At 45.9% G+C, this 144,179-nt stretch overlaps 3 protein-coding genes across 7 annotated transcripts; 1 reads left to right on the top strand and 2 right to left on the bottom strand.

Moving 5' to 3' along the window:
• Positions 1-50,109: 50,109 nt before the first annotated feature.
• On the bottom strand, positions 50,110-80,329 carry LOC129830798 (Y+L amino acid transporter 2-like). 2 transcript variants are annotated; one of them, XM_055893532.1, is made up of 11 exons: positions 80,231-80,329; positions 74,539-74,649; positions 63,166-63,619; positions 62,872-63,014; positions 60,700-60,825; positions 57,756-57,900; positions 57,376-57,499; positions 56,621-56,821; positions 56,074-56,223; positions 55,415-55,598; positions 50,110-54,935 (listed from the first exon to the last, which is right to left on the bottom strand). In XM_055893532.1, exons 3-11 carry the CDS (start codon positions 63,471-63,473, stop codon positions 54,841-54,843), a joined length of 1,476 nt encoding a protein of 491 aa, XP_055749507.1. In that variant the 5' UTR covers positions 63,474-63,619; positions 74,539-74,649; positions 80,231-80,329; the 3' UTR covers positions 50,110-54,840. The 2 variants fall into 2 exon arrangements, with proteins under 2 accessions (XP_055749507.1, XP_055749508.1); XM_055893533.1 differs by having other exon boundaries at positions 63,166-63,503.
• Positions 80,330-82,751: 2,422 nt separating this feature from the next.
• Positions 82,752-99,469, top strand: LOC129830796 (stathmin-2-like). 3 transcript variants are annotated; one of them, XR_008755637.1, is made up of 6 exons: positions 82,765-83,161; positions 94,872-94,967; positions 95,142-95,320; positions 95,644-95,835; positions 96,101-98,609; positions 98,650-99,469. XR_008755637.1 is itself a non-coding variant. In XM_055893531.1 (5 exons), exons 1-5 carry the CDS (start codon positions 83,143-83,145, stop codon positions 96,158-96,160), a joined length of 543 nt encoding a protein of 180 aa, XP_055749506.1. In that variant the 5' UTR covers positions 82,752-83,142; the 3' UTR covers positions 96,161-99,469. The 3 variants fall into 3 exon arrangements, 2 of the variants coding, with proteins under 2 accessions (XP_055749506.1, XP_055749505.1); XM_055893531.1 differs by having other exon boundaries at positions 82,752-83,161; positions 95,145-95,320; positions 96,101-99,469; XM_055893530.1 differs by having other exon boundaries at positions 96,101-99,469.
• Positions 99,470-103,284: 3,815 nt separating this feature from the next.
• LOC129830795 (hairy/enhancer-of-split related with YRPW motif protein 1-like) lies at positions 103,285-108,136 on the bottom strand. 2 transcript variants are annotated; one of them, XM_055893529.1, is made up of 5 exons: positions 108,077-108,136; positions 107,186-107,261; positions 106,974-107,057; positions 106,668-106,749; positions 103,285-106,257 (listed from the first exon to the last, which is right to left on the bottom strand). In XM_055893529.1, the coding sequence occupies exons 1-5, from the start codon at positions 108,094-108,096 to the stop codon at positions 105,584-105,586; spliced, it is 936 nt and encodes a 311-aa protein (XP_055749504.1). In that variant the 5' UTR covers positions 108,097-108,136; the 3' UTR covers positions 103,285-105,583. The 2 variants fall into 2 exon arrangements, with proteins under 2 accessions (XP_055749504.1, XP_055749503.1); XM_055893528.1 differs by lacking the exon at positions 108,077-108,136 and adding an exon at positions 107,661-108,049.
• Positions 108,137-144,179: the final 36,043 nt, after the last annotated feature.

Genomic DNA, 144,179 nt, shown 5'->3' with positions numbered 1-144,179 from the left:
TCTGGCCTAATGCTGTAAGTGGATGTTATGTTGCTCCATTACGACATGCTCTGGCCTAATGCTGAAAGTGGATTTTATGTTGCTCCATTACGACATGCTCTGGCCTAATGCTGTAAGTGGATGTTATGTTGCTCCATTACGACATGCTCTGGCCTAATGCTGTAAGTGGATGTTATGTTGCTCCATTACGACATGCTCTGGCCTAATGCTGTAAGTGACACACAATTATACATTCACTCCCGCAATGAATGTCGATTCAAATTTAATTGACTTTAAATAGAATTTCACTTCTATTACCATTCATGTATTACAAACAATGCAAATGTGGTCAAGCTGTTTGACAACTTGTCTGACTAATAGTTTTGCTTGTTTACCTAGACAACAAGACGACAACAAGTCCACGAGGTAAATCTCTGAGGATAGAACTGATCTGAATACACTGTGGGTTGTTTTGATTCATCCAGGAACAGTGGAGGGTTATTTGGAGGTGTTACGGGGCAGCAGGTAGCCTGTTGGTTACGGGTGTTGGGCCACTAACTGAAAGATAGCCGGATTGAATCCCCAAGCTGACAAGGTAAAAAATATGTTGTTCTGCCCTTGAGCAAGTCAGTTAACCCTAATTTCTCCAGTGTCACCGTCAATAATGGCTGGTCCCCTGGCTGTGACCCCACTCTGAGGGTGTCTCAGGGGGAGTGGGATATACAAAAAACACATTTATACTTCACACTATTAAAAGGTTGTACATACATACATACATACATACATACATACATACATACATACATACATACATACATACATACATACTTGTACATACAGTGACACAGGACTATAGAAGCTCCCCCTAATGAGTATTATTATTATTATTACATCCATGAGAAACAACATGTATTCATCATCAGACAGCATTCAGCATCTTAAAATCAACAACAAAACAAAGAGGATTAAAAGATACCAGAACAATATAATGTATTTTATCAGGACGAAGAAGTTACAATGTATCATCTTACTTGGAATATATACACACAATGATATACTGACAAAAATCAGAGATATTATGTGTCTGTGATGTAAGTTAGGCTCTCATACAGTAGCCAGCGTATTCTCCCTTTCATGCTCTGAGTCCAGGTTGGAGTCCGTACCCGGCTGCCGTTTCTTCTGTTATTTCTCAGAATAACGTCACAAGCCAAAGCCATTATGTATGCATGGGCTGCTCATACGCACAGAGAGACACGACGCCTGTACTTCACTGGGAAAAGAACATCATGTATTGTACTCTACTTCACATTCAGTTTTACTGACAGTAACTTTCTCTTTTTTTTTGGTCTTTCAATTGTCACTCTGCCTTTCCCTTGACCCCATAGGCTGTGTCTAATCTATAGGCTGTGTCTAATCTATAGGCTGTGTCTAATCTATAGGCTGTGTCTGTGTCTGTAGGCTGTGTCTAATCTATAGGCTGTGTCTAGTCTATAGGCTGTGTCTAGTCTATAGGCTGTGTCTGTGTCTATAGGCTGTGTCTAATCTATAGGCTGTGTCTAGTCTATTGGCTGTGTCTATAGGCTGTGTCTAGTCTATAGACTGTGTTTAGTCTATAGACTGTGTCTAGTCTATAGGCTGTGTCTAATCTATAGGCTGTGTCTGTGTCTATAGGCTGTGTTTGTGTCTATAGGCTGTGTCTGTGTCTATAGGCTGTGTCTAATCTATAGGCTGTGTCTGTGTCTATAGGCTGTGTCTAATCTATAGGCTGTGTCTAGTCTATAGGCTGTGTCTAGTCTATAGGCTGTGTCTAGTCTATAGGCTGTGTCTATAGGCTGTGTCTAGTCTATAGACTGTGTTTAGTCTATAGACTGTGTCTAGTCTATAGGCTGTGTCTAATCTATAGGCTGTGTCTAATCTATAGGCTGTGTCTGTGTCTATAGGCTGTGTCTAATCTATAGGCTGTGTCTGTGTCTATAGGCTGTGTCTAGTCTATAGGCTGTGTTTAGTCTATAGGCTGTGTCTAGTCTATAGGCTGTGTCTAGTCTATAGCATGTGTCTAGTCTATAGGCTGTGTCTGTGTCTATAGGCTGTGTCTAGTCTATAGGCTGTGTCTGTGTCTATAGGCTGTGTCTAATCTATAGGCTGTGTCTAATCTATAGGCTGTGTCTAGTCTATAGGCTGTGTCTATAGGCTGTGTCTAGTCTATAGACTGTGTTTAGTCTATAGACTGTGTCTGTGTCTATAGGCTGTGTCTAGTCTATAGACTGTGTTTAGTCTATAGGCTGTGTCTAATCTATAGGCTGTGTCTAATCTATAGGCTGTGTCTGTGTCTATAGGCTGTGTCTAATCTATAGGCTGTGTCTGTGCCTATAGGCTGTGTCTGTGTCTATAGGCTGTGTCTAATCTATAGGCTGTGTCTAGTCTATAGGCTGTGTTTAGTCTATAGGCTGTGTCTAATCTATAGGCTGTGTCTAATCTATAGGCTGTGCCTGTTTCTATAGGCTGTATCTAATCTATAGACTGTGTTTAGTCTATAGGCTGTGTCTAATCTATAGGCTGTGTCTGTGTCTGTAGGCTGTGTCTGTGTCTATAGGCTGTATCTGTTTCTATAGGCTGTATCTATAGGCTGTGTCTAATCTATAGGCTGTGTCTAGTCTATAGGCTGTGTCTAGTCTATAGGCTGTGTCTAGTCTATAGGCTGTGTCTAGTCTATAGGCTGTGTCTAATCTATAGGCTGTGTCTATAGGCTGTGTCTAGTCTATAGGCTGTGTCTAGTCTATAGGCTGTGTCTAGTCTATAGGCTGTGTCTAGTCTATAGGCTGTGTCTAGTCAATAGGCTGTGTCTGTGTCTATAGGCTGTGTCTATGGGCTGTGTCTGTGTCGATAGGCTGTGTCTATGGGCTGTGTCTGTGTTGATAGGCTGTGTCTGTAGGCTGTGTCTGTAGGATGTGTCTATAGGCTGTGTCTGTGTCTATAGGCTGTGTCTGTAGGCTGTGTCTGTAGGCTGTGTCTATAGGCTGTGTCTGTGTCTATAGGCTGTGTCTAGTCTATAGGCTGTGTCTAATCTATAGGCTGTGTTTAGTCTATAGGCTGTGTCTGTGTCTATAGGCTGTGTCTGTGTCTATAGGCTGTGTCTAATCTATAGGCTGTGTTTAGTCTATAGGCTGTGTCTGTGTCTATAGGCTGTGTCTAGTCTATAGGCTGTGTCTAGTCTATAGGCTGTGTTTAGTCTATAGGCTGTGTCTATAGGCTGTGTCTAGTCTATAGGCTGTGTCTAGTCTATAGGCTGTGTCTGTGTCTATAGGCTGTGTCTAGTCTATAGGCTGTGTCTGTGTCTATAGGCTGTGTCTGTGTCTATAGGCTGTGTCTAATCTATAGGCTGTGTTTAGTCTATAGGCTGTGTCTGTGTCTATAGGCTGTGTCTAATCTATAGGCTGTGTCTGTGCCTATAGGCTGTGTCTGTGTCTATAGGCTGTGTCTAGTCTATAGGCTGTGTTTAGTCTATAGGCTGTGTCTGTGTCTATAGGCTGTGTCTAGTCTATAGGCTGTGTTTAGTCTATAGGCTGTGTCTATAGACTGTGTCTAGTCTATAGGCTGTGTCTAGTCTATAGGCTGTGTCTAGTCTATAGGCTGTGTCTAGTCTATAGGCTGTGTCTAATCTATAGGCTGTGTTTAGTCTATAGGCTGTGTCTATAGGCTGTGTCTAGTCTATAGGCTGTGTCTAGTCTATAGGCTGTGTCTAGTCTATAGGCTGTGTCTAGTCTATAGGCTGTGTCTAGTCTATAGGCTGTGTCTAATCTATAGGCTGTGTTTAGTCTATAGGCTGTGTCTAGTCTATAGGCTGTGTCTAGTCTATAGACTGTGTCTGTGTCTATAGGCTGTGTCTAATCTATAGGCTGTGTCTAGTCTATAGGCTGTGTCTAATCTATAGGCTGTGTCTAGTCTATAGGCTGTGTCTAGTCTATAGGCTGTGTCTAATCTATAGGCTGTGTTTAGTCTATAGGCTGTGTTTAGTCTATAGGCTGTGTTTAGTCTATAGGCTGTGTTTAGTCTATAGGCTGTGCCTGTGTCTATAGGCTGTGTCTGTGTCTATAGGCTGTGTCTGTGTATATAGGCTGTGTCTAGTCTAGTTTATACTTCTCTCTCTCTCACCATCACTCTGAATCTGACTGTCACTATGATTCTCACTCTCCCTTTCTCTTTCTCTTTCTCTCTCTCTCACTCTCACTCTGACTCTCCTTCTGATTCTCACTCTGACCCTCTCACTCTGACCCTGACTCTCACTGTGACTCTGACCCTCACTCTCACTCTGAACCTGACTCTCACTGTCACTCTGACCCTGACTCTCACTCTGACCCTCTCACTCTGACCCTGACTCTGACTCTCACTCTGACTCTCACTCTGACCTCCCTCTCACTCTGTAGATGACTCTCACTGTCACTCTGACCCTGACTGACTCTCACTCTGAGCCTTGACTCTCACTGTCACTCTGACCCTGACTCATCACACTCACTCTGACTCTCACTCTGACTCTCACTGTAGATGACTCTCACTGTCACTCTGACCTTGACTCTGACTCTCACTGTCACTCTAACCCTGACTCTCACTCTGATCCTGACTCTCACTCTGACCCTGACTCTCACTGTCACTCTGACCCCGACTCTCACTGTCACTCTAACCCTGACTCTCACTCTGACCCTGACCTTGACTCTCACTCTGACCCTCACTCTGACTCTCACTCTGACTCTAACTCTCACTCTGACCCTCACTGTCACTCTGACCCTGACTCTGACCCTCACTCTGATCCTGACTCTCACTGTCACTCTGACCCTGACTCTCACTCAGTCTGACCCTGACTCTCTCTCTCACTCTGACCCTGACTTTGACTCTCACTCTGACCCTCACTGTCACTCTGACCCTCACTCTGACCCTGACTCTCACTCTCACCCTAACTCTCACTGTCACTCTGACCCTGACTCTCACTGTCACTCTGACCCTGACTCTCACTGTCACTCTGACCCTGACTCTCACTGTCCCTCTGGCCCTGACTCACCCTCTCACTCTGACTCTCACTTTGACTCTGACTCTCACTTCTGCTGTAACACATGGGAGGCATGTTGCTATGGTGGGGGAAGATGTTCTGCCTCTAAAAGCCATTACACATCAGGTTAAGGCACCCAGATATAAACTTCGCCCCACCCAGATATCACCTTTCCCTACCCAGATATCGCTTTTCTCCCACCCAGATATCACCTTCCCTACCAAGATATTACCTTTCCCCAACCCAGATATCACCTTTCCTACCCAGATATCACCTTCCCTACCCAGATATCACCTTCCCCACCCAGATATCACCTTCCCTACCAGATATCACCTTTCCCCGCCCAGATATCACCTTCCCTACCAAGATATCACCTTCCCCACCCAGATATCACCTCCCCCTACCCAGACTACCCCTTCCCCTACCCAGATATCACCTCCCCCTACCCAGACTACCCCTTCCCCTACCCAGATATCACCTCCCCCTACCCAGACTTCCCCTTCCCCTACCCAGATATCACCTCCCCCTACCCAGACTTCCCCTTCCCCTACCCAGATATCACCTCCCCCTACCCAGACTACCCCTTCCCCTACCCAGATATCACCTCCCCTACCCAGACTTCCCCTTCCCCTACCCAGATATCACCTGCCCCCACCCAGATATCACCTCCCCCTACCCAGACTTCCCCTTCCCCTACCCAGATATCATGTAAAACTTTTTGGGGGTTCCAAAGGTTTTGAAGTGTCTGTCCTATATCTAGGGGATATAAGAAAGCTTTACATATTCAAACCCTTATTGTTGTTGGCATACTTCCATTCATTTGTATGGGTCACCTTTAGACGAGTCCCGTGACACTTGTGGGGATCGTAGGGCAAAACAGAGGACACCATCGTGACTGTTTTATCTTTCCATAGACTGGACTGTACATCCGTTTTGTGAGAAGACCGGGACGTCTCCTGGTCTGACAAACAACGCTGTAGCTCTGCCACTTTCCACCTCAGATGCGGAAGAGCGACTTAGACGGATGTGGTGGACTGAGACGCACACATGCAGAAAACGGATATCTCTAGTTTAAACTGACATGTTTTGATGGGGATTTTTTTTAAATTATGTTCATTAGATTGAATGATGGATGCGTCAATCAACTCTTATTAAGGATTGCAACCTCGGGCGGGACTAACTGGGTTAGGAAGGACAGGAGAGTTTACTGATCATAACAGAAGACATGTCTCTCTCTCCAGTCTCTCAATGGGACTAAGAATAGCATAGAGCCACTCACTCGCCTGGGAGACAGGGCTGTCTCCTCCCCTGGGAGACAGGGATGTCTCCTCTTCTGGGAGACAGGGATGTCTCCCAGAAGACATCCCACACACATATATCACCTTCCCCACCCAGATATCACCTTCCCCACCCAGATATTACCTTCCCCACCCAGATATCACCTTCCCTACCCAGATATCACTTTCCCTACTCAGATATCACCTTCCCTACCCAGATATCGCCTTCCCCACACATATATCACTTTCCCCACACAGATATTACCTTCCCTACCCAGATATCACTTTCCCTACCCAGATATCACTTTCCCTACCCAGATATCACCTTCCCCACCCAGATATAACCTTCCCCACCCAGATATCACCTTCCCCACCCAGATATCACTTTCCCCACCCAGATATTACCTTCCCCACCCAGATATCACTTTCCCTACCCAGATATCACCTTCCCTACTCAGATATCACCTTCCCCACACATATATCACCTTCCCTACCCAGATATCACTTTCCCCACACAGATATTACCTTCCCCACCCAGATATCACTTTCCCCACCCAGATATCACCTTCCCCACCCAGATATCACCTTCCCCACACATATATAACCTTCCCCACCCAGATATTACCTTCCCCACCCAGATATCACCTTTCCTACCCAGATATCACCTTCCCTACCCAGATATCACCTTCCCCACCCAGATATCACCTTTCCTACCCAGATATCACCTTCCCCACCCAGATATCACCTTTTCTACCCAGATATCACCTTCCCTACCCAGATATCACCTTCCCCACCCAGATATCACCTTCCCCACCCAGATATCACCTTCCCTACCCAGATATCACCTTCAATACCCAGATATCACCTTTCCCCACCCAGATATCACTTTCCCCACCCAGATATCACCTTCCCCTACCCAGATATCACCTTTCCTACCCAGATACCACATTCCCTACTCAGATACACCTTCCCCTACCCAGATATCACCTTCCCTACCCAGATATCACCTTCCCTACCCAGATATCACCTTCCCCACACATATTTCACCTTCCCCACCCAGATATCACCTTCCCCACCCAGATATAACCTTCCCCACCCAGATATCACCTTCCCCACACATATATCACCTTCCCTACCCATATATCACTTTCCCCACACAGATATTACCTCCCCTACCCAGATATCACTTTCCCTACCCAGATATCACCTTCCCCACCCAGATATCACCTTCCCCACCCAGATATCACCTCCCCTACCCAGATATCACCTTTCCCCACCCAGATATCACCTTTCCCCACCCAGATATCACCTCCCTACCCAGATATCACCTTTCCTACCCAGATATCCCCTTTGAACCCAGATATCCCCTTTCCCCACCCAGATATCACCTTTCTCCACCCAGATATCACCTTCCCTACCCAGATAACACCTTCCCCATCCAGATATCACCTTCCCCACCCAGATATCACTTTCCCCACCCAGATATCACCTTTCCCCACCCAGATATCACCTTCCCCACCCAGATATCACCTTCCCCACCCAGATATCACATTCGCTACCCAGATATCACCTTTCCCCACCTAGATATCACCTTTCCCCACCCAGATATCACCTTCCCCACCCAGATATCACCTTCCCCACCCAGATATCACCTTCCCCACACATATATCACCTTCCCTGCCAAGATATCACTTTCCCCACACAGATATTACCTCCCCTACCCAGATATCACTTTCCCTACCCAGATATCACCTTCCCCACCCAGATATCACCTTCCCCACCCAGATATCACCTCCCCTACCCAGATATCACCTTTCCCCACCCAGATATCACCTTTCCCCACCCAGATATCACCTCCCTACCCAGATATCACCTTTCCTACCCAGATATCCCCTTTGAACCCAGATATCCCCTTTCCCCACCCAGATATCACCTTTCTCCACCCAGATATCACCTTCCCTACCCAGATAACACCTTCCCCATCCAGATATCACCTTCCCCACCCAGATATCACTTTCCCCACCCAGATATCACCTTTCCCCACCCAGATATCACCTTCCCCACCCAGATATCACCTTCCCCACCCAGATATCACCTTCCCCACACATATATCACCTTCCCTGCCAAGATATCACTTTCCCCACACAGATATTACCTTCCCTACCCAGATATCACTTTCCCTACCCAGATATCACCTTCCCTACCCAGATATCATCTTCCCCACCCAGATATCACCTTCCCCACCCAGATATCACCTTCCCCACCCAGATATCACCTCCCCTACCCAGATATCACCTTTCCCCACCCAGATATCACCTTTCCCCACCCAGATATCACCTTTTCCTACCCAGATATCCCATTTGAACCCAGATATCCCCTTTCCCCACCCAGATATCACCTTTCTCCACCCAGATATCCCCTTCCCTACCCAGATAACACCTTCCCCACCCAGATATCACCTTCCCCACCCAGATATCACTTTCCCCACCCAGATATCACCTTTCCTACCCAGATATCACCTTCCCTACCCAGATATCACCTTCCCCACCCAGATATCACCTTTCCTACCCAGATATCACCTTCCCCACCCAGATATCACCTTTTCTACCCAGATATCACCTTCCCTACCCAGATATCACCTTCCCCACCCAGATATCACCTTCCCCACCCAGATATCACCTTCCCCACACATATTTCACCTTCCCCACCCAGATATCACCTTCCCCACCCAGATATAACCTTCCCCACCCAGATATCACCTTCCCCACACATATATCACCTTCCCTACCCATATATCACTTTCCCCACACAGATATTACCTTCCCTACCCAGATATCACTTTCCCTACCCAGATATCACCTTCCCCACCCAGATATCACCTTCCCCACCCAGATATCACCTCCCCTACCCAGATATCACCTTTCCCCACCCAGATATCACCTTTCCCCACCCAGATATCACCTCCCTACCCAGATATCACCTTTCCTACCCAGATATCCCCTTTGAACCCAGATATCCCCTTTCCCCACCCAGATATCACCTTTCTCCACCCAGATATCCCCTTCCCTACCCAGATAACACCTTCCCCATCCAGATATCACCTTCCCCACCCAGATATCACTTTCCCCACCCAGATATCACCTTTCCCCACCCAGATATCACCTTCCCCACCCAGATATCACCTTCCCCACCCAGATATCACATTCGCTACCCAGATATCACCTTTCCCCACCTAGATATCACCTTTCCCCACCCAGATATCACCTTCCCCACCCAGATATCACCTTCCCCACCCAGATATCACCTGCCCCACCCAGATATCACCTTTCCTACCCAGATATCACCTTCCCTACCCAACTATCTCCTTCCCTACACAGATAACACCTTCCCCACCCAGATATCACCTTCCCCATCCATATATCACCTTCTCCACCCAGATATCACCTTCCCCACCCAGATATTACCTTCCCCACCCAGATATCACCTTCCCTACCCAGATACCACATTCCCTACCCAGATATCACCTTCCCCTACCCAGATATCACCTTCCCCACCCAGATATCACCTTCCCTACCCAGATACCACCTCCCCCTACCCAGATATCACCTTTCCCCACCCAGATATCACCTTCCCCACCCAGATATCACCTCCCTTACCCATACTTCCCCCTTTCCCACCCAGATATCACCTTCCCCTACCCAGATATCACCTTTACCTACCCCTACCCTGACTGACTGAAGAAAATCAAGCACACTCCTGTCACCTCCAACTTTCCTGTCCCGTTGCCTTTGTCTTACTGGTAAAGAATTATATTTGCAACAACATTAGACAGCAGCATGAGCAGCTTTTCATTCCACCACCGAGATGAAGGAGAGCTTTGAAATTAAATGTCCTACAGAGCCTGTAGCTTTTAGTGTGTGTTTGTGTCTGTATGAGAGAGTGTGTGTGTGTGTGTGTGTGTGTGTGTGTGTGTGTTTGTGTGTGTGTGTGTGTGTGTGTGTGTGTGTGTGTGTGTGTGTGTGTGTGTGTGTGTGTGTGTGTGTGTGTGTGTGTGTGTGTGTGTGTGTGTGTGTGTGTGTGTGTGTGTGTGTGTGTGTGTGTGTGCGTGCGTGCGCGTGTGCGTGTGTGTGTGTGAGAAATTGAGCCTCACACTCTTCCTCCCTGCGGGATGTCTCTAACAATTGTTTTTTAATATGAGGTGGGGATTCATTTCTTAGAGATGATCCTACGCTACAAAGAGTTCTAACCACAGCCTCAGACACCAATGCTCCCACAGCTTACTGTACACTCTGATACCGTCTGATGTAGCTTATTGTTTTGTTCTCTGAATGTGTGTTTGGCAGGCATGTCTTATTGCCTTGCCACTTACAGTAATGCTGCTGGAGAGAAGGGGCGGTTTGAACTTGAACAACCCGGTGCTGTGTTCACACTCCATGTGCTAATTACGAGTGTTGGAAAACATTACCCTCAAGTCTTATTCTGTTGATTTCAAACAGGCTGCATCATCTTAAAACTCCCTGAATGAATGATCATACAGCAATTGTAATCTGAATAACACGGTTTCTTTTGGTACTTGAAGTAGAGAAATATCTGCATCTTGAATGTACAGTGTTCAGCTGGTATATCCTACAAACATTATGCAGCAAGTGCACGCTGAAAGATAAGATCTGAATGTGAATTTAATACACACTAAATACACCGTTTTAAAGATGAAGGCTTGCAGTAGAAGTCAAGTCTATGGTAGCAGCAGTAGAGACAGCAGTAAAGATAACAATAGAGACAGCAGTATAGACAGTAGTAGAGACAGCAGTCGACTGCAGTAGAGACAACAGTAGAGACAGCGGTAGACTGTAGTAAAGACAGTAGTAGACTGTAGTAGAGACAGCAGTAAAGACAGTAGTAGAGACAGCACTAGACTGTAGTAGAGACAGTAGTAGACTGTAGTAAAGACAGTAGTAGACTGTAGTAGAGACAGCAGTAGAGACAGCAGTAGACTGTAGTAGAGACAGCAGTAGAGACAGCAGTAGACTGTAGTAAAGACAGTAGTAGACTGTAGTAGAGACAGCAGTAGAGACAGCAGTAGACTGTAGTAGAGACAGCATTAGAGACAGCAGTAGACTGTAGTAGAGACAGCAGTAGACTGTAGTAGAGACAGCAGTAGAGACAGCAGTAGACTGTAGTAGAGACAGCAGTAAAGACAGCAGTAGGCTGTAGTAGAGACAGCAGTAGAGACAGCAGTAGACTGCAGTAGAGACAGCAGTAGACTGTAGAGAGACAGCAGTAGAGACAGCAATAGACTGTAGTAGAGACAGCAGTAGACTGTAGTAGAGACAGCAGTAGAGACAGCAGTATACTGTAGTAGAGACAGCAGTAGACTGTAGTAGAGACAGCAGTAAAGACATCAGTAGACTGTAGTAGAGACAGCAGTAGACTGTAGTAGAGACAGCAGTAGAGACAGCAGTAGACTGTAGAGAGACAGCAGTAGACTGTAGTAGAGACAGCAGTAAAGACAGCAGTAGAGACATCAGTAGACTGTAGTAGAGACAGCAGTAGACAGTAGTAGAGACAGCGGTAGTCTGTAGTAGAGACAGCAGTAGACTGTAGTAGAGACAGCAGTAGACAGCAGTAGAGACAGCAGTAGACTGTAGTAGAGACAACAGTAGACTGTAGTAGAGACAGCAGTAGACTGTAGTCGAGACAGTACTAGAGACATCAGTAGACTGTAGTAGAGACAGCAGTAGACTGTAGTAGAGACAGCAGTAGACTGTAGTAGAGACAGCAGTAGACTGTAGTAGAGACAGTAGTAGAGACAGCAGTAGACTGTAGTAGAGACAACAGTAGACTGTAGTAGAGACAACAGTAGACTGTAGTAGAGACAGTAGTAGACTGTAGTAGAGACAGCAGTAGAGAAAGCAGTAGACTGTAATAGAGACAGTAGTAGAGACATCAGTAGACTGTAGTAGAGACAGCAGTAGAGAAATCAGTAGACTGTAGTAGAGACAGCAGTAGAGACAGCACTAGACTGTAGTAGAGACAGCAGTAGAGACAGCAGTAGAGACATCAGTAGACTGTAGTAGAGACAGCAGTAGACTGTTGTAGAGACAGCAGTAGACTGTAGTAGAGACAGCAGTAGAGACAGCAGTAGACTGTAGTAGAGACAGCAGTAGAGACAGCAGTAGACTGTAGTAGAGACAGCAGTAGAGACAGCAGTAGACTGTAGAGAGACAGCAGTAGAGACAGCAGTAGACTGTAGTAGAGACAGCAGTAAAGACAGCAGTAGAGACATCAGTAGACTGTAGTAGAGACAGCAGTAGACTGTAGTAGAGACAGCAGTAGACTGTAGTAGAGACAGCAGTAGACTGTTGTAGAGACAGCAGTAGACTGTAGTAGAGACAGCAGTAGACAGCAGTAGAGACAGCAGTAGACTGTAGTAGAGACAACAGTAGACTGTAGTAGAGACAGCAGTAGACTGTAGTAGAGACAGTAGTAGAGACATCGGTAGACTGTAGTAGAGACAGCAGTAGACTGTAGTAGAGACAGCAGTAGACTGTAGTAGAGACAGCAGTAGACTGTAGTAGAGACAGCAGTAGACTGTAGTAGAGACAACAGTAGACTGTAGTAGAGACAACAGTAGACTGTAGTAGAGACAGCAGTAGACTGTAGTAGAGACAGTAGTAGAGACAGCAGTAGACTGTAGTAGAGACATCAGTAGACTGTAGTAGAGACAGCAGTAGAGACATCAGTAGACTGTTGTAGAGACAGCAGTAGACTGTAGTAGAGACAGCAGTAGAGACAGCACTAGACTGTAGTAGAGACAGCAGTAGAGACAGCAGTAGAGACATCAGTAGACTGTAGTAGAGACAGCAGTAGACTGTTGTAGAGACAGCAGTAGACTGTAGTAGAGACAGCAGTAGACTGTAGTAGAGACAGCAGTAGAGACAGCAGTAGAGACATTAGTAGACTGTAGTAGAGACAGCAGTAGACTGTAGTAGAGACAGCAGTAGACTGTAGTAGAGACAGCAGTAGACAGCAGTAGACTGTAGTAGAGACAGCAGTAGAGACAGCAGTAGACTGTAGTAGAGACAGCAGTAGACTGTTGTAGAGACAGCAGTAGACTGTAGTAGAGACAGCAGTAGACTGTAGTAGAGACAGCAGTAGACTGTTGTAGAGACAGCAGTAGACTGTAGTAGAGACAGCAGTAGACTGTAGTAGAGATAGCAGTAGAGACAGCAGTAGACTGTAGTAGAGACAGTAGTAGAGACAGCAGTAGACTGTAGTAGAGACAGCAGTAGAAACAGCAGTAGACTGTAGTAGAGACAGCAGTAAAGACAGCAGTAGAGACAGCAGTAGACTGTTGTAGAGACAGCAGTAGACTGTTGTAGAGACAGCAGTAGACTGTTGTAGAGACAGCAGTAGACTGTAGTAGAGACAGCAGTAGACTGTAGTAGAGACAGCAGTAGAGACAGCAGTAGACTGTAGTAGAGACAGTAGTAGAGACAGCAGTAGACTGTAGTAGAGACAGCAGTAGAGACATCAGTAGACTGTAGTAGAGACAGCAGTAGACTGTAGTAGAGACAGTAGTAGAGACATCAGTAGACTGTAGTAGAGACAGCAGTAGAGAAATCAGTAGACTGTAGTAGAGACAGCAGTAGAGACAGCACTAGACTGTAGTAGAGACAGCAGTAGAGACAGCAGTAGAGACATCAGTAGACTGTAGTAGAGACAGCAGTAGACTGTTGTAGAGACAGCAGTAGACAGCAGTAGACTGTAGTAGAGACAGCAGTAGAGACAGCAGTAGACAATAGTAGGGACAGCAGTAGACTGTTGTAGAGACAGCAGTAGACTGTAGTAGAGACAGCAGTAGACTGTAGTAGAGACAGCAGTAGACAGCAGTAGACTGTAGTAGAGACAGCAGTAGAGACAGCAGTAGACTGTAGTAGAGACAGCAGTAGACTGTTGTAGAGACAGCAGTAGACTGTAGTAGAGACAGCAGTAGACTGTAGTAGAGACAGCAGTAGACTGTTGTAGAGACAGCAGTAGACTGTAGTAGAGACAGCAGTAGACTGTAGTAGAGATAGCAGTAGAGACAGCAGTAGACTGTAGTAGAGACAGTAGTAGAGACAGCAGTAGACTGTAGTAGAGACAGCAGTAGAAACAGCAGTAGACTGTAGTAGAGACAGCAGTAAAGACAGCAGTAGAGACAGCAGTAGACTGTTGTAGAGACAGCAGTAGACTGTTGTAGAGACAGCAGTAGACTGTAGTAGAGACAGCAGTAGACTGTTGTAGAGACAGCAGTAGACTGTAGTAGAGACAGCAGTAGACTGTAGTAGAGACAGCAGTAGAGACAGCAGTAGACTGTAGTAGAGACAGTAGTAGAGACAGCAGTAGACTGTAGTAGAGACAGCAGTAGAGACATCAGTAGACTGTAGTAGAGACAGCAGTAGACTGTAGTAGAGACAGTAGTAGAGACAGCAGTAGACTGTAGTAGAGACAGCAGTAGAGACAGCAGTAGACTGTAGTAGAGACAGCAGTAGACTGTAGTAGAGACAGCAGTAGAGACAGCATTAGACTGTAGTAGAGACAGCAGTAGACTGTAGAGAGACAGCAGTAGAGACATCAGTAGACTGTAGTAGAGACAGCAGTAGACTGTAGTAGAGACAGCAGTAGACTGTAGTAGAGACAGCAGTAGAGACAGCAGTAGACTGTAATAGAGACAGTAGTAGAGACAGCAGTAGACTGTAGTAGAGACAGCAGTAGAGACAGCAGTAGACTGTAGTAGAGACAGCAGTAGACTGTAGTAGAGACAGCAGTAGACTGTAGTAGAGACAGCAGTAGACTGTAGTAGAGACAGTAGTAGAGACAGCAGTAGACTGTAGTAGAGACAGCAGTAGAGACAGCACTAGACTGTAGTAGAGACAGCAGTAAAGACAGCAGTAGAGACAGCAGTAGAGACAGCAGTAAAGACAGCAGTAGAGACAGCAGTAAAGACAGCAGTAGAGACAGCAGTAAAGACAGCAGTAGACTGTAGTAGAGACAGCAGTAGACTGTAGTAGAGACAGCAGTAGACTGTAGTAGAGACAGCAGTAGAGACTGCAGTAGACTGTAGTAGAGACAGCAGTAGAGACAGCAGTAGACTGTAGTAGAGACATCAGTAGACTGTAGTAGAGACAGCAGTAGAGACAGTAGTAGAGAAAGCAGTAGACTGTAGTAGAGACAGCAGTAGAGACATCAGTAGACTGTAGTAGAGACATCAGTAGACTGTAGTAGAGACAGCAGTAGACTGTAGTAGAGACAGCAGTAGACTGTAGTAGAGACAGCAGTAGACTGTAGTAGAGACAGCAGTAGACTGTAGTAGAGACAGCAGTAGAGACAGCAGTAGAGACATCAGTAGACTGTAGTAGAGACAGCAGTAGACTGTAGTAGAGACAGCAGTAGACTGTAGTAGAGACAGCAGTAGAGACAGCAGTAGACTGTAGTAGAGACAGCAGTAGAGACAGCAGTAGACTGTAGTAGAGACAGCAGTAGACTGTTGTAGAGACAGCAGTAGACTGTAGAGAGACAGCAGTAGACTGTAGTAGAGACAGCAGTAAAGACAGCAGTAGAGACAGCAGTAGACTGTTGTAGAGACAGCAGTAGACTGTAGTAGAGACAGCAGTAGAGACAGCAGTAGACTGTTGTAGAGACAGCAGTAGACTGTAGTAGAGACAGTAGTAGACTGTAGTAGAGACAGCAGTAGAGACAGCAGTAGACTGTAGTAGAGACAGCAGTAGACTGTAGTAGAGACAGCAGTAGAGACATCAGTAGACTGTAGTAGAGACAGCAGTAGAGACAGCAGTAGACTGTAGTAGAGACAGTAGTAGCGACAGCAGTAGACTGTAGTAGAGACAGCAGTAGACTGTAGTAGAGACAGCAGTAGAGACATCAGTAGACTGTAGTAGAGACAGCAGTAGACTGTAGTAGAGACAGCAGTAGACTGTAGTAGAGACAGCAGTAGACTGTAGTAGAGACAGCAGTAGACTGTAGTAGAGACAGCAGTAGAGACAGCAGTAGAGTTTATGGGAGAGGCTCTGTGCTGCTCTACGGACATTAATTAGCGACAGTACGTGAGGGGGCTTTTGGAACACAGCGTTCTCTCTGCTGTCACTGGGCATTCAGCTGATAAGCTTGAACTAAATCCTCTCTGTCACACATACAGTACAACAGGATTGCTCCCCCCCTTCTCTCTCTCCCTCACCCTGTCAAACAACCCTGTGTTTTGTTCACACTTGATGTCCAAATTAAGACTGTTGAAAAACATTACCCTCAAGTCTTACCCTGTTGAGTTCAAACAGGCTGCATCATTTCAACTCACTGAATTAACGACATACAGCAATTGTCATTTGCTTCCCCCCTCCCCCGCCCTCTCTATCCTTCTACCCGCCCTGCCCCCCTCTCAATCTTTGGCATTCAGGTCTCTCCGGCTGAGAGGGCAGAATCATGGTAGATCGTGAGCGCGTTCAGCTCTGTAGTCAAACCCAATTTGGGCTCGCAGGCGTGAGAGGGCAGAATCATGGTAGATGGTGAGCGCGTTCAGCTCTGTAGTCAAAACCAATTTGGGCTCGCAGGCGTGAGAGGGCAGAATCATGGTAGATGGTGAGCGCGTTCAGCTCTGTAGTCAAACCCAATTTGGGCTCGCAGGCGTGAGAGGGCAGAATCATGGTAGATGGTGAGCGCGTTCAGCTCTGTAGTCAAACCCAATTTGGGCTCGCAGGCGTCAGATTGAGACAACATGTTAGTCCCAATCAGTATTCTGTGTCCTACTTCATGCAGTTCTGACTAATTCCACAGGGTTGCGTGTTTCCGGTGCCTGAAGCCTTGGCCTAGTTCAGCTGAACTGCTTCAGCACACACGTCTCTGTTTGTCTGTCCAGTTCTACGGAGAGCCAGACCCCGTAATACCACAGTATTGGTCTACTGTACATGCAATGAGGTGAGGTCACGGAGAGACCGTAGAGAGTCACCTAAAGGTCACAGACCACCACATCTCATAGATCCATACTATAGCCAGGGTCAGAGACAAGCTGTTGACCAGTCAAACCACCACATCGCGTAGCCAGGGTCAGAGACAGGGTCAGAGACAGAGACAGGGTCAGAGACAGGGTCAGAGACAGGGTCAGAGACAAGCTGTTGACCAGTCAAACCACCACATCACGTAGCCAGGGTCAGAGACAGGGTCAGAGACAGGGTCAGAGACAGAGACAGGGTCAGGGTCAGGGTCAGAGACAGAGACAGGGTCAGAGACAGGCTGTTGACCAGTCAAACCACCACATCACGTAGCCAGGGTCAGAGACAGAGACAGAGACAGGGTCAGGGTCAGGGTCAGAGACAGAGACAGGGTCAGAGACAAGCTGTTGACCAGTCAAACCACCACATCACGTAGCCAGGGTCAGAGACAGGGTCAGGGTCAGAGACAGAGACAGGGTCAGAGACAGGCTGTTGACCAGTCAAACCACCACATCACGTAGCCAGGGTCAGAGACAGGGTCAGAGACAGAGACAGAGACAGGGTCAGGGTCAGAGACAGAGACAGGGTCAGAGACAGGCTGTTGACCAGTCAAACCACCACATCACATAGCCAGGGTCAGAGACAGGGTCAGAGACAGAGACAGAGACAGAGACAGAGACAGGGTCAGGGTCAGTGTCAGAGACAGGGTCAGAGACAGAGACAGAGACAGACAGGGTCAGAGACAGATACAGAGACAGGGTCAGAGACAGGGTCAGAGACAGAGACAGGGTCAGGGTCAGAGACAGAGACAGAGACAGGGTCAGAGACAGGCTGTTGACCAGTCAAACCACCACATCACGTAGCCAGGGTCAGAGACAGGGTCAGAGACAGGTTCAGAGACAGAGACAGGGTCAGAGACAGGGTCAGAGACAGAGACAGGGTCAGGGTCAGAGACAGGGTCAGAGACAGAGACAGAGACAGGGTCAGAGACAGGCTGTTGACCTTTCTCTCTCTCTTTTAATAATAGGTCCTTATCAATAAAATGACACAGTAAGGTGCAGAGCGTTGGATTTGAGTGCTGGGGGGCAGGGAGACCAAAACCACTGACAACTACCTGCCGTTTTCAAGGGATTTTGAAATACCTTATGATTATTTGGTTTTAATATCATCACATCTTGAAGAGCAAAGTGAAATTATTTTGATGTGATATGAAAGTAGCAGTGGTGTGTAGCCAGGCTTCCCCAAAAAATGTCCCAAGAAAAAAATAAACAATTAATAAATAATTTATCTTTTGTCTTTGTTTCATAAATTTCCTTAAATTCGCAAGAGACTGAATGTATCTCACCGGAGAAAGCATTCGAGCAAGCAATCTGAGACAGAGAGCAATCCGATGGTGTCTGGTCCAAACGAGTATGACATTGTTGCCGCCCGTAGCATTGAACGCAAGGGAAGCCAGCGAGCATTTGGCCTCCCTTGATTAAAAAAAGTATCAAATTAGCCAATCAGCGTTGCGCTAAACAGAGCGAGCTCAACTGTGAATGGTCCTGGCGCACCAAAAAAAGTGTCATTTTGGCATCACTCCTATCAAATCGCCTTGAGAGCATATGTCATTGACGAAAACAACTTGAATTGTTGCATCTTGTTGTGTTGTTGTCCTCTGGTGGGTAGCTAGCTATCTAGCTAAAATTGGCACTTTCCTAATTTAGCCAAGGATGGAAATAGGGATTTGGACTTGTGGTATTACTTAATTTTTCATACTGCCCAATGATTATAACGACCATTCTGATCCAACTATTAATTCATACATTGTTGTGCCACTGGCCTGAGAGGATGGAAGTTCAATATGTAGCTAGATGTAGAAGGCTAATGTTAACTAGCTAACGTTGCCAATGAAAGGAAGTTAGGCTAGCGAGCAAGCATTTTTTAGTCAGGTAGCCTAGGACAACAACACCAAAAAAGTGTGTACTGTATGACAGAGTGATAGACCGTTTCGTCAACAGGTTTCTCTACAAGTCAGGTGAGTTGACATGTTTTTCAACTTCCACCAACGTGCACAGACACACGCACGCACAGAAAAATTTGCCCTGGCCCAGGCCTTACAAAAATGTACCATGGTACTACTATGGTACTTTCATTCATACCATGGTATAATCTGAATCATGGAAATGTACCATGAGTTTAGCCTTGAAGTATGATGGTACTACCATGGTACTGCCATTGTGCATAAATATGACCATGATATGGCATCATTCATACCATAGTATAGATCTGAAACATGGAAATGTACCATGGTTTTAGGTTTGAAGTATGATGTTGATGAGTGATGGCGCCGGAGGGGTTGGTTGCCGTCTTATAGGTTCTTAACCAACCATCCTATTTTGTTAGTTTTTTCGCATTGTTCGTAACTTGTTTTGTACATAATGTTAACTGTCTCTTATGACCGAAAATAGCTTTGATTACTCAACTCAGATTAGACTAAGAGTTTTTCTTCAATGAGTAGGACGGGAGAGAGATACTACAGACACCCGACCAGGTCCAGATCCCCGGCATTCGCTGGAGAAGGAAACTGAGATTTCGCTGAAAAATATCAGGGTGCCTTGTGAGGATCAGGCGACGAGTGGCTAATCTGCCTTTGCCTTCCGTCCTGCTAGCTAACGTTCAATCGTGGAAAATAAATGGGATGAACTGAAAGCACGTTTATCCTATCAACGGGACATTAAAAACTGTAACATCTTATGTTTCACCGAGTCGTGGTTGAACGATGACATTAAGAACATACAGCTGGCAGGTTATACGCTCTATCGGCAGGACAGAACAGCAGCCTCTGGTAAGACATGGGGCAGGGGCCTATTCATATATATAACAGCTGGTGCACGATATCTAAGGACGTCACAAGGTTTTGCTCGCCTGAGGTAGAGTATCTCAAGATAAGCTGTAGACCACACTATCTACCTAGAGAGTTTTCATCTGTATTTTTCGTAGCTGTCTACATACCACCACAGACCGATGCTGCCACTAAAACGTCACTCAATGAGCTGTATAAAGCCATAAGCAAACAGGAAAACGCTCATCCAGAGGCGGCGCTCCTAGTGGCCGGGACTTTAATGCAGGGAAACTTAAATCAGTTTTACCTAATTTCTATCAGCATGTTAAATGTGCATCCAGAAGGAAAACATTCTAGGCCACCTTTACTCCACACACAGAGATGTGTACAAAGCTCTCCCTCGTCCTCCATTTGGCAAATCTGACCATAATTCTATCTTCCTGATTCTTGCTTACAAGCTAAAATTAAAGCAGAAGGCACCAGTTACTCGATCAATAAGAAAGTGGTCAGATGAAGCCGATGCTAAACTACAGGATTGTTTTGCTTTCACAGACTGGAATATGTTCCCGGATTCTTCCGATGGCATTGAGGAGTACCCCACATCAGTCACTGGCTTTATCAATAAGTGCATCGAGGACGTCGTCCCCACAGTGACTGTACGTACATACCTCAACCAGAAGCCATGGATTACAGGCAACATTCACACTGAGCTAAAGGGTAGAGCTGCCACTTTCAAGGAGCGGGACTCTAACCCGGAAGCTCATAAGAAATCCCGCAATGCCCTCAGACGAACCATCAAACTGGCAAAGCGTCAATACAGGACTAAGATTGAATCATACTACACCGGCTCCGACGCTCGTGGGATGTGGCAGGGCTTGCAAACTATTACAGACTACAAAGGGAAGCACAGCCGAGAGGTGCCCAGTGACACGAGCCTACCAGACGAGATAAATAACTTCTATACTCGCTTCGAGGCAAGTTACACTGAAACATGCATGAGAGCTTCAGCTGTTCCCGACGACTGTGTGATCACGCTCTCCGCAGCCGATGTGAGTAAGACCTTTAAACAGGTCAACATTCACAAGGCCGCAGGGCCAGATGGATTACCAGGACACCTCCCTCTGCAACTGGATCCTGGACTTCTTGACGGGCCGCCCCCAGGTGGTAAGGGTAGGTAACAGCACATCCGCCATGCTGATACTCAACATGGGGGCCCCTCAGGGGTGTGTGCTCAGTCCCCTCCTGTACTCCCTGTTCACTCATCACCGACAGCAATGAGACAGCCTATAGGGAGGAGGTCAGAATCCTGAACATGTGATGCAAGGACAACAACCTCTCCCTCAACGTGATCAAGAGAAAGGAGATGATTGTGGAATATAGGAAAAGGAGGACTGAGCACACCCCCATTCTCATCGACGGGGCTGCGGTGGAGCAGGTTGAGAGCTTCAAGTTCCTTGGCGTCCACATCACATCATCGAGTAAAAAGTACTTTATTTTCTTTAGGAATATAGTGAAGTAAAAGTTGTCAAAAATATAAATAGTATAGTAAAGTACAGATACCCCAAAAAACTACTTAAGTATTACTTTAAAGTATGTTTTATTTAAGTACTTTACACCACTGACAGCAGCCCTACTTTGCAATGCAATATTCAGTAGAGTAGTGTGGTGTAATCTATTCTCTTTACTACATGATCCTCTGCCATTTCAATTAAACCTTCACAGATCTCCCCCACGAGATATAAGTCTGATTAAATAGCACTGCTGGTCAACTGGCTCTGACAGACACTGACATTGAGTGTCATTCCAACTGCCTTTAGTTCTAGATATGACATTGGTTTCACTAACTAACCTGTCAGCTGTATAATGGTTCTCACTAACTAACCTGTCAGCTGTATAATGGTTCTCACTAACTAACCTGTCAGCTGTATAATGGTTCTCACTAACTAACCTGTCAGCTGTATAATGGTTCTCACTAACTAACCTGTCAGCTGTATAATGGTTCTCACTAACTAACCTGTCAGCTGTATAATGGTTCTCACTAACTAACCTGTCAGCTGTATAATGGTTCTCACTAACTAACCTGTCAGCTGTATAATGGTTCTCACTAACTAACCTGTCAGCTGTATAATGGTTCTCACTAACTAACCTGTCAGCTGTATAATGGTTCTCACTAACTAACCTGTCAGCTGTATAATGGTTCTCACTAACTAACCTGGCACTAACCTAGCTGTTTAATGTTTCTGACTAACTAACTTCTAGCTTGAATGTTAGGACATGGGGTGGGTAAACTGATCCTAGACCTGTTTGAGGGTAACTTCTACCCGGAGCAGGGCACGTGCCACAGCGGTGTGCCTCTGAGTGGAGGTCGTTGAAGTGACACTACACTGCTGTTGTTGCCATGGCATCACCCCCCATGGTGGCACCCTGGGTATCAGAGCTCTGTGTGGATCTGTTCCAGGACAACTTCCTTCCTCACAGTCACATCACTGCATACACCAACAAGCAGCCAGCAGTCCTGTGCCTAAGCCAATCAGCTGACCGCGGCCATGGACCTAAGCCAATAAGCTGGCTCCGTGACTTGACCCCAGACTCTCCTTCAGTTCTAGCTCCTCCGTCCAGCAGAGAGGATCAAGTTATTACATTCCACTGCAATCACAGCACTCTACTCTATCAGCATATCAACACACACACACACACACACACACACACACACACACACACACACACACACACACACACACACACACACACACACACACACACACACACACACACACACACGTATGTAAACATAGTCTGAAAGTACATCTCTATATTAATGTGAAGGAGAAAGAGTAACACAAAAACACACTCAACATGGATGGCCATCAGAACATTACATATATCCAACAACAGTCCAGTCTGAGTCACAGTGGGGGTGAGAGGAAGGCAGAACACCAGATATGTATAAAGAGCACCTCTCACTGCGATTTATTAGATAAGACAGCAGACTCCACCACTACATCCCTTTATCTCTAGACTCCACCACTACATGACTTTATCTCCAGACTCCACCACTACATCCCTTTATCTCCAGACTACACCACTACATCCCTTTATACCCAGACTCCACCACTACATCACTTTATACCCAGACTCCACCACTACATCCCTTTATGTCCAGACTCCACCACTACATCCCTTTATCTCTAGACTCCACCACTACATCCCTTTATCTCTAGACTCCACCACTACATGACTTTATATCCAGACTCCACCACTACATCCCTTTATGTCCAGACTCCACCACTACATCCCTTTATCTCCAGACTACACCACTACATCCCTTTATCTCCAGACTCCACCACTACATCCCTTTATCTCCAGACTCCACCACTACATCCCTTTATCTCCAGACTCCACCACTACATCCCTTTATCTTCAGACTCCACCACTACATCCCTTTATCTCTAGACTACACCACTACATCCCTTTATCTCCAGACTCCACCACTACATCCCTTTATGTCCAGACTCCACCACTACATCCCTTTATACCCAGACTCCACCACTACATCCCTTTATCTCCAGACTCCACCACTACATCCCTTTATCTCCAGACTACACAACTACATCCCTTTATCTCCAGACTCCACCACTACATCCCTTTATACCCAGACTCCACCACTGCATCCCTTTATCTCCAGACTACACAACTACATCCCTTTATCTCCAGACTCCACCACTACATCCCTTTATCTCCAGACTCCACCACTACATCCCTTTATCTCCAGACTCCACCACTACATCCCTTTATCTCTAGACTCCACCACTACATCCCTTTATCTCCAGACTCCACCACTACATCCATTTATACCCAGACTCCACCACTACATCCCTTTATACCCAGACTCCACCACTACATCCCTTTATGTCCAGACTCCACCACTACATCCCTTTATCTCTAGACTCCACCACTACATCCCTTTATCCCCAGACTCCACCACTACATCCCTTTATCTCCAGACTCCACCACTGCATCCCTTTATCTTCAGACTCCACCACTACATCCCTTTATCTCCAGACTCCACCACTACATCCCTTTATCTCCAGACTCCACCACTACATCCCTTTATCTCTCGACTACAGCACTACATCCCTTTATCTCCAGAGTACACCACTACATCCCTTTATCTCCAGACTCCACCACTACATCCCTTTATCTTCAGACTCCACCACTACATCCCTTTATCTCCAGACTCCACCACTACATCTCTTTATCTCTAGACTCCACCACTACATCCCTTTATCTCCAGACTCCACCACTACATCCCTTTATCTCCAGACTCCACCACTACATCCCTTTATCTCTCGACTCCACCACTACATCCCTTTATCTCCAGACTCCACCACTGCATCCCTTTATCTTCAGACTCCACCACTACATCCCTTTATCTCCAGACTCCACCACTACATCCCTTTATCTCCAGACTCCACCACTACATCCCTTTATCTCTCGACTACAGCACTACATCCCTTTATCTCCAGAGTACACCACTACATCCCTTTATCTCCAGACTCCACCACTACATCCCTTTATCTTCAGACTCCACCACTACATCCCTTTATCTCCAGACTCCACCACTACATCTCTTTATCTCTAGACTCCACCACTACATCCCTTTATCTCCAGACTCCACCACTACATCCCTTTATCTCCAGACTCCACCACTACATCCCTTTATCTCTCGACTCCACCACTACATCCCTTTATCTCCAGACTCCAACACTACATCCCTTTATCCCCAGACTCCACCACTACATCCCTTTATCTCCAGACTCCACCACTGCATCCCTTTATCGTCAGACTCCACCACTACATCCCTTTATCTCCAGACTCCACCACTACATCCCTTTATCTCTTGACTACACCACTACATCCCTTTATCTCCAGAGTACACCACTACATCCCTTTATCTCCAGACTCCACCACTACATCCCTTTATCTTCAGACTCCACCACTACATCCCTTTATCTCCAGACTCCACCACTACATCCCTTTATCTCCAGACTCCACCACTACATCCCTTTATCTCCAGACTCCACCACTACATCCCTTTATGTCCAGACTCCACCACTACATCCCTTTATCTCTAGACTCCACCACTACATCCCTTTATCCCCAGACTCCACCACTACATCCCTTTATCTCCAGACTCCACCACTGCATCCCTTTATCGTCAGACTCCACCACTACATCCCTTTATCTCCAGACTCCACCACTACATCCCTTTATCTCTTGACTACACCACTACATCCCTTTATCTCCAGAGTACACCACTACATCCCTTTATCTCCAGACTCCACCAATACATCCCTTTATCTCCAGACTCCACCACTACATCCCTTTATCTCCAGACTCCACCACTACATCCCTTTATCTCGACTACACCACTACATCCCTTTATCTTCAGACTCCACCACTACATCCCTTTATCTCCAGACTCCACCACTACATCTCTTTATCTCTAGACTCCACCACTACATCCCTTTATCTCCAGACTCCATCACTACATCCCTTTATCTCTAGACTCCACCACTACATCCCTTTACCTCCAGACTCCACCACTACATCCCTTTATACCCAGACTCAACCACTACATACCTTTATCTCTAGACTCCACCACTACATCCCTTTATCTCCAGACTCCACCACTACATCCCTTTATCTCCAGACTCCACCACTACATCCCTTTATCTCCAGACTCCACCACTACATCCCTTTATCTCTAGACTCCACCACTACATCCCTTTATACCAAGACTCCACCACTACATCCCTTTATCTCCAGACTCCACCACTACATCCCTTTATCTCCAGACTCCACCACTACATACCTTTATCTCGACTCTACCACTACATCCCTTTATCTCCAGACTCCACCACTACATCCCTTTATCTCCAGACTCCACCACTACATCACTTTATCTCGACTCCACCACTACATCCATTTATCTCTAGACTCCACCACTACATCCCTTTATCTTCAGACTCCACCACTACATCCCTTTATCTCTAGACTCCACCACTACACCCCTTTATCTTCAGACTCCACCACTACATCCCTTTATCTCCAGACTCCACCACTAAATCCCTTTATACCCAGACTCCACCACTACATCCCTTTATCTCCAGACTCCACCACTACATCCCTTTATCTCCAGACTCCACCACTACATCCCTTTACCTCCAGACTCCACCACTACATCCCTTTATACCCAGACTCAACCACTACATACCTTTATCTCTAGACTCCACTACTACATCCCTTTATCTCCAGACTCCACCACTACATCCCTTTATCTCCAGACTCCACCACTACATCCCTTTATCTCCAGACTCCACCACTACATCCCTTTATCTCTAGACTCCACCACTACATCCCTTTATACCAAGACTCCACCACTACATCCCTTTATCTCCAGACTCCACCACTACATCCCTTTATCTCCAGACTCCACCACTACATACCTTTATCTCGACTCCACCACTACATCCCTTTATCTCCAGACTCCACCACTACATCCCTTTATCTCCAGACTCCACCACTACATACCTTTATCTCGACTCCACCACTACATCCCTTTATCTCCAGACTCCACCACTACATCCCTTTATCTCCAGACTCCACCACTACATCCCTTTATCTCCAGACTCCACCACTACATCCCTTTATCTCCAGACTCCACCACTACATCCCTTTATCTCCAGACTCCACCACTACATCCCTTTATCTCCAGACTCCACCACTACATCCCTTTATCTCTAGACTCCACCACTACATCCCTTTATACCCAGACTCCACCACTACATCCCTTTATCTCCAGACTCCACCACTACATCCCTTTATCTCCAGACTCCACCACTACATCCCTTTATCTCCAGACTCCACCACTACATCCCTTTATCTCCAGACTCCACCACTACATCCCTTTATGTCCAGACTCCACCACTACATCCCTTTATCTCTAGACTCCACCACTACATCCCTTTATCCCCAGACTCCACCACTACATCCCTTTATCTCCAGACTCCACCACTGCATCCCTTTATCGTCAGACTCCACCACTACATCCCTTTATCTCCAGACTCCACCACTACATCCCTTTATCTCTTGACTACACCACTACATCCCTTTATCTCCAGAGTACACCACTACATCCCTTTATCTCCAGACTCCACCACTACATCCCTTTATCTTCAGACTCCACCACTACATCCCTTTATCTCCAGACTCCACCACTACATCCCTTTATCTCCAGACTCCACCACTACATCCCTTTATCTCCAGACTCCACCACTACATCCCTTTATGTCCAGACTCCACCACTACATCCCTTTATCTCTAGACTCCACCACTACATCCCTTTATCCCCAGACTCCACCACTACATCCCTTTATCTCCAGACTCCACCACTGCATCCCTTTATCGTCAGACTCCACCACTACATCCCTTTATCTCCAGACTCCACCACTACATCCCTTTATCTCTTGACTACACCACTACATCCCTTTATCTCCAGAGTACACCACTACATCCCTTTATCTCCAGACTCCACCACTACATCCCTTTATCTCCAGACTCCACCACTACATCCCTTTATCTCCAGACTCCACCACTACATCCCTTTATCTCGACTACACCACTACATCCCTTTATCTTCAGACTCCACCACTACATCCCTTTATCTCCAGACTCCACCACTACATCTCTTTATCTCTAGACTCCACCACTACATCCCTTTATCTCCAGACTCCATCACTACATCCCTTTATCTCTAGACTCCACCACTACATCCCTTTACCTCCAGACTCCACCACTACATCCCTTTATACCCAGACTCAACCACTACATACCTTTATCTCTAGACTCCACCACTACATCCCTTTATCTCCAGACTCCACCACTACATCCCTTTATCTCCAGACTCCACCACTACATCCCTTTATCTCCAGACTCCACCACTACATCCCTTTATCTCTAGACTCCACCACTACATCCCTTTATACCAAGACTCCACCACTACATCCCTTTATCTCCAGACTCCACCACTACATCCCTTTATCTCCAGACTCCACCACTACATACCTTTATCTCGACTCTACCACTACATCCCTTTATCTCCAGACTCCACCACTACATCCCTTTATCTCCAGACTCCACCACTACATCCCTTTATCTCGACTCCACCACTACATCCATTTATCTCTAGACTCCACCACTACATCCCTTTATCTTCAGACTCCACCACTACATCCCTTTATCTCTAGACTCCACCACTACACCCCTTTATCTTCAGACTCCACCACTACATCCCTTTATCTCCAGACTCCACCACTAAATCCCTTTATACCCAGACTCCACCACTACATCCCTTTATCTCCAGACTCCACCACTACATCCCTTTATCTCCAGACTCCACCACTACATCCCTTTACCTCCAGACTCCACCACTACATCCCTTTATACCCAGACTCAACCACTACATACCTTTATCTCTAGACTCCACTACTACATCCCTTTATCTCCAGACTCCACCACTACATCCCTTTATCTCCAGACTCCACCACTACATCCCTTTATCTCCAGACTCCACCACTACATCCCTTTATCTCTAGACTCCACCACTACATCCCTTTATACCAAGACTCCACCACTACATCCCTTTATCTCCAGACTCCACCACTACATCCCTTTATCTCCAGACTCCACCACTACATACCTTTATCTCGACTCCACCACTACATCCCTTTATCTCCAGACTCCACCACTACATCCCTTTATCTCCAGACTCCACCACTACATACCTTTATCTCGACTCCACCACTACATCCCTTTATCTCCAGACTCCACCACTACATCCCTTTATCTCCAGACTCCACCACTACATCCCTTTATCTCCAGACTCCACCACTACATCCCTTTATCTCCAGAGTACACCACTGCATCCCTTTATCTCCAGAGTACACCACTACATCCCTTTATCTCCAGACTACACCACTACATTCCTTTATCTCTAGCTCTCAGGGGACATCTAATGGCTGGGTATGTCTAACCCAAGGCTCCATGACAGAATATATGAGCTATACCCATTAACATTGACTATAACTCCTGATTGTTAGTGTCTCCAGAACTATTTCACAGCACTGTATCTCCAGCTGCAGCACTCAATCTGCTGACTGACTGGCTAATGACCTCGTCTGTGTGCTCCGTTTCACATGAAGTGCATACACAGTGCATACTAAACGAGCAGCAAGAAGCCTCTCTCGGCTCACTCAGAGACCATAGACACAGTCGCACACACACGCACACACGCACACACACACACACACACACACACACACACACACACACACACACACACACACACACACACACACACACACACACACACACACACACACACACACACACACACACACACACACACACACACACACACACACACAAACACACAAACACGCTACTACTCACTGCTGAACTCCCTGCGGCGGGCCCGGGCCCTCCAGGGCCGGTTGCGGATCCAGTGCAGCCGTCTAGACAGTTCCATGGCCTGGTGCCAGCAGTGTACCGTGGCCCTAGTCATTCACCATCCACCCACACCATCACCTGGTTCTCCACGCTGCCTCATCCCTGAGACAGGAGCTCATCCCTGGGATGTAGTGGACCGGCTCGGAGCCTGTCTCTGGTAGTCTCTGGTGCTGGAAAAGCTACCGGCTAGGATATGAAGCTGATATGGATCTCAGAGTCAGACTGACTGGCTGGTCGGTCTGTTTGTTTACAGACAGTTCTGGCGCTACCAGGGAGTCTAGTGAGAACACTGTGATGGTGTGGATGGTCTCTCAGCTCTGTCTTTAATTCATGAGTCAGTGGAACCCAACTCCCTGGGCTGGGCGGGAGGCTCAGGGACACAGAGAGAAACACGCACACTCCCCAGGCCTCGGCACCTATCGACAGGCTGCATCTGAGACAAGGAGAGGAGTGCACACCCTGCTGAAACGTGATCCGCTACCATCCTGTACAGACCTGAAGGGAGGGGTGAGGACAAGAGACAACAGCAGTCATGCAAACACCCATTCTGACTCACACACACAAACACACCCATACTGACTCATACACACAAACACACTCATACTGACTCACACACACAAACACACTCATACTGACTCATACACACAAACACACTCATACTGACTCACACACACAAACACACTCATACTGACTCACACACAAACACACTCATACTAACTCATACACACAAACACACTCATACTAACTCATACACACAAACACACTCATACTGACTCACACACACAAACACACTCATACTGACTCACACACACAAACACACTCATACTGACTCACACACACAAACACACTCATACTGACTCACACACACAAACACACTCATACTAACTCACACACAACAAACACACTCATACTGACTCACACACACAAACACACTCATACTAACTCATACACACAAACACACTCATACTGACTCATACTGACTCACACACACAAACACACTCATACTGACTCACACACACTCATACTGACTCACACACACTCATACTGACTCATACTGACTCACACACACAAACACACTCATACTGACACAAACACACTCATACTAACTCATACACACAAACACACTCATACTGACTCATACTGACTCATACACACATACACACTATACAGGACCTACTGCACTGTCCTCACAAATAAACACAGAAGATCACCTTCAGGGCTGAATAACAACAGACGAGTTGACATTTACTTTGCCTACAACCCAATGACCATGCAAATACATAATGTGCTTGCTTTGAGATGTATGTTGCACTAGAGGGACCTCTAGTGGATGACCCTGTCATTGCATGTTATGTATCATCACTTCATTTACTTTAACTAAGCCTAGTTTTGCAAGCTATACTCAGAGGCTCCATACGTCTGGCTGGAGAGACTAAAATAGAAATTTGGTATCAATATTAAAAAGCATGACACTTCCAGTGTCTCTGCTCAGCCTCAAGTCATTCAAACATCTCTAAAACACATCTCAGAACTGTCTATTTTCACATCTTTATTTCATTTTAATTCCACGTCACATATCTGAATCATTTAATACCACAAAGTGTATATCTTTTCATTGTAAAGCTTGTTCATTTTCATTTGGTGCACTGTACATTTCTCCATCATAAAATCTAACTAATACAACTGGAACAAAGCAAACTGACAGTAAGACTCAAACTGGAATAATGACTCAACATGTACACATCAACAGGACCTTTATAGAACCTCTGCTAGGAGTGACTAGAACTTGACCATCAATGGACCATATACCGTAGATAGATACAATAAGCCACAACATATTGACCACAACCAGCTGTATAGGATTGAATGGCAAGACCATAACATGACAACATGAGCAAACGGAATTGGAATGCAATGCAATGAGAAGGCATCAGTGAAACCTTCTGAAGGATGAGGTGATGGGTATATAAGGGACTGGGAGGTAGGTTTCCATGTGCACCGTGCAATGCATTTGTTTGACATTAACATTTGGACAATAACATGCTGACTAGACCGGGAGAGGAACAGCTGGAACCAGGTGGAGGATTTTAACTGACCGTTCTGCATCTCCCACGTAATACATCTTGTGCATTACAACTACATAGCAGGCTACACAATAGTATCAAAAATAGCCTCCATTTGGTCTGACAGATCACACATTTACAAAAGGTGAAAACCATTCTCTCTCTATTATATACAGTATAGTACTTAGAAAGATGAACCAGTGACAAGCTGTACACCACTGATTTTGCTGTGTGTCTGTTTTTTTCCCCCATGTGAGAGATTACATTAAAATCTAATTGAAATTCAGAAGCTTTCAAACACCCAAATATAACATTCCTAGTAAAAGATAGCAGTACTAAAGATTGAGGCATAAATGCCTATGTTGTTCTGTAAAGTCATGGTCCTTTTAAAGTGATGAGCGATCATTGTGAAGTTTAACCTTAGACATGCAAAGGAACATGCTCTAGACATACAGTGCATTCGGAAAGTATTCAGACCCCTTGACTTTTTCCACATTTTGTTACGTACCAACCGTATTATAAAATGGATTAAATAATATTTTTTTCCTCATCAATCTACTACACACAATACATTTTTGCAAATGTATAAATGTTTTATTTTATTTAACCTTTATTTAACTAGGCAAGTCAGTCAAGAACAAATTCTTATTTACAATGGCGGCCTACCAAAAGGCAACAGGCCTCCTGAAGGAACGGGGACTGGGTTTAAAAAATATAAGTACAGGACAAAACACACATCATGACAAGAGAGACACCACAACACTACATAAAGAGAAACCTAAGACAACAACATAGCATGGCAGCAACACATGACAACACAGCATGGTAGCAACACCACACAACAACAAAATGATAGCAACACAACATGGCAGCAACACAACATGGTAACAGCACAAAACATGGTACAAACATTATTGGGCACAGACAACAGCACAAAGGCAAGAAGGTAGAGACAACAATACATCACGCGAAGCAGACAACTGTCAGTAAGAGTGTCCATGATTGAGTCTTTGAATGAAGAGATTGAGATAAAACTGTGCAGTTTGAATGTTTGTTGCAGCTCGTTCCAGTCGCTAGCTGCAGCGAACTGAAAAGAAGAGCGACCCAGGGATGTGTGTGCTTTGGGAACCTTTAACAGAATGTGACTAGCAGAACGGGTGATGTGTGTGGAGGATGAGGGCTGCAGTAGATATCTCAGATAGGGGGGAGTGAGGCCTAAGAGGGTTTTATAAATAAGCATCAACCAGTGGGTCTTGCGACAGGTATACAGAGATTACCAGTTTACAGAGGAGTATAGAGTGCAGTGATGTGTCCTATAAAGAGCATTGGTGGAAAATCTGATGGCCGAATGATAAAGAACATCTAGTTGCTTGAGAGCACCCTTACCTGCCGATCTATAAATTATGTCTCCGTAATCTAGCATGGGTAGGATGGTAAGCTGAAACAGCATTAGTTTGGCAGCTGGGGTGAAAGAGGAGCGATTACGATAGAGGAAACCAAGTCTAGGATGAACCTTACCACCTCCACCTGCAGCTTTGATATGTGCTGAGAGAAGGACAGTGCACCGTCTAGCCATACTCCCAAATACTTGTATGAGGTGACTACCTCAAGCTCTAAATCCTCAGAGGTAGTAATTACACTGGTGGGGATAGTGGCATTCTTCTTACCAAACCACATGACCTTCATTTTGGAGGTGTTCAGAACAAGGTAAAGGGCAGTGAAAGCTTCATTGTAGAGCATTTATTAACACAAAATCCAGGGAGGGGCCAGCTGAGTATAAGACTATCATCTGCATATAAATGAATGAGAGATATTCCTACTGCCTAGGCTATGTTGTTGATGTATATTGAGAAGCGCGTGGGGCCTAGGATTGAGCCTTGGGGTACTCCCTTGGTGACAGGCAGTGGCTGAGACAGCAGATGTTCTGACTTTATACACTGCACTCTTTGAGAGAGATAGTTAGCAAACCAGGCCAAAGACCCCTCAGAGACACCAATACTCCTTAGCCGTCCCACAAGAATTGAATGGTTTACCATATCAAAAGCGTTGGCCAAGTCAATAAAAATAGCTGCACGTCATTGTTTAGAATCAAGGGCAATGGTGACATCATTTAGGACCTTTAAGGTTGCAGTGACACATGCATAACCTGAGCGGAAACCAGATTGCATTCCAGAGAGAATACTACAGACATCAAGGAAGTCAGTCAGTTGATTATTGACTAGTTTTCCAACACTTTTGATAAACAGGGCATAATAGACATTGTCCTATAACAGTTAGGAACAGCTTGATCTCCCCCTTTAAATAAAGGACGAACAGTGGCTGCCTTCCAAGCAATGAGAACTTCCCCAGAGAGGAGAGACAGGTTAAAAAGGTCAGAGATAGGCTTGGTGATGATAGGGGTAGCAATCTTATAGAAGAAAGGGTCTAAACCATCTGACCCAGATGTTTTTTGGGGGTCAAGTTTAAGGAGCTCCTTTAGCACCTCAGACTCAGTGACTGGCTGCAGGGAGAAACTTTGTAGCGGGGCAGGGGGAAAAGAGGGAGAAGCATTGGGGATAGTTGCATTAGAAGGGGTGGGAGATGAGGAAATGTTGGACAGGTAAGGAGACATGGCTGAGTCAAATAGGAATCGTGACTTAATGAAGTGGTGATTAAAGAGCTCAGCCATGTGCTTCTTGTCAGTAACAACCACATCAACATTAAGGGAAATGAGCAGCTGTGAGGAGAATAGTTTATTCTCCAGGTCTTTAACCGTTTTCCAGAACTTCTTTGGGTTAGAAAATACAAATAAAAAACAGAAATACCTTATTTGCATAAATATACAGACCCTTTGCTATGAGACTCGAATTTGAGCTCAGGTGCATCCTGTTTCCATGGATCATCTTTGAGATGTTTCTACAACTTGATTGGAGTCCACCTGTGGTAAATTCAATTGATTTGACATGATTTGGAAAGGTACAACCTGTCTATGTAAGGTCCCACAGTTGACAGTGCATGTCAGAGCAAAAACCAAGCCATGAGGTCGATGGAATTGTCCGTAGATCTCCGAGACAGGATTGTGTTGAGGCACAATTCTGGGGAAGGGTACCCACATTTTTTTTGCAGCATTGAAGGTCCACAAGAACACAGTGGCCTCCATCATTCTTAAATGGAAGAGGTTTGGAACCACCAAGTCTCTTCCTATAGCTGGCCACCCGGCCAAACTGAGCAATCGGGGGAGAAGGGCCTTGGTCAGGGAGGTGTGTCTCTGAATGTCCTTGAGTGGCCCAGCCAGAGCTTGGGTGTGAACCCTATCGAACGTCTCTGAAGAGACCTGAAAATAGCTGTTCAGCGATGCTCCCCATCCAACCTGACAGGGCTTGAGAGGATCTTCAGAGGAGAATGGGAGAAACTCCCCAAATACAGGTGTGCCAAGCTTGTAGCATCATGCCCAAGAAGACTCAAGGCTGTAATCGCTGCCAAAGGTGCTTCAACAAAGTACTGAGTAAAGGGTCTGAATACTTATGTAAATGTGATATTTCAGTATTTCTTAAGTATGGTTTTTGCTTTGTCATTATGGGGTATGATGTGTAGATTGATGAGGGGGGAAAAACGATTTAATCCATTTTAGAATCAGGATGTATTGTAACAAAATGTGGAAAAAATCAAGGGGTCTGAATACTTTCCGAATGAACTGTATATGTAAACATCGAGTGAGCTAGGAATGAAAGTAGGAAACACCAACAAGGATTACCTTAAAAACCCTCAACTCAGTCCTGTGGCTGGACTGTATCAAGTTGGTCAGTTCATTTGTCAAAATGTCACTGGATTGGAATCCATAGTCATGCAGCCATCTTGAGTAAAAAGGCAAAAAGTGACAAAAAAAACAAAAGAAGTCGAAGATTAAGTGACTTCACCAAGAGTGACATAAAAAATGCGAGTGAGATGGGTCTAATCTGTCCAGAAGAATTCATAAATGTCAAAGGTATACAGCATATCTGACAACAATCAAAAGTTACATCAAAAGACTCCAAACACATTACAATGGCGGTCATACATTCATGGAATTGTTTACGCTTCACAATCAGTTCATGTAAGACACACACATGAATTTGATTGAAAGGTGAAGGGACTTGGTGAACAGCTCTGGGTGGAATAAGAGGGAGAATTTTACATTAAAGCAAATAGCAAGTTGCCATGACACCAATAAAAGAGAGCGAATACAGAACAACAACTTTTGGATGACATTTAGTGATAGTTTGGGTTTTTCAAATCACCTGAATGCAGACAGTACTCCACAACATTGACTGACTCGCCCCTCAACAAACTGAAATTCTTATAACTACCTCTAGATGGTGCAAAGAAATTAAATATGGCCCAGCCAGTAGTAATATTTGGTCCGTCTTCTCAGGGAATTGCACTGTAAAGAAGATGTTACATTCTTCTAATGGGATGCAGCCGGCAGGATGTTAATCTAAATGGTATTGTATCAAATTCACCTTGTAGGATTTCTAGGTCTAAAACAAGATTATAAACTTAACCAGACTCAAAGCTAGGCACATGTACTCCCTCTCAAGGTAAATCTGACCTGCTTTATTTCCTGTTTTACAGTGTTGAGTCGATTCCGGGCGCATCGGCAACTCCATCTAGAACTAACCCATCACTCAGGTTACCACATCGCTCCAGCCACAGGCCAAACATACTTAACTGAGCCCAACGAAACATCAACCAGGGTGGGGATATCTTATTTAACTAATCAGTGTCAAAAAGGGTCGAAATACACAGTTCGGGTAGGAATGGGGCAGCAGTGTACTGCCCAGTAACTAACTATAAGTCCAATCTTTCTAGGTTTTTGCAGGCTTTGTCTGAGCGCCAGACAAGAGCTGTCTCTGCGTCCCTCACAGCAGGCAATTGAGCTGCCTGTGGGGTGGCAACAGGTATCTGGGGCTGCCCTATGGCGACTCCATCATCGTCCCAGCCCAGATGGGAGGCTGACCTGGGGCTGCCTGGATTACTCCCCCCCCACCAGCAGGTGATCCAGGTGGCGCCTCATCACCTTCCCAGCAACATCCACTCTGTATGAGAGAGGGCCTGTAATGGTGACCACCACTCCTGGTGTCCATTTGTCATTCCCTGAGAAGTTCCTGACCCAGACAGGCGATCCAGCTTCCAGTAGGCTGGCGTGTTCGATGCTTTTCCTGTTGGTGGCCATCCGTTCCAGTAGGTCCCATCTGGTCCGAACAGGGCGGCCAAACATAATCTCAGCTGGAGACATCCCGGTTGATACGGTTGGATTCTCCTGGCTGTGGCTTTCATTCTGATAACTCCTGGCTGTGGCTTTCATTCTGATAACTCCTGGCTGTGGCTTTCATTCTGATAACTCCTGGCTGTAGCTTTCATTCTGATAACTCCTGGCTGTAGCTTTCATTCTGGATACTACTGGCTGTGGCTTTCATTCTGATAACTACTGGCTGTGGCTTTCATTCTGATAACTCCTGGCTGTGGCTTTTATTCTGATAACTCCTGGCTGTAGCTTTCATTCTGATAACTCCTGGCTGTGGCTTTCATTCTGATAACTCCTGGCTGTAGCTTTTATTCTGATAACTCCTGGCTGTAGCTTTTATTCTGATAACTCCTGGCTGTGGCTTTCATTCTGGATACTCCTGGCTGTAGCTTTCATTCTGATAACTCCTGGCTGTAGCTTTCATTCTGATAACTCCTGGCTGTAGCTTTCATTCTGGATACTCCTGGCTGTAGCTTTTATTCTGATAACTCCTGGCTGTGGCTTTCATTCTGGATACTCCTGGCTGTAGCTTTCATTCTGATAACTCCTGGCTGTAGCTTTCATTCTGATAACTCCTGGCTGTAGCTTTCATTCTGATAACTACTGGCTGTGGCTTTCATTCTGGATACTCCTGGCTGTAGCTTTCATTCTGATAACTCCTGGCTGTAGCTTTCATTCTGGATACTCCTGGCTGTAGCTTTCATTCTGATAACTCCTGGCTGTAGCTTTCATTCTGATAACTCCTGGCTGTAGCTTTTATTCTGATAACTCCTGGCTGTGGCTTTCATTCTGATAACTACTGGCTGTGGCTTTCATTCTGGATACTCCTGGCTGTAGCTTTCATTCTGATAACTCCTGGCTGTGGAGTTCCTCCAGTAAAGGTGAAACCACTACTCCAAGGCCCCAAAACAGGATGCCGTCCTCCACTGACAGCTAGTTTCTCCTTTTAAAATATGGCTGCAACTCCTCTGTAGTACAGTGGTCCGGCTATCCCTCCTGGACAAAGTGGCTGACTTTTTTATTTAATAACATTTTTTTTAACCTTTATTTAACCAGGCAAGTCACTTAAGAACGCATTCTTATTTACAATGATGGCCTACCAAAAGGCAAAAGGCCACCTGCGGGGACGGGGGCCTGGGATTCAAATAAATAAATAAATACAATATAAATACAGGTCAAAACACACATCACAACAAGAGAGACACAACACTACATACAGAGAGACCTAAGAAAACAATATAGCAAGGCAGCAACACAACATGACAACAACATGGCAGCAACACAACATGGTAGCAGCACAAAACATGGTACAAACATTATTTGGCATAGTCAACAGCAATCAATCAATCAAATGTATTTATAAAGCCCTTCTTACATCATCTGATGTCACAAAGTGCTGTACAGGAACCCAGCCTAAAACACCAAACAGAAAGCAATGCAGGTGTAGAAGCACGGTGGCTAGGAAAAACTCCCTAGAAAGGCCAGAATCTAGGAAGAAACCTAGAGTGGAACCAGGCTATGAGGGGTGGCCAGTCCTCTTCTGGCTGTGTCGGGTGGAGATTATAACAGAACATGGCCAAGATGTTCAAATGTTCATAGATGACCAGCAGGGTCAAATAATAATAATCACAGTGGTTGTCGAGGGTGCAACAGGTCAGCACCTCAGGAGTTAATGTCAGTTGGCTTTTCATAGCCAATCATTCAGAGTATCTCTACCACTCCTGCTGTCTCTAGAGAGTTGAAAACAGCAGGTCTGGGACAGGTAGCACATCCGGTGAACAGGTCAGGGTTCCATAGCTGCAGGCAGAACAGTTGAAACTGGAGCAGCAGCACGGCCAGGTGTCCTAGGGACAACAAGGTGTCAATCAGGCCAGGTAGTCCTGAGGCATGGTCCTAGGGCCCAGGTCCTCCGAGAGAGAGAAAGAAAGAATGAGAGAAAGAGAATTAGAGAGAGCATACTTACAATTCACACAGGACACCAGATAAGACAAGAGAAATACTACAGATATAACAGTCTGACCCTAGCCCCCCAACACATAAACTACTGCAGCATAAATACTGGAGGCTGAGACAGGAGGGGTCGGGAAACACTGTGAACCCGTCCGACGATACCCCCGGACAGGGCCAAACAGGCAGGATATAACCCCACCCACTTTGCCAAGCACAGCCCCCACACCACTAGATGGATATCTTCAACCACCAACTTACCATCCTGAGACAAGGCCGAGTATAGCCCAGAAAGATCTCCGCCACGGCACAACCCAAGGGGGAGCGCCAACCTGGACAGGAAGATCACGTCAGTGACTCAACCCATTCAAGTGACGCACTCCTCCCAGGGACGGCATGGAAGAGCACCAGTAAGCCAGTGACTCAGCCCCTGTAGTAGGGTTAGAGGCAGAGAATCCCGGTGGAGAGAGGGGAACCGGCCAGGCAGAGACAGCAAGGGCGGTTCGTTGCTCCAGTGCCTTTACGTTCACCTTCACACTCCTGGGCCAGGCTACACTCAATCATATTACCCACTGAAGAGATAAGTCTTCAATAAAGACTTCAAGATTGAGACCGAGTCTGCGTCTCTCACATGGGTAGGCAGACCATTCCATAAAAATGGAGCTCTATAGGAGAAAGCCCTGCCTCCAGCTGTTTGCTTAGAAATTCTAGGGACAATAAGGAGGCCTGCGTCTTGTGACCGTAGCGTACGTGTAGGTATGTACGGCAGGACCAAATCAGAGAGATAGGTAGGAGCAAGCCCATGTAATGTTTTGTAGGTTAGCAGTAAAACCTTGAAATCAGCCCTAGACTTAACAGGAAGCCCTTGCCTTAACAGGAAGCCCTTGACTTAACAGGAAGCCAGTGTAGAGAGGCTAGCACTCGAGTAATATGATCACATTTTGGGGTTCTAGTCAAGACTAACAGCCGTGTTTAGCACTAACTGAAGTTTATTTAGTGCTTTATCCGGGTAGCCGGAAAGTAGAGCATTGCAGTAGTCTAACCTAGAAGTGATAAAAGCATGGATTAATTTTTCTGCATCATTTTTGGACAGAAAGTTTCTGATTTTTGTAATGTTAGGTAGATGGAAAAAAGCTGTCCTTGAAACAGTCTTGATATGTTCATCAAAAGAGAGATCAGGGTCCAGAGTAACGCTAAGGTCCTTAACATTTTTTTTGTGTGAGGGGTGCGTAACTGGTGACAGGGAAGTCAGACGCAGGAGAGCAGAACTAGGTAATAGCCGGAGCAGTTTAATAGCAAAACCAATGCCATACGAATTACAAAATATGGGTACAAAACCTGTCGCCCACCAGTCAAACGTGTGCACAAGCACTTACAACAAACAATTTCACACACAGACATGAGGGGAACAGAGGGTTAAATACACAACATGTAATGAGGGAATGTAAACCAGGTGTGTGGAAAAACAAGACAAAACAAATGGAAAATGAAAAATGGATCGGCGAAGGCTAGAAGACCGGTGACGTCGACCGCCGAACACCGCCCGAACAAGGAGAGGAACCGACTTCAGCGGAAGTCGTGACAATTTGAGATGACTGTACAACCATCAAGATTAATTGTCAGATCCAACAGAAGATCTCTCTGTTTCTTGGGACCTAGAACAAGCATCTCTGTTTTGTCCGAGTTTAAAAGTAGAAAATTTGCCGCCATCCACTTCCTTATGTCTGAAACACAGTCTTCCAGTGAGGGCAATTTTGGGGCTTCCCCATGTTTCATCAAAACTTCTGTGTATCATCCGCATAGCAGTGAAAGTTAACATTATGTTTCCGATTGACATCACCAAGAGGTAAAATATATAGTGAAAACAATAGTGGTCCTGAAACGGAGCCTTGTGGAACACCGAAATTTACAGTTGATTTGTCAGAGGACAAACCATCCACAGAGACAAACTGATATCTTTCCGACAGATAAGGTCTAAACCAGGCCAGAACTTGTCCGTGTAAACCAATTTGTGTTTCCAATCTCTCCAAAAGAATGTGGTGATCGATGGTATCAAAAGCAGCACTAAGGTCTAGGAGCACGAGGACAGATGCAGAGCTTCGGTCTGACGCCATTAAAAGGTAATTTACCACCTTCCCAAGTGCAGTCTCAGTGCTGTGATGGGGTCTAAAACCAGACCGAAGCGTTTTGTATACGTTTTGTTTGTCTTCAGGAAGGCAGTGAGTTGCTGCCAAATTAGCTTTTTTAAAGATTTTTCAGAGGAATGGGAGTTTCGATATAGGCCTATAATTTATTTAATTTTCTGGGTCAAGGTTTGGCTTTTTCAAGAGAGGATTTATTACTGCCACTTTCAGTGAGTTTGGTACACATCCGGTGGATAGAGAGACGTTTATTATGTTCAACATAGGAGGGCCAAGCACAGGAAGCAGCTCTTTCAGTAGTTTAGTTGGAATAGGGTCCAGTACGCAGCTTGAAGGTTTAGAGGCCATGATTATTTTCATCAATGTGTCAAGAGATATAGTACTAAAAAACTTGAGTGTCTCCCTTGATCCTAGGTCCTGGCAGAGATGTGCAGACTCAGGACAACTGAGCTTTGGAGGAATACGCAGATTTAAAGAGGAGTCCGTAATTTGCTTTCTAATGATCATGATCTTTTCCTCATAAGTTCATAAATTTATCACTGCTGAAGGGAAAGCCGTCCTCTCTTGGGTAATGCTTCTTTTTAGTAAGCTTTGCGTCAGTATCAAAAATAAATGTTGTATTGTTCTTATTTTCCTCAATTAAGTTTGAAAAAATAGGATGATCGAGCAGCAGTGAGGGCTCTTCAATACTGCACTGTACTGTCTTTCCAAGCTAGTCGGAAGACTTCCAGTTTAGTGTAGCGCCATTTCCATTCCAATTTTCTGGAAGCTTGCTTCAGAGCTCGGGTATTTTCTGTATACCAGGGAGCTAGTTTCTTATGACAAATGTTTTTTGTTTTTGGGGGTGCGACTGCATCTAGGGTATTGCGTCAGGTTAAATTGAGTTCCTCAGTTAGGTGGTTAACTGATTTTTGTACTCTGACATCCTTGGGTAGGCGGAGGGAGTCTGGAAGGGCATTTAGTTATCTTTGCGTTGTCTGAGAATTTATATCCTGACTTTTGATGATCCTTGGATGGGGTCTGAGCAGATTATTTGTTGCGATTGTAAATGTAATAAAATGGTGGTCCGATAGTCCAGAATTATGAGGAAAAACATTCAGATTCACAACATTTATTCCACGGGACAAAACTAGGTCCAGAGTATGACTGTGGCAGTGAGTAGGTCCAGAGACATGTTGGATAAAACACAGTTGATGATGGCTCTGAAAGCCTTTTGGATTGGGACTGTGGACTTTTCCATGTGAATATTAAAGTCACCAAAATGTTGAATATTATCTGCTATGACTACAAGGCCCGATAGGAATTCAGGGAACTCAGTGAGGAATGATGTATATGGCCCAGGAGGCCTGTAAACAGTAGCTATAAAAAGTGATTGAGTAGGCTGCATAGATTTCATTACTAGAAGCTCAAAAGATGAAAACATAGTTTATTATTATTTTTTTTTAAATGTGCTTTCGTAAATGTTAGCAACACCTCTGCCTTTGCGGGATGCACTGGGAATATGGTCACTTGTATAACCAGGAGGTGAAGCCCCATTTAACACAGTACATTCATCAGGCTGAAGCCATGTTTCAGTCAGGCCAATCACATCAAGATTATGATCAGTGATTCGTTCATCGACTATAACTGCCTTGGAAGTGATTAGTTCATTGGAATGATTAGTTCATTGGAATTGATTAGTTCATTGGAATTGATTAGTTCATTGGAATTGATTAGTTCATTGGAATTGATTAGTTCATTGACTACAACAGCACAAAGGTGAAGAAGGTAGAAACAACAATACATGCAAAGCAGCCACAACTGTCAGTAAGAGAATCCATGATTGAATCTTTGAATGAAGAGATTGAGATAACTGTCCAGTTTGAGTGTTTGTTGCAGCTCGTTCCAGTCGCTAGCTGCAGCGAACTGAAAAGAGGAGCGACCCAGGGATGTGTGTGCTTTGGGGACCTTTTAACAGAATCTGACTGGCAGAACTGGTGTTGTATGTGGAGGATGAGGGCTGCAGTAGATATCTCAGATAGGGGGGAGTGAGGCCTAAGAGGGTTTTATAAATAAGCATCAACCAGGGGGTCTTGTGACGGGTATACAGAGATGACCAGTTTACAGAGGAGTGCAGTGATGTGTCCTATAAGGAGCATTGCTGGCAAATCTGATGGCCGAATGGTAAAGAACATCTAGCTGCTCGAGAGCACCCTTACCTGCCAATCTATAAATTATGTCTCTGTAATCTAGCATGGGTAGGATGGTCATCTGAAACAGGGTTAGTTTGGCAGCTGGGGTGAAAGAGGAGCGATTACGATATAGGAAACCAAGTCTAGATTTAACTTTAGCCTGCAGCTTTGATATGTGCTGAGAGAAGGACAGTGCACCGTCTAGCCATACTCCCAAGTACTTGTATGAGGTGACTACCTCAAACTCTAAACCCTCAGGAGGTAGTAATCACACCTGTGGGAAGAGGGGCATTCTTCTTATCAAACCACATTACCTTTGTTTTGGAGGTGTACAAACAAGGTTAAGGGTAGAGAAAGCTTGTTGGACTTTGGAGAGAAGAGGGTCTCTTACAGTTAATTTCTTCAGTTGCCAATGGTCTATTTGAGCTATATGGATCTGTTTCAGCGAGCACAACAATTCAGGGGGACTTTTGGGATCTTTGGGAATGTCTGGGAGTCGCAGCCTGCTGAGACCATTAGCGTTAGCGATGGAGGGGCCCGGTCTGTACATCAACTCATATTGGTATTGTGCTAACATGAGGGTCAATCTTTGCAGTCACCCAGGAGGGGGGAGGGGTGTATGGTCTTCAGCTCACCCAGGAGGAGGGGGGGTGTATGGTCTTCAGCTCACCCAGGAGGGGGAGTGGTGTATGGTCTTCAGCTCACCCAGGAGGGGGAGGGGTGTATGGTCTTCAGCTCACCCAGGAGGGGGAGGGGTGTATGGTCTTCAGCTCACCCAGGAGGGGGAGGGGTGTATGGTCTTCAGCTCACCCAGGAGGGGGAGGGGTGTATGGTCTTCAGCTCACCCAGGAGTCCTAACAGGGGCTTATGGTCAGTTTGGATGGTGAAGTGGCATCCCTGCGGATACTGGTGAAATACTGGTGAAATGTTGTAATGCACAAGTAGTGCTGAAGAAGACAGCAAGTCCTTGGATTTCTGGGAAGCTGTTTTCTGGGGGTGTGAAAGCAACCTTAGTAGTGTAACACCCCAAGGTAGACTCGTAGCTCACTAACATCCTTGGGTTCTGTGGCCTCTTGATTGCTCTCACTTTCTTGTCTAATGGCTGAAGCTTGTTGGCTGTGCCCCCAAGTACTCCACTTCGGGGGGCCAGGAAAACACACTTGGATTTCTTAAAGCCGAAGCCTTGCGCTCTCCAGTCTTGACAGCAATGTTTCAAGTTTCTTCAGATGGTCTTCCTCAGTGACACCGGTGATAAACATATCATTCATATATACAGTAGGGTGCCCACTAACAGATTCTCCATTGTTCTTTGAAAGATCAGGCAGAGGAAACTCCAAATGGGTGGCGTGTGTACTGACACAGGTCTGTCACGTGTTTATCGTAACCACTTTGCGTGATTCTTCAGCCAGCACAGACTAGTGGTATGCCTTTTCAAATAGCTCCTCTATCCTTTGCAATGGGCACTGATCCAGTCTGTAAGCTACATTGGCAGCAGTGGAGGCTGCTGAGGGGAGGACGGTTCATAATAATGGCTGGAACGGAGCTAATGGAATGGTACCATATTACCATAGTACCACGTGTTTCATGTATTTGATGCCATTCCACTTATTCCACTCCAACCATTACCACAAGCCTGTCCTCCACAATTAAGGTGCCACCACCCTCCTGTAATTGGCAGTTAGCTTGTAATCTCCACAAATCCTGATATTTCCATCAGGCTTCATTACTGGGACATTGGGGGCAGCCCACTCAGAGTAGGTGATTGGTTCCAGTAGTCCAGTGGTCTGGAGCCTGTCTAGCTCTGCCTCGACCTTCTGTTGTAGTGCGAACGGCACTTGGCGGGCTTTGCAGAAGCGTGGCGGGAACGGATGGGTCCACCCGAATTCGCACTTCAGTCTCTTTTAGTTTTCCAAGTTGATCTTGGAAAACATCTGCGTGCCTGTTTAGCGTAGTGGACAACTTGCTGTCTGACACCTTCGGGAACATCCCTCGCCAGTCCAGTTGTAACACTGCCATCCACCTCTTCACAGCAGATTGGGACCCTGACATCAGCCCACTGACATCTTCAGTCGTGTAGTTTGACCTTTGTACTGGACGTTGACGCGCACTGCAGTCTGCTCTCCTGTGTATGACTTCAGCACTATAGCCGAGGGCCCTAGCTTCAACTGAGGTGCTTTGGCTTTTAGGTCATGTTGTGGACATTGTTACACAGGGACACTCAAAGTCAATCTTAAATGAATGATTGTTCATTTCTCAGCTCACTGGAGAGGTGCCAACCAACTCACTGCAGCATAGTACACATGTCTGTCAGAAAACTCTGCCGGGACAGTCCCAACAGTTGTCTTATATACGGCTATACACAGCTATACACCAACCAATACCGTTTCATAACATGTGACAGACCAATACCGTTTCATAACATGTGACAGACCAATACTGTTTCATAACATGTGACAGACCAATACTGTTTCATAACATGTGACAGACCAATACTGTTTCATAACATGTGACAGACCAACACTGGTTCATAACATGTGACAGACCAATACTGTTTCATAACATGTGACAGACCAATACTGTTTCATAACATGTGACAGACCAACACTGGTTCATAACATGTGACAGACCAATACTGTTTCATAACATGTGACAGACCAATACTGGTTCATCACGTGACAGACCAATACTGATTCATAACATGTGACAGACCAATACTGGTTCATCACATGTAACAGACCAATACTGATTCATAACATGTGACAGACCAATACTGGTTCATAACATGTGACAGACCAATACCTCTCGAGGCTTCTCCTCTCTAAGCTGAGACCTTGAAACTGAGATATCTTTTGTTTTCTAAACACAGTCGTCCTTTCTCAAAACAACGTCTGTGTGTCCTGCCAAATTGCAGCTACTGATAGGTGTGATTTGTACAGTCAGTGTAATGGCAGCCTTCCTCCTCTTCGTCTGAAGAGGAGGTGTAGCAGGGATCGGACCAAGACGCAGCGTGGTTAGAATACATTCTTCTATTTATTGAAGATGACAACAAAGAACACTATACAAACTACAAAATAACAAACGTGGCAAAACCGAAACAGTCCTATCTGGTGCAGAGAACACAAAGACAGAAGAGAACCACCCACAAACCCCAACACAAAACAAGCTACCTAAATATGGTTCCCAATCAGAGACAATGACGAACACCTGCCTCTGATTGAGAACCATATCAGGCCATACATAGAAATGGACAAACTAGACACACAACATAGAATGCCCACCCAGCTCACGTCCTGACCAACACTAAAACAAAGAAAACACAAAAGAACTATGGTCAGAACGTGACAGTCAGCCACTTGCATGAACACAGAAATTGGTTAATAGAACAGTACATGAATAGAACACAGAAATGAGTCATAAGAATATTATTATAAGAATAGCACAAACATTAAAATTTCCCTTACAGCCAGCAAAAGCATGTTCTCCCTAAACGGTACGGGAAACCCATGTGCACCTTGGACAGGGCTGGGCAGTTATCCAACTCCATCGTAGTCCACAGGGGACATGTGTGTTTCTCTTGAATCACCATTATATAGGCTGCGTCCTCAACCACCACCTCCTCTTCTTACTCGGATGAAGGGGAGCGGGGTTCGGCGACTTGGTGGGCTTGGGGTCCTGACGGTCTTTTAGTAGTCTGGAGTGGGTGTCTCTTCTCCCTAGACTGGTGACGCTCGTGCAATATGGCCTCACTTTTTTGTTGTTGTTGCAAAAGTGACATTCTGCTCCTTAAAGCGTCAATTATCAGTTGAGTGGTTGTCTTTGCAACGGTAACAAGTTGTTACATAAGAACGTGGCTGCTGAGACAGGGCCAGTGACAGCTTGTTTAGGCTCTTGGTACTTTGTAGGGTCTGTGTCCCCTGGTCTGCTACCTCTACTGCTATTACCTTCTCCAGGGCTGTTTTCCATGATAACTCTGCAATAGCTAGTAGGTGACATTGTGTCTGCTCACATCCTACACCCTGTACTAGCTGATCTCTGAAACGCCCCTCCAAACTCACAGCGTGATGCTTTAGACTGGCCACGCTACTACCGATTCACCTGGGCTTCTGCCACAGGACTTTAAACCTCTATCACTTTGGGTTTGAGATCAAAGTGTTTTCCAACACGCTGTGTCAGGTCTGCATAGATTATACGTTGTGGTGCTATCAAGTCCATCACTAAACCATATATTGTGCTTCTACATGCTGATAGTAATACTGCCCTTTTTGTCTTGTCCTCATTCACATTGTTTGCCTCAAAATAAAATTCAAGTCTCTCATTGTATTTGGACCATGTCTCTGAATTGAGATCAAACACATTCACTTGACCAAAATATGCCATAACTTCTCCGGTTAAAAGTATTTATTTTTGTGTGTGTTCAGCTATGAGACTCAGTTAGCAGTGTACTTCTGTCTAACCAGCGATATTTAGCTTCCAGTGATTTCTTCACGTTCGGTTTGCTCTCTGCACTACTCAACACTGTGTGCGCATCTTGCACAGCTAACATAGCTTCGCTTACTTCACTCACAAACTCACCAGCTGTCGAAACTGTGACTCCGCCTCAACGTTGTCTCTAAAGTCTGCTATGCGGAAGGAGTTGTAACCCCGAATCATCAGATTACTTTTATTCTTGTGAGAATTTAGCTTTGTTCTCGTCGCCAAATATTATAAACTTAACCAGACTCAAAGCTAGGCACATGTACTCCCTCTCAAGGTAAATCTGACCTGCTTTATTTCCTGTTTTACAGTGTTGAGTCGCTTCCGGTCGCATCGGCAACTCCATCTAGAACTAACCCATCACTCAGGTTACCACAGAAAGTGAGACATGTATGACCAGTGTATGGCTGAGATTATGTATAGGATAATCATCTGATTGCATAAAGTGTATATTTCCTTATACAAAACACAATTGAGAACATTCATTTTTACATTCTCCCATTTCTATGTCAGTTTGGTTCTTCAGATAGGCTTGAAAGAAAATACGTCAGTAAAATGTAACTAAATGTAGCTAAATTCATCAAGTGCTGTTAAAACGGGTCACTGCTGGTGATTAACGCAGTCTTAGAGATTTCGCTTGGTGTAGGTCGTCATTGTAAATAAGAATGTGTTCTTAACTGACTTGCCTAGTTAAATAAAAACTAAGTGCATAGGCTGAACGTCAACAAGATCTATGGGCCTACGCCCACTCCTTTCTGGACACCAATAGGACAACCATGGTAACAGTTGTAACAATGTCAGTAACCGGTGATATTGTAACATATCCTGTGTGTGTGTCAAAAGTGGCCTAAACGCAACAGTAACTAAATGACGTCAGTCCATCAAGGACAGATTACATTGATGAAAAATAACACAAAAGGCAAGCCAGAAAATGCAACAAACAGAAATATCATAGTTCAGAATTGTATTTATTACATTTTAATTCCACGTCACATATCTGAATCATTTAAAATACCAAAGTATATATATATCTTTGCATTATAAAGCTTGTATGTCATTTGGTGCACTGTACATTTCTCCATCATAAAATCTAACTAATACAAAAATGGAACAAAGCAAAAAACTGACAGTAAGACTCAAACTGGAATAATGACTCAACATGTACACATCAACAGGACCTTTATAGAACCTCTGCTAGGAGTGACTACAACTTGACCATCAATGGACCATATACTGTAGATAGATACAATAAGCCACAACATATTGACCACAACCAGCTGTATAGGATTGAATGGCATGACCGTAACATGACAACATGAGCAAACGGAATTGGAATGCAATGAGAAGGCATCAGTGAAACCTTCTGAAGGATGAGTATAAAGGGACTGGGAGGTTGGTTTCCATCAATGCATTTGATTGACATAAACATTTAGATAGTAAAGATGTTGCAGATAGACAAAATATCAGTCATTACAAAGATCCTCTTCTTGGTATGAGAGGAACAACTTCCAAGGACACACCACCATAAGCTGGTTTCATAAGAGCTGGCAAGACACCACAAACATATCTGGGACCAGGCTAACAACCATTCTGCATCTCCCACGTAATACATATTGTGCATTACAACTACATAGAAGGCTGCACCCCCTGCACTCTACAAGGTGTCTAACACATTCCACAGGGATGGTGGACAATGTTGACCCCAATGCTTCCCACAGTTGTGTCAAGTTGGCTGGATGTCCTTTAGGTGGTGGACCATTCTTGATCCACACGGGAAACTGTTGAGCTTGAAAACCCCAGAAGCGGTGCAGTTGATACAAACCAGTAGGCCAGGCACCTACTAGCAGAGCCCGTTCTAAAGGGAACTTTAAATCTTTTGTCTTGCCCATTCAACCTCTGAATGGCACACATACACAATCCCTGTCTCAAGGCTTAAAAATCCCTCTTTAACCTGTCTTCTCCCCTTGACGTCAATAAGGGATCATAGCTTTCACCTGGTCAGTCTGCCATGGGAAGTTCTTCATGTTTTAAATGTAATGAATTTGCACCACACTTAGTGTGTGTATATAGATATAGTACTCCAAAAAGATGAACCAGAGAAACTGTACACCACTGATTGATTAGTCCCCCCCCCCCCCCCCCCCCCCACGCAATAAATACAATTCAAAGTTCAGACACCCAAATATAACATTCCTAGTAAAAGATACCAGTGCACCAGTACTAAAGATTGAGGCAGAAATGCCTATGTTGTTCTGTAAAGTGATGAGCAATCATTGTGAAGTTAGACTTGTAAAGGGACTTGCTTTCTGTATGCACCCTGTGAGTTAGGAATGACGGTAGGAAATACAACTGTATCAAGTTGGTGAGTTAATTTGTTAAAATGTCCCCAGTTTTGAATACAGTGAATACATTTTAACATTTTTTAAAAAAGGCATAAAGTTACCAAACCCACCAGCAGTGGAAGATAAGTGACGTCACCAAGAGTAACATATAATGCTAGGGAGATGGGTCTAACGATCCACTTTTTTTGTTCTGCCCTAACCTGGCCAGAATAATTCCCAAATGCCAAACTGCTGTATACCTGCCCACTAACAACAATCAAAAGTTACATCAAAAAGACTCTAGAGACATTAAAAATGGCAGCCATACATCCGTGGAATTGATTCCGTTTCACAAATCAGTTCATGTAAGACAAATGAATTTGATTCACCAAGTCTCTTAACCTGTCAACAGCTCGGGATGGAATAAGAGAAAACGTTACATTAAAGCAAATGTCAAGATGCCATTGACCACATCTGTACACTGAAAAATATAAAAACGTAATATGTAAAGTGTTGGTCCCATGTTTCACAAACTGAAATAAAAGATTAGAGAACTTCTCCATACGCACAAAACCTTCTCTCAAATTTTGAACAAATTTGTTTACATCCTTGTTAGTGAGCATTTCGCCGTTACCAAGATAATCCATCCACCTGACAGGTGTGGCATATCAAGAAGCTGATTAAACAGAATGATTGTTACACAGGTGCACCTTGTGCTGGGGACAATAAAAAGGACACAAATGTGCAGTTACGTCACAGCACAATGCCACAGAAGTCTCAAGTTGAGGGAGTGTGCAATTGGTATGCTGACTGCAGGAATGTCCATGAGAACTGTTGCCAGAGAATTGAACGTTCATTTCTACCATAGGCCGCCTCCATTTTAGAGAATTTTGCAGTACGTCTAACCGGCCTCAACATCGCAGACCACGTGTATGAAGTCACGGGGATGAGCGGTTTGCTGATGTCAACGTTGTGAACAGAGTGCCCCATGGTGACGGTGGGGTTAAGGTATGGGCAGGCATAAGGTACGGACAACGAACACAATTGCATTTTATCAATGGCAATTTGAATGCACAGACACCATGACGAGATCCTGAGGCCCATTGTCGTGCCATTCACTGTCCCTCAACCACCTTCATATTAGTTCATGTAACATTAGATAATGCATATTAGTCCAATATGTCCCAACCAGTAGTTGTAATATTTGGTCCAGTGTCTTAAAGAATTGGACCGTAAAGAAGATGTTGCATTATTCTTAAAGAACGCAGCTGACAGAATGTTCAATTAAAATGGCATGAATGCACATATGGCATTGAATTCTACCAAAAGTACAGTTGAAGTTAGACATTTACATACACTTAGGCTGGAGTCATTAAAACTTATTTTCAACCACTCCAAAAATGTCTTGTTAACAAACTATAGTTTTGGCAAGTTGTGCATGACAAATTTTTCCAACAATTGTTTACAGACAGATTATTTCACTGTATCACAATTCCAGTGGGTCAGAAGTTTACATACACTAATTTGACTGTGCCTTTAAACAGCTTGGAAAATTCCTCAAAATTATGTCATGGCTTTAGAAGCTTCTGATAGGCGAATTGACATAATTTGAGTCAATTGGAGGTGTACCTGTGGATGCATTTTAAGGCCTACCTTCAAACTCAGTGCCTCTTCGCTTGACATCATGGGAAAAACAAAAAAGAAATTAGCCAAGACCTCAGAACATTTTTTTGTAGACTTCCACAAGTCTGGTTCATCCTTGGGAGAAATTTCCAAACACCTGAAGGTACCACGTTAATCTGTACAAACAGTACGCAAGTATAAACACCATGGGACCACGCAGCCATCATACCGCTCAGGAAGGAGATGCGTTCTGTCTCCTAGAGATTAATGTACTTTGCTGCGAAAAGTGCAAATCAATCCCAAAACATCAGCAAGGGACCTTGTGAAGATGCTGGAGGAAACAGGTACACAAGTATCTATATCCACAGTAGAACGAGTACTATATCGATAATAACCTGAAAGGCCGCTCAGCAAGGAAGAAGCCACTGTTCCAAAACCATCATAAAAAGGACAGACTACGGTTTGCAACTGCACATGGTGACAAAGATCGTACTTTCGGGGTTAATGTCCTCTAGTCTGACGAAACAAAAATAGAACTGTTTGGCCATAATGACCATCCTTATGTTTGGAGGAAAAAGGGGGATGCTTGCAAGCCAAAGAACACCATCCCAACAGTGAAGCACGGGGGTGGCAGCATCATGTTGTGGGGGTGCTTTGCTGCAGGAGGGACTGGTGCACTTCAAAATAGATGGCATCATGAGGGAGGAAAATTATGTGGGTATATTGAAGCAACATCTCAAGACATCAGTCAGGAAGTTAAAGCTTGGTCGCAACGGTGTCTTCCAAGCGGACAATGACCCACAGCATACTTCCAAAGTTGTGGCAAAATGGCTTAAGGACAACAAAGTCAAGGTATTGGAGTGGCCATCACAAAGCCCTGACCAACAAAAAAAAAACGTGTGCGAGCAAGGAGGCCTACAAACCTGACTCAGTTACACCAACTCTGTCCAGAGGAATGGGCCAAAACTCACCCAATTTATTCTGGGACGCTTGTGGAAGGCTACCCGAAACATTTGACCCAAGTTAAACAATTTAAAGGCAATGCTACCAAATACTAATTGAGTGTATGTAAACTCCTGACCCACTGGGAATGTGATGAAAGAAATTAAAGCTGAAATAAATCATTCTCTCTGCTATTATTCTGACATTTCACATTCTAAAAATAAAAGTGGTGATCCTAACTGACCTAAGACAGGGAATTGTTACTAGGATTAAATGTCAGGAATTGTGAAAGAACGTAGTTTAAATGTATTTGGCTGAGGTGTATGTAAACTTCTGACTTCAACTGTATGTTGTAGAATTTCTAGGTCTAAAACAAGATGACAAAAGAACAATGGAAAGTGAGACATGCATGACAAGTCTATGGCTGAGATTTCATTAATAGGATAACCATCTAAAATTGTAAAAAACTTCTTTTTTTTTTTAATACAAAATATAAATTGGACATATCCTTTATACAGTTTCCCATTTCTACATCAGTAACTGTCCGTTTGGTTCTTCAGAAAGGCGTATGGTTTAAAATGTGTCAGTAAAATGTTAATAATTTGAATATCGAGTGCTGTTATCATGTCGCTGTCGGTGACTTCAACGCTGACTGAGAAAGCTAACTAGATTTGTGTACTAAGGGTATCGCTCCGATGTTTGTCGGAGCGAATGGTCGGGGGGGGAACATAATTATAATACATTTTTAAACTGCAAATTGACCATTACTAAGCCTAAAGAGATTGTATTTGAAAATAAGAGTTGCCAACCCTTGGAATAGGATAAAAGGTGTTATTATGATTAGGCTAAAAGGTGTTATGACCTGGGTGGTTCGAGCTCTGAATGCTGATAGGAGTGGTACATCAGACTGTACGCCACAGGTATAAAAAATAAAAATAAACGTTTATTTTTATGTTGGTAGCCAGTTTATAATAGCAATAATGCCCCTCGGGGGTTTGTGGTATATGGCCGCATTGCATCGTGCATATGAACAGTCCAAACCGTGGTAGATTGGCCATATACCACACCCGCTCGGGATTTATTGTTTAGAGCGCTAGCTTAGCGTAATAACGGCATAGGCTAAGAATCTAAAGAATCTATGGGCCTACGTGTTACTTTCTGGACATCAATAGGACAACCATGGTAACAGTAACAATGTCAATAACTGGTGAGGTCATAGAATGATAGCATCCAAGTGAGATCAAAAGTGGCCTAAAGGCAACAGTAACTAAATGACTATCGTCAGTCCATCAAGGACAAATTGGTGAGAAATAACACTTAAAAACAAACGGCAGGATAGAAAAGGCAACAAAACAGCAACAGCAATCTATTGTCATGGGACTGAGCGAGTTATCAGGGAGAATAGCTTAGCTTGGTAGAGACAACTAAAGAACCAAATAGGAACCATTTGTTCTAATTCAGTCGGTTCACCAATAAACATTACTTCAACTCCATAATGGCTCAAACCCATGCCAGTTTCCATACAGTACATATGTCAAAGTCACTTGACACCATCACTAAGTGGATGGAATAACCTTCAGCGACCCTTGTATAGGAGAGTACGGACCTAAAACTGTCAAAGACAGGTCATTGATAAGCAATTTGCGAGCACACACACATGGCCGAAGGAAACTAAAGTTGGGTCAGAACAGGTATCTTCGATTAACCACTCCCAACTTAAAAAATAAAATCACGACTTTAATATCCAACTCATTCAATATCTAGACAAAGCAACAAACACTTCAATCTCCACTAACTTCAAAAACAATCTTTGGTCAGTAGGAGGTCCTAAATGGTCAGTAGGAGGTCCTAAATGGTCAGTAGGAGGTCCTAAATGGTCAGTAGGAGGTCCTGTTGAAATCTCCATTTGGATTTCTTGCTTTTTTTGAATGGTTCAACTTCCATAATTGACAGTGTCCATAGGTGTAACAAGTAGGAGTGAACTACATTGTGCTGTTTTGCATGTGGCAGGTCACCAGCACAAGAACGTGGCTTTCCTCATGCCAACCAAAGCACTGAATACAACACACTCACTGTGCAGTCCCATAGGAAATCAATTCACATCAATTTAAAAAAAAGTCATGTCCTGGTAAAGAAAAGAATAAACTGCTTCATCGATAAGCCTTGTGTCGTGGAGGCGGCGGTGGGCTGTATGTTCCACCTATGGCTTAGTCTCTCCTTCCTTTACTCCAGCTTCTCCTCAGGGATGTTGTCCAGGTCTATGTCAGGTGAGACCACACAGCACAGACACAGCTTCTGGGTGTTCAGGGAGATCGTGTCTGCGTAGAGAAAATACAACCAGAAAGGTGTCAAAACCAAGCACAGCTTCCCCAGAGCAAAGAAGTGTTACAACTTTTATTGTCCCCAACTACAGCATAGTAGCGCTACATTTAGTTATCCTATTCTAATATTACACTAATTCAAAAAGGTAACTATGATATGAACTCATTTCTTTCCACCATGTATATGCTGGCTTTAAACAAAGTTCACCTATTATTCCCCTTCAATATTAAACCTTTCCTCTTGAAGCATGTTAGCTCTAATCATTATAATTCAACCTGTAACATTTGTAAAGAAATAAATCCACTCAAACTATCTTTTGGTATTGTTTTCATTAGTCCACTGTTGATACAGTCCCACAATGTTTTACAGGTCAGCAGTCAAGTTTAAGACATTGGACTTTAAAGAAGAAAAGTGTCACTTGATCATGTGACGCTAGAGGGGCTACAGGAGGGGTACAGAAGGCTAGAGGTCTCACCGAGCATCCTGCCCAGGAAGGCAGGTCTGGAGGAGGGGGGCAGGTGGATACAGATATAGTAGACTGGCGCTCCAGACAGAGCCACGCCGATACCCACCAGAGAGTTGATGGTATCACTGTAGAGAGGTACTACCACCAGGAACACACTGCATAGACAGTACACTATGGGGAAGAAGAGGGAGAGCTGGAGAGAGAGGGAGAGAGAGAAAACATGCTCACAAAAGAGATGGAGGGGAAATCTATATTTAAAAAAACATTTGTTTAAGCAGGTCAGTTAAGAACAAATTCTTATTTTATAATGACGGTCTACCCCGGCCAAACCCTAACACGGACGACGCTGGGCCAATTGTGCGCCGCCCTATGGGACTCCCAATCACGGCCGGTTGTGATACAACCGGTATAGAATCGAACCAGAGTCTGTAGTGACGCCTCTAGACCTGAGATGCAGTGCCTTAGACCGCTGCGCCACTCGGGAGCCATCATGTTCCCACAAATTCACCAAAGCAGTTGATAAAAAGAACTGAAAAGGTCATTTCAAGGATTTGAGTCATTATCCTGTACTAATGAATAACATATATTATATTTTAACTAACTTCATTGTCCATCCAGAAGGGACATTTTGCTTTGGCATCACCTTACAAGAAGTATTAAAACCTTACCTTGATGGGCCGGTGCATGTCCGGAGCTTTGACCCGGAGGTAGATCTGGCTGGCGATGGAGAGACCGATGAACAGCCAGTAGTTAAAGCTGAAGTAGTTGATGAGCTGGAACACGTCCTTCACACACAGGTAGATCAAAGACATGCCGCCCTGCAGGAGACACAGAACACACTTCAATCTGATCCTAGATCAGAGACATGCCGCCCTGCAGGAGACACAGAACACACTTCAATCTGATCCTAGATCAGAGACATGCCGCCCTGCAGGACACACAGAACACACTTCAATCTGATCCTAGATCAGAGACATGCCGCCCTGCAGGACACACATTGGCCATAGACTTTGCAGGGAGGACCCATGGTTGATTATGTGTAGTCACGGAGCCGCTGCTCCCGGGTGGAAAACACATTAGTAATGTCCATACACGTTCAGACTAGCAGGATAGAACCTGAACAGGAGATTTACACGAGAGAAGTATTCAAAAACTACTTGCAACATCACACTACCCATCCATCAATGTGTGACACTTCAGTCATCATTCACTTACGTTGAAGAGCAGGGCCGGGATGGGAGTGTAGCGCTTGACGTGGATCATGCAGAGGACGTTGGGTAAATGACCCTCCCTGGAGCCCACGAAGAACAGCCTGGAGGCAGCGATGATGGAGGAGTTGAGTCCTCCGTAACAAGAGATGGCCACTGACAGGGGGATCAGCCACCGAGCCCAGCCCAGCATCTCATCAGCAAACGTCTGAAGAGAAACACCAGAGCATAGGTTCTCATCTGAGATTTGTATACAACAACCAGAGTTGGAGTCAATTTCCATTTCAATTCAGTCCATTCAGCAATTCATTGTCTTTCCATGGAGAAAATAGGAAAAGGGATTTTCAGTTTACTTCCTGAATTGCAATGGAATTGACCCCATCTCTGCTAGCTACTGTCAACGCTCCTGGAAAAGGTCCCTTACTCAGGACCTTCTGTAATTACATGAGCATCATTGTCCTGTGTACCAGCCAACCTCATCAACTAGATGACTTCCTTAACCTGGTTATCATGTCATCTAGCCTCACTAGGGACGTGTGTATCTGGTACAGATGGAGCCTCAGAGGAACCAGAGGACACAACAGCTGGTCAATTAGCTACACATGCTGTCAATAAGACCTACCTCGTGACCTGCATATGGTTTAACCATTGTGTGTGTGTGTATCTATAAGTAGTCCTTTGTAGTGAGAAAACCTTTTCATTCTTGATCATGATTGACTTTACATGGCAGTTGCCAACTCATCCATAACCTCATAAACTCACCACAGCCACAGCCTCACTGGCCAGGACGGTTTCAGCATTCATCACGGTGTAGTAGGCAACGTTAGTCAGGATGTAGATCACCGTGACGATGGGCATTGAGATCCCTATGGCCAACGGAAGGTTCCTGGAAGGAATCGATAAAGAAATGGCTAGAACCCTATATAAAAACAACAAGTACAAACTTTGTGGGGAGAGAAACCTTGAGAGGAACCAGACGGGCAGGTCCAGGCTTATGCTCCTTGTCTATATTCCACCACCAGTCAGACAAAGACAGTCGAGGAATGACGAGGTTTTGCAGGGATGGTGGAGCCAGCAACTTGGGCCATTTTCCATTGTGTATTTTGAAGAACATCATGGGAGGAGGGGAGAGAGTGCCTCACCTCTCCGGGTTCTTAATCTCCTCGGTGATGAAGTTGAGTGTGTCCCAGCCCGAGTAGGAGTAGAGCGCAGCGTACAGAGCCAGGGCCATGTCCCCAGGGTTCACTTTAGAACCCTTAAACGAATCCTCAAAGTTCTGCGTATGGCCTGAAGTACACAGAGGAGAGGGGGTAACGGTGGATTATAGTCATTCATTGGATATACGGTTGTTTAATGAGTTGTGTGTATATATATATATAAAATGCTGATTGGTTAAAAGCGCATTCCAGCCAGTGTCTATTCCACAAGTTACCACCAATCTATAACATTAAACAGCACATTCACTCTGTTCCATCTGACTGTACAATCCACTGTCTCATCAGCCCAGGTAGAGAAGTTATAAACTTGATCTTCACTAGAAAAATCATCCAGACATTCTCTTTATTTTAGACATTTAGTTTAACAGCAGACATTTGTATAAACCTTACTGTCTCTCTCCAACATTGTTTCAATATTCAAATTCGCTCGCCAACTGTCCCATAGTAATTAACGTGTAGGGGTCGGGACGTGAGAGAGAGAGAGAGAGCGAGGCAGGCACCATTTCTCAACCAGTCGAAATCATGAATCAGCTGGCATCATTTTTATGGATATTTACACAAAGAAATGTCAATTGAAAAAAGGTCAAACAAAATGAAGTGCAGCTGGTTCGCAGTCTTTCCAGCTTCACTTTGAAGTTAAGAGTTAGTTGTGTTGTTGGCTAGCTCCTCTGAACAACAGCTTCAGTTTGAAGTGATTGTGTTAGTTGTGTTGTTGGCTAGCTCCTCTGAACAACAGCTTCAGTTTGAAGTGATTGTGTTAGCTGTGTTGTTGGCTAGCTCCTCTGAACAACAGCTTCAGTTTGAAGTGATTGTGTTAGTTGTGTTGTTGGCTAGCTCCTCTGAACAACAGCTTCAGTTTGAAGTGATTGTGTTAGCTGTGTTGTTGGCTAGCTCCTCTGAACAACATTGTCCTGACGAGAGAACATTTTCTATGCTAGGCGAAATCTCGCCTCATTTGCTCATTGTTATGTATCCAAATAAAATGTCACTAACAGCTTAAACAAATGCAGCTACTGTTATTCTGTCTGCACTGTTTGACGTGAATAAGTTAGCCATAGTTGGCTAGCTAGCAAGCCATAAGAATATTGCCAGCCAGTATGGGAATGGAACGAACAACTGGTTCGCGTCCATAGATTCAGAACAAAAAGACGACTGGGTCGCGTTTCTGGCAACCGAACCAATAGAAAGAACGACCAGCCGGCTTAGTTAGCAACCCTAGATGTGTCGAGACTATATCTTATGGAAGGATGAAATGGTATGAATGCATTTCTCAAAACAAAAATTTTGAAAATATGTCAATAATTATTTGAATATAGTGGTAACCTGTTGTATAAAAGCGGTAATGCCCTTAAAGCCGGTGTTTGGAGGATATTGGCACGGTTCCCCGGCACTGGACTTCATCTTGGGCCTAACAACACCCGTGACAATTAGGGATGCACAATATATCGGTGAACTTATCTGAATCGGACGATATTAACTAAAAATGCCAACATCAGCATCGGCCCGATGTCTAGTTTAAGGCCGATGTGCAAAACCCATGTCAAAGCTGACGTGCATACCTATATAACGTAGGTACATGTAATGACGCCATGAAAGATTTTGCGCTACAAGTGCAACACAGCATTCCTAACCTAGCCCACAATGTCTGCTGTGTGGGTGGCGCAGTCAACAAGTCATTTGAAAGAGTAAGAATATTTTAGAGAGACAACTCAAAAGGCGAAATCCATTAAATGCCAAGATATGATGGATTCGAACCAGGGACTGTAGTGACGCCTCTTGCACTGAGATGCAGTGCCTTAGACTGCTGTGTCCGTGTGTGTGTTAAATAGTTAACTGTACTAGAATGCTTAAAAATGCTGCAATTAAATATATATATATATATATATATATATATATATACACTGATCAAAAACATAAAGGGAACACTTAACAACACAATTTAACTCCAAGTCAATCACACTTCTGTGAAATCAAACTGTCCACTTAGGAAGCAACACTGATTGACAATAAATTTCACATGCTGTTGTGCAAATGGAATAGACAAAAGGTGGAAATTATAGGCAATTAGCAAGACACCCCCAAAAAAGGAGTGATTCTGCAGGTGGTGACCACAGACCACTTCTCAGTTCCTATGCTTACTGGCTGATGTTTTGGTCACTTTTGAATGCTGGCGGTGCTCTCACTCTAGTGGTAGCACGAGACGGAGTCTACAACCCACACAAGTGACTCAGGTAGTGCAGTTCATCCAGGATGGCACATCAATGCGAGCTGTGGCAAAAAGGTTTGCTGTGTCTGTCAGCGTAGTGTCCAGAGCATGGAGGCGCTACCAGGAGACAGGCCAGTACATCAGGAAACGTGGAGGAGGCCGTAGGAGGGCAACAACCCAGCAGCAGGACCACTACCTCCGCCTTTGTGCAAGGAGGTGCACTGTCAGCGCCCTGCAAAATGACCCCCAGCAGGCCACAAATGTGCATTTATTTTATTCCCTGGTTTTCCCGAAGTCCCGGTTGGAGATTTCCCAGAATATGCAGGAAATCCAGAATTCTCCAACGAGGATTCTATTGAAAGTTCCCAGAATTTTGCAACCCCGGTATCGTTTTGTTTTGGAAAGGAAAATATCAGATATCGTATTGGCCAAAATCACTAGCGACAATATATCCTCCAAACACCGGCTTCTCGGGCATTATCACTGAAATAGAACTGGGCTATACAGCCTAGCTATTTTCCAGTGGTACTATTCTCTTTACTGTGCCAGATGACCGGTTAGCAATATGGCACACCCATTTGACCGATTAGCAAGTAAAGCTCCATCTTGACAATGCATCAGGACATTATCATGGTTACACTGGTGCATCCCCAGGGAACATACCTTGTCCCAGCTTCACCATCCCAGCGATGATGATGACGATGAGAGCCAGGACCTTCGCTACTGTAGAGACCACCTGGAGGATGGCCCCCCACTTCACCTTCATACAGTTCACACACGTCAGGAGACCTAGGAGGAGGAGAGATCAGTGTGTGTTTGACAGCAGAGTCCTCGGGTATAGAGAAGACCGGAACTGAAATTGACCTTGGTAATCCTGGTTAAAAATCAGTTAGCCATGAGTACAACAACTTGCTGACTCACCAAGCTAGTGGAACTAGAAATGGATAGAGATTCAGACCTGAAAAAGCCAGCCTAGTTAGTAGAACTAGAAATGCTACCAATAAAGCAGAGTACAAGTCTGATAAGGCTAATGGCTTAGGAATGATTCCAGATAGAGTGTCTGATAAACCCATCTCTATCCACCACTACAGAGAGTTGATAACATTACAGTCCAGGAGGACAGGCCTCTCTCCATCATGTAAAGTAATCCGCATCAAATAACAGCAGGACAGTGTGCACCTGCAGGCAGAGCGAGTGATTTGACTCAATTTCCTCTCCACTGGTATGTACCCTGGTCCCAGTGGAGAGGTGTATGGATTTGCATGGTCATGAAAGGAAAATAAACCCGAAGCCTCTTACTGTGTTTTCAAGTTTTGAATAGCTATCCTTATTCTGTTGGTCTAGGGTTTCTCAAACGTCATCGTTTCCCGCTAAATCAGGGACTGACTTAGACCTGGGTCACCAGGTGTGGGTAATTATCATCAGGTAGACCAGAAAACGAGCAGGCTCCGGACCTCGTAGGGTCAGAGTTGAATACCCCTGTTCTATACTGTGGTATGTTAATAGCTGTATGCACACACGAAGCAGGAATGTGGCCACACCACATCCAAGGTAAATGGAAGGATAGTGTATGTGAAGGGAGGCTGCTCTTACCACACATATTGTACTCCTGTTAAGACGGCTTACAGCACAGGAGGTGGGCGGTACCTTCATTGGGAAGGACGGTCTGGTGGTAATAGATGAAATGGTATGAAACACGTCAGGGTTTCCAGACGTTTTGATACCATTCCATTTGCGCCGTCCTCCCCTCAGCAGCCTCCTGTGGCCTACAGCGTACTACGATCCAGAGATTACCGGTTGTGTGTGTGAATAGTTACATCGGTAATAAATCAAGGGTTTGAACAAGGACCGAATGTCGCTGGTCAGCGTTTTTAATGCTTCAGGGAGAATTTCTACAATGGTTTCACACGACAACCAAATGCTTCCATGACAAGACAATCCTGCTGTTATGGCCTGTGGCAGTTATGTACAAGATCCTTTGACATCTAGGGTACTGTTATACTCAGGCCTTCTCTGAAACCTGTCACCAATGCCTAGCATATACCATTACAATATACACTCAAAATCCCCAAAACTAATTCTAACCTTTAGTATAGCAACTATATTTCCCTTAAACACAAAGGATAAATACAGAAAAGTAGGTTTGCAGTTCACTATAATAATAGGAGGTTGCCTCAGCATAGACCTCAGCCTCTTACACTTACCAGAGGATCACTTCTCTTTTACTCACACATCATTGATGAAGGAAGGAACACGTTTGAATGTGAATGTCTCCCCAGTGCCCATAGAGAGAAAGAGCACTGTCTCCCCAGTGCCCATAGAGAGAAAGAGCACTGTCTCCCCAGTGCCCATAGAGAGAAAGAGGACTGACAACATGTCCGAATTCCTGAGGGGATTCAACTAAACGCCACGTCAGGCTGCTTTCGTTTGTTCTGTTCCATCTGCCTGACTCAACAGAATACCTTCTCTGAGCTTTCTCCATGTTTGTCAGACAAACCCATATCGGACCTTGAGTGGCTCCAACTGAACACAAACACACGCACATTTATATCCCCCCTGGCAACCACAGAGATGACAGGATATGAAAGCAACAACTAAGTAAACACACAGGTGCACTTCACAGGTGCACCTGCAAGGCATGTAAGCATTAGGACAGACATCAAAATAAATGCAGTAGTGATATCAAACTTCTGGGTTGAGTTCAGTAGCACCAAGTAGAAAAACATTTTGCAACAGAGAACGTAAATCTGTGTTCTTATTAGACAAGTTCAGGTAGTATCTCCGTATTTCAAAACAGGCAGAGGGAGGAAAAGTAGTGAGCTCAGCTCATCTTACCGATGATGGCTGCTGCTATGAGTCTCACAGCATCGTAGGGGGCTGTGCAGGTGGGGTAGAAGGGCTGCACCAGGTAGTTAGAGAAGGTGAGGGCTATGACAGCCTGGCAGGCTGGCTCCACGATCATCAGGGACGTCCACAGCCTGATAATTAAAAACAACAAATTAAAATTGAGAATAAATAAGGATTTGTATAGAACTTAAAGTTGCTCAAATCACTTTCCATGTAATAGATTATCTCAATGGAGAGAAACCTATATAAAAATATAAAAAGTGGAATGAGGGGGAACCTGACCTAATAAAAGCCAGAAAGCCTCCAAAGGACTCCAGGATATATGCGTAACTGGCCCCAGACTTGTGGATGGTGGTTCCCAGCTCGGCGTAGCACAGAGCCCCGAACACGGAGAAGACCCCGCCGATGGCCCACACCACCAGTGACAGGCCGAAGGATCCTGTGTAGAGGAGAACCCCTTTGGGAGACACGAAGATGCCCGAGCCGATCATGTTGCCCACGATGAGGCAGACCCCGTGGAGCAAGGAGATCTCCTGCTTCAAACGCATGGAGCCAGTCGACAAGGTGTCGGCGTCTTTCTTAATCTCCATGGTGATGGTTCGGGTGGGGCGGAGGCAGGGCTGGAGACAGGGACAAGGACAGAGGAGGGAGCAGCACGTCACCAAGCAAGGCCACGATGTTTTACGCTCTCAACGGATGGTCATCATGTGTCCAGCTGATTTTAAAGACAACAAGGCTGTAGGGAAATTAAGACAGTACAATGTTAGTGCAGGAGGCAAGACAATATAACATGCGATGCGAAACCGTTAGGCTTCAGGCAACAACTGATTGTATTAGATAGACACTGGAATACCTAGCTAAACCTACACATGTAGGTGATAACTATTCATTTAACTCGGCAAGTCAGTTAACAACAAATTCTTATTTACAATGACGGCCTACAAAAAGGCCTCCTGCGGGGACGGGGATTCAAAATATAGGACAAAAACATACATCACGACAAGAGACAACACTACATAAAGAGAGACCAACATGGTAACAGCACAAAACATGGTACAAACATTATTGGGCACAGACAACAGCACAAAGGCAAGAAGGTAGAGACAACAATACATCATGCAAAGCAGACAACTGTCAGTAAGAGTGTTTGTTGCAGCTCGCTCCGGTCGCTAGTTGCAGCGAAATGAAAAGAGGAGAGACCCAGGGATGTGCTTTGGGGACCTTTAACAGAATGTGACTGTCAGAACGAGTGTTGTATGTGGAGGATGAGGGCTGCAGTAGATATCGCAGATCACTAGGGTTGCACATTTTTGGGGAATATTCAGAGGTAAAAACTTAACAGAATTAACAGAAATATGCAAATTAATATGTAGATGTTTTTTGCATTGATTTAAACTCAGCAACAAACATCCCTTTTTCAGGACCCTGTCTTTAAAAGACAACTCGTAAAAATCCAAATAACTTCACAGATCTTCATTGTAAAGGGTTTAAACACTGTTTCCCATGCTGTTCAATGAACCATAATCAATGAACATACACCTGGGGATCGGTCGTTAAGACAATAACATCTTACAAACGGTAGGCAATTAATGTCAAAGTTATGAAAACTTAGGACACCAAAGAGGCCTTTCTAGTGACTCTGAAAAAAACAAAAGAAAGATGCCCAAGGTCCCTGCTCATCTGCATGAACGTGCCTTAGGCATGCTGCAAGGAGGCATGAGGACTGCAGATGTGGCCAGGGGAATAAATTGCAATGCCCGTACTGTGAGACGCCTAAGACAGCACTACAGGGAGACAGGACGGACAGCTGATCGTCCTCGCAGTGGCAGTCCACGTGTAACACCTGCACAGGATCGATAAATCCGAACATCACACCTGCGGGACAGGATGGCAAGAACAACTGACCGAGTTACACCAGGAAAGCACAATCCCTCCATCAGTGCTCAGACTCTCAGCCTATTGCGGACAGAGGCTGGACTAATGGCTAGTAGGCCTGTTGTAAGGCAGGTCCTCACCAGACATCACCGGCAACAACGTCACCTATGGGAAGAAACCCAACGTCGCAGGACCAGACAGGACTGACAAAAAGTGCTCGTCACAGTTTTGTCTCACCGGGGGTGATGGTTGGATTCGCGTTTATCGTCGAAGGAATGAGCGTTACACCGACATCTGTACTCTGGAGCAGGATCGATTTGGAGGTGGAGGGTCTGTCATGGTCTGGGGAGGTGTGTCACGGCATCATCGGACTGAGCTTGTCATCATTGCAGGTAATCTCAACGCTGTGCGTTACAGGGAAGACATCCTCCTCCCTCATGTGGTACCCTTCCTGCAGGCTCAGCCTGACATGACCCTCCAGCATGACAATGCCACCAGCCATACTGCTCGTTCTGTGCGTGATTTCCTGCAAGACAGGAATGTCAGTGTTCTGCCATGGCCAGCGAAGAGCCCGGATCCCACTCCAATTGAGCACGTCTGGGACCTGTTGGATCGGAGGGTGAGGGCTAGGGCCATTCCCCACCAGAAATGTCTGGGAATTTGCAGGTGCCTTGGTGGAAGAGTGGGGTAACATCTCACAGCAAGAACTGGCAAATCTGGTGCAGTCCATGAGGAGGAGAAGCACCTGCAGTACTTAATGCAGCTGGTGGCCACACCAGATACTGACTGTTACTTTTGATTTTGACCCCCCTTTGTTCAGGGACACATTATTCCATTTCTGTTAGTCACATGTCTGTGGAACTTGATGTCTCAGGTTGTTGAATCTTATGTTCATACAAATATTTACACGTTAAGTTTGCTGAAAATAAACACAGTTGACAGTGAGAGGACGTTTCTTTTTTGGCTGAGTTTATTTACCATATGGAGACAGAAACAGAAACCTTTTACCTTATCATAAGTAGACAATTGCAAATGATTAAATCCTTCCATAGAAATGTTTTTTAAACTATTTAGTTACAAATTCAACTTTAATTAAATGAGTTGACTCTTCACATGGGGTGATGTCACTGAACAACAAAAGGGAATATTGAATCCATTACATCTCCCAAAAATGTTTTCAACATCTGTAAAATGATAGTCTAGAAACTAAAGCTTTAGTTGTCTTCCTCCTCTTCTCCCTGGACCTCCTCAATGTCCACCTCCTGAACATCAGACTATGAAGCCTCATCTTCCCTGTCACTTTCCAACCTTCTTGAGGATGGCTTGTTGTCAGGCTCAAAAAGACTCAAATTTGCCCAGATGGCCACCAAATTTTCAACCCTTGTATTGGTCAGTCAGCCTGTTGTGTGCTTCCGTGTGCGTGTTCCCAAACAAGAACCAGTTGCGCTCTGAGGCAGCTGATGTTGGTGGGATTTGGAGGATGATGGAGGCAACAGGGGAAAGAGCCTCAGATCCACAAAGTCCCTTCCACCAGGTGGCTGATGAGATATGTTGGCACAACTGCCATATTGCATCTCCATCCCAAAGCCCTTGCTTGGAAGTGTACTCCGCCAGACTGCCAAGAACCTGGCCCTCTTCCATGCTAAGGTGACGAGACACGGTAGGGATAGGCCTTGTTGATCTCTGCACCAGACAGGATGCTCTTGCCAGCATACTTGGGGTCCAACATGTACGTTGAGGCGTGTATGGGCTTCAGGCTTCCCGCTTTTTGATATATTTCAGAACTGCAGTTTCCTCTGCTTGGAGCAACAGTGAAGTGCTGCCCACTGGAGCAACAGTGAAGTGCTGCCCACTGGAGCAACAGTGAAGTGCTGCCCACTGGAGCAACAGTGAAGTGCTGCCCACTGGAGCAACAGTGAAGTGCTGCCCACTTCACTGTTGCTCCAAGCAGAAGAAACTGCAGTTCTTAAATATAATCAGCACTGATTTCTTCTCTTACATCTGCAAGCGGAGTCTGAACATCAGACATGATGGCATTGTCTCCCTCAATCCGTGCAATGGCTACTGAAACCTGTAGCAGGAGTTTCAGGCTGCTTACCACTCTCTCCCAAAATCATCCAGGAGGATCCTCTTGATGGGGCTGTCCATATTGGCAGACTGAGATACGGCCATTTCTTGGAGAGACTCCTTCCCCTCCAGGAGACTGTCAATCATGACGACAACACCACCCCAACGGGTTTTACTGGGCAGCTTCAATGTGGTGCTCTTATTCTTCTTACTTTGCTTGGTGAGGTAGATTGCTGCTATAACTTGATGACTCTTCACATACCCAACAGTTTCCTTGGCTCTCTTATTGATTGTATCCATTGTTTTCAGTGCCATGATGTCCTTGAGGAGCAGATTCAATGCCGATAATTCCACTTTAGACCAAGCAGCCTGTATGTTCTCAGCATTGTCTGTCACCAGTGCAAATACCTTCTGTGGTCCAAGGTCATGGAGATGTAGTTAATTATTCCTTGCCCACAAACATTTGACCACTCAGAGATGACTGCAATAGTTTGCTTTCTCTATGATTTGCTTGACCTTCACTTGAACTCTATATCCAGAAAATTAATAGTTAAAGCATGTCTGGTTGGAGGGGTGTATGTTGGTTGTAGAACATTCAGAAATCTCTTCCAATACACATTGCCTGTGAGCATCAGAGGTGAACTCGTTGTATACACAGCTTGAGCAAGACATTCATCAGCATTTCTCTGACTACGTTCCTCCATGAGCTGTTGCTAATGATAAGGTGTCTGGTTCATCATTTTCACCTCGAATAGAAGTAGAAGGACTTTGTCAGAGGTTGCTTGTTGTGAGCGCTGGGGGAACTTCATGCACTTGGCCAGATGATTCTGCATCTTTTTTGCATTCTTCACATATGATTTGGTTCAGTATTTGCAAATGTACACAGCTTTTCCTTCTACATTAGCTGCAGTGAAATGTCTCCACACATCAGTGCCTGTTGCATTTTTCTCGAAAGATTAAAAAAAAGATATACCCAAATACAATTCCATGTACAGATGCAGTTGTAGTCAGAAGTTTACAAACACTTGGGTTGGAGTCATTAAAACTAGTTTTTCAAGTTCACAAACTATAGTTATGACAAGTCGGTTAGGACATCTTCTCGGTGCATGACAAGTAATTGTTCCAACAAATTGTTTGTTTACAGACAGATTATTTCACAATTCCAGTGGGTCAGAAGTTTATACACTAAGTTGACTGTGCCTTTAAACAGCTTGGAAAATTCCAGAAAATTATGTCATGGCTTTAGAAGCTTCTGAGAGGCTAATTGACATAATTTGAGTCAATTGGAGGTGTACCTGTCGATGTATTGCAAGGCCTGCCTTCAAACTCGGTGCCTCTGCTTGACATTATGGGAAAATCTAAAGAAATCAGCTAAGACCTCAGAAAAAAAGGTGGACCTCCACAAGTCTGGTTCATCCTTGGGAGCAATTTCCAAACACCTGAAGGTACCACGTTCATCTGTACAAACAATAGTATGCAAGTATAAACACCATGGGACAACGCAGCCGTCATACCGCTAAGAAAGGAGACGCGTTCTGTCTCCTAGAGATTAATGTGTTTTGGTGCGAAAAATGCAAGTCAATCCCCGAACAGCAGCAAAGGACCTTGTGAAGATCCTGGAGGAAACAGGTACAAAAGTATCTATATCCACAGTAAAACTAGTCCTATATCGACATAACCTGGAAGGCCGCTCAGCAAGGAAGAAGCCACTGCTCCAAAACCGCCATAAAAAAAGCCAGACTGCACATGGGGACAAAGATTGTACTTTTTGGAGAAATGTACTCTAGTCTGATGAAATAAAAATAGAACTGTTTGGCCATAATGACCATCGGTATGTTTGGAGGAAAAAGGGGAGGGCTTGCAAGCCGAAGAACACCATTCCAACTGTGAAGCACGGGGGTTCGAGCATCATGTTGTGGGGGTGCTTTGCTGCAGGAGGGACTGGTGCACTTCACAAAATAGATGGCATCATGAGGGAGGAAAATTATGTGGATATATTGAAGCAACATCTCAAGACATCAGTCAGGAAGTTAAAGCTTGGTCTCAAATGGGTCTTCCAAATGGACAATGACCCCAAGCATACTTCCAAAGTTGTGGCAAAATGGCTTAAGGACAACAAAGTCAAGGTATTGGAGTGGCCATCACAAAGCCCTGACCTCAATCCTATAGAACATATGTGGGCAGAACTGAAAAAGCATCTGTTGCGAGTAAGGAGGCCTACAAACCTGACTCAGTTACACCAGCTCTGCCAGGAGGAATGGGACAAAACTCACCCAACTTATTCTGGGAAGCTTGTGGAAGGCTACCCGAAAGTTTGACCCAATGTAAACAATTTAAAAGCAATGCTACCCAATACTAATTAAGTGTATGCAAACGTCTGACCCACTGGAAATGTGATGAAAGAAATTAAAGCTGAAATAAATCATTCTCTCTGCTATTATTCTGACATATCACATTCTTAAAATAAAGTGGTGATCCCAACTGACCTAAGACAGGGAGTTTTTACTAGGATTAAATGTCAGGAATTGTAAAAAACTGAGTTTAAATATATTTGGCTACGGTGTATGTAAACTTCCGACTTCAACTGTAAATAGTTAAGCAGTTAGATTAAACATCTCCTTTGTAGGATTTTTTTTATTTTTATGAAACATGTGAATTAACACTCAGCAGGCTCAAGCAAGCTAAAACCCTCATGGTAGCAAAAACAAACTAGCATAACTTGTTAACAAGTTAAATGATTTAAACCCACTGCGGTAGGCTACTATTTACTAGTTAATAAAAATAATAATGTATGTCATAAAATATATTCACCCCACCCAGTAACTTACCAGAAAGCATGTAGTACTTGACTCAGACAGTGTAGTAGTGTGGGCTCAATAGCATCTCAATAGTGTGCAAGATCTTGAGAATCAGCTGTACATGTGATGGCAGAATGCACTGTGCATGTAAAAGGTTGCAATTCCATTGAATTGGGGATAGTTTAACCAAAGTATGCCACAAGGCCTAGAATTGACTTATGTGTATCCCACAAAAAAAAAGTTAACTTTTTTGATGAATTTAAGCAACATTTCCGGGCTTAACTTCCCATGGAAAAATGTCCGACCCTTTCCAACTCTACAGGTATCATGTATGAAGTCTACAGTCTGTCTGCGCCACAAGCAGCAGCAGCGGAGGAGGAGTTCAATCATTATGCATTCTGGGTATTTGTATGTATTATGGATCCCCATTAGCCAAGGTAGCAGCTACTTTTCCTGAGGTCCAGCAAAATTAAGGCAGTTATACAATTTAAGATATTACAATAAGTTCACAACAGATTTCACAACACATTAAGTGTGTGACCTCAGGACTCTACTACAACAAAATCCATGTGTACATGTGTGTATAGTGCGTATTATATTGTGTGTTTGAATGCTTCTATGTGACTGTTTGTGTTGCGTCACAGTCCCTGCTGTACAGTGCATTTTTAATCGAATTCTACTGCTTGCATGAGCTACTTGATGTGGAATAGAGTTCCATGTAGTCATGACTACATAGTACTGTGCTCCTCCCGTAGTCTGTTCTGGACTTGGGGACTGTGAAGAGATCTCTGGTGGCATGTCTTGTGGGGCATGCATGCGTGTCTGAGCGATGTGCCAATAGTTCAAAAACAGACTAACTCTGTGCATTGAACATGTCAATACCTCTCACAAATACAACTGGTGATGAAGTCAATCTCTCCTCCACTTTGAGCCAGGAGAGATTGACATGCATATTATTAGTGTGCTGCCCTTTTCTGAGGCAACTGCAATTTTCCCAAGTCCCTCTTTGTGGCACCTGACCACATGACTGAACAGTAGTCCAGGTGTGACAACTAGGGCCTGTAGGACCTGCCTTGTTGATAGTAGAGGTTGACCGATTAAATCGGAATGGCCGATTAATTAGGGCCGATTTCAAGTTTTCATAACAAATCGGAAAATCGGCTTTATTTAACTAGGCAAGTCAGTTAAGAACACATTCTTATTTTCAATGACGGGCTAGGAACGGTGGGTTAACTGCCTCGTTCAGGGGCATAACGACAGATTTTTACCTCGTCAGCTCGGGGGATTCAATATTGCAACCTTACAGTTAACTAGTCCAACGCTCGAACCACCTGATTACATTGGACTCCACGAGGAGCCTGCCTGTTACGCGAATGCAGTAGAAGCCAAGGTAAGTTGCTAGCTAGCATTAATCTTATAAAAAACAATCAATGAATCAATCATCATCACTAGTTAACTACACATGGTTGATGATATTACTAGTTTATCTAGCGTGACCTGCGTTGCATATAATCGATGCGGTGCGTATTGTTGCTCCAATGTGTACCTAACCATAAACATCAATGCCTTTCTTAAAATCAATACACAGAAGTATATATTTTTTAAACCTGCATATTTAGCTAAAAGAAATCCAGGTTAGCAGGCAATATTAACCAGGTGAAATTGTGTCACTTCTCTTGCGTTCATTGCACGCAGAGTCAGGGTATATGCAACAGTTTGGGCCGCCTAATTTGCCAGAATTTTACGTAATTATGACATAACATTGAAGGTTGTGCAATGTAACAGAAATATTTAGACTTATGGGTGCCACCCGTTAGATAAAATAAGGAACGGTTCCGTATTTCACTGAAAGAATAAACGTCTTGTTTGAGATGATAGTTTCCGGATTCGACTATATTGACCTAAGGCTCGTATTTCTGTGTGTTATGTTATAACTAAGTCTATGATTTGATAGATCAGTCTGACTGAGCGGTGGTAGGCAGCACCAGGCTCGTAAGCATTCATTCAAACAGCACTTTCCTGCATCTTGCCAGAAGCTCTTCGCTGTGCTTCAAGCCTATCAACTCCCGAGATTAGGCTGGTGTAACCGATGTGAAATGGCTAGCTAGTTAGCGGGGTGCGCGCTAATAGCGTTTCAAACGTCACTCGCTCTGAGACTGAGTAGTTATTCCCCTTGCTCTGCATGGGTAACGCTGCTTCGAGGGTGGCTGTTGTCGTTGTGTTCCTGGTTCGAGCCCAGGTAGGAGCGAGGAGAGGGATGGAAGCTATACTGTTAAACTGGCAATAAGAATATCCAATAGTCAAAGGTATATGAAATACAAATGGTAGAGAGAGAAATAGTCCTTTAATAACTACAACCTAAAACTTCTTTCCTGGGAATATTGAAGTCTCATAAGTTCCTTGCTCAGAACATAAACGTTAGCTTTCTTACATGGCACATATTGCACTTTCTCCTCCAACACTTTGTTTTTGCATTATTTGAACCAAATTGAACATGTTTCATTATTTATTTGAGGCTAAATTGATTTTATGGATGTATTATATTAAGTTAAAATAAGTGTTCATTCAGTATTGTTGTAATTGTCATTATACAAACAAATAAAAATCGTCATCGGCTTTTTTTGGTCCTCCAATAATCTGTATCGGTGTTGAAAAATCATAATTGGTCGACCTCTAGTTGATAGTGTTGTTAAGAAGGCAGAGTAGCGCTTTATTATGGACAGACATGTCCACATCTTAGCTACCGTTGTATCAATAGGATTTTGACCATGACAGTTTACAATCCAGGGTTACGCCAAGTAGTTTAGTCACCTCAACTTGCTCAATTTCCATATTATTTATTACAAGGATTTAGTTGAGGTATAGGGTTTAGTGAATTGTCCCAAATACAATGCTTTTAGTTTCTGAAATATTTAGGACAAATGTATTCCTTGACACCCATTCTGAAACTAACTGCAGCTCTTTGTTAAGTGTTGCAGTCATTTCACTCGCTGTAGTAGCTGACGTGTAATGTGGTGTTGTGTCAACCGCATACATAGACACACTGGCTTTACTCAAGGACAGTGGCATGTCGTTAGTAAAGATTGAAAAATGTAAGTGGCCTAAACAGCTGCCCTGGGGAATTCCTGATTCTACCTGGATTATGTTGGAGAGGCTTCCATTAAAGAACACCCTCTATGTTCTGTTAGACAGGTAACTCTTTATCCACAATATAGCAGGGGGTGTAAAGCCATAACACATATGTTTTGCCAGCAGCAGACTATGATCAATAATGTCAAACGCCGCACTAGAGTCCAACAAAACAGCCCCCACACACAATCTTTTTTAAATAAATTTCTCTCAGGGGGCCTGTAGGACCTGCCAATAAGTCAATTGGCAGGTCCTACAGTCAATTGTGTAAGTGCTGTGCTTGTTGAATGTCCTTCCCTATAAATGTGCTGAAGGTCTGTGGTCGATTTGTTTACTATAAAATAGCATTGTATCTGGTCAAACACAATTTTCCCCCAAAGTTTACTGAGGACTGGTAACAGGCTGATTGGTCAGCTATTTGAGCCAGTAGAGGGGCTTTACTATTCTTAGGTAGGGGGAAAAGGTTTGCTTCCCTCCAGGCCTGAGGCACACACTTTCTAGTATGCTTAAAATTGAAGATATGGCAAATAGGAGTGGCAATATCGTTCGGTATTATCCTCAGTAACTTTATCTAAGTTGTCAGACCCCGGTGGCTTGATTGTCCTTCATAATGTAGTCAGATATACATGGATGTGTAGTATCAGCGTTTGTTGCTGGCATGTCATGCCCAAGTTTGCTAATCTTGCCAATTAAAAAAATAATTAAAGTAGCTGGCAATAGCAGTGGGTTTTGTGATGAATGAGCCATCTGAATCAATGAATGATGGACCGGAGTTTGCCTTTTTGCCCAAAATGTCATTTAAGGTGCACCAAAGCTTTTTAATATAATGTATCTTTGTTTCATAGTGCAATTTCTTATTTTTAATTCAGTTTAGTCACATGATTTCTCAATTTGCAGTACTTTGCCCATTGGTTGTGCAGCCAGACCTTTTGCCTCATCCCTCTCAACAATAAAAATGTTCAATTCCTCATCAATCCGCCGGGATTTAACAGTTTTAGTCATTTTCTTAATGGGTGCGTGCTTATTAGTAACTCCGATAAGCAATTTCATAAAATGTGTCAAGTGCAGCGTCTGGTTGCTTCTCATTACATACTAACAAATCTTATTTGCATCAACATGGGAATCACTACAAAATGTATTGGATGACCTCTTATATTAGGCCCAGCCTTGGGAACTTTGGTTTTCCTAGATATGGCTACAATACCAAGTTAATTTCTGTAGCATTGGTAAAGATGCATTCAATACACGTTGATGATTTTATTGCTGTGCTGTTTAACTACCCTGGTACAGTAGGTTGGCTGACCCTGAACCAGGCACTAGTTAGTTTGAAGCTCCTGAGTGAGCAGCCTGATGAAAGACAGTCAATATTTAAATCACCCAGAAAATATACCTCTGTTGACATCACATACGTTATCAAGCATGTCACATGTTATCCAGATAGTGACGGTTTGCACCTGGTGGTCTAAAGCAGCTTCCCACCAGAATGGGCTTTAGGTGAGGCAGATGAACCTGTAGCCATATTAACATCACAGTATTTAACACAACATCCTCTCAAAGCTTTATAGGAATGTGCTTCTGAATATAAAAAGAGCAGACCAGCTTTGGCATATGTGTCTTTTCTTTAGACCGTAGAACCAGCAGATACAGTGGAGTAGTGCTGGTGAACGCTACAGCAAGGTCTAGTGACAGACTGTTTTCCCACTAACAGGCATTGTGCCTGGCTACTGGAACAAAGTAGTGGGTGCCTTAGAATACAGAACAAGGCTTTTGTTATTGGAACACTCACCTCACTGATTTTAATCCCTTCTTCTCCGCTCTCTGAAGTGTAAATAAAATGACGTAGAGGAGGCCCAGCTCAAGTCGTCTCAGATTCAAGTCGCTGTTCTTTACTCGAACTCTGGAACAAAGAAAGAACAAGGAGTGCATTTTTAATCTTAGTTCAAATACCTGGTGTTGCTATGGGAGGATTTCCCATGGCTGGGTTTGGTTTGTTAACCGACTAGAATAGCAAAGTGACTGTGGAACAGCCCGCTCACTTTGCATTTCAAGGTAGATAGATGTTTATTACAATGCAGTAATGGCGCACTATAGCTTGAACATGCACCTGCAGGATATAGCCTCATTTATTTTTTATCCAAGGAAAAATACATTTGTTCTCTTAGAACTTTCCCTAAATGTCTGGCCTAAAACACTCAGTTTAGACGAGCTCGATTTCACTGAAAATGTGCTTTGCATTTATCAACCGTGTCATCAAGTTAGGACATTCTACACAGCCGAGCAAGGCCTCCAAACAGCAGGGGGGAACATTTACCTGCTCCAGAACATCATCAGTTTCCGTTTAGCTCTGTTCTTGAGCGACGAACAGAGAAGCGTAATTTATTGTAGGACATCACATGGACTCCTATGGTTGCGGCCTACACCAGCACAAACAACTATGGGACCAGGCTACCCTTATCAAGGAAATCCCTTATCAAACAAACATAATGGTCCTGCTGCGTTTGTGTGTTTGTAATGCCTCCGTGTGTGTATTTATAATACCCGAGTGTTTAATGCCTTTCTCCATTTATGTTTGTAATACCACCGTTTGTGTGCATTTATAATACCTCAGTTTGTAAAGCCTGTGTGTTTAATGCCTCGGTTTGTGAGTTTGTAATGCCTCTGTGTGCATTTATAATACCTCCGTTTGTAAAGCCTGTGTGTTTAATGCCTCGGGTGTTACGAACACAAACAGCCTCTCAGGAAGAGACTTCCTCTTCTCCTTTACTAGTTCCTCTCTCATCTCCATTAATAGGAAATCAGAGGGACGCCAGTCATGCAGACATGCTTATTAGATTCCAACAGCATCTGGTCTGATGGTCTGCCTTTATGCTCTGTGAAATACTTTTTAATTGAGGGCAGTGTATTCAGAATTCCTGGCAGTACAACATTAGGCTACTGCATGCATAGGGGTTCTAGGAATGACTCCTAGCATAGACTACTCACTGAATCAACAAGAACATATCAGTAGTGCCATAGCACAAGGAATGCCATGTGGGAATTGGTTTTCCACTCCTGTGTCAACATCAGCTTGTAGCAAGTGATGCAATAGTTTGATTAATCTGGCTGTAATATACAATTAAAATGGGTATATAAAAAGCCCAAAACTAGGCCAGAATGTTTAATAAAATTACATTTAAACTGGCTCTACCCGTTGTCTTTGCGCTTTGTCCTTCAGCTGCTCGAAATTTTTGAAAAATATCCAGAGGAAAGTAATGTTTACCTGACTTTTGGTTCAGTACCCAGGTCAAGTTAGTCCAATATAAAACTCTCGTCAATAGCTTTTGAACCAACCAACCATGCCATGAAAATTGTATATTCTACACACAATACCCCATAATGACAACGCAACAACAGCTTTATACCCCGACTACACTGCTCGCGTCGCAAAATAAATTTAGGAATCTATGTTATTCAATTATTGCGCGCGCCAACGAGCGTCTGCGTTGCCAAGGGCTAAAATAGAAGTCATTCCTATTTCTGACGCAGATCGCGCTGCAAGTCCTGCCTCTCCCATCTCCTCATTGGTTTATAGAAGCAGGTACCCATGTGCCATTTCCTCATTGGTTATACCCACGTGGGTGATTGAAAGACAAACTATTGCCGGTTATCGTGGTAATACTATGAAAGTTCGAGATGCCAATCACCATATAAGTTAAACGATGAAAAAGCCTGGAAGGAGGAGAGATGACTAGAAACGATTCGGTTGACCATTTTTATGTGTGGATTAATTGTCGGAGAACCTTGTGCATTTCAGGTAAAATAACAACCTAATGTTTATATCCCAGGACAAATTAGCTAGCAACAGCAAGCTAGCTAAATAGGACAAATTAGCTAGCAAGTGCAAGCTAACTAGCTAAATTGTCATAAATGTTTAATACTTTTTGACCTGTCCCCAAATTTATGTCATTGGTTCAGAGTTTGTTTTGGTATTTTAACCTGCGTGTCGAGATCGCATATGGTGTGGGGGGACAAAATAAACGTATGCACGATGGCGCACGCGCGCAGCCGGTTTGGGTTCCGTGTTAGAAATTGTTGGCAATTTATTCAAAACACAAAACGTAAATCACAGTTACAAAACTGCCGACCCTTTACTCAGTACTTTGTTGAAGCACCTTTGGCAGCCTCGAGTCTTTTTGGGTATTGCGCTACAAGCTTGGCACACCTGTATTTGGGGAGTTTCTACCATTCTTCTCTGCAGATCCTCTCAAGCTCTGTCAGGTTGAATGGGGAGCGTCACTGCACAGCTATTTTCAGGTCTCTCCAGAGATGTTAGATCAGGTTCAAGTCCGGCCTCTGGCTGGGCCACTCAAGGACATTCAGAGACGTGTCCCGAAGCCACTCCTGCATTGTCTTGGCTGTGTGCTTAGGGTTGTTGCACTGTTGGAAGGTGAACCTTTGCCCCAGTCTGAGGTCCTGAGTGCTCGAGGTATTTTTCATCAAGGATCTCTCTGTACTTTGCTCCGTTCATCTTTCCCTCAATCCTGAATAGTCCCCCAGTCCCTGCTGTTGAAAAACATCCCCACAGCATGATGCTGCCACCACCATAGGGATGGTGCCAGGATTCCTCTAAATGTGAAGCTTGGCATTCAGGGCAAAGAGTTCAATCTTGGTTTCATCAGACCAGAGGATCTTGTTTCTCAAGGTCAGAGTCCTTTAGTTGCCTTTTGGCAAACTCCAAGCTGGCTGTCATGTGCCTTTTACTGAGGAGTGTCTTCCGTCTGGCCACTCTACCATAAAGGCCTGATTGGTGGAGTTCTGCAGAGATGGTTGTCCTTCTGAAAGGTTCTCCCATCTCCACAGAGGAACTCGGGTTCTAGGTCCCTGACCAAGGCCCCTCTCCCCCAACTGCTCAGTTTAGCCTGCTCTAGGAAGAGTCCACATACTTTCATATGCAATTGAAACCAGTAGCCTCCTTCATGTTCTATTTCTTTCATTGTCCGGCAGCCAAATGCATATTCGCACAAACTATTTCTTAACATTACTAAGGCAGTAGGCTATCAACAATTTAAGCTAACTGTTCTAATCTGTTGCATCAGAATAACTATTTTTTATGTAACCTGGTTGTATGAATTTAGGATTCATCGTTCCACAACTGTCCCAGAGTCTGTTTGGACCATTTCTTTCTCGACAAGGTAAACTTTTCTGGGGGCGGCCCGTCAGTGAGGCGGCCCGTCAGGGAGTCCAGGACCCAGTTGCACAGGGAGGGGTTGAGACCCAGGGCCTCCAGCTTGATGATGAGCTTGGAGAGTACTATGGTGTTGCATGCTGAGCTGTAGTCAATGAACAGCATTCTTACATAGGTATTATTTTTGTCCAGATGGGACAGGGCAGTGTGCAGTGTGATGGCGATTGCATCATCTGTGGACCTGTTTGGGCAGTATGCAAACAGGTTCTATTCATGATGACAGAAGTGAGTGCTACGGGGCGGTAGTAATTTAGTTCAGCCTACTTTTGTCTATACAGATTTTTATTTTTTCATTTAACTAGGCAAGTCAGTTAAGAACAAGTTCTTATTTACAATGACGGCCTACCCCGGCCAAACCCGGGCGATGCTGGGCCAATTCTGCACCGCCCTATGGGACTCCCAAATGCGATACACCCGTGTTTTGAACCATTGACGCATCTTGCACTGAGATGCAGTGCCTTAGACCGCTGCGCCACTTGGGAGCCCAAGCAGTTCGTATTATTCTGTACCAGGGTTTCCTTTATGAAAATGTGGCACTGGACATTTGACTAGCAGCATTTCATTTAAAAAAGCATGATTTGGTCACAGAGGATTATTAGCTTCCCCTAGCCTTAAAAAAATATTTGTTTATTGCCTTTCAGGCAGCACGCACTGAAAATGCCAAATACAGGAGGACAGAAACTAGCTGTCCTCCGGCTACACCATAGTGCTTCCCTACAGACTGCTGCTGAGGCTACTGTAGACCATTGCAAAAGTGTGTTTTAATCAATTATTTGGTGACATTAATATTTTGTATAGTTTTAATCAAAAAAAGTATTTAAAAAATTGTGAAACATTTTAAAGTTATGAAATTCACAGAGGATGGTCTTCCACTTCCTCCTCTGAGGAGACTTCACTGATGCATATGGGTCCGGTACATTTCTCCAATGTCAGATAAATTAAAATGCCACATCTTCATAAAGGAAACCCTGGTACAGAATAATAGGAACTGCTCTGAGACCAGGTTTTCCACAAGGACAACAGGTAGAGTAAGTTTAAAGGTAACGTTATTAAACATTCTGGCTTGTAAGGAACAGTTACACGATTTTGGGGGGTTAGTTTCAAGCTGTATATAGGCTACCAATGAATTGTGTATTACAGCATGATCACATGAAGTAATTTTAGTCAGATATCACTGACCATATGTTCTGGATAGAAAAACTTTGAAAATATGCGTAGGCTACATTCTTTATGACACAATTCTCCACCACCGTTTGTGTATTTTCTGACAATTTAGGATGTTGGTACCCCATGTCTGAACGCGGTGTGTAACATCCTAAATTGTCCGAAAATACGAAAACGGTGGTGGAAAAATGTGTTTAATTATTTAAGTACGCATATTTTCCCCACAATTATATTTAGTTAAGGAGGGAAATGATGGCCTTTGCCGTCTGAATGGAGGATACTTAATGTACGCGCCGGTCCACGAGTGCGTTAGTCGGGAATGTACATTAAGCCTTAGCGGACTAAACTCGCCATGGAGTGGATTTTAGTCCGCCAATCAAGCCATGTGAATAGATCGGAAATATCCGCTGCCTATAAGCAAAACCTACATTACCAGGGAAACGAATATACTTTTGTTTGCCCACATCATCAATCCAAAGTGCAATACATTTAGCCCACGTTCTCAAAGTACCATACTAGGCAGTCAAGCAACAAACGTGGACAGATTCGCACAACCTGGCATGCGTAAAAATTGACAAGCATAACTTAGCCAGACCGTTTTTTGTTTTGTTTTATGCTTTAGCCACACAGACTCCAGTCCGTTGAGCTGAAACTAGCTAAATAATTTGCTGTAAACTGTATCGTTTTGCTAACGTTAGTAGTCATGACAAAAGTTAGCTAGCTAGTTACAGTAGCTAAAGCTAGCAAAGCTATCTTTTGTCGGTAGCTATCTACATTTAATAATACTTGCAGCTAGAGAACTCTCAAAACGTACAACTGATAACCATTTTCCAGGTAGTTCGAGTAAATGCCCAGAAAGTACCAGATTGTTTCATCTAACTAGCTACTAACCACGTTTGAAACCCTGTCCAACCACGACACATGCTGATGATGCTGAACTGCCGCATGTGCGTGGCAGTTCAATCCAGTTACGTTTCACTAGCTAGCAAGTTGAGCTAAACAACTGACTAGTCAAACATCTGAAAGTGAATAAAATGTAGGTAAGAAGCTAAATCCTATTTTCTCTCAAAATACTTAGATAAAGCCTTACCTTGAGAGCTTCTTTCAATGAGACTGAAAACCCATGTGCAAGCGTACTCAATGCTGGATGTTTGATTATCGTTGCTGGCTGCCTCTTCGTCATCACTACATTTCCTCGCTCCTCCTTCACTTGGAGGAAGTGGTGATTTTATGTGTATTTTATTAATGCTATACCCTGTGATGAAAATAGATGCTTCATCCTCCTCCTTTCTAAAGTCAGGTTGAACTCAGTTGTTGAGTTTAGTTAGGATGAAATCCTTTAACTACACTGAACAAAAATATAAACGCAACATGTAAAGTGTTGGTCTCATGTTTCATGAGCTGAAATAAAAGATTTCAGAAATTTTCCATAAACACAAAGAGCTTATTTCTCTCAAATGTTGTGCACAAATTTGTTTACTTCCCTGTTAGTGAGCATTTCTCCTTTGCCAACATAATCCATTCACTTTACATATGTGGCATAGCAAGAATATCAAGAAGCTGATTAAACTGCATGATCATTACACAGTTGCACCTTGTGCTGGGGGACAATAAAAGGCCACTCTAAAATATGCAGTTTTGTCACACAACACAATGCCACAGATGGCTCAAGTTTTGAGGGAGTATGCAATTTTCATGCTGACTGCAGCAATGTTCACCAGAGCTGTTGCCAGAGAATTGTTTGTTAATTTCTCTACCATAAGCCGCCTCCAACGTAATTTTAGAGAATTTGGCAGTACGTCCAACCGGTCTCACAACCACAGACACGTGTATGGCGTTGTGTGGACGAGCGGTTTGCTGATGTCAACGTTGTGAACAGAGTGCCCCGTGGTGGCGGTGGGGTTATGGTATGGGCAGGCATTAGCTACGAACAACAAACACAATTGTATTTTATCGATGACAATTTGAATGCACAGAGACACCATGACGAGATCCTGAGGCCCATTGTCGTGCCATTCATCTGCCACCATCAACTCATGTTTCAGCATGATAATGCACGGCCCCATGTCGCAAGGACTTGTACACAATCCCTGGAAGCTGAAAATATCCCAGTTCTTCCATGGCCCGCATACTCACCAGACATGTCATCCGTTGAGCATGTTAGGGATGCTCTGGATCGACATGTGCAACAGCATGTTCTAGTTCCCACCAATATCCAGCAACTTCTCACAGCCATTGAAGAGAAGTGGGACAACATTTCACAGGCCGCAATCAACAGCCTGATCAACTCTATGCGAATGAGATGTGTTGTGCTGCTTGAGGCAAATGGTGGCCACACCAGATACTGACTGGTTTTCGGATCCACACCTTTTTCTAAGGTACCTGTGACCAACAGATGCATATCTGTATTACCAGTCATGTGAAATCCATATATTAGGGACTAATGAATTTATTTCAATTGACTGATTTCCTTATATGAACTGTAACTCAGTAAAATCTTTTAAATTGTTGTGTTGCATTTATATTTGTGTTCAATATATTCAACCGTCTAACAAGGGAACCTTAGCTCATTGATTTCCTGTTCTGTGAGAAGGGGAAACCTGTGTGCCTGTGAACACTCCTGAAAATTGCTATTTCAAAAGTTTAGTTCACAATCTCACTGGATGATGATGAGGTTATGAGACCAGAGTGTGTGAACTGTGAAGTGCATCTATTCCAGTTCCCCTAAATGAGTGTGCGGTGCTCATCCAGCCAGTCCTAAAGAAGCCCATTATGGTTAATCAGTACCTCTTGGGTTGAACCAGTATCTGGGCAAAGGAGACTATGAATATGACGAGCCTTTGCCCAGATACTGGTTCACTCTTGGGTGTGATGTGGCTGGGTCTTCCTTGTTATTTCGTTGATTATTAACTTTAGATAGTACTGCCATAGCCTCTTTAATGGGAATACCCAACACTTTTTCATAAAAATACTTTTTTAATATTTGAAAAAGTCACACTAATGTCTTATGTGAAATGAATGTGATCCCATGTACCCATTCATTATTAAGGTTTATTTGTCTAATAACCCACTCTGGTTGATGGCTGAAAATCTAGTAAAGAAGATCTGGGAACTAGTAAATGTAACTAACTACTGCCATCTACAGTTTGGAGAGGGAACATTGTAGAGAGCGCATTCACAGTAAGATTTTGGCAGATACCATTGCAGGTTTCAATTTTGGATAGGCTATATTTTCAGCCAGCCTTTTATCATTCAGACGTATGAATAAGACGTGTTACTGTTAAGTAAAAGGCCATTTAGCGCTTTACCATTTAAATAAATAATTGTATACCAATGAAATATGCTATAGACTAGAGAGGGTATTTGTCTGCATTGATACATCAATTTTAAGATTTCACTGCAGTCCTATTTGTTACTTTGTAGTTAGGTCACGCACGGAACATTAGCCTTATATATTGTGGTCAAATGATGTTTAATTTACTTTCAACGTTTATTTCCATTAAGTTGAGCCTATTATTACCCTGCCTGCCTCCCTGATGCCTTTTCAGCACCATGGACAAGAGCCATTAGGAGCGGTTCAGCTCTGCCAAGCCTTTTCCGCGGGCGTCACCCTAAAAACAACAGAGGGGAAACAGCCACCCCGTCTCCTTTAATAGGGGCGACTGAACACTCCAATAGAAAGGGACATTAGAGGAAAAAGCGACCGTCTCTTGCTTTGGGGATGCGCGTCAGGGGACCACGGTAGCCAATCTGCTTGAGCACGTAGATGCTCGTAATTCACGAGCCCCCTTGCTGTCTCGCGCAGTGCTGTCTTTCCCCACATAGCAGTGTTCTTGCTGACTCAGTGCCTTACAGCAGTGCTCCCCGTTCTCTCCACGCACCGACCAGAAACTGCGACGCACGTTCCCTCCAGTAGCCTATAGCCCACTTCTTTCACCACCAACGCCGCTCCAGTAGCCTAGCCCACTTCTTTCACCACCAACGCCGCACAAACTGACAGACATGGCTAAAACAGCAATTGGTAAGCTAACGGTTTACCGTTATTTGTCTGTGTTTTTGGGACGGGTTGATAGGCACAGAGCTGTGGGTGGTGGTTTTGCTTGACTGTGTGTGAGGATGCTGCCTGTGTGAGATAACAGCGGCGACACCTTGGCACAAAAGACTGCCAAGCATTGAATCAAGGGAGCGGTCAAAGTCTGTCGCATGTCAAACAATATTTTTGTTTTCTACTTGTGAGTGGTGCAATCATCTTGCTTTTGTCTTCATTGAGCCTGAACTGCGTGCATTCGTGTTTGTTTTATATCAACAGGGTCGGATGATGATAGTGGGCTACACCTTATGATTAAATAGCCTAGCCCAATAATATTTTATTATAGACAGATTCTATCTCCAATTTTACATTGTGCATAATGCGAATAAATAGCCTAGATTGAAGAAATCCAATGGCACATTTGCGATAGATTATTCGAACGCGATAGGGAATCCATGGATGGATGCTGGCTGCCGCACCTGCCGCTCTAGCCCCCGACACATGCTCATACAGCAGCATAATGCAGACAGACCGACCGCACCCAACATCCCGGTCTCTCTCCCTCTCATCATGAGCGCAAAGCAGCTCTTCAAGGCTCTAAATTAGTCTAACCCGTTACAAATCCTATTATAGAGACTGGACTAGCGTTAATTAGAATGTTATGCTCAATCCATTTGAATGATGAGAGAAATTGTTGAGAATAAATGTATCTTTGTTCGTGCATTTTATATCCAAGCCGAAGCTGTCAGGTGAAGAATTACGAATTGCAATGAAAATTAATGGATGGAAGTTGAAATGTGGCATCATATTACAGCAATTTCATGCCTGGTCTTGATATCATTTGTATTGTATGGGCTGGTCTTGATATCATTTGTATTGCATGGGCTGGTCTTGATATCATTTGTATTGCATGGGCTGGTCTTGATATCATTTGTGTTGCATGGGCTGGTCTTGATATCATTTGTATTGCATGGGCTGGTCTTGATATCATTTGTGTTGCATGGGATGGTCTTGATATCATTTGTATTGCATGGGCTGGTCTTGATATCATTTGTATTGCATGGGCTGGTCTTGATATCATTTGTATTGCATAGGCTGGTCTTGATATCATTTGTATTGCATGGGCTGGTCTTGATATCATTTGTATTGCATGGGCTGGTCTTGATATCATTTGTGTTGCATGGGCTGGTCTTGATATCATTTGTATTGCATGGGCTGGTCTTGATATCATTTGTATTGCATGGGCTGGTCTTGATATTATTTGTATTGCATGGGCTGGGCTTGATATTATTTGTATTGCATGGGCTGGGCCTGATTTGCTTATACAGTATGGGCATCTATTATATTGCTGCGTCAGTCACAATACATGTTTAAAGACATTCTCTAGTTTAAAGTGTAAAAGTCTATCCAAGATTCTGTAATGTGTAATGGAGCACATTCATGCGCATTTAGTGCGCTTTTGAGTGAGGCCTGTCTCTATGGTGACGGTCAAGGGGTTACTTTTATTCTGGATGAATATGTCGTTGATGGATAGATGCGCCGGCAGACAGACAGCAATAAATGGAAGTGTGTCAGGTCCTGACGTCTGTCTGCATCGGCAGCGGGCTGGTCCATCATGACCCGGCCTAGCCGTGTCGCTGTTATGTTTTTTTAAATGATTGAGTTGTAGACTTACACAGGGCGAGTGGGGTGGGCCAAACCCTCCGGGGTACATAATCGTCATAGACGTTGTAGGTGGGCGCAAGGGCAAGCAGGTCGGCAGGCAGGATCAGCTGTGGGTTGGTTGTGTACCATATTATAAATGACAATGACTGGAATAGAAATGGACATTAATTTGAGAATATGTACAGTCTGGGATCAATGCACTTTTTGCAGGGGGGGGGGGGGGGCAAACAGACAGACAGACAGACAGACAGACAGACAGACAGACAGACATGCAGGAAGACAGACAGGAAGACAGATAGACATGCAGGCAGACAGGAAGAGAGACAGGCAGGCAGGATATTTGAGAGATGTGGCATACACAGCCTTCTCCCAATTGCGTATAGCTGCAGGCCTATTGACCACCAGCCAAAATTTATGCTCTCGGCCCACTTGGCTTCTGATTTGTCTAGGGACATCAAACATGCTTACATTAACATACAGATCCTCAGATCTGTTAACATAACACATCCATTAACATAACAGATCCTCATTCATTTATATTATATATTATAGAGATTTCATAAATATTCTCAGATCCTGATTATTAGGTTTTATGCGTAGGGTACAGCCTACGGTCTGATCTCTTAGGCAAGCCCATGAGTTAGGTGTGGCCACCAGATTTCTCCTCTCCAGCCTTTGTGTTCAGGGGCCAAAGCTTTCTGGGAGAATGGCGCCACCCAGAGTTCATCATGCACAGCCTCTGCAGTGTCACTGAGTGCATCCCTGAACCAGTTCTGCCAGACTCACTCTTGTGCCTGTTGTTGCCATTGAGCTGTATTCATCACTTCTGAAGACCGATCGATAGTTGGAGAAGAAAATGTATACGACTGAAGCAAAAGATGAAATCCAATATCCCAGCCAGAGAGGAGAGGCTATCGTTGGGAACCTGATGAATGCACCTTAGTTAAACTAGTCATTGTACCCTAATATATGTCCAGGTCTATGACATTACATCAAATAGGGAACATTAGTCTTGGGTGTGGTATGAAAAATAGAAACCGTTTGGGCTCAGGCGGGTTAGGCCTCTTGTCTGCATTTCAGTGTTCAACAATGCATACTAATGTCTGAAACCTCCCTCGTTGGTAATATTCTCCACCTACCATCCCACTCAGTAGCCCATTTTCACTGGAACCCCTCATGAATGCTGTAATTACTCCACTGATTATATTGTAGAGTAAAGGCTGGGTTGTAAACTAACTGATGAGTTTTTTCCATCACACACACACTCACGCACACTCACGCACGTGCACGCACACACACACAGTGCAGTCAGGCTGCTGTTTGGGCTTATTGGGCTCTGGAAACCTATAAGGCCCCAGTATTGACAGTGACAACAGGATAGTATTGAGTTGGGTTGGAGGGACGGGAACAACAGGACAGTATTGAGTTGGGTTGGAGGGACGGGGGACAACAGGACAGTATTGAGTTGGGTTGGAAGGACGGGGGACAACAGGACAGTATTGAGTTGGGGTGGAGGGACGGGGGACAACAGGACAGTATTGAGTTGGGTTAGAGGGACGGGGAACAACAGGACAGTATTGAGTTGGGGTGGAGGGACGGGAACAACAGGACAGTATTGAGTTGGGGTGGAGGGACGGGGGACAACAGGACAGTATTGAGTTGGGTTGGAGGGACGGGGACAACAGGACAGTATTGAGTTGGGGTGGAGGGACGGGGGACAACAGGACAGTATTGAGTTGGGTTAGAGGGACGGGAACAACAGGACAGTATTGAGTTGGGTTGGAGGGACGGGGGACAACAGGACAGTATTGAGTTGGGTTGGAGGGATGGGGGACAACAGGACAGTATTGAGTTGGGTTAGAGGGACGGGGGACAACAGGACAGTATTGAGTTGGGTTGGAGGGACGGGGGACAACAGGACAGTATTGAGTTGGGTTGGAGGGACGGGGGACAACAGGACAGTATTGAGTTGGGGTGGAGGGACGGGGACAACAGGACAGTATTGAGTTGGGTTGGAGGGACGGGGGACAACAGGACAGTATTGAGTTGGGGTGGAGGGATGGGTACAACAGGACAGTATTGAGTTGGGGTGGAGGGACGGGGGACAACAGGACAGTATTGAGTTGGGTTGGAGGGACGGGGGACAACAGGACAGTATTGAGTTGGGTTAGAGGGACGGGAACAACAGGACAGTATTGAGTTGGGGTGGAGGGACGGGAACAACAGGACAGTATTGAGTTGGGGTGGAGGGACGGGAACAACAGGACAGTATTGAGTTGGGTTGGAGGGACGGGGAACAACAGGACAGTATTGAGTTGGGTTGGAGGGACGGGGGACAACAGGACAGTATTGAGTTGGGTTGGAGGGACGGGAACAACAGGACAGTATTGCGTTGGGGTGGAGGTACGGGGACAACAGGACAGTATTGAGTTGGGTTGGAGGGACGGGGGACAACAGGACAGTATTGAGTTGGGGTGGAGGGACGGGGGACAACAGGACAGTATTGAGTTGGGGTGGAGGGATGGGAACAACAGGACAGTATTGAGTTGGGGTGGAGGGACGGGGAACAACAGGACAGTATTGAGTTGGGTTAGAGGGACGGGGAACAACAGGACAGTATTGAGTTGGGTTAGAGGGACGGGGAACAACAGGACAGTATTGAGTTGGGTTAGAGGGACGGAGGACAACAGGACAGTATTGAGTTGGGTTGGAGGGACGGGGGACAACAGGACAGTATTGAGTTGGGTTGGAGGGACGGGAACAACAGGACAGTATTGAGTTGGGGTGGAGGGACGGGAACAACAGGACAGTATTGAGTTGGGTTGGAGGGACGGGGGACAACAGGACAGTATTGAGTTGGGGTGGAGGGATGGGAACAACAGGACAGTATTGAGTTGGGGTGGAGGGACGGGAACAACAGGACAGTATTGAGTTGGGGTGGAGGGATGGGAACAACAGGACAGTATTGAGTTGGGGTGGAGGGACGGGGGACAACAGGACAGTATTGAGTTGGGGTGGAGGGACGGGGGACAACAGGACAGTATTGAGTTGGGGTGGAGGGATGGGAACAACAGGACAGTATTGAGTTGGGTTGGAGGGACGGGGAACAACAGGACAGTATTGAGTTGGGTTAGAGGGACGGGAACAACAGGACAGTATTGAGTTGGGTTGGAGGGACGGGGAACAACAGGACAGTATTGAGTTGGGTTGAAGGGACGGGGGACAACAGGACAGTATTGAGTTGGGGTGGAGGGACGGGGGACAACAGGACAGTATTGAGTTGGGTTGGAGGGACGGGGACAAAAGGACAGTATTGAGTTGGGTTGGAGGGACGGGAACAACAGGACAGTATTGAGTTGGGTTGGAGGGACGGGGACAAAAGGACAGTATTGAGTTGGGTTGGAGGGACGGGAACAACAGGACAGTATTGAGTTGGGTTGGAGGGACGGGGGACAACAGGACAGGATTGAGTTGGGGTGGAGGGATGGGAACAACAGGACAGTATTGAGTTGGGTTGGAGAGACGGGGGACAACAGGACAGTATTGAGTTGGGGTGGAGGGACGGGGGACAACAGGACAGTATTGAGTTGGGGTGGAGGGATGGGAACAACAGGACAGTATTGAGTTGGGGTGGAGGGATGGGAACAACAGGACAGTATTGAGTTGGGGTGGAGGGACGGGGGACAACAGGACAGTATTGAGTTGGGGTGGAGGGACGGGGGACAACCTGGACAGTATTGAGTTGGGGTGGAGGGACGGGAACAACAGGACAGTATTGAGTTGGGGTGGAGGGACGGGAACAACAGGACAGTATTGAGTTGGGGTGGAGGGACGGGGAACAACAGGACAGTATTGAGTTGGGGTGGAGGGACGGGAACAACAGGACAGTATTTAGTTGGGGTGGAGGGATGGGAACAACAGGACAGTATTGAGTTGGGGTGGAGGGACGGGGGACAACCTGGACAGTATTGAGTTGGGGTGGAGGGACGGGGGACAACCTGGACAGTATTGAGTTGGGGTGGAGGGACGGGGGACAACCTGGACAGTATTGAGTTGGGGTGGAGGGACGGGGGACAACAGGACAGTATTGAGTTGGGTTGGAGGGACGGGGGACAACAGGACAGTATTGAGTTGGGGTGGAGGGACGGGAACAACAGGACAGTATTAAGTTGGGGTGGAGGGACGGGAACAACAGGACAGTATTGAGTTGGGGTGGAGGGACGGGGACAACAGGACAGTATTGAGTTGGGGTGGAGGGACGGGAACAACAGGACAGTATTGAGTTGGGGTGGAGGGACGGGGGACAACAGGACAGTATTGAGTTGGGGTGGAGGGATGGGAACAACAGGACAGTATTGAGTTGGGGTGGAGGGACGGGGGACAACAGGACAGTATTGAGTTGGGGTGGAGGGATGGGAACAACAGGACAGTATTGAGTTGGGGTAGAGGGACGGGGGACAACAGGACAGTATTGAGTTGGGTTGGAGGGATGGGGGACAACAGGACAGTATTGAGTTGGGTTGGAGGGACGGGGGACAACAGGACAGTATTGAGTTGGGGTGGAGGGACGGGGGACAACAGGACAGTATTGAGTTGGGGTGGAGGGACGGGAACAACAGGACAGTATTGAGTTGGGGTGGAGGGATGGGGAACAACAGGACAGTATTGAGTTGGGGTGGAGGGACTGGGGACAACAGGACAGTATTGAGTTGGGTTGGAGGGACGGGGAACAACAGGACAGTATTGAGTTGGGGTGGAGGGACGGGGAACAACAGGACAGTATTGAGTTGGGGTGGAGGGACGGGGGACAACAGGACAGTATTGAGTTGGGTTGGAGGGACGGGGAACAACAGGACAGTATTGAGTTGGGGTGGAGGGACGGGGAACAACAGGACAGTATTGAGTTGGGTTGGAGGGACGGGGGACAACAGGACAGTATTGAGTTGGGGTGGAGGGACGGGGGACAACAGGACAGTATTGAGTTGGGTTGGAGGGACGGGGACAAAAGGACAGTATTGAGTTGGGTTGGAGGGACGGGAACAACAGGACAGTATTGAGTTGGGTTGGAGGGACGGGGGACAACAGGACAGGATTGAGTTGGGGTGGAGGGATGGGAACAACAGGACAGTATTGAGTTGGGTTGGAGGGACGGGGGACAACAGGACAGTATTGAGTTGGGGTGGAGGGACGGGGGACAACAGGACAGTATTGAGTTGGGGTGGAGGGATGGGAACAACAGGACAGTATTGAGTTGAGGTGGAGGGACGGGGGACAACAGGACAGTATTGAGTTGGGGTGGAGGGACGGGGGACAACCTGGACAGTATTGAGTTGGGGTGGAGGGACGGGGGACAACCTGGACAGTATTGAGTTGGGGTGGAGGGACGGGGAACAACAGGACAGTATTGAGTTGGGGTGGAGGGACGGGGGACAACCTGGACAGTATTGAGTTGGGGTGGAGGGACGGGAACAACAGGACAGTATTTAGTTGGGGTGGAGGGATGGGAACAACAGGACAGTATTGAGTTGGGGTGGAGGGACGGGGGACAACCTGGACAGTATTGAGTTGGGGTGGAGGGACGGGGGACAACCTGGACAGTATTGAGTTGGGGTGGAGGGACGGGGGACAACAGGACAGTATTGAGTTGGGTTGGAGGGATGGGAACAACAGGACAGTATTGAGTTGGGTTGGAGGGATGGGAACAACAGGACAGTATTGAGTTGGGTTGGAGGGACGGGGGACAACAGGACAGTATTGAGTTGGGTTGGAGGGACGGGGGACAACAGGACAGTATTGAGTTGGGTTGGAGGGACGGGAACAACAGGACAGTATTGAGTTGGGTTGGAGGGACGGGAACAACAGGACAGTATTGAGTTGGGTTGGAGGGACGGGGGACAACAGGACAGTATTGAGTTGGGGTGGAGGGACGGGAACAACAGGACAGTATTGAGTTGGGGTGGAGGGACGGGGACAACAGGACAGTATTGAGTTGGGTTGGAGGGATGGGGAACAACAGGACAGTATTGAGTTGGGGTGGAGGGACTGGGGACAACAGGACAGTATTGAGTTGGGGTGGAGGGACGGGGGACAACCTGGACAGTATTGAGTTGGGGTGGAGGGATGGGAACAACAGGACAGTATTGAGTTGGGGTGGAGGGACGGGGGACAACCTGGACAGTATTGAGTTGGGGTGGAGGGATGGGAACAACAGGACAGTATTGAGTTGGGGTGGAGGGACGGGGGACAACCTGGACAGTATTGAGTTGGGGTGGAGGGACGGGGGAACAACAGGACAGTATTGAGTTGGGGTGGAGGGACGGGGACAACAGGACAGTATTGAGTTGGGTTGGAGGGACGGGGGACAACAGGACAGTATTGAGTTGGGTTAGAGGGACGGGGGAACAACAGGACAGTATTGAGTTGGGGTGGAGGGATGGGAACAACAGGACAGTATTGAGTTGGGTTGGAGGGATGGGGGACAACAGGACAGTATTGAGTTGGGTTGGAGGGATGGGGGACAACAGGACAGTATTGAGTTGGGTTGGAGGGATGGGGGACAACAGGACAGTATTGAGTTGGGGTGGAGGGACAGGGACAACAGGACAGTATTGAGTTGGGTTGGAGGGACGGGAACAACAGGACAGTATTGAGTTGGGGTGGAGGGACGGGAACAACAGGACAGTATTGAGTTGGGTTGGAGGGACGGGGGACAACAGGACAGTATTGAGTTGGGGTGGAGGGACGGGAACAACAGGACAGGGGAGGAGGGGTTATTGATGATCTGTGGTCTCATGCTAAAGGATTACAACATTAAGCATGGTACCTGCCTCTGTTTCCGTGGTGAGGAGGAGATCTCCGTGGGAATAGAAGAGGATGCTCAGTGTAAAACTTGCTGAAAAGATGACAAAATTATTTCTCTTTATGATTAATACACAGTAGAATTGTGTGTTTTTACTGCATCCTAATAGAATAACAATGTTTAGTTTAGAATTTGGTCAAACATTGAACAAATGCATTTAATATACATATCTTTTCCAGTATAACTCTGTTGACAACATTCCCTAAACACCAAAACACACAGCTGGCCAGGGCGAGAGCAGGCTGACAGCTGCCAGCCGCAGTTATCTTCTGACCTGCTCAATAAGCACTTAACCTGCATTATCTGCTGCACTGAACCACCAAGTGTTCACATCACTGACATCACTGACAAGCTGAGTCGTCCTGAAGGGAAAATGGCTGCTGTCTGTGGTTCCCGGCACTTACAGGGCTGTTAGTGTGGTGTGTGTGTGTGTGAACCTACTCATGCACTTGTATGCACACACACACACACACACACACACACACACACACACACACACACACACACACACACACACACACACACACACACACACACACACACACACACACACACACACACACACAGACACACACACACACACAGACAGACACACAGACACACACACACACACACACACACACTTAAGCACAGATGCACACACAAACACACGCCTACACACACTTCCACCACCCACCAGTAGAGATGGTCTGGTCCGGTAATTACAGATTAAAATCCCCTCCACCGCTCCACTGAAGGCAGCAGCCTCCATTTGCCTTCCCTGAGGACCCTCGATCCTTGTGGGAGTCAGCCAGCCCAAATCAGCCCTCATCTCCTCCTCTTCACATCCCCCTTATCCCCTTTCTTTTTCTCCTCTATGGGAGAGGTTAACCCAGTCCCCCTTTTCTCCTCCTCCACGTCTCCTGGAAAGGAGGGGTTAACCCAGTCCCCCTTTTCTCCTCCTCCTCCTCCTCGTCTTCTGGAAAGGAGGGGTTAACCCAGTCCCCCTTTTCTCCTCCTCCTCCACGTCTCCTGGAAAGGAGGGGTTAACCCAGTCCCCCTTTTCTCCTCCTCCTCCTCGTCTTCTGGGAAGGAGGGGTTAACCCAGTCCCCCTTTTCTCCTCATCCTCCTCCACGTCTTCTGGAAAGGAGGGGTTAACCCCGTCCCCCTTTTCTCCTCCTCCTCCACGTCTCCTGGAAAGGAGGGGTTAACCCCGTCCCCCTTTTCTCCTCCTCCTCCTCCTCGTCTTCTGGGAAGGAGGAGTTAACCCAGTCCCCCTTTTCTCCTCCTCCTCCACGTCTCCTGGAAAGGAGGGGTTAACCCCGTCCCCCTTTTCTCCTCCTCCTCGTCTCCTGGAAAGGAGGGGTTAACCCAGTCCCCCTTTTCTCCTCCTCCTCCACGTCTTCTGGGAAGGAGGGGTTAACCCAGTCCCCCTTTTCTCCTCCTCCTCCACGTCTTCTGGAAAGAAGGGGTTAACCCAGTCCCCCTTTTCTCCTCCTCCACGTCTTCTGGAAAGAAGGGGTTAACCCAGTCCCCCTTTTCTCCTCCTCGTCTTCTGGAAAGGAGGGGTTAACCCCGTCCCCCTTTTCTCCTCCTCCTCCACGTCTTCTGGAAAGAAGGGGTTAACCCAGGCCCCCTTTTCTCCTCCTTCTCCTCGTCTTCTGCAAAGGAGGGGTTAACACGCCTATCAAAGAGAGCTAACCCAGTCCTCCTCTCTGCGCTCTCCTCTCATTCTCTTCCCTCTCTTCTAGGAGGGGTTAACAAGCCCATCAGAGAGTCAGTCATCTGATGCCCCGTGGCGTCTGCTAGGCTGAGAGTTGCCTGTTATAGCAGACAGATTGAGACAGGGAGAGGAGAGGGGTTGTCTGGTGGTGCAGCACCACTGCTGTAGGTGCTAGAATACACTTCATTCGAAACAGACAGAAAGACAGGGAGATGGTTTGGCCGGATGTGCAACAGCAGAACGTCCATGGGCACTAGCTACACTTCTCTCCTCCATGTCCAACTGTAAATCTTAGAGATTTCCTTTTCTCAATGTTGACTCCCAGCCAGGGACATCAGTCAGGGGTCAATGTAGCACATTCCAGCCCTGCAGCCCACAGCGTGTGATGGATGATGGATCATATAAGCTGGGTTCTACTTGGCACGTCGAGGTGCCCCGGCGGTACCCTGTGCCTTCAGACACTGTACTGTACACTATAAACAGCAGCCAGGAGAGGTAGAGGACATAGCCAGACTGTCTGTTGCAGTACAATAGGATGAAGTAAATGTCTTCTTTCTGCTGGCTCCCTGATGGGATGCTACAGTAGGTTCACATCCCACTTTGGGTGCCAGTACAGCTCTGTAGCATTCTAACCTGGAATCACTATTGATTCACTTAAAAGTCATGATGGCAGAACAATTCAGTTTGGATTCCGGAACAGTCTAGTAGCTTTCAGCAACATCAGCCATAATCAGTATGACTGCAGGTGCTATCCCTGCTGTTAAATGGCTGTTGGATGTTACCAATGCTAGCGACAGACTCTGCTAGCTAAGTGAATAAATAATAGGCTAAAATGAAATGTATAGCTGATGATGAATGAATCCTGTGGGGAGGTGGTCGACCGCTGTGGAGAATGAATCCTGTGGGGAGGTGGTCGACCGCTGTGGAGAATGAATCCTGTGGGGAGGTGGTTGACCGCTGTGGAGAATGAATCCTGTGGGGAGGTGGTCGACCTCTGTGGAGAATGAATCCTGTGGGGAGGTGGTTGACCGCTGTGGAGATCAGAGCATAGGAGGACACATCACACAGACACACACACACACACACACACACACACACACACACACACACACACACACACACACACACACACACACACACACACACACACACACACACACACACACACACACACACACACACACACACACACACACACACACACATCCCACTTCCCTTCACACATCCTACTTCCCTTCACAGTCTGCACAAACAAAGCCCAATAAAATGGGGCTTAGAAACCTCAAGCTGATTCTTCTCACCAGACTAGACCGCCTTTGATGATCATGCGTTCTTTTATTTTTAAGGATTTGCTGAATATTTATTTTCCTAAACATCTAACGATGGCGATGCCATGTGAGATGATAATTTATGAGGATGAGAAAGTAGGTTAACGGTCTGTCTGTCTGTCTCTGTGTGTGTGTGTTCTCCACAGCGTACAAAGAGAAGATGAAGGAGATGTCTGTCCTGTCTCTCCTCTGCTCCTGCCTGTACCCAGAGACACGCAAGAACCTGGTGGGAGAGTTCCAAGGTAAACAGAAATGTCACCTGACTTTTTAAAATGTTTCTTTCAACTTACAGCAAAGGCAACCAAGAGGGAATTACAAACAAAAGTGAAAGTTTGATTTGTGGTAATATTATCACTACAAAGGCAGGATTTAGAGTTTCCCTCTTTGGTTTTCCTCTGCCTGTTCCCTTCTTCTAGTAGCAGGCATGGAGGTGAAGCCCATCAACAAGCGTGCCTCTGGCCAGGCCTTCGAGGTGATCCTGAAGCCCCCCTCTCCGGTGTCGGACACGGCTCACTGCGTCACCTCGCCTCCCAAGAAGGATGTCTCTCTGGAGGACATCCAGAAGAAGCTGGAGGCCGCTGAGGACCGGAGGAGAGTGAGTCCCTTAGCATAAGCCGACAACTTAATTCAGTCACTGTATCACACTGAATCATGCTAGCATATGACACTTTGTCCTATCCTTCTTAGCCTATACCTTGGCTTGGCTTAGACTTTGACTGTTATACTTACTTACTTATTACTAAGCAATTATCATATTCATCAGGCAAAGGAATGACACTAAAACCAATTCTTACCCTCTCGTTCCCACCTTGTTTCTTGGATTATCCTGCGTTCTACTCTATTCTATTCTGTTCTATTCTGTTCTATTCTACTGTTTTCGATTATATTCTACTCTATTCTATTCTATCGCCGCTTCAGTCCCAGGAGGCCCAGGTTCTCAGGGCCCTGGCAGAAAAGCGGGAGCACGAGAGGGACGTGGTGATGAAGGCCATGGAGGAGAACAGCAACTTCAGCAAGATGGCAGAGGAGAAGCTGACCATGAAGATGGAGCAGATCAAGGAGAATCGCCAGGCCTACCTGGCCTGCATCATGGAGCGCCTGCAGGAGAAGGTGAGAGGAGAGCTTGGTGGGAAAGATGGTAGGTGGAGACAGCAAGACCAGGGGAGTGGACAAGAGGTTGTGCAAGGTAGAAGGCTTTGATATTTTTTGGTAGGGGCTTCGGGCATCATTCATGGATGAAACACTGGCCATTGTAGTTGAATATGTCAGCTGAAAAGGGAGCGTAAATTGACAGACTTGAACCAGAGAATCTCAGGGCTGGGTCAGTATTGAGAGGTTTCCAACATGGCAGCATCTCTCTCTGTGTTGTCCTCAGGAGAGGCATGCCCAGGTGGTGCGCAGGAACAAAGAGCTGAGAGAAGAGCTAACAGCGTGAGCAGGCCAGGGGCGCCACAAACCATCATACCCCCCTACAGCCACCCTCCTGTACCCTCTACTCCTCCCTGCCCCCTCCCAAGGGACTCCCCTGACAACCCCACTTCTACAGCACCCCCAGCGGCAGAAGACCCCCCCCCCAAGAGTGAGGAGGAGGACCCACCGGAAACCCCACACCAACAGCATTAGCAAATGGGGGGGATTGCAAAAAAATTACCAAAATGTCGCCCACTCCTCCCTAATAAATAATGTTTTTGCTCGATTTCAAATGCTGAAAAAAGAAAAGATGAAAAACCAACCAAGTTAAAGTGGGTATTGTTTTTGTAAATACTTATTTTTTTGTTATATACAGTAGGATAGTACAGCAGAAGTATTTCAGTGGGCCATTTTAGCATTTTCTCTATCTATGGATGTACTTTATTTAATTTTTTTCTCAAACAAAAATCGTTTGCAGTTTCTCTCGTACTATAAGGCTTCTGTGTTGTTGTGAGTTCGCCAGCTAGCCGACGTGCGTTTGCGCTGGTTATCTTCTGACCATGTCTGTTTCTGTATCAGTCAGTCAGTCAGTCAGTCGGTGTGGGAATGATGATAATGCAGGCTGCTCATTGACTCCCAGGAGAGAGACTAGTTAGACTTCAGGAGAATACTATAGCTTTTATGAGCCGATTCTCTCCTGCCTTCTGATCTCCCACTCTCTTACATAGAGTAGTTCATTCACACACACGCACATACACAGACTGAGGAATTTGGCAAACATGACATGTCGTTTAAGAGGAGCTTGCTAAATTCTGTCAGTTGGGCATCGCAGAAGTCACATGACATCATTGGTTCATACCGGGATGTCACAGAAGGGTGTTATGGTCCTTTCTCGTTCCCAAGACCCCCCAGCGTCATCTGTCAATCACTCTCTCAGCATGTACTGTATGTACCATCTTAGACGTGTAGATAATGTAATCGTGCCTAGAATACTACAAGCTCATATAGCGGTTAACGCATAAGCAATGGTAGATCACTAAGTAACATCCATGTCCTTAAATAGGCTAATGGGCCCTCTCAGCTCTTTCATGTTGTGCCACAGAGGAACCAAGCCAAATGCTACTACGGAGGTTTCACTCTCTCTGGAGAATCATAGTTTGACTCTCTCACTATTGAGAATGAGTCATTGTACCGTCGTCTCTTAACTGTGTTCGGCAAACTATGGCACAGCAGAACAAGTAGGTAACATGTAAGACGTGAGAAGACAACCAGCACACAGACATATAATAACTGCTAGAAGATCCTGACATGACAATGGAAGACAAAGGGTGTGTGTTTCAGTAGGGGTGGATGTGTGTGTGTTTCAGTAGGGGTGGGTGGATGTGTGTGAGAGTGTGTGTTTCAGTAGGGGTGGGTGGATGTGTGAGAGAGTGTGTGTTTCAGTAGGGGTGGGTGGATGTGTGTGAGAGTGTGTGTTTCAGTAGGGGTGGGTGGATGTGTGTGAGAGAGTGTGTGTGTTTCAGTAGGGGTGGATGTGTGTGTGTTTCAGTAGGGGTGGGTGGATGTGTGTGAGAGTCTGTGTTTCAGTAGGGGTGGGTGGATGTGTGTGAGAGTGTGTATGTTTCAGTAGGGGTGGGTGGATGTGTGTGAGAGTGTGTGTTTCAGTAGGGGTGGGTGGATGTGTGTGAGTGTGTGTGTTTCAGTAGGGGTGGGTGGATGTGAGAGAGTGTGTTTCAGTAGGGGTGGGTGGATGTGTGTGAGAGAGTGTGTATGTTTCAGTAGGGGTGGATGGATGTGTGTGAGAGTGTGTGTTTCAGTAGGGGTGGGTGGATGTGTTTGAGAGTGTGTGTTTCAGTAGGGATGGGTGGATGTGAGAGAGTGTGTATGTTTCAGTAGGGGTGGGTGGATGTGTGTGAGAGTGTGTGTTTCAGTAGGGGTGGGTGGATGTGTGTGAGAGTGTGTATGTTTCAGTAGGGGTGGGTGGATGTGAGAGAGTGTGTATGTTTCAGTAGGGGTGGGTGGATGTGTGTGAGAGTGTGTATGTTTCAGTAGGGGTGGGTGGATGTGTGTGAGAGTGTGTATGTTTCAGTAGGGGTGGGTGGATGTGTGTGAGAGTGTGTGTTTCAGTAGGGGTGGGTGGATGTGTGTGAGAGAGTGTGTATGTTTCAGTAGGGGTGGGTGGATGTGTGTGAGAGTGTGTGTTTCAGTAGGGGTGGGTGGATGTGTGTGAGAGAGTGTGTATGTTTCAGTAGGGGTGGGTGGATGTGTGTGAGAGTGTGTGTTTCAGTAGGGGTGGGTGGATGTGTGTGAGAGAGTGTGTATGTTTCAGTAGGGGTGGATGTGTGTGTGTTTCAGTAGGGGTGGGTGGATGTGTGTGAGAGTGTGTGTTTCAGTAGGGATGGGTGGATGTGAGAGAGTGTGTATGTTTCAGTAGGGGTGGGTGGATGTGTGTGAGAGTGTGTGTTTCAGTAGGGGTGGGTGGATGTGTGTGAGAGTGTGTATGTTTCAGTAGAGGTGGGTGGATGTGTTTGAGAGTGTGTGTTTCAGTAGGGGTGGGTGGATGTGTGTGAGAGTGTGTATGTTTCAGTAGGGGTGGGTGGATGTGTGTGAGAGAGTGTGTATGTTTCAGTAGGGGTGGGTGGATGTGTGTGAGAGTGTGTGTTTCAGTAGGGGTGGGTGGATGTGTTTGAGAGTGTGTGTTTCAGTAGGGGTGGGTGGATGTGTGAGAGAGTGTGTGTTTCAGTAGGGGTGGGTGGATGTGTGTATGTTTCAGTAGGGGTGGGTGGATGTGTGTGAGAGAGTGTGTTTCAGTAGGGGTGGGTGGATGTGTGTGAGAGAGTGTGTATGTTTCAGTAGGGGTGGGTGGATGTGTGTGAGAGTGTGTGTTTCAGTAGGGGTGGGTGGATGTGTTTGAGAGTGTGTGTTTCAGTAGGGGTGGGTGGATGTGTGTGAGAGAGTGTGTATGTTTCAGTAGGGGTGGGTGGATGTGTGTGAGAGTGTGTATGTTTCAGTAGGGGTGGGTGGATGTGTGAGAGAGTGTGTATGTTTCAGTAGGGGTGTGCGCGTGTGTGTGCGCGTGTGCTGTTTCTCTGGTTTAGAGCTTAATTATACCAGCCAGGATGTTGGAGCTGTATATCCAACCATCCGTCACATACTAATGACATCACAGCGTCCTGTCTGCGACATCACAGGGTCCTGTCTGCGACATCACAGGGTCCTGTCTGTGGTGATGAATCTGGCTGTCTCTCTCTCTTCCTGTTTGTGTGTTTTCCCCCTCCACATATATCTTTGTGAGCAAGCTGTGGTAATTAAAGGTTTCGGGTTCTGTGAATGATATTGGCTTTGTTTGTTCTTATTCTTGTTTGTTGTATTGCCTTTGAATGAGACAAAAATAATTCAAAGGACCTATGAAAAAAAAAGGATTTATATATGTATTATCCTAGAATGTTTATTTCTGTCTCTGAATTAGTTTTGAGAAATAAATAAAAATATGGAAGAGACAAAGGAGAATAGGTGATCTTCCACAGTTGTAGAGTCACATATGACCAGCAGGTGGTGACAAAAGATCACAGTTGGCAGTGCTGTAACAACTTGACCCCCGTACAAGAAAGCAAATTACAGACTCCTCTTTGAATCTGCGTATTTCTCCAAAGCTCAATTGTCCAGTTGTCTGCACAACACGACCAGGACCTAGAATCACAACACGACCAGGACCTAGAATCATAACACGACCAGGACCTAGAATCACAACACGACCAGGACCTAGAATCACAACGCGACCAGGACCTAGAATCACAACACGACCAGGACCTAGAATCACAACACGACCAGGATCTAGAATCACAACACGACCAGGACCTGAATCAATGGAGACACTCAAGTGTTTTAAGTGTTGCATACTGGACCCTATTCCAACTAAACTACTGAAAGAGCTGCTTCCTGTGCTTGGCCTTCCTATGTTGAACATAATTAGCAGCTCTCTATCCACTGGATGTGTACCAAACTCACTAAAAGTGGCAGTAATAAAGCCTCTCTTGAAAAAGCCGAACCTTGACCCAGAAAATGTAAAACACTATCGACCTATTTCGAATCTCCCATTCCGCTATTGAGCAGCAACCCAATGCCTTCCTGAAGACAAACAATGTATAAGAAACGCTTCAGTCTAGTTTTAGACCTCATCATAGCACTGAGACTGCACTCGTGAAGGTGGTAAATTACCTTTTAATGGCGTCAGACCAAGGTTCTACATCTGTCCTCGTGCTCCTAGACCTTGTGCTGCTTTTGACACCATCGATCAACACATTCTTTTGGAGAGATTAGAGACCTTAATCTTATCTGTCGGAAAGATATCAGTTTGTCTCTGTGGATGGTTTGTCCTCTGACAAATCAATTGTAAGTTTCGGTGTTCCTCAAGGTTCCGTTTTAGGACCGCTATTGTTTTCACTATATATTTCACCTCTTGGTGATGTCATTCAGAAACATAATGTTAACTTCCACTGCTATGCGGACGACACACAGCTGTACATTTCGATGAAACATGGTGAAGCCCCAAAATTTCCCTCCCTGGAAGCCTGTGTTTCAGACATAAGGAAGTGGATGGCGGCAAATGTTTTACTTTTAAACTCGGACAAAACAGAGATGCTTGTTCTAGGTCTCAAGAAACAAAGATATCTTCTGTCGGATCTGAAAATTCATCTTGATGGTTGTACAGTCGTCTCAAATTAAACTGTGAAGGACCTCAGCGTTATTCTGGACCCTGATCTCTCTTCTGACGAACATATCAAGAATATTTTGTAACATTGCAAAAATCTGAAACGTTTTGTCCAAAAATTATGTAGAAAAGGTCATCTATGCGTTTGTCACTTCTAGGTAAGACTACTGCAATGCTCTACTCTCCGGCTACCCGGATAAAGCACTAAATAAACTTCAGTTAGTGCTAAACACGGCTGCTAGAATCCTGACTAGAACCAAAAAATGTGATCATATTACTCAAGTGCTAGCCTTTCTACACTGGCTTCCTGTTAAGGCAAGGGCTGATTTCAAGGTTTTACTGCTAATCTACAAAGCATTACATGGGATGCTCCTACCTGTCTCTCTGATTTGGTCCTGCTGTACATACCTACACGTACACTACGGTCACAAGACGCAGGCCTCCTTATTGTCCCTAGAATTTCTAAGCAAACAGCTGGAGGCAGGGCTTTCTCCTATAGAGCTCAATTTTTATGGAATGGTCTGCCTATCCATGTGAGATACGCAGACTCGGTCTCACCCTTTAAGTCTTTACTGAAGACTAATCTCTTCAGTGGGTCATATGATTGAGCGTAGTCTGGCGCAGAGGTGCGAAGGTGAACGGAAAGGCACTGGAGCGACGAACCGCCCTTGCTGTCTCTGCCTGGCTGGTTCCCCTCTCTCCACTGGGATTCTCTGCCTCTGACCCTATTACAGGGGCTGAGTCACTGGCTTACTGGTGCTCTTCCATGCCGTCCCTAGGAGGGGTACGTCACTTAAGTGGGCTGAGTCCCTGACGTGATCTGTCCGGGTTGGCGCCCCCTCTGTCTCGTGCGGTGGAGATCTTCGTGGGCTAAACTCAGCCTTGTCTCAGGGTATTAGGTCTTGCTGCTGCTCCAGTTTCAACTGTTCTGCCTGCAGCTATGGAACCCTGACCTGTTCACCGGACGTGCTACCTTTCCCAGACCTGCTGTTTTCTACTCTCTCGCTCTCTACCGCACCTGATGTCTCAGACTCTGAATGCTCAGCTATGAAAAGCCAACTGAAATTAACTCCTGAGGTGCTGACCTGTTGCTCCATCTACAACCACTGTAATAATTATTATTTGACCCTGCTGGTAATCTATGAACGTTTGAACATCTTGGCCCTGTACTGTTATAATCTCCACCCGGCACAGCCAGAAGAGGACTGGCCACCCCTTGTAGCCTGGTAACTCTCTAGGTTTCTTCCTAGGTTCCCGCCTTTCTAGGGGAGTTTTCCCTAGACACCGTGCTTCTACATCTGCATTGCTTGCTGTTTTAGGTTTTAGGCTGGGTTTCTGTATAGCACTGTGACATCTACTGATGTAAAAAGGGCTTTATAAATAAATGTGATTGATTGATTGAAGTCCATCATTGGTTTGAGGGATTACATAAGAAAACACGAGACTGTAGTGTAGACACTTCCCCCATAGTTACTGGTGAGAATCACCTTTCAAGTCTGGCAAATGAAATACAGGAAAAACTATAATGAGGATGGATGGTGACAAAAAGAGTGAAAGAGGGAGGGAAAGGGTGTGGGAGAGATAGAGGATAATTTGGCTGAGCGTCGATGAAAGGAGGAGGCTGTTTTATCATTCCTCTGACGGGCAGCCCAGCACAAGTAACTTAGGGGAGCGTGGGAGTCAAGCACACCGGGAGGAGAGTGGGCTGTAATCATGGCTCTGGGACAAAGCAGCACTGTCCGCTCTCTCTCTCCTACCTCTCCCCTCTCTCGTCTCTCCATCTTGATCTCTCCCTCTGCTCTCTTTTCCCACACTCCTCTCTCCCACACTGCCTTCTCTGCCTCCCACACTACCCTCTGTTTCTCCTCGCTCTCTATGTCCTCCCTCTCTCCCCCTCCTCCCTCTCTTCCCACACTATTCTCTGTTTCCCCTCTCTCTCTCTGTCCTCCTCTCTCCCCCTCCTCCCTCTCTTCCCACTCCCACCCGGTAGGGCCCGCCAGGCTGCCATTGTTCAGGATATCCCCTCGTTGTTAATAGCTTCCTGTACACTCAGAGAGGCCACAGAGAGAGACCCAGAGGCTGTGGCTGATGCCGGGCGTTGACTGTCACAGCACAGCAGAGAACACCACAGGGACAGAGCCAGAGATAGGGACAGGAACAGGGATTATTCCCACTGGGCACACCACATCCTTTCTATGTGGAAAATTGGGTAATATTTGGTTGAGACGTTGATCAATGACATTACAACCTATAGTCACATATTCAAAAACACAGCCCAAAGTTAGTTGAATTGACAATGTGTTATCACTATGCTTTTAAGCATCTAAAAGCACAACCAAATTCCAATGGAAAAACACAACGTAGGATTTTTGGTATAGTCGTCACCCAAATGTCTATCACTGCGCTTTCAACCATTAAAAAGCACAGCAAAGTTCCAATTGGAATAAAATGTCAGGTATTTTGTTTATTTATACAACTGATTAATCTGTTATCACTGTGATTCATCTAATAAGAGAGACAAATATCAACATTTAAAGGAGATGTATGTCCTGCTTGCATAGTTCCATCTGAGGCACTGACTTAATCCCATTCTTTAACTTTGATTTTTGGTTGAGTTGAGACGTGAATCCAACATATAATTTGTTAACAAGTTATCAGGATATTTATTGTATTTCAAAAGTGATATTTAATTGTGTTTGGTTGTCAACGCAACCAAATATCAACATTTGAAGGAGATTTATCTTCTGCTTGGATGGCTCCATCTGTACCACTGACTTAGTCTGGCTTTAATTCCAGTTTGTCTAACAAATTAATAATTTATATGTTGTATTAAAGTCTCCATCTCAACCAAAAATCTAACTAAAAGAATAGGACTAAATCAAATCAAACTGTAAATGCTCTTTCAATAAAGTTTCATTTGATTTACTCCTATTCTATAACTTACATTTTTGGTTGAGATGTAGGTGTGAATTCAGCATATCAATTATTAAATTGTAGACAAAATGGAATTAAAGGCAGACTAAGTCAGTGGCACAAATGGAACTATCCAAGCAGAAGATAAATTATCTTTGTTTGTCAACCAAAGATAATTCAATATTACTTTTGTAATAAAGTAAAGAGCCTGAAGTTAAGTTACATTAATGTTAATGTAACATTCAACCTTTAAATGAGTAACACATCCATGGCCACATTGAGGTTACTGTAACTATATATTGTCTGGTGTAATCATATGAAGTCAGAATGTTCACAATAATCTGTGCAGAATCTCGAACAGAATTGATCACTTGCACCATGTCATTTAAATGTCATCTCAAAATTGGACTGTAATATATAGTCTATATACTATATCTCTGAGCAAAGATACAGGTACACAGGGACACTGCAGTGTGTTTGAGGGATTGTTGCCATATGTTGAAGATTATTTATTATTAATTCATTAATTCGCAATCAACTGTTTTAATGGAGAAGAGTGTCGTGCCTCTTTTTATGGATCATATTATATCATAGAATGTAAAAAGTGAACAGTAACAGGTATTACTGTTGGAGCTAGAAACACAAGCATTTAGCTAGGTATTACTGTTGGAGCTAGAAACACAAGCATTTAGCTAGGTATTACTGTTGGAGCTAGAAACACAAGCATTTAGCTAGGTATTACTGTTGGAGCTAGAAACACAAGCATTTAGCTAGGTATAACTGTTGGAGCTAGAAACACAAGCATTTAGCTAGGTATAACTGTTGGAGCTAGAAACACAAGCATTTAGCTAGGTATTACTGTTGGAGCTAGAAACACAAGCATTTAGTTAGGTATAACTGTTGGAGCTAGAAACACAAGAATTTAGCTAGGTATTACTGTTGGAGCTAGAAACACAAGCATTTAGCTAGGTATAACTGTTGGAGCTAGAAACACGAGCATTTAGCTAGGTATTACTGTTGGAGCTAGAAACACAAGCATTTAGCTAGGTATTACTGTTGGAGCTAGAAACACAAGCATTTAGCTAGGTATAACTGTTGGAGCTAGAAACACAAGCATTTAGCTAGGTATTACTGTTGGAGCTAGAAACACAAGCATTTAACTACACCCACGATAACATCTGCAAAATATGTGTGTGACCAACAAACTTTGATTTGAAACACAATTTCTAAGAAATCCTCTATAGGATGTGAGATAGAAAAACTCCATCTTGTCTTGGCCATGGAAGAGTCTAGAAAAACATAATCTTGGCCATGGAAAGGTCTAGAAAAACATTGTCTTGGCCATGGAAGAGTCTAGAAAAACATTATCTTGTCTTGGCCATGGAAGAGTCTAGAAAAACATAATCTTGTCTTGGCCATGGCAAGGTCCAGAAAAACATTGTCTTGGCCATGGAAGAGTCTAGAAAAACATTGTCTTGGCCATGGCAAGGTCCAGAAAAACATTGTATTGGCCATGGAAAGGTCCAGAAAAACATTGTCTTGGCCATGGAAAGGTCTAGAAAAACATAATCTTGTCTTGGCCATGGCAAGGTCCAGAAAAACATTGTATTGGCCATGGAAAGGTCTAGAAAAACATTGTCTTGGCCATGGAAGGATCTAGAAAAACATAATCTTGTCTTGGACATGGAAAGGTCTAGAAAAACATTGTCTGGCCATGGAAAGGTCCTGCTCAGCTGGTGAACTGAGTTGAGTTCATAGTGATGGTGCGACCTCTATTGATCTATATGGTCAGTTTAGTCTGTGTGGAGGGGGGTTAAAGATCATTCAGAAAGCGCCTATCTCCATGCCCCAGGGCCGGTAGGGCTGCTTCCCCAGGCTGGCCTGGCTGGAGGGGGTGTAGGCAGGGGAGCTGAGGGTGCTGGGGGACAGCAGGGGGAAGGCACTGAAGGGGAAGGGGAACGCCGACAGGGTGGAGAGGGAGGACAGAGAGAGGGGAGGGGAGAGCTTGGCGGTCATGGCGGCTGAAGAGGTCACGGTGAGGTTCAGTCCCGGGGGGAGGGGCTCAGAGAGGGGGGTGGCACCGCTAAGCCTGCTGGGAGCATGGCCATGGGGCGAGGAACGTGGCGCTCTCTCAATCGGAGAGGAGGATGAAGGAGTAGAAGAGGAGGATGACGGAGGGCTGTTGGAGACGCTCCGTGGTAACTGTAACGTCGCCCCCTGCTGATGTTGATGGTGCTGCTGCCGGAGGAGGAGGTGGGCCAGTGGGGCGGAGGGGGGCGACCCGAAGGCCGAGCCCCAGGCCAGGTGCCCCAGCCCAGAGATGGAGAGGGCCTCTCTCTGGGACGTGTAGCTATTCAGGTGGGAGACCAGGCGGATCCTCAGGGGGTCAGCGCTGTCCAGCCCCTCGATGATGCTCAGGTAGCGGGCTGTCTCAGCCAGACACTCCCTGAAACCCAGACCTTGGTAGTCCGTGGCCAGAGCATGGGCATCAAAGTAACCTACAAGGGAGAGGGAACAAGAACGGTTAATGAGGTGTTTTCAGCGAATAACACCAAACAAGTAGAGCTGGAATAGCAGATGTCTAAGGGAGTGTACAGAAGTCTACTAATAACAATCAATTGGCCCCAGGGTGTGTCAGGCCAGGGAGAGAGTTAAAGTAAGCCTGCCTGACCTGTTTTGACTATTGTAGACCTATCGGTGTGTTATTCAACATCTAAATCATGTATTAAAAGATTTAATGAGATTGCATACAGTAGCTTGAGTTTCCAGAACAACTCAGTGAAGTGAAAGATATTATCCATATCACTAACCTTATAGTCAATCAATATTATGGCACTTCAAAAACATGTTACAGTAATAATGAATTTATTATGGTTATTTATTCTAGTATTTAAAATATATAACGTACCTTTTCCTCCAACAGCATGAAGCATCTTCAGATGTTCCACCGTCATCTGCAGAATCTCTGCTTTCTCCAGTTTAGCTGACCCCTGCAGGATTGCAGAATGCACATTAATTAAACAAATAAAACGTCATTGAATATCTTTAAATCATTGAATATATAAACTGGACATTTTTATTCGTTATTTTCTGAAAACGTGCAGAAAATATATGATCTTGATTTTTCTCTACGAGTTCAAAGCACTATATGGTATTCTGTCAGACATGTTGATGGGGGGTTGGTTTTATGTAAGACCCGCGGATCGGATTTTACCTGCTTCTCAAACGCGCTCGGGACCAGTCTACGCAGCTCGGTGAGGCTGTTGTTGATTCTGTCGCGGCGCCGTTTTTCAATGATCTGTAAGAGAGATTGGAACATCTAGTCATTGCAGAAAGAGAACATTTAGCTAGTGTAAAAACGTGCGTATTACACACTTTTATGCACAAGAATTCCAATGAGATATTGGGGAAATGTAGGTTACTCACTCCTCGACGGCGCTTCCTCGCATTCACTTGAGTTTTTGTTGATGGAGACATCGGCCCAAGGGGTGAACTCACATTCCTGAAAGAAAAATACATACAATTATTATATTAATGTGTATTATTTTTCAGTGGTTCCCAACCTTTTTCAATTACTGTACCACCAAATACATTTTGCTTTGTCTGGAGTACCCCTGAAGTAACCCCTCGTGCATTTTAACAGTAAGCCTATGGTATCATGAGTCTTCAAGTACCCCCTGTTGATAGGCCAAGTACCCCCAGGGGTCCTAGTACTCCTTGTTGGGAACCACTTAGATAATGCCATGGAAATGACCAAATTGCGCAATTCAGTTTCTGCTTTTCGCACGTCTTTTCTTAAACAGCACTAAAGCAAGGGGTAAGATACTTGGAACGGGATTCGGAACGTATAATAGTAACGCAGTAAAAACGCAAAGTACCCAAATATTGGACACAAACGTACCCATTTTCATCGGCACTCTCCTTCTCAACCTCAATGTTCTCGTCCTGCTCGCTGTCCGATGAGCTAAAATCGTGATTCCTTTTCATTTTAATCCGCTGCTGTTTTTCCCTCGTTCAGAGTACAGTACAGTGTGTATATATATAAAGTCCACGTCTTCCAATTCTCCGACTCTCTGTGCGTCTGTCAGGTACACCTCGAGTTGATTCGTTTGAAGGACCAAGCCTTCCCACCGTATCATTTCTACACGCCTGCCACCCAGGAGGGGCGGGACATGGCACCATAACTTGCCAATTACGAGACAGCCATGAGTTTGAGTGACAGCACAGTTGCACGCAAACTCTATGGCCCAGACACACCCCGTTCTATGAATAAGTTTGATAGGGGTCCAATAGACTGTCGGTTCGTGACACACTCACCCCAGTGTCCGTCCGTCCATCCGCAAGCACTGTGGCTGTCTGTCCCGGTTGTGAGGAGTGGCTGGCCGGTTGTCAGCACGCGCTGGCCGTGGGAAAGTTTCTTAGCCCAAGGCTGATAACCAATCAGGGGCGACGCCGTCTCCGGCGCTTGGAATGAATGGGGCAATTGGTCGGGGCGACGGGCGGTCTAGAGGCTAGCGTGTGAACCTGTAATCCAATACTAACTCATCAAAAATAGAGCCAGTGTACATGAGCAAACTATGAAGTCTAATCCTACCCACCACGGAGCGGAAGGAGCGACGTAATGCGTAGTTAAGACGCTTTAGGGACCGGAGAGGATGGGGACTGTGCCACATAAAAGTTATGTGTCACCGCCACACCACATCCCCTATGGGTCCCAATAGTGACCACACTCCCAAATCAGTTGACAGACATTGTTGTGCGTTGGTATATCCCCTCTCATCGTGTGACAATCAGATATAACTCTTACTGTTGAAGTGTTTTTCGTGTCACACGCACTCATACTCACATGCTGTTCCTGTGTCGCTGGTGAGAGTTCTCTGTGAGGATCTTATTGTAGAGAAGGAAGCTCGGTTTATTGACCTGGTGTAAAAGAAGACAGGCAGGTCTGGAATCTCCCACTTGCAGACATCTTCAAAATCCTTCAAAAATATATTTGGAAAAGATTATGTCTACATGCAGCTACTTGTTGATTCATTCAGGTATTAGACATAGAAATCAGTTGAAATATGAATCAAAAAATGTGTCTGAAAACGTATGCTTTTATTTCCATGTTTGAAGGCTTTCTATAACACTGCAATAAGAGGAACAATGGAGTGATGGTAATATGTTCTGCTGGTCTTGGCTGTTTCCCAGAGTGACAGCCTGACACGTTTCTCCACCTCCTGCCACTGTGACCTGACCACACAAAGATTATGATAAAAGGAGGAAATGTGAGAGGGTCATAGTGCCCCCTGGCCCCTGTCCATATAATCTTAGTCATTATGATCTGAAAGGTAAAACTGATCCTACTCTGAGACTCTCTATGAACTGTTGATCCTTATCTCTGTGAGTCACTGTACTAACCTCCAGGCAGCTGTACTAACCCAAGACGGCTGTACTAACCCCCAGGCAGCTGTACTAACCCCCAGGCAGCTGTACTAACCCCCAGGCAGCTGTACTAACCCCAGGCAGCTGTACTAACCCCCAGGCAGCTGTACTAACCCCCAGGCGGCTGTACTAAACTCCGGGCGGCTGTACTAACCCCGGGCGGCTGTACTAACCCCAGGCGGCTGTACTAACCCCAGGCGGCTGTACTAACCCCAGGCGGCTGTACTAACCCCCAGGCGGCTGTACTAACCCCAGGCGGCTGTACTAACCCCCAGGCGGCTGTACTAACCCCCAGGCGGCTGTACTAACCCCCAGGCGGCTGTACTAACCCCAGGCGGCTGTACTAACCCCCAGGCGGCTGTACTAACCCCAGGCGGCTGTACTAACCCCCAGGTGGCTGTACTAACCCCAGGTGGCTGTACTAACCCCCAGGCGGCTGTACTAACCCCCAGGCGGCTGTACTAACCCCAGGCGGCTGTACTAACCCCCAGGCGGCTGTACTAACCCCAGGCGGCTGTACTAACCCCCGGGCGGCTGTACTAACCCCAGGCGGCTGTACTAACCCCCAGGCGGCTGTACTAACCCCCAGGCGGCTGTACTAACCCCAGGCGGCTGTACTAACCCCAGGCGGCTGTACTAACCCCAGGCAGCTGTACTAACCCCCAGGCAGCTGTACTAACCCCAGGCAGCTGTACTAACCCCCAGGCAGCTGTACTAACCCCCAGGCAGCTGTACTAACCCCCAGGCAGCTGTACTAACCCCCAGGCAGCTGTACTAACCCCCAGGCAGCTGTACTAACCCCAGGCGGCTGTACTAACCCCCAGGCGGCTGTACTAACCCCAGGCGGCTGTACTAACCCCCAGGCAGCTGTACTAACCCCAGGCAGCTGTACTAACCCCAGGCAGCTGTACTAACCCCCAGGCAGCTGTACTAACCCCCAGGCGGCTGTACTAAACTCCGGGCGGCTGTACTAACCCCGGACGGCTGTACTAACCCCAGGCGGCTGTACTAACCCCAGGCGGCTGTACTAACCCCAGGCGGCTGTACTAACCCCAGGCGGCTGTACTAACCCCCAGGCAGCTGTACTAACCCCAGGCGGCTGTACTAACCCCCAGACGGCTGTACTAACCCCCAGGCAGCTGTACTAACCCCAGGCGGCTGTACTAATCCCCAGGCAGCTGTACTAACCCCAGGCGGCTGTACTAACCCCCAGGCGGCTGTACTAACCCCAGGCGGCTGTACTAACCCCCAGGCGGCTGTACTAACCCCCAGGCGGCTGTACTAACCCCCGGGCGGCTGTACTAACCCCCGGGCGGCTGTACTAACCCCCAGGCGGCTGTACTAACCCCCAGGCGGCTGTACTAACCCCAGGCGGCTGTACTAACCCCCAGGCGGCTGTACTAACCCCAGGCGGCTGTACTAACCCCCAGGCGGCTGTACTAACCCCCAGGCGGCTGTACTAACCCCCAGGCGGCTGTACTAACCCCCAGGCGGCTGTACTAACCCCCAGGCGGCTGTACTAACCCCCAGGCGGCTGTACTAACCCCCAGGTGGCTGTACTAACCCCCAGGCGGCTGTACTAACCCCCAGGCAGCTGTACTAACCCCAGGCGGCTGTACTAACCCCAGGCGGCTGTACTAACCCCCAGGCGGCTGTACTAACCCCCAGGCGGCTATGCATAATAGTCTTCAGGCTGGGAGAGGAGAGGAGCTGCCTTGTTTAGAAACATGAATGAGAGGAAGCTCTTAGGGCTGTTTTCATGTTGTTATTGCTGCCTGCTACCAGCTAGTCTCAGGTTCAAACATGACACAGGCACTCCCACAAACTCCCATATTCTGCTGCCTGCCGATTGTTAGTGGCTTGGCGGGCTGCGAGTCGGATGCTAGGTTCCCACGCTGCTGTTATTTTCTGCTCTGTTGTCTCTGTACTCCAGGCTCATCACATGTTGGGATTTCAGAGTGCTGCCTTTGAAGGTGACCGAGGAACACACACATGAGCGCACAAGCACACAAACTCACTCGTACACGCACGCCCACACATCCAAATCAAATCAAATGTTATTGGTCACATAATCGTGATTAGCAGATGTTAGTGCAGGTGTAGTGAAATGTTTGTGCTTCTAGCTTCGGCAGTGCAGTAATATCTAACAAGTATTATCTAACAAATTACACAACATATATCCAATACACACAAATCTAAGTAGGAATGAATTAAGACTATATACACTACCGTTCAAAAGTTCGGGGTCACTTAGAAATGTCCTTGTTTTTGAAAGAAAAGCAAAAAAATTGGTCCATTAAAATAACATCAAATGTTTCAGAAATACAGTGTAGACATTGTTAATGTTGTAAATGACTATTGTAACTGGAAATGGCTGATTTTTAATGGAATATCTCTACATAGGCATACATAGGACCATTATCAGCAACCATCACTCCTGTGTTCCAATGACACGTTGTGTTAGCTAATCCAAGTTTATAATTTTAAAAGGCTAATTGATCATTAGAAAACGCTTTTGCAATTATGTTATCACAGCTGAAAACTGTTAAGATCATTAAAGAATCAATAAAACTGTTCTTCTTTAGACTAGCTGAGTATCTGGAGCATCAGCATTTGTGGGTTCGATTACAGGCTCAAAATGGCCAGAAACAAAGGACTTTCTTCTGAAACTCATCAGATGCTGGCCTTCTAGGCAAAGTTGCAAAGAAAAAAACACATCTCAGACTGGCCAATAAAAAGAAAAGATTAACATGGGCAAAATAACACAGACACTGGACAGAGGAACTCTGACTTAATGGCCAGCATCCGGGAGTCGCCTCTTCACTGTTGACGTTGAGGCTGGTGTTTAATGAAGCTGCCATTTGAGGACTTGTGAGGCGTCTGTTTCTCAAACTAGACACTCTAATGTATTTGTCCTCTTTCTCAGTTGTGCACCGGGGCCTCCCACTCCTCTTTCTATTCTGCATAGAGCCAGTTTGTGCTGTTCTGTGAAGGGAGTAGTGTACAGAGTTGTACGAGATCTTCCGTTTCTTGGCAATTTCTCACATGGAATAGCCTTAATTTCTCAGAACAAGAATAGACTGACGAGTTTCAGAAGAAAGTTCTTTGTTTCTGGCCATTTTGAGCCTGTAATCAAACCCACAAATGCTGATGCTCCAGATACTCAACTAGTTTAAAGGAGGCCAGTTTTATTGCTTCTTTAATCAGGACAACAGTTTTCAGCTGTGCTAACATAATTGCAAAAGGGTTTTCTAATGATCAATTACCCTTTTAAAATGAAAACTTAGATTAGCTAACACAACGTGCCATTGGAACAGAGGGATGGTTGCTGATAATGGGCCTCTGTAAGCCTATGTAATTTACAACAATAACAATGTCTACACTGTATTTAAGATCAATTTTAATGTTATTTTAATAGACAAAAAAATGTGCTTTTCTTTCACATTTCTAAATGACCCCAAACTTTTGAACGGTAGGGTACATATGGATGAGCGATGTCAGAGCAGAACGGACAGCCAAGATCCTGGCTGCAACACAACATAACCCCCCCGCTAGCCAATCAGGCTGAAGCTCAGACAGTCATATCGCATGGTTGGCTGGGGGTTTTGGTCCTGTGACTGTCTGCCACACATAGGTCCTGTGTAGTCTACTGCAGAAGTTCATTACTCAAATGTTGTTATGCCAAACCCTCTTTTTCCCTGCCAAGCAAAGGGGGAATACTCTGTCTACAGATTGATTGATGAAGTAAAGGATCAGTTGAAAGAAAAAGAGTTTGGGAAACCTTGCTCTAACCAACATGGGATAAGTTGGCGACTAACGGCGTGGGCCTTGTCGCCGTCCATGCCTTGTAGACAAAGGAAAGGCTAGCTTTGTCTCCACTCACTTGGAGAGGAAGCACTGGCTAATTCTCCCTGAGACGTGTGTGACACCCGCTCATTGTGAGGGGGGGTGAGGGGGGTGACATTGTTTGTTTGGCCGTGTTCGGTGGTCTGTACACACACACACACACACACACACACACACACACACACACACACACACACACACACACACACACACACACACACACACACACACACACACACACACACACACACACACACACACTGTCCGTCCATCATCCTCCTGGGTTTGTTTCTGGCGCTCTCTCTCTCACACCGTGCTTGACTCCATTCTTCACCCCTGTCCCAAGTGATTACACACAGTGCATGTGCATGTGTGTGTGTGTGTGTGTGTGTGTGTATGTGTGTGTGTGTGTGTGTGTGTGTGTGCGCGTGCGTGCGTGCGTGCGTGCGTGTGTGTGCGCGCGTGCGTGTGCGTGTGTGTGTGTGTGTATATGGAGGATGTGTTCAAGTGGTAACCCACTGACCTCCATGCCTATTATTACTCCCATCCCCCAAGGGAAGCGCTCCAGGGCCCCTCTGTCTCTCACGGTCAACCTACCACAGCCAGGTTTGATTGACTGAAGTCAGGAGGGTCACTTCCCATTTTGCCATGTATATTCAATGCATAATCATAATGCGCACTTGTTGAATCCACTTGTTGGATGGAACTATGTTAGAAATTATAAGACATTTAACATGGCCAAAAATGGTGCCAAAGTTCATCCCACGAGAACACACTAGTGTACTTTTTACATCTTCATTATTTCCCAGCTATATTGGACTGTGCGTGTTGATTTTAGAATGGCGCCCTCTTGTAAATATGCAACTGCAGTAGCTATATGTGTTGTGCTGGAGGGAGTTTCTAGATGAGGAAAATGGGCCGACAGGTTTAGCGTGAGTCAATTTTTACTCCCGGTGGGTAGCATTGACACCTAGAGACCACAGACTCATACCCGGGGACGGAAGGGGGGTGTACTTTCATCTAAATTCGGGTTTGGGGGACTGGATGTATGCTTGAGGGCAAGGCCAACGAGCAAAAGATTGGATTGTCCGTGTTAATTGTAGCACTTTGAATGGTATGTTGATGCCAGTCAAAGTGTGATGTATTGCTGGTGAAATAATTTGAGGCAAATGCATATTCAGCATACAGTGTAAAATGTATTCCCGAACAAAAATATAAACGCAACATGTAAAGTGTTGGTACCATGTTTCATGAGCTGAAATAAAAGATACTTGAAATTTTCCATACTCTCAAATTTGTTTACATCCCTGTTAGTGAGCATTTCTCATTTGTCAAGATAGTCCATCCACCTGACAGGTGTTGCATATCAAGAAGCTGATTAAACAGTATGATCATTACACAGGTGTACCTCGTGCTGGGGACAATAAAATGCCACTCTAAAATGTGCAGTTTTCTCAAACAACACATCAAGTTTTGAGGGAGCATGCAATTGGCATGCTGGCTGCAGCAATGTCCACCAGAGCTGTTGCCAGAGAATTGAATGTTAATTTCTCTACCATAAGCCGCCTCCAACGTCATTTTAGAGAATTTGGATGACGTCCAACCAGCCTCACACCGCAGACCACGTGTAACCACACCAGCCCAGGACCTCCACATCCGGATTCTTCACCTGCAGGATCATCTGAGACCAGCAACCCAGGCAGCTGATAAAACTGTGGGTTTGCATAGCCTAATAATTTTTGCAAAAACTGTCAGAAACCGTCTCAGGGAAGCTCATCTGCGTGCTTGTCGTCCTCACCAGGGTCTTGGCCTGACTGCAGTTTGGCATCATAACCGACTTCAGTGGGCAAATGCTCACCTTCGATGGCCACTGGTACGCTGGAGAAGTGTGCTCTTCACGGATGAATCCTAGTTTGAACTCTACTGGGCAGATGGCAGACAGCATGAATGTCTTGTGGGCGAGCGGTTTGCTGATGTCAACGTTGTGAACAGAGTGCCCCACCGTGGCGGTGGGGTTATGGTATGGCTAGGCTTAGGCTACGGACAACAAACACCATTGCATTTTATCAATGGCAATTTGAATGCACAGAGATACCATGACGAGATCCTGAGGCCCATTGTCGTGCCATTCATCCGCCGCAATCACCTCATGTTTCAGCATGATAATGCACGGCCCTATGACGCAAGGAACTGTACACAATTCCTGGAAGCTGAAAATGTCCCAGTTCTTCTATTGCCTGCATACCAGACATGTCACCCATTGAGCATGTTTGGGATGCTCTGGATCGACAGGTACGACAGCATGTTCTGGCCAATATCCAGCAACTTCGCACAGCCATTGAAGAGGAGTGGGACAACATTCCACAGGCCACAACCAACAGCCTGATCAACTCTATGCAAAGGAGATGTGTTGCACTGCATGAGACATATGGTGGTCACACCAGATACTGTCTGGTTTTCTGATCCACACCCCTACTTTTTTTTAAAGGTATCTGTGACGAACAGATGCCTATCTGTATTTCCAGTCATGTGAAATCCATATATTAGGGGCTAATGAATTTATTTAAAGTGACTGATTTCCTTATATGAACTGTAACTCAGTAAAATCTTTGAAATTGTTTATATTTTGGCTCAGTATTGAATGAGTTGCTTAAATGTTTGACTACCTTCATTGTGTTATTTTTACTGCACTCTTACAATTACATTTCCTGAAACATTGCTGATGTTACCAGTTCTGCATTCAGGTGTTTCAGTTTTAGTGTCTTGGTGTCTGAGTTCATTGTTACCCCCTCTGACAACACACACACACACACGCACGCACGCGCACACACACACACACACACACACACATACCTCCAGCCAACCACACACACACGTCAGAAAGCTGCCCCCCTGAAGCCCCTTGACCCTGGCAATGATGGGAGGTCAGGACCCCCTCCACATCCTCCACATCCTCCACATCCTCCAAGCTCCTCCACATCCTCCAAGTATTTCCACATCCTCCATATCCTCCAAGCCCTTCCACATCCTCCACATCCTCCACATCCTCCACATCCTCCAAGTCTCTCCACATCCTCCACATCCTCCAAGCCCCTCCACATCCTCCAAGCTCCTCTACATCCTCCACATCCTCCACATCCTCCACATCCTCCACATCCTCCACATCCTCCAAGTCTCTCCACATCCTCCAAGTCTCTCCACATCCTCCAAGTCTCTCCACATCCTCCACATCCTCCAAGTCTCTCCACATCCTCCAAGTCTCTCCACATCCTCCACATCCTCCAAGTCTCTCCACATCCTCCAAGTCTCTCCACATCCTCCAAGTCTCTCCACATCCTCCACATCCTCCAAGTCTCTCCACATCCTCCAAGTCTCTCCACATCCTCCAAGTCTCTCCACATCCTCCAAGTCTCTCCACATCCTCCAAGTCTCTCCACATCCTCCAAGTCTCTCCACATCCTCCAAGTCTCTCCACATCCTGCACATCCTCCAAGCTCCTCCACATCCTCCACATCCTCCACGCTCCTCCACATCCTACACATCCTCCACATCCTCCAAGCCCCTACACATCCTACACATCCTCCAAGCCCCTCCACATCCTCCACATCCTCCAAGCTCCTCCACATCCTCCAAGCCCCTACACATCCTACACATCCTCCAAGCCCCTACACATCCTGCACATCCTCCAAGCCCCTACACATCCTCCACATCCTCCACGCTCCTCCACATCCTCCAAGCCCCTACACATCCTCCACATCCTCCAAGCTCCTCCACATCCTCCAAGCCCCTACACATCCTCCACATCCTCCAAGCCCCTACACATCCTCCAAGCCCCTACACATCCTACACATCCTCCAAGTCTCTCACGCAGCTGAGAACCAGCACTGCTTGTGAGATCCTGTGAAATTGATCCCTTCAGGGGCCAGGACAGGGGCAGAACAGGGGCAGGACTGAGGCAGGACTGGGGCACGGTCGGGTTAGCACTGGGGCATGCTGTGTGCCACCGCCTTGAGAGGACTGTCTGTCTGCAGGAGACACTGACGGAGGGGAGGAAGCAGCGACGAGGAGAGAGAGAGAGAAAGAAAGAGAGAGAGAGAAAGAGAGAGAGAGAGAGTCAGACAGCGAAAGATAGAGAGACAGAGAGAGCGAAAGAGAGAGCGAGAGAGAGAGAGAGAGAGAGAGAGAGAGAGAGAGAGAGAGAGAGAGAGAGAGAGAGAGAGAGAGAGTCAGACAGCGAAAGATAGAGAGACAGAGAGAGCGAAAGAGAGAGCGAGAGAGAGAGAGAGAGAGAGAGAGAGAGAGAGAGAGAGAGAGAGAGAGAGAGAGAGAGAGAGAGAGAGAGAGAGAGAACCTAAAGGGAAGGCATTCTTCTTTCATCTTGTTCTGTCTGTCTGGTGATCTCCTGGTGCTCCCGTCTATAAACCATGACTGTCTGCTAGGCTTGTTATGATACAACCACATCAATGTTACTATCCTGACCCTAATTACAGTAGCTTCAGACCAGAACGTCTAGTCAATCACTCTGGAATCTATTCTACGCTTCTTTGTCTGCCTCCCCCTCTAAGACTGTTTATAGGAACATTCTGGAGCAATCATCTTTCATGTAAATTTGTTTTGTAGTTAATCGAATGCCTGTTGGCCTCATAGAGAACTGTACTGTATATTAAAGCACTGCTTTTGGCATAATAAAATGTCCTTCTTGTCTAATGTAAAGTGCATTACTTCAACCTGGACTCAGGGGTAGACTTAACATAGTATAAGTAAAACAGTGACACTCCAATTAGAATTAACATGGTTCCTATGGTATGTATTCATTTTGGGATGTCCATTATACATTTTGTTTGATATGGTACGAATTACAATTCACATGATATGTTAAGAATTGCAATACATACAATATGTTACGAATTGCAATTTGTACAAAATGTTATACATTTTCTCAAAATGTTATCAATTTTCACAAAATGATATCAATTTGCTAAATGTATGATATGCTACTAATTCCAATTTGTTGTGGCTAACGTTAGCTAGGTGGCAAACATTAGCTTGGCTAGGGGTTAGGGGTTAAGGATAGGGTTAGGTGAAGGGTTAGCTAACATGCTATGTGGTTGCAAAGTAGCTAAAAAGTAGTTGTAAAGTTGCTAATTAGCTAAAATGCTAAAGTTGTTCATGATAAGAATCGAACACGCAACCTTTGGGTTGCAGACGTTCGTGTTCTATGCCTACACATCCATCCCGACCAACCACCCTACTTTAGTTTTTGCCTTAAGTAACCGTCTGTCTTATGTAACAATACCAAACGTAACATATCATACTAATTTGTGTGTCACGGATTTACCTTTACTATGTTACATCTAGTCTATGAGACCAGGCTGAAGTCTTATACACTTAGCTAAACTCAGCAAAAAAAGAAATATCCTCTCACTGTCAACTGCGTTTATTTTTTTTAGCAAATTTAACATGTGAAAATATTTGTATGAACATAACAAGATTCAACAACTGAGACATAAACTGAACAAGTTCCACAGACATGTGACTAACAGAAATTGAATAATGTGTCCCTGAACAAAGGGGGGGATCAAAATCAAAAGTACCAGTCAGTATCTGGTGTGGCCACCAGCTGCATTAAGTACTGCAGTGCATCTCCTCCTCATGGACTGCACCAGATTTGCCAGTTCTTGCTGTGAGATGTTGCCCCACTCTTCCACCAAGGCACCTGCAAGTTCCCAGGTATTTCTGGGGGAGAATGGCCCTAGACCTCACCCTCCGATCCAACAGGTCCCAGACGTGCTCAATGGGATTGGGATCCGGGCTTTTCGCTGCCCCCCCCCCCCCCCCCCTCCACCCTCCTCTACCCATGGTAAAACAGCACCCCCCCTCCACCCTCCTCTACCCATGGTAAAACAGCCCCCCCCCCCACCCTCCTCTGCCCATGGTAAAACACCCCCCCCCCCTCCACCCTCCTCTACCCATGGTAAAACAGCCCCCCTCCACATGAAACATGTGTAAAATGAGGATTGGTGCCGTGTGGCTCGGTCATCTGCTCTCTGTAATTGCTTTTCCATGCTTGGCTCTCGTTAGGCACATTTACAGGGTGCTGTCTGCTTGCTGGTTGAGGAGCATTGAAATACACTGGACCTGCTAAAGCAACAGACTGAACAGTTCTAAAGAATCCTATAACACCAGACAGAACCAGAAAACATTACATTCTAAAAGAACCAGAAAACACCAGACAGAACCAGAAAACACTACATTCTAAAAGAACCAGAAAACACCAGACAGAACCAGAAAACATTACATTCTAAAAGAACCAGAAAACACCAGACAGAACCAGAAAACATTACATTCTAAAAGAACCAAAAAACAGTTCCTTAGTTCCTTTTTATGTCTTTATTTTAGTTTGGTCAGAGCGTGAGTTGGGGTGGGCATTCTATGTTGTTTTTCTATGTTTGGTTCTGTATTTAGATTTCTATGTGTTTGGCCTAGTATGGTTCTCAATCAGAGGCAGGTGTCAGTCGTTGTCTCCAGTGCTCACCCACAGCCCGGTTCAACCTGGGCCTGCACTCTGGAGGGTCCGGGCTAAAGTGGTCATTCAGCCTGGAGAAGTGGTGCCAAGGCTGCGCACCAGAGCTCGAGTGCTCCCCCACAGCCCGATCCTTCCGGTGCCTCCAAGCACCAGGCCTACTGTAGGTCTCCCCAGCCTGGTGGGTCCTGTGGCAGCGCCACGCACCAGGCTGTCTCTCGGTCTCCTCCCTCCAGGTTCTCTCTCCAAGCCAGAGCCGCCCGCCAGTCCAGAGCTGCCAGAGCCGCCCGCCAGTCCAGAGCTGCCGGAGCCGCCAGTCCAGAGGCGCCCCTCAGTCCAGTGCTGCCCTCTACTAGGGTCTCCAATCTGGGGTCGGTGGCGAGGGTCGCCACTCCTAAGGTGCCACATAAGTGGGCCGAGACTATGACCATCACCAGAAAGCACTAGATTCTAAAATCACCAGAAAGCACTAGATTCTAAAATCACCAGAAAGCACTAGATTCTAAAATCACCAGAAAGCACTAGATTCTAAAATCACCAGAAAACACTAGATTCTAAAATCACCAGAAAACACTAGATTCTAAAATCACCAGAAAACTCTGGTTTCTAAAATCACCAGAAAACACTAGATTCTAAAATCACTAGAAAACACTAGATTCTAAAATCACCAGAAAACACTAGATTCTAAAATCACCAGAAAACACTAGATTCTAAAATCACCAGAAAGCACTAGATTCTAAAATCACCAGAAATCACTAGATTCTAAAATCACCAGAAAGCACTAGATTCTAAAATCACCAGAAAACACTAGATTCTAAAATCACCAGAACCAGAAAGCACTAGATTCTAAAATGACCAGAAAACACTAGATTCTAAAATCACCAGAAAACACTAGATTCTAAAATCACCAGAAAACACTAGATTCTAAAATCACCAGAAAACACTAGATTCTAAAATCACCAGAAAACACTAGATTCTAAAATCACCGGAAAGCACTAGATTCTAAAATCACCAGAAAGCACTAGATTCTAAAATCACCAGAAAGCACTAGATTCTAAAATCACCAGAACCAGAAAGCACTAGATTCTAAAATCACCAGAAAACACTAGATTCTAAAATCACCAGAAAACACTAGATTCTAAAATCACCAGAAAACACTAGATTCTAAAATCACCGGAAAGCACTAGATTCTAAAATCACCGGAAAGCACTAGATTCTAAAACCACCAGAAAACACTAGATTCTAAAATCACCAGAAAACACTAGATTCTAAAACCACCAGAAAACACTAGATTCTAAAACCACCAGAAAGCACTAGATTCTAAAAGCACCAGAACCAGAAAACACTAGATTCTAAAACCATCAGAACCAGAAAGCACTAGATTCTAAAACCATCAGAACCAGAAAGCACTAGATTCTAAAACCACCAGAACCAGAAAACACTAGATTCTAAAACCACCAGAACCAGAAAGCACTAGATTCTAAAACCACCAGAACCAGAAAACACTAGATTCTAAAACCACCAGAACCAGAAAGCTTTAGAACCTGCCTGTAAAATGGACCAGGGTACATTGAAGCCCACATGCACGAATTGTCTGCTGCTGCTGTTTTATTTCTGTGACATTGTGGCCTTCACAGTTTACGATCTAATAACTGATCAAAGTAAACAAGGCTTGAGCCATGTGGGAAACCCCAGTAACAGACGACAGGCAGGTTAACGATGATATTTCACATAGAACCAGTTTTACAAGCTCTACTGTGTAGTAATTATGTCAGTCAGTCAGAAGGGCTGGTGACTAAACATCCATTACATCAGTGTTTGTTTCAGGGCCAAGGGCTCAGATGGGTCTGGAGTAGCTGGTGAGTGATCTGAGAGAGTATGGACAGCCTCACTGTGCTGTTTCTGTTAGCCTGATTACTGTTTATTTGGCTGCTAGTCTGACCGGGTACTCAGTGGTCACACACAAACACGCAGCACTGACAGGCTGTTTTCAGAAGGTCCCGTGGCAACACAAGAACACTGGGGTCACACCCTCACCCCTCCCACTGGAACCCTGAGACTAAAACTACAAATGTTCCCGCCCGACCAGCCCCACTTAACAACTGCATAACCACATGCAGTATGAACATTTAAAAATATCTGTTGCGTCTTCCGTGGCTCCAGATACATTCTATACATGAGGGAACTTTCCCTACTCTTTTCCAGAGAAATAACTGTGGTGTAACTTTTTATTTTTTAAAACATTTGTTTTGATGTAGACTTTTTATAATAAGCTCTTCCCACAGATGCACATGTCATGCAGAGCCTTGAAAACATCACATGCTGTCCCACTACACATACAAACACACACACATGCACAAGCAGATACATCCACACATTGACTTGCTCAAGATGGTATACTATGCACACAGTGGTGGAAAAAGTACCCAATTGTCATACTTGAATATGTTTTGGCTGTGTAAGGGAGGCGAAGTCAGGTGCAGGAGAGCAGAGTAGATTAAACAGGCGCACTTTAATTCCGGTCAAAAAAATAGGCACAAAATGACATCTAAGTGCCCAAAAAACACGGAACATGATACAAAAGTATAGCGTGTGAACATACACCATTAACAATAAACAATTACACACAAAGACATGGAGGGGAACAGAGGACTTAAATACATGCAGTGTGATTATAGAATGAAAACCAGGTGTGTATGAAACAAGACAAAACAAATGGATATATGAGAAATGGAGCTGCGATGGCTAGAAAGCCGGTGACGTCGATCGCCGAACGCCGCCCGAACAGAGTAAAAGTAAAGATACCTTAATAGAAAATGACTCAAGTAAAAGTTAAAGTCAACCAGTAAAATACTACTTGAGTAAAAGTCTAAAAGTTTTTGGGTTTAAATATACTTAAGTATCAAAAGTAATTGTAGTTGCTAAAATATAAAGTATGAATCATTTCAAATTCCTTATATTAAGCAAACCAGATGGTGCCATTTTCTTGTTTTTTAATTTACGGAAAGCCAGGGGGCACACTAACACTCAGACATAATTTATAAACAAAGCATGTGGGTTTAGTGATGTGGGTTTAGTGAGTCCGCCATATCAGAGGCAGTAGGGATGACCAGGGATGTTCTCTGTTTAGTGAGTCCGCCATATCAGAGGCAGTAGGGATGACCAGGGATGTTCTCTGTTTAGTGATTCCGCCATATCAGAGGCAGTAGGGATGACCAGGGATGTTCTCTGTTTAGTGAGTCCGCCAGATCAGAGGCAGTAGGGATGACCAGGGTTGTTCTCTGTTTAGTGAGTCCGCCAGATCAGAGGCAGTAGGGATGACCAGGGTTGTTCTCTGTTTAGTGAGTCCGCCAGATCAGAGGCAGTAGGGATGACCAGGGATGTTCTCTGTTTAGTGAGTCCGCCATATCAGAGGCAGTAGGGATGACCAGGGATGTTCTCTGTTTAGTGAGTCCGCCATATCAGAGGCAGTAGGGATGACCAGGGATGTTCTCTGTTTAGTGAGTCCGCCAGATCAGAGGCAGTAGGGATGACCAGGGTTGTTCTCTGTTTAGTGAGTCCGCCAGATCAGAGGCAGTAGGGATGACCAGGGTTGTTCTCTGTTTAGTGAGTCCGCCAGATCAGAGGCAGTAGGGATGACCAGGGATGTTCTCTGTTTAGTGAGTCCGCCATATCAGAGGCAGTAGGGATGACCAGGGATGTTCTCTGTTTAGTGAGTCCACCAGATCAGAGGCAGTAGGGATGACCAGGGATGTTCTCTGTTTAGTGAGTCCGCCATATCAGAGGCAGTAGGGATGACCAGGGATGTTCTCTGTTTAGTGATTCCGCCATATCAGAGGCAGTAGGGATGACCAGGGATGTTCTCTGTTTAGTGAGTCCGCCATATCAGAGGCAGTAGGGATGACCAGGGATGTTCTCTGTTTAGTGAGTCCGCCATATCAGAGGCAGTAGGGATGACCAGGGATGTTCTCTGTTTAGTGAGTCCGCCATATCAGAGGCAGTAGGGATGACCAGGGATGTTCTCTGTTTAGTGATTCCGCCATATCAGAGGCAGTAGGGATGACCAGGGATGTTCTCTGTTTAGTGAGTCCGTTAGATCAGAGGCAGTAGGGATGACCAGGGATGTTCTCTGTTTAGTGAGTCCGCCATATCAGAGGCAGTAGGGATGACCAGGGATGTTCTCTGTTTAGTGAGTCCGCCATATCAGAGGCAGTAGGGATGACCAGGGATGTTCTCTTGATAAGGGTGGGATTTGGACCCTTTTTCTGTCACGCTAATCATTTAAAATAAAGTAAAAATTGTCAAAAATATAAATAGTAAAGTACAGATACCCCAAAAAACGACTTAAGTAGTACTTTAAAGTATTTTTAATTAAGTACTTTAAAGGTATTGAATATTGAATATCCGTTTGAGCATGGTGAAGTTATTAATTACACTTTGGATGGTGTATCAATACACCCAGTCTGTTATGCTGATGAAGGAGGACCCAAAAGCGACGTAATAGAAACAGAGTCTTTATTCCAGTCTTAGACAAAAACGATACTCCTGATATATCTAAGGTAAAAACAAAACAGGAAAACTGAAATCCTCTCGTCAGTAGAGATGAACGACTGGAGACGCGACCACTAGACACCTGCTCACATGCAGCATCTGATGAAGGCAAAAACACGACAGGGCGGAACAAGGACACTGAACAGCAAACATCAAACACGAATCCGACAAGGACTGAAGCGGAAACAGAGGAAGAAATAGGAACTCTAATGAGGGCAAAAATAGGGGACAGGTGTGAAAGAGTAAATGAGGTCGTTAGGAGAATGAGAAACAGCTGGGAGCAGGAACGGAACGATAGAGAGAGAGCGGGAGAGGGAGAAAGGGAGGAGGAGAGAGAAGGATAGAAAGAGGGAAAGAACCTAATAAGACCAGCAGAGGGAAGCACAGGGACAAGACATGATGATCAAAAACATGACACAGTCACTACAAAGATACAGGTGTCCTTCCTAACTCAGTTAATGGAGAGGAAGGAAACCGCTCAGGGATTTCACAATGAGGCCAATGGTGACTTTAAAACAGTTAGAGTTTAATGGCTGTGATAGGAGAAAACTGAGGATGGATCAACAACATTGTAGTTACTCCACAATACTAACCTAAATGACAGAGAAAAAAGAAGACAGCCTTTACATGATAAAATATTCCAAAACACGCATCCTGTTTGCAACAAATCACTAAAGTAATACTGTACAAAATGTGGCAAACAATTCACTTTTTGTCCTGAATACAAAGCGTTATGTTTGAGGCACATCCAATAAGGCACATTACTGAGTACCACTTTTCATATTTTCAAGCATAGTGGTGGCTGCATCATGTTATGGGTATGCTTGTAATCGTTAAGGACTGGGGAGTATTCCAGGATAAAAAATAAATGGAATAGAGATAAGCACAGGCAATATCCTAGAGGAAAACCCGGCTCAGTCTGCTTTCCACCAGACACTCTGAGATTAATTCACCTTTCAGCAGGACAATAACCTAAAACACAAGAACACATTTGCATTAGAGTTGCTTATCAATAAGTCAGTGAATGTTCCTGAGTGGCCTAGTTACAGTTTTGACTTAAATCTACTTGAAAATCTATGGCAAGACCTGAAAATGGTTTTCTAGCAATGATCAACAACCAATTTGACAGAGCTTGAAGACATCTGAAAAGAATAATGGCCAAATGTTGCACAATCTAGGTGTAGAAAGATCTTAGAGACTTACCCAGAAAGACTCACAGCTGTAATCGCTGCCAAAGGCGCTACTACAAAGTATTGACTTGGGGGTGTGAATACTTATGTAAATTAAATATTTTGTTATTTCATTTTTAAATCAACTGGAAACGTATCTAAGAACATGTTTTCACGTTGTGAACGTCATGGGGTATTGTGTGTAGGTGGGTGAGAAGTAATATCAACTTCCTTTAATTCAGGCTATGACACAACAAAATGTGGAATAAGTCAAGGGGTATGAATACTTTCTGAAAGTACTGTATCCTATGACCCTCATGTAAATACAGACACTTGCACACTCATAACTTCCTTACCTTCCATGCCCTCACAGACACATAACCATACATAAATGTATTCAGGCACACACACACACACACTTTCCTATGACATTCTGAATTGTGTGATTTGCAGGTCATGCTCTCTCTCTCTCTCTCTCTCTCTCTCTCTCTCTCTCTCTCTCGCTCTCTCACATGCACACATGCACACGCACACATGCACACATGCACACATGCACATCACACACATCTCACACCACACACACACACACACACACACGCTACAGTGTACACCCCTACTCTTACCCCCCCACCACGTCCTACTCTCTACCCCTCCTCTTAACCCCCCACCATGTCCTACTCTCTACCCCTCCTCTTAACCCCCACCACGTCCTACTCTCTACCCCTCCTCTTAACCCCCCACCATGTCCTACTCTCTACCCCTCCTCTTAACCCCCCACCATGTACTACTCTATACCCCTCCTCTTAACCCCCCACCATGTCCTACTCTCTACCCCTCCTCTTAACCCCCCACCATGTCCTACTCTCTACCCTTCCTCTTAACCCCCCATCACGTCCTACTCTCTACCCCTCCTCTTAACCCCCCACCATGTCCTACTCTCTACCCCTCCTCTTAACCCCCCACCATGTCCTACTCTCTACCCCTCCTCTTAACCCCCCACCATGTCCTACTCTCTACCCCTCCTCTTAACCCCCCACCATGTCCTACTCTCTACCCCTCCTCTTAACCCCCCACCATGTACTACTCTCTACCCCTCCTCTTAACCCCCACCATGTACTACTCTCTACCCCTCCTCTTAACCCCCCACCATGTCCTACTCTCTACCCCTCCTCTTAACCCCCACCACGTCCTACTCTCTACCCCTCCTCCTAACCCCCCACCATGTCCTACTCTCTACCCCTCCTCTTAACCCCCCATCACGTCCTACTCTCTACCCCTCCTCTTAACCCCCCACCATGTCCTACTCTCTACCCCTCCTCTTAACCCCCCACCACGTCCTACTCTCTACCCCTCCTCTTAACCCGCCACCACGTCCTACTCTCTACCCCTCCTCTTAACCCCCCACCACGTCCTACTCTCTACCCCTCCTCTTAACCCCCATCACAACCTACTCTCTACCCCTCCTCTTAACCCCCCACCATGTCCTACTCTCTAACCCTCCTCTTAACCCCCCACCATGTCCTACTCTCTACCCCTCCTCTTAATCCCCCACCATGTCCTACTCTCTATCCCTCCTCTTAACCCCCCACCATGTCCTACTCTCTACCCCTCCTCTTAACCCCCCACCATGTCCTACTCTCTACCCCTCCTCTTAATCCCCCACCATGTCCTACTCTCTACCCCTCCTCTTAACCCCCACCATGTACTACTCTCTACCCCTCCTCTTAACCCCCCACCATGTACTACTCTCTACCCCTCCTCTTAACCCCCACCATGTACTACTCTCTACCCCTCCTCTTAACCCCCACCATGTCCTACTCTCTACCCCTCCTCTTAACCCCCACCATGTACTACTCTCTACCCCTCCTCTTAACCCCCCACCATGTACTACTCTCTACCCCTCCTCTTAACCCCCACCATGTACTACTCTCTACCCCTCCTCTTAACCCCCACCATGTACTACTCTCTACCCCTCCTCTTAACCCCCCACCATGTACTACTCTCTACCCATCCTCTTAACCCCCCACCACGTCCTACTCTCTACCCCTCCTCTTAACCCCCCATCACGTCCTACTCTCTACCCCTCCTCTTAACCCCCACCATGTTCTACTCTCTACCCCTCCTCTTAACCCCCACCATGTTCTACTCTCTACCCCTCCTCTTAACCCCCCATCATGTCCTACTCTCTACCCCTCCTCTAAACCCCCACCATGTCCTACTCTCTACCCCTCCTCTTAACCCCCCACCATGTCCTACTCTCTACCCCTCCTCTTAACCCCCCATCACGTCCTACTCTCTACCCCTCCTCTTAACCCCCACCATGTCCTACTCTCTACCCCTCCTCTTAACCCCCACCACGTCCTACTCTCTACCCCTCCTCTTAACACCCCATCACGTCCTACTCTCTACCCCTCCTCTTAACCCCCACCATGTCCTACTCTCTACCCCTCCTCTTAACCCCCCATCACGTCCTACTCTCTACCCCTCCTCTTAACACCCACCATGTCCTACTCTCTACCCCTCCTCTTAACCCCCCACCATGTACTACTCTCTACCCCTCCTCTTAACCCCCCACCATGTCCTACTCTCTACCCCTCCTCTTAACCCCCCACCACGTCCTACTCTCTACCCCTCCTCTTAACCCCCCACCATGTCCTACTCTCTACCCCTCCTCTTAACCCCCACCATGTCCTACTCTCTACCCCTCCTCTTAACCCCCACCATGTCCTACTCCCTACCTCTCCTCTTAACCCCCCACCATGTCCTACTATCTATCCCTCCTCTTAACCCCCCATCACGTCCTACTCTCTACCCCTCCTCTTAACCCCCCACCATGTCCTACTCTCTACCCCTCCTCTTAACCCCCCACCACGTCCTACTCTCTACCCCTCCTCCTAACCCCCCACCATGTCCTACTCTCTACCCCTCCTCTTAACCCCCCACCACGTCCTACTCTCTACCCCTCCTCCTAACCCCCCACCATGTACTACTCTCTACCCCTCCTCTTAACCCCCCACCACGTCCTACTCTCTACCCCTCCTCTTAACCCCAACCACGTCCTACTCTCTACCCCTCCTCTAAACCCCCCACCATGTCCTACTATCTACCCCTCCTCTAAACCCCCCACCATGTCCTACTCTCTACCCCTCCTCTTAACCCCCACCATGTCCTACTCTCTACCCCTCCTCTTAACCCCCACCATGTCCTACTCTCTACCCCTCCTCTTAACCCCCACCACGTCCTACTCTCTACCCCTCCTCTTAACCCCCCACCATGTACTACTCTCTACCCCTCCTCTTAACCCCCCACCATGTCCTACTCTACCCCTCCTCTTAACCCTCCATCATGTCCTACTCTCTACCCCTCCTCTTAACCCCCCCCCATGTCCTACTCTCTACCCCTCCTCTTAACCCCCCACCATGTCCTACTCTCTACCCCTCCTCTTAACCCCCCACCATGTCCTACTCTCTACCCCTCCTCTTAACCCCCCACCATGTCCTACTCTCTACCCCTCCTCTTAACCCCCCACCATGTTCTACTCTCTACCCCTCCTCTTAACCCCCTACCACGTCCTACTCTCTACCCCTCCTCTTAACCCCCACCATGTTCTACTCTCTACCCCTCCTCTTAACCCCCCACCATGTCCTATTCTCTACCCCTCCTCTTAACCCCCCACCCCGTCCTACTCTCTACCCCTCCTCTTAACCCCCCATAATTTCCTACTCTCTACCCCTCCTCTTAACCCCCCACCATGTCCTACTCTCTACCCCTCCTCTTAACCCCCCACCATGTCCTACTCTCTACCCCTCCTCTTAACCCCCCACCATGTCCTACTCTACAGCAACCCCCCTGACCTCCTGAGGCCTCCTGTCTGTCAGACAGCTTGTGGGGCTCACCAACAGGCAGCGTGGCGACTGACAGGGCAGGGGCAGGGGCCTGACGGGTCCTGCAGTAACGGCTGCTCACTGCTGGACCCACAGCTGTCTGTCTACGTTAGTTAGCCCAGCCTGGCCAGGCCTGCCTCCCCCCCACTGTTTCCCAGGCCTGGAGAGGACAGAGGAGGGGCGAGGGGAGAGGATTACGATGTCGCCACCACCACCAGCCTCTCCCTACTTAACCCCCTCACTCCTTACTTCTACACACACAGCCTACGACCCCCCCCTCTTCCCCAACCGGCTGCTGAGACTGCCCCCTGGTCAAACTAATGTACGGTGTGACAGTGTATGTGCTTATGGGGCGAGGCGGGGGGTAATCAATGGGTGTGTGTCTAGACCTGGCTTGCTACATCAGTTGCCTCCACCTTTCTAACAGAGTTTTATCCCCAGACTAAATTCATGCGGACTGTTTATCCCAGCCATAACACTTCAGAGTGAGTGCTGTCAAAACCTCTGTCACCAGGAACCTGTTAGGTTTGCAGCTTCAGACCTGTTTGTGCTGTCTTGCCTATGGTCATTGTCACTCCAAAGTGGGAAAAACAGCACAAGCAGATCTGAAACCAGGCTAGGCCTGTCTCGACAGGATATAATAGATAGCCAGAGTGGTGGTCGTGGTCCCTCTGTGTGATGTGAAACTCAGTCTTTGGTATGTTTGTGTTGCTCTTGTGTCCTATACAATGAATAAATATCATAAAATAACTTGGAAACTGTTATTTTTTTTATAGCTGAGTCTGACCCTCTACACTGACTGAATGTGGCAAGAGAGGGCTGCTATTCTCTCAGATGGGGCCGGTGGGAGTTGATGTAAACAAATATTTTTAAAAATAAATAAAAAGTTTAGCAAGTGTTTTAATTCGACAAAACAATGTTTTTGCTTTTTTTTCACTGCTGATTATTTGTGAAAGCTGGGACCTTTTCTTTGGTAACGCCATGAGAAAACAGAAGATCCTCCATTTTCTGTTTTTATTGAATCTCCTTTGCTCAGTATTTATTTCCCCTCTCTGTGGAAGAAGGCAGAGGCCAGAGAGGTTCACCGACACAAAAAAGTCATTTTTTTGGCAATAGCGTTGCCCAAACCATTGTTGTAATGCCTGGTGTTCAGAAACCACTGGTGTAATGCCTGGTGTTCAGAAACCACTGGTGTAATGTCTGGTGTTCAGAAACCACTGGTGTAATGCCTGGTGTTCAGAAACCACTGGTGTAATGTCTGGTGTTCAGAAACCACTGGTGTAATGTCTGGTGTTCAGAAACCACTGGTGTAATGCCTGGTGTTCAGAAACCACTGGTGTAATGTCTGGTGTTCAGAAACCACTGGTGTAATGCCTGGTGTTCAGAAACCACTGGTGTAATGTCTGGTGTTCAGAAACCACTGGTGTAATGTCTGGTGTTCAGAAACCACTGGTGTAATGCCTGGTGTTCAGAAACCACTGGTGTAATGCCTGGTGTTCAGAAACCACTGGTGTAATGTCTGGTGTTCAGAAACCACTGGTGTAATGCCTGGTGTTCAGAAACCACTGGTGTAATGTCTGGTGTTCAGAAACCACTGGTGTAATGTCTGGTGTTCAGAAACCACTGGTGTAATGCCTGGTGTTCAGAAACCACTGGTGTAATGTCTGGTGTTCAGAAACCACTGGTGTAATGCCTGGTGTTCAGAAACCACTGGTGTAATGTCTGGTGTTCAGAAACCACTGGTGTAATGTCTGGTGTTCAGAAACCACTGGTGTAATGTCTGGTGTTCAGAAACCACTGGTGTAATGCCTGGTGTTCAGAAACCACTGGTGTAATGCCTGGTGTTCACCACACATAATTGCTTTGTTGTTTGTACGCTGGAGAAAAAAATCCCTTACCATTTTGTGCGGTGGGTTTCTCTCGCTGTGACTGTTGTGTGATGGTAGATTGTTTTTCAAAGAAGCTGTGAATAGGGTGGTGGGTGTGTGTGTTAGGGCTGGGTGATATAGCACATGAATTCAATTCATTCAAATGTATGTAATAGTGTGATGTTCCAAATGCCTGTATTTCCAAAATCAAGTGTTTTTAATGTGTTGTGTGTGTTTTTGGTCTCATCTCCTTCGCTCCTTCTGTGCACTGTGCAGCTTCCCACTCGCACACAGACACCAAGCCCCTCGTCCAGACACCAAGCCCCTCGCCCAGACACCAAGCCCCTCGCCCAGACACCAAGCCCCTCGCCCAGAGACCAAGCCCCTCGCCCAGACACCAAGCCCCTCGCCCAGACACCAAGCCCCTCACACAGACACCAAGCCCCTCGCCCAGACACCAAGCCCCTCGCCCAGACACCAAGCCCCTCGCCCAGACACCAAGCCCCTCGCCCAGAGACCAAGCTCCTCGCCCAGACACCAAGCCCCTCGCCCAGACACCAAGCCCCTCACACAGACACCAAGCCCCTCGCCCAGACACCAAGCCCCTCGCCCAGAGACCAAGCCCCTCGCCCAGACACCAAGCCCCTCGCCCAGACACCAAGCCCCTCACACAGACACCAAGCCCCTCGCCCAGACACCAAGCCCATCGCCCAGACACCAAGCCCCTCGCCCAGACACCAAGCCCCTCGCACAACAAGCAGTTTAAACTGGTTTCCACTGGTTACCACAGACACAACGTCCAAATTGGCTATATTGTCAAAATTTATGTAAATAACAATGTGCTTTTTCATCTTAATTTAAAGCTGCAATATATAACTTTTTGGATGAGCCAACCAAATTCAGATAGAAATGTGAGTTATAGATCTGTCATTCTCATTGAAAGCCAGTCTACGAGGCGGTAGATATGTTCTATGTGCGGTATTTCTATGCTTCCCGTAATTACGTTTTGTTTTTGAGTCTTGTACTTTCAGTTTTGTACAACAGCTTCAAACTGCTGAAAATACTATATTTTTGGTTATGGAAAATATATTTCACAGCAGTTTAGATGGTACAATGATTCTCTACACTATACTTGCTTGTATTGTCACATAAACTGAAAACAATTGAGAATTTTAGCAGCCAGGAAATGGCAGAGTCATTTCTGCATAAGGCATCTTTAAGGTTAGGGTTAGGCATAAGGTTAGCAGTGTGGTGTTAGGTTTTAATTACCAGAGTAAGAACTTGACAGACACTATGAAAGCTTAAACCAAGTTTATTCTTCCCAAAGGATCGAACAGCTGAATCGACAAAAACATGTTTACAATAGTGGCGGTATGTGTAGCCCACTTTGGGTGGAGTCTCCTCCTCCTCGCTAAACATTGCATCTTTATTACTAGGCAGGAAACTAAGTGATATGGGCAATAAACGGTTCCATTTCCCTTAATGTGACCTGACCTCAACCACCTTATCCACGGCGCTCTCCCCTTATCAGTACTGCCACATGTGACCGTTTCCCCTGCACTCAGCCCCTCCAAAGCCTAACTGCACCCACCATAACCCTTCCTCTACATACTCCTGGTTTAGACCCTGGGCTACGGCACCCCTCAGGTCTCTATTAACTAATGATTCATAACATTTAAAGTTCACAAATCCAAACCCATCAGTGGTTAAGGTCAGGGTTAAGGTTAGGGTTAGGTTTAAAATCACATTTTAAGAAGAGAAATTGTAGAAATAGGTAGGCTTTATGACTTTGTGGCTGTGGTAACTAGTGACGACCGTTTAAAACTTGCTATTTGTATTTTAGGTTTGGTCCAACAGAACCGGTCATATGGACACCGAAATGCTCAGAGACATTATTTTACTGTAATAGACAAGTTAACCTTTCTAATGATAACTTGTTTTTGATCTCAACTCCCATAAATGTAGAGCAGAGCAGACCCTACTAAAACGAGAGTATCAATGAACATGATTGTGGAAAATGTATTAATACTCAGTTTCTGTCACGCGAGGCGTTAACGGTACCACGTACCGCTAGCAGAAGTTTAGCCATATTCTATCTGGTCTGTGTTTTATAAATGTGCAATGAGCATTAAAATGCGCATTTATGTAAGGAATTGTGAACTTGTTCTCATTCTGAGCAATGAGCCTCTTCTTATCCAGGTAGACAACTAGATTTCAATATCTTAAAGTGAACAGGCTGTGTTGTTTAAACAGGTGGACAGAAGGGTCTAACAGTTCAACTGTTCTAACTTGTTAGCAAACAAAAAAACTGTAGATCAAAGTTGGCTAGACTTTAAATATGAAGATTAGCTGGCTACTCCATTATCAGTGGACGTGTATTGTGAATGGTTCTGGTAAAATTTGTAACAACATTTGTATTTTTTATTGACAGACTTGAAAGCCAGATCAGTGATTATTACAACAACAACAAAAAGCAGGTTAAACTATTTTGATGAAATAATTAAAGAATTAGTGGGTCTGATGTTATTAAATTATTAGTGTGTCTTATGGTTGTGGAAGGCTTATATTTAATCCTATGTACAATTTTACATGCAGTGTTTTGTCCTTTAATTGTGCAACAAAGGTTATTTAGAGAAAACATACCCCATCCAATGATGTATATTGTGAATTTCCCATAATTTTGAAAAGAAATCGAGATATGATTTTAGCCCTAGGTGTCTGTGTGTGTGTGTGTGCTGAGAGAGAGAGAGAGAGAGAGAGAGAGAGAGAGAGAGAGAGAGAGAGAGAGAGAGAGAGAGAGAGAGAGAGAGAGAGAGAGAGAGAGAGAGAGAGAGAGAGAGAGAGAGAGAGAGAGAGAGAGAGAGAGAGAGAGAGAGAGAGAGAGAGAGAGAGAGAGAGAGAGAGAGAGAGATCTAGGGCCTGTGAAGGAATGGTCTGAATGGAGTTTTGTCTAGGCGGTGTGTGACTGTGTGCTGTGGTGGCAATCTGATCCGCTGGGAACCCTGTGAGACTGTGTGTGTGTGTGCGTGCCAGCATATGTGTGTGTGGGAACTCTGCAAGACTTCCATGGAGCAGTAAACACAACAACAGGAACTAGTGGAACCAAGACTTAAAAATAACGGATGTTGGCACAGGATGGAGGGAAAGTTGGAGCTTAACTAACAAAATTACAGTTTACGAAAATGTATGCTTAATCCAGGATAATCTAATGTATAGAATGTATTACACAAAATTCACAAATTCTACAGCACAATGGCAGAGTCATGTCTTAAGTGTAAAACTAACAATGACTCAATAATCCATGCTTTCTGGGAACGCTATGGAGCCCAAAAGTTATGGGCGGAGCTAGAAAGTTGGCTGTCAGAAGGATTACAATGTACATCTGTCTGTCTGAGATACACAACGGGCTGGATGATTGTCTTCTCATCATTCAGCTTGAAATGACATACTAAAAACGTGGAAATCAATCAATCCGCCATCATTAACACTATGGAAAAATCGAATGATTTATTATTGAAATAGTAAAATAGCATGGAGGCGACCGAGGAAAACAAATTGTACAATTTAAGGCCATGTGGCAAACAGTAATGCAGGCACTAGGGATGGAGGTGTGACCAGGCACTAGGGATGGAGGTGTGACCAGGCACTAGGGATGGAGGTGTGACCAGGCACTAGGGATGGAGGTGTGACCAGGTACTAGGGATGGGGGTGTGGGCAGGCACTAGGAATGGGGGTGTGACCAGGCACTAGGAATGGGGGTGTGACCAGGCACTAGGGATGGGGGTGTGACCAGGCACTAGGGCTGGAGGTGTGACCAGGCACTAGGGATGGAGGTGTGACCAGGCACTAGGGTTGGAGGTGTGACCAGGCACTGGGGATGGAGGTGTGACCAGGCACTAGGAATGGGGGTGTGACCAGGCACTAGGAATGGGGGTGTGGGCAGGCACTAGGAATGGGGGTGTGGGCAGGCACTAGGAATGGGGGTGTGGGCAGGCACTAGGAATGGGGGTGTGGGCAGGCACTAGGAATGGGGGTGTGGGCAGGCACTAGGAATGGGGGTGTGACCAGGCACTAGGGATGGGGGTGTGACCAGGCACTAGGGTTGGAGGTGTGACCAGGCACTGGGGATGGAGGTGTGACCAGGCACTAGGAATGGGGGTGTGGGCAGGCACTAGGAATGGGGGTGTGGGCAGGCACTAGGAATGGGGGGGTGACCAGGCACTAGGGATGGGGGTGTGACCAGGCACTAGGGATGGGTATGTGGGCAGGCGCTAGGGATGGGGGTGTGAGCAGGCACTAGGGATGGGGGTGTGGGCAGGCACTAGGAGTGGGGGTGCGAGCAGGCACTAGGGATGGGGGTGTGAGCAGGCACTAGGGATGGGGGTGTGAGCAGGCACTAGGAATGGGGGGGTGACCAGGCACTAGGGATGGGGGTGTGACCAGGCACTAGGGATGGGTATGTGGGCAGGCACTAGGGATGGGGGTGTGGGCAGGCACTAGGAGTGGGGGTGCGAGCAGGCACTAGGGATGGGGGTGTGAGCAGGCACTAGGGATGGGGGTGTGGGCAGGCACTAGGAATGGGGGTGTGAGCAGGCACTAGGAATGGGGGTGTGACCAGGCACTAGGGATGGGGGTGTGACCAGGCACTAGGGATGGAGGTGTGACCAGGCACTAGGAATGGGGGTGTGACCAGGCACTAGGGATGGAGGTGTGACCAGGCACTAGGGATGGGGGTGTGGGCAGGCACTAGGAATGGGGGTGTGACCAGGCACTAGGAATGGGGGTGTGAGCAGGCACTGGGAATGGGGGTGTGAGCAGGCACTGGGGATGGGGGTGTGGGCAGGCACTAGGGATGGGGGTGTGACCAGGCACTGGGGATGGGGGTGTGGGCAGGCACTAGGGATGGGGGTGTGGGCAGGCACTGGGGATGGGGGTGTGGGCAGGCACTAGGGATGGGGGTGTGGGCAGGCACTAGGAATGGGGGTGTGACCAGGCACTAGGGATGGGGGTGTGACCAGGCACTAGGGATGGGGGTGTGGGCATGCACTAGGAATGGGGGTGTGGGCAGGCATTAGGGATGGGGGTGTGAGCAGGCACTAGGGATGGGGGTGTGACCAGGCACTAGGAATGGGGGTGTGACCAGGCACTAGGAATGGGGGTGTGAGCAGGCACTGGGGATGGAGGTGTGAGCAGGCACTAGGAATGGGAGGTGTGAGCAGGCACTAGGAATGGGGGTGTGAGCAGGCACTAGGAATGGGGGTGTGAGCAGGCACTAGGGATGGGGGTGTGGGCATGCGGGTCTGGGCAGAGGAGATGTAGTCGCTGTTTGTCTGCGTGCGTAAGTTGTTGTTCGTATGTATAAGTTTGTATCTGGAGTGGGAAAATGTTTTTTACAAAAAATGACAAGAAAATAATATAATATACAGTACCAGTCAAAAGTTTGGGCACATCTACTCATTGAAGGGTTTTTCTTTATTTTGACTATTTTGACTACTTAGAATAATAGTGAAGACATCAAAACTGAGAAATAACACATATGGAATCATGTAGTAACCAAAAAGGTGTTAAACAAATCAAAATATTATTTAAATTTTAGATTCTTCGAAGTAGCCACCCTTTGCCTTGATGACAGCTTTGCACACTCGCATTCTTCCAGTCACCTGGAATGCATTTCAATGAACAGGTGGGCCTTGTTAAAAGTTTATTTGTGGAATTTCTTTCCTTCTTAATGCATTTAAGCCAATCAATTGTGTTGTGACAAGGTAGAGATGGTATACAGAAGACCAAGTCCATATTATGGCAAGAACAGCTCAAATAAGCAAAGAGAAACGACAGTCCATCATTACTTTACGACATGAAGGTCAGTCAATCTGGAAAATTTCAAGAACTTTGAAAGTTTCTTCGAGTGCAGTCGCAAAAAACAATCAAGCACTGGCTCTCATGAGGACCGCCAAAGGAAAGGAAGACTGGTGAGGAATATCCCAGTCTGGCCTCATGAAGGAGTCACTGTACTATCCTCGCTAGTAAAGGTAGAGTTCAGCAGTCCCACACATCACACAGTCACAGCACATGTGGACCAGTTATGGCTGTTATGGAGTTCGAAAATGTACTGTAACATATCTTGATACATCCAAATATATATCATATCTCTCAATAATTCCTGTACTTTGACAGCTAAAAAAATCTAATGCTAATCACATAAGAAACATACTTCTGCCTGCAGCGAGGTCACACTCATGATACAAATCAGTATTGGACGTCCAGCCATGTCTGAGGACGTCAGGTCAACGCTGTTACCTGCAAGTAGGTTTCGGTTTTGTTAGGGTGTTGTGGACGGGGATGGTGGATGGGCGTAAGCATCAGCTTCTGATGTGATAGAACTTTTTTTTTTACATTTTGGTTTTAAGCCTATCCCAAAACGTAACCCTTACCTTAACCATTTGGAGATAATGCCTAACCTTTCAAAATTCTGAGTTAATGCCTAAACTTAACCTTAAACACTTAGAAATTTGACGTTGGCAAAAACTTCCAAATTTGATATTTGTGTAACATGGATGATTGTCTAATTGTGACATGCGACTGTGAGAGCTGGTTGCTGCCTGCTGGGGGACCAAACTTGACACTATAACCTGTTGAATCAAAATCTACACTACAATCAGCCAGATACTGTAAGCATCATAGCATCCTTTTGTTTGGGTGTTTTCTCCCAGGCTCAGCTGGTGACAGAAAGCTATAGCCGTCCACACATGCAGCTGTGTCCCGCTGTGGCCAACACCCACGCACTCCCATCACAGGAAGTGACATTGTCCACTTGTGACAAGAATACAGGAAGTATGACGGCGGTGAGTGAGGAACATAGGGGACACATCAGACAACATAATCCAGCAGCTGTGGTTGAGAGATGATCTTCCCTACAGAGATTAAGTCAGGGATTTAGCACAGGCCAGAACCCTGGGACTGGGAATACATTTTAGAGATGTGGTAGTATTGACTGGAAGGATATGTACAAAAGGCCTTCATAATTAGGGTTCCAAAGCTACCGGAAATGTATTGAAGTTACCGGAATCTTCAGTAATTTTGGTAATTAAGAGAAAATCTTCGGCAATCTATTGTAATTTAGGTAATTTATACTTTAGTAAAAAAGATATATTATAAATATTCATATATAGTTTTAATTTATTATATCTGTGTCGATATTGTCCATGAGTTTCTAGTAGATAGACCATATGGTTCAAGAGAAAATTACCTAACTAATGAAGAAAGCATCTAATCAACAATGGCATTATTTAAAATTAACTCTGTAACTCTTCCAACTATTTACTTTTACAGACTGGACCTTCTCACTACCAGCACCAGTAGGGTTCATCACAACATCAGCATCTCTCACACTAACCAGTTTCATGAGACCAAGAAGCTTCCCATTCATTCATCTTGACCCTGTTCTCAGTACTGTTGGCAGCACCATCCTCAACCACATTGATAGTGTGTGTGTGTCCCCCCCTCTCTCCTCACAGTGTTTGAGAGTTCCACAGATGTTGGACTTGGCACCTTCGTAAGGGCCAGTGGCTCTGGGGCCGGCTGGGGCCCCCAGTGCCACCATGAGAGCTTCCTTTGTGGGACACAAAGCATTGTCTGTTTGTACTGGGAATGGCAGTGGTGATGGGAACGTGGTTCAGAGCTAGAGAATCTCTCTCTCTGTTTTTCTGTGTGTGTCTCACGGCCAGCCAAGGCTCTCTCAGCCCTTCAGAGGACATTGTGGCCCTGACCTACCTGAAGGTCCTGCTACCTTACTAACCCTGATCTGAAGGTCCTGCTACCTTACTAACCCTGATCTGAAGGTCCTGCTACCTTATTAACCCTGACCTGAAGGTCCTGCTACCTTATTAACCCTGACCTGAAGGTCCTGCTACCTTATTAACCCTGACCTGAAGGTCCTGCTACCTTACTAACCCTGACCTGAAGGTCCTGCTACCTTACTAACCCTGACCCTGACCTGAAGGTCCTGCTACCTTACTAACCCTGACCTGAAGGTCCTGCTACCTTACTAACCCTGACCTGAAGGTCCTGCTACCTTACTAGTCCAGACCTGAAGGTCCTGCTACCTTACTATCCCTGACTTGCATGTCCTGCTACCTTACTATCCCTGACCTGAAGGTCCTGCTCCCTTACTAACCCTAACCTGAAGGTCCTTCTACCTTACTATCCCTGACCCTGACCTGAAGGTCCTGCTACCTTACTAACCCTGACCTGAAGGTCCTGCTACCTTACTAACCCTGACCCTGACCTGAAGGTCCTGCTACCTTACTAACCCTGACCTGAAGGTCCTGCTACCTTACTAACCCTAACCTGAAGGTCCTGCTACCTTACTAACCCTGACCCTGACCTGAAGGTCCTGCTACCTTACTAGCCCTAACCTGAAGGTCCTGCTACCTTACTAACCCTGACCTGAAGGTCCTGCTACCTTACTAAGCCTGACCTGAAGGTCCTGCTACCTTACTAACCCTGACCTGAAGGTCCTGCTACCTTACTAGCCCTAACCTGAAGGTCCTGCTACCTTACTAACCCTGACCTGAAGGTCCTGCTACCTTACTAGCCCTAACCTGAAGGTCCTGCTACCTTACTAACCCTGACCTGCATGTCCTGCTACCTTACTATCCCTGACCTGAAGGTCCTGCTACCTTACTAACCCTGACCTGAAGGTTCTGCTACCTTACTAGCCCTAACCTGAAGGTCCTGCTACCTTACTATCCCTGACCCTGACCTGAAGGTCCTGCTACCTTACTATCCCTGACCCTAACCTGAAGGTCCTGCTACCTTACTATCCCTGACCCTGACCTGAATGTCCTGCTACCTTACTATCCCTGACCCTAACCTGAAGGTCCTGCTACCTTACTGGCCCTAACCTGAAGGTCCTGCTACCTTACTAACCCTGACCTGAATGTCCTGCTACCTTACTAACCCTGACCCTGACCTGCATGTCCTTCTACCTTACTAGCCCTGACCCTGACCTGAATGTCCTGCTACCTTACTATCCCTGACCCTAACCTGAAGGTCCTGCTACCTTACTGGCCCTAACCTGAAGGTCCTGCTACCTTACTAACCCTGACCTGAATGTCCTGCTACCTTACTAACCCTGACCCTGACCTGCATGTCCTTCTACCTTACTAGCCCTGGCCCTGACCTGAAGGTCCTGCTACTTTACTAGCCCTAACCTGAAGGTCCTTCTACCTTACTATCCCTGACCCTAACCTGAAGGTCCTGCTACCTTACTAACCCTAACCTGAAGGTCCTGCTACCTTACTATCCCTGACCCTGACCTGAAGGTCCTGCTACCTTATTAACCCTGACGCTGACCTGAAGTTCCTTCGACCTTACAAGCCCTAACCTGAATGTCCTGCTACCGTACTAACCCTGGTGCTGGCCCAGCCTGAAGGTCCTGCTACCTTACTAGCCCTGGTGCTGGCCCAGCCTGAAGGTCCTGCTACCTTACTAGCCCTGGTGCTGGCCCAGCCTGAAGGTCCTGCTACCTTACTAGCCCTGACCTGAAGGTCCTGCTACCTTACTAGCCCTGATCTGAAGGTCCTGCTACCTTACTAGCCCTGGTGCTGGCCCAGCCTGAAGGTCCTGCTACCTTACTAGCCCTGGTGCTGGCCCAGCCTGAATGTCCTGCTACCTTACTAACCCTGACCTGAAGGTCCTGCTACCTTACTAGCCCTAACCTGAAGGTCCTGCTACCTTACTAGCCCTAACCTGAAGGTCCTGCTACCTTACTAGTCCTGACCTGAAGGTCCTGCTACCTTACTATCCCTGACTTGCATGTCCTGCTACCTTACTATCCCTGACCTGAAGGTCCTGCTCCCTTACTAACCCTAACTTGCATGTCCTGCTACCTTACTAACCCTAACCTGAAGGTCCTGCTACCTTACTAGCCCTAACCTGAAGGTCCTGCTACCTTACTAGTCCTGACCTGAAGGTCCTGCTACCTTACTATCCCTGACTTGCATGTCCTGCTACCTTACTAACCCTGACCTGAAGGTCCTGCTACCTTACTAGTCCTGACCTGAAGGTCCTGCTACCTTACTATCCCTGACTTGCATGTCCTGCTACCTTACTATCCCTGACCTGAAGGTCCTGCTCCCTTACTAACCCTAACCTGAAGGTCCTTCTACCTTACTATCCCTGACCCTAACCTGAAGGTCCTGCTACCTTACTAACCCTGACCTGAAGGTCCTGCTACCTTACTAACCCTGACCTGAAGGTCCTGCTACCTTACTAACCCTGACCTGAAGGTCCTGCTACCTTACTAGCCCTGGTGCTGGCCCAGCCTGAAGGTCCTGCTACCTTACTAGCCCTGGTGCTGGCCCAGCCTGAATGTCCTGCTACCTTACTAACCCTAACCTGAAGGTCCTGCTACCTTACTAACCCTGACCTGAAGGTCCTGCTACCTTACTAACCCTGACCTGAAGGTCCTGCTACTTTACTAACCCTGACCTGAAGGTCCTGCTACCTTACTAGCCCTGACCTGAAGGTCCTGCTACCTTACTAGTCCTGACCTGAAGGTCCTGCTACCTTACTAACCCTAACCTGAAGGTCCTTCTACCTTACTATCCCTGACCCTAACCTAAAGGTCCTGCTACCTTACTAACCCTGACCCTGACCTGAAGGTCCTGCTACCTTACTAACCCTGACCTGAAGGTCCTGCTACCTTACTAACCCTGACCTGAAGGTCCTGCTACCTTACTAGCCCTAACCTGAAGGTCCTGCTACCTTACTTGTCCTGACCTGAAGGTCCTGCTACCTTACTAACCCTGACCCTGACCTGAAGGTTCTGCTACCTTACTAGCCCTAACCTGAAGGTCCTGCTACCTTACTAACCCTGACCTGAAGGTCCTGCTACCTTACTAACCCTGACCTGCATGTCCTGCTACCTTACTATCCCTGACCTGAAGGTCCTGCTACCTTACTAACCCTGACCTGAAGGTCCTGCTACCTTACTAACCCTGACCTGAAGGTCCTGCTACCTTACTAACCCTGACCTGAAGGTCCTGCTACCTTACTAACCCTGACCTGAAGGTCCTGCAACCTTATTAACCCTGACCTGAAGGTCCTGCTACCTTACTATCCCTGACCCTGACCTGAAGGTCCTGCTACCTTACTATCCCTGACCCTGACCTGAAGGTCCTGCTACCTTACTATCCCTGACCCTGACCTGAAGGTCCTGCTACCTTACTATCCCTGACCCTGACCTGAAGGTCCTGCTACCTTACTATCCCTGACCCTGACCTGAAGGTCCTGCTACCTTACTATCCCTGGTGCTGGCACAGCCTGAATGTCCTGCTACCTTACTAACCCTGACCCTGACCTGAAGGTCCTGCTACCTTACTATCCCTGACCCTGACCTGAAGGTCCTGCTACCTTACTATCCCTGACCCTAACCTGAAGGTCCTGGTACCTTACTAACCCTGGTGCTGGCCCAGCCTGAAGGTCCTGCTACCTTACTAGCCCTGGTGCTGGCCCAGCCTGAAGGTCCTGCTACCTTACTAGCCCTGGTGCTGGCCCAGCCTGAAGGTCCTGCTACCTTACTAGCCCTGGTGCTGGCCCAGCCTGAAGGTCCTGCTACCTTACTAGCCCTGGTGCTGGCCCAGCCTGAAGGTCCTGCTACCTTACTAGCCCTGGTGCTGGCCCAGCCTGAAGGTCCTGGTACCTTACTAACCCTGGTGCTGGCCCAGCCTGAAGGTCCTTCTACCTTACTAACCCTGGTGCTGGCCCAGCCTGAAGGTCCTGCTACCTTACTAGCCCTGGTGCTGGCCCAGCCTGAAGGTCCTGCTACCTTACTAACCCTGGTGCTGGCCCAGCCTGAAGGTCTTGCTACCTTACTAACCCTGGTGCTGGCCCAGCCTGAAGGTCCTGCTACCTTACTAGCCCTGGTGCTGGCCCAGCCTGAAGGTCCTGCTACCTTACTAACCCTGGTGCTGGCCCAGCCTGAAGGTCCTGCTACCTTACTAACCCTGGTGCTGGCCCAGCCTGAAGGTCCTGCTACCTTACTAGCCCTGGTGCTGGCCCAGCCTGAAGGTCCTGCTACCTTACTAACCCTGGTGCTGGCCCAGCCTGAAGGTCTTGCTACCTTACTAACCCTGGTGCTGGCCCAGCCTGAAGGTCCTGCTACCTTACTAACCCTGGTGCTGGCCCAGCCTGAAGGTCCTGCTACCCTCCCTCACTCTTCATGAGGCTGCCAAGCCAATCTCCTGCCATTGGAGCACTTGTGATTTTTAGTCTAGGACTAGGCTTACTCTGTGTCTGGGAAACCAGGATGTAATAGAGATATACTGTATGAACTAGATTACTGAAACATTATGTCAGAGGAGGTCTGTGTGCTGTGATTGTTCTTGAGGAGTTTGATGGGGTAGTGCCATGTCCTTTCAACAGAAGATCCCTTTCAGAAAAATCACTAAAGTCGACTACATTGGCAGTGACTTTCATTATCAACTAAAAGTGTAATGAAATGTTTTTGTAGAACACTCAATGGATCTCATGCGGCCATATTCAACACTGAGAGAACATAGTGCTTATTTTAGCAATGGATCTCATGTCTACCCCCCCGTCCCCCGTCTCCCCCCATGATCCCTTTAGAGAACGATTAGATGTGCCGCTGATGAAAGGTCAGGAAGCTACTGTTCTATTTTAGGACTTTGGGAACCTTCACTGCACAGTCTGAAGAACTGGCATCTAGGGCCATGCAAAGAAATTAATTTTATTTTATTTTTTTTTGTGGGGGGGGGGGGGGGGGTAAATAGGGAGTGAAAACAAAAAGAATGAAAACAAAAAGATGTGAGTAAGAAAAAAAATGATGCCCAGAGAACCAAGATGTAGAGAAGAATCTCATCATGGTCCCAGACTCTGTGGCTCAGAAAAGGAGGGATATGGAGGATCTCTCTCTCTCTCTCTCTACAAAGACAGTACAGACCCAGACAGAGAGACAAAGACAGTACAGAGACCCAGACAGAGAGACAGACTCAGAGAGACGAACAGGGACAGGGACAGAGAGACAGACCCAGACAGACGGACAGGGACAGGGACAGGGACAGGGACAGAGAGACAGACCCAGAGAAATGGACAGGGACAGGAACAGAGAGACAGACCCAGACAGACGGA

The sequence above is a fragment of the Salvelinus fontinalis genome, chromosome 32 (assembly GCF_029448725.1).
Source record: "Salvelinus fontinalis isolate EN_2023a chromosome 32, ASM2944872v1, whole genome shotgun sequence".
Lineage (NCBI taxonomy): Eukaryota > Metazoa > Chordata > Actinopteri > Salmoniformes > Salmonidae > Salvelinus > Salvelinus fontinalis.
Note: the sequence above shows the minus strand (reverse complement) of the source record. Positions and strands in the feature narration are given on the sequence as shown.

What these genes read in the sequence shown, in the direction of transcription:
- LOC129830798 (XM_055893532.1), bottom strand. Translation starts at nt 63,473, where the DNA reads ATGGAGATTAAGAAAGACGCCGACACCTTGTCGACTGGCTCCATGCGT. An exon ending in CATAGCAGCAGCCATCATCG is followed by an intron (nt 60,826 to 62,871) that starts GTAAGATGAGCT and finishes TCCTCCTCCTAG; the next exon opens with GTCTCCTGACGTGTGTGAAC. An exon ending in TCCCGGCCCTGCTCTTCAAC is followed by an intron (nt 56,224 to 56,620) that starts GTAAGTGAATGA and finishes TGTCTCCTGCAG; the next exon opens with GGCGGCATGTCTTTGATCTA.
- LOC129830796 (XM_055893530.1), top strand. An exon ending in CCGCTGAGGACCGGAGGAGA is followed by an intron (nt 95,321 to 95,643) that starts GTGAGTCCCTTA and finishes TCGCCGCTTCAG; the next exon opens with TCCCAGGAGGCCCAGGTTCT. An exon ending in TGGAGCGCCTGCAGGAGAAG is followed by an intron (nt 95,836 to 96,100) that starts GTGAGAGGAGAG and finishes TGTTGTCCTCAG; the next exon opens with GAGAGGCATGCCCAGGTGGT.
- LOC129830795 (XM_055893528.1), bottom strand. Translation starts at nt 107,746, where the DNA reads ATGAAAAGGAATCACGATTTTAGCTCATCGGACAGCGAGCAGGACGAG. An exon ending in GAGAGTGCCGATGAAAATGG is followed by an intron (nt 107,262 to 107,660) that starts GTACGTTTGTGT and finishes TTTTTCTTTCAG; the next exon opens with GAATGTGAGTTCACCCCTTG. An exon ending in CGAGGAAGCGCCGTCGAGGA is followed by an intron (nt 107,058 to 107,185) that starts GTGAGTAACCTA and finishes TCTCTCTTACAG; the next exon opens with ATCATTGAAAAACGGCGCCG.